Raw genomic sequence first — 143222 nt, forward strand, 5'->3', positions numbered from 1 at the left:
TTCACTGCCTGATGACCAGTGTTTTGAAAACAAGTGTTCCATGTATTTATATATATGTTGTTTCAGGGAAGAAAGTAAATCTGGTCCATGTTACTTCATTTTAGTTAGAAGTCAACTTCTTGGGGCTCCTGGCTGACTCCCCCAAAAGAGTGTGTGACTCTTGATCTTGGTGTCATGAGTTTGAGTCTCACATTGGATATAGAGACTAAGCAAATAAAAAAAAATTTTTTAAAGTGAAAGTCTTCACTATCCAATATTTAAAAGTTGCTCTAAAACACCAATAATCAAGACTACGGTGTTGGTGAAGGGACAGATACAGAGTTCAATAGAACATAAAGAGTCCAGAAACAGAGCCAAACAAACATGGCAAACTGATTTTTCACAAAGGTACAGAAACAGTTCAATAAAGGGCACTCTTTTCAACAATGGTGTTAGACCCACTGCATATCTACATGCATAAAAATGAACCTCAACTTAATTATCACAACTTGGACAAAAATTAACTCAAAATGAATCATGTGTCTAAAAATATAAAATTACAGAAACAGAAGAAAACCTTCCTGACTGGGAATAAAGCAAAGAATTCTTAGACATGACACCAAAATCACAATCCATAAGAGAAAAAAATTGGCAACTTGTCAATTTAAAACTACAAAAAAACAAACAAACAAACAAACAAAAAAAAAGTAAACCCACCAAAAAAAAATTCAAAAATTACTGGGAAGAGAATGGAAAGACAAGCTACAGGAAGAGAAAAAATATTTGCAAATCACATAACTGACAAAAAACTTGGACTCCGAATACAGCAGCCCCCCCTATCCAAGGTTTCAAGTACCCACAGTCACTCTTAATCCAGAAGGAGGTGGATGGTCCTCCTTCTCAGGTATCATTGGGTCAGCAGTAGCTGAACGCTATGACACAATGCCTACATCATTCCCTTCACTTCATCTCATCATGTACGCATCATCTCACGTGATCACAGGGTGAGTACAGTACAGTAAGGTATGTTGAGATAAACCACATTCACATGACCTTTAATACAGTATATTGTCATAACTGTTCTTTTTTTTTTTTAAAGAGTTTATTTATTTGACAGACAGAGATCACAAGTAGGCAGAAAGGCAGACAGAGAGAGAGGGAAGCAGGCTCCCCACTGAGCAGAGAGCTCGATGCGGGCTCGATCCCAGGACCCTGGGATCACGACCTGAGCTGAAGGCAGAGGCTTAACCCACTGAGCCACCCAGACGCCCCATAACTGTTCTATTTTATTAGTTGCTGTTCATCTCTTACTATGCCTAATTTATAAATTAAACTTTATCATGGGTGTGTATATAGAGGAAAGAAAAAAAAACAGTATATAGGGTTCAGCACTATCCATGATTTCAGGCATCCTTGGGGGGGTATTAGAATGTAGCCATGTACATAAAGGGGGGGTAATGTATATAATGAACTCTCAAAGCTCAACAGTAAGAGAACAATGGATTTAATTTTAAAATGGTCAGATCACGTGGAGAGACACTTCACCAGAGGATAAATGTTGTGTCCCCTTCCACCATGCGAGGACACAACGAGAAGCCAGCAGTCCGCAACTGAGAAGATGGCTACCCCCAGAACCTGACCATGGCAACACCCTGATCTTGGACTTCCAGACTCCAGAACTGTCAGAAACAAATTTCTGTGGTTTGTAAGCCTGTGTAAGTCTGTAGTATTTTGTTAGAGCAGCCTGAACAGACAGTGACATAACAAGCCCATGAACAGGGGCGCCTGGGTGGCGCAGTGGGTTAAAGCCTCTGCCTTCGGCTCGGGTCATGATCCCAGAGTCCTGGGATCGAGCCCCACATCGGGCTCTCTGCTCAGAGGGGAACCTGCTTCCCTTCCTCTCTCTCTGCCTGCCTCTCTGCCAGCTTGTGATCTCTGTCTGTCAAATAAATAAATAAAATCTTAAAAAAAACAAAAACAAAAACAAGCCCATGAACAGATGAGCAACATTAGGAGACATTAGAGAGCTACAACCTAAAACCATGATCAGATCCTACTGCACATCTAAAAGAATGATAAAAACAAAAGATATTGACAATAGAAAAGCTAAAATAAAAAACACAGGAAACAACAGATGTTGGCGAGGATGTGGAGAAAAAGGAACCCTCATGCACCGTTGGTGGGAATGCAAACTGGTGCAGCCACTCTGGAAAACAGGATGGAGTTTCCTCAAAAAATTAAAAATAGAGCTACCTTATGATCTAGTCATTGCAACTAATGGCTATTTAACCAAAAAATACAACAACAGTAATTCAAAGGGATACATCAGCCCTATGTTTATTGCAGTATTGTTTAAACAGCCAAATTATGGAAGCAGCCCAACTATCCATCAATTGATGAATGGGTGATGATAAAGTGGGCATGTATATACAAGGTAACATTATTCTGACATAAAAAAGAATGAAATCTTGCCATTGGCAACAACATGGATAGAGCTAAAGACTATAAAACACAACAAAATAAGCCAGCCAGAGAAAGACAAATACCTTATGATCTCATTCATATATGGAATTTAAGAAGTAAGACACACAAGCAAAGAAAATAAGAGAGAGACAAACCAAGAGACAGACTCTTAAACTGCAGAGAACAAACTGATGGTTACCAGCAAGGAAGTGGTGGGAGAAGGGAGAAACAGGTGATGGGGATTAAGGAATACACTCATCATGATGAAAAAATTAATAAAAAGGAATGGAGAAAGGTTATGAACATATCCTTCTTCGACAGATACACTGGATTAACTCTAGCAGGTCTCTCGGTTTAAACTAATCAATTACAGTGTATTTATATTTATGAAGTTATTGTACCAAATACGACAAAATAACATGCAGAACACACATTCTGTAGTACTAGTTAGTTATACTATTCTTCAGTGGAATTTAGCAACAACTTCATAAAATTGATGTGCATTTTCAACTTAAAAGAGAAAAAAGAGGATACTGACCATAGTTAAGTGCTGTCAGCTGGAACTCTGAAGCATTGCTGATAGGGATGCAAACTGGTAGAGCCACTCTGGATAATAGTTCGGCAGTTTCTTATAAAACATACACTTACCATATGATTTGGCGATTCCAGTCCTGGTTATTTGCTCAACAAACGGAAACATATTTCTGCCCAAAAACCTGTGCACAAACGGTTAGCTGTTCCAAATACAATCACACGTGTGTATAACCGACAGGTAAATGGCTTCCAAAAAAATGTGGCACATTCGATACAATGGAATATTACTTGGCAGCAATAGGAAATGGACTTTGATATACACAGCCTGGATCAGTCTCAAAGGCCTTATGCTGAGTGACAGAAGCCAGCCCCACACGGTTATATACTGTAGGATTCTACCTATCTGACGTTCTCAAAAGGAGAAAACTAGCATGTCAGAGAATAGATCTATGGTGGGACAGCATGAGCGGTGAGAGGAAGCTGTTACTACACAGGGGTAAGTGGCACGAGGACGTTTTAAGGGTGATGGAACAGGCTCCTAATGGAGGTGGAAGTTCCTAAATCTGTGTTGGTGTCAAAATTCAGAGTTGCACATCTAAAAAAAGTTGGCTTTACTGTATGTTACTTCTAAAAGTTAAATAAGCCTTACAGAAAACTTGACAGCAGAGTTAACACTACATGGTGACAACCAGTTGGCCACACGGATATTCTGGGAAGAGCATTCCAGGCAGAGTCAACAGCTCACTCACGTCTCTGGGCTGGAACAGGCCTAGGATATTCAAGGAACAGTGGGGAGGCTGGTGTGGCTAGAGTGGAGTAAGCAGAGGAGAGGCGAAGACAGCCAGAGATATAACAGCGGACTGGATCATGCCGTGTTGGTGCCATAGGAAGGACTTCGGTTCCTGGGAGAAGTGGGGGGCCACTGCAGGGTTCTGAGCAGCCAAGTAATGCAAACTTTTAAAAGGATCACCAGGAGGGGTGCCTGGGTGGCTCAGTGGGTTAAGCCTCTGCCTTTGGCTCGGGTCATGGTCTCTGGGTCCTGGGATCGAGCCCCGCATCGGGCTCCCTGCCACGGACAGAGCCTGCTTCTCCCTCTCCCTCTGCTGCTCCCCTGCTTGTGCTTTCTCTCTGTCAAATTTAAGTAAAATCTTAAAAAATAATAAAATAATAAAAGGATCACCGGTTTCTGTGTGGAAAACAGATTGGGAGCGATTTTGGTAACCCAGGTGAGGACTATGGCTTAGTCCAGAGTGGTTGTGACAGATGTGGGGAGAAACAGTTGGGGTTTAGGTCTATTTTGAAGGTAGACCCAAGAAGATTCTCTGCTGGAGGAGACTGAGAGAAGGAAAGACATCAGGGATGACTACAAGTTTTCTGGCCTTGAGCAACCACAAGTGATGGAAACGGGGGCCACTGAAGAGAGAAGTTTTGGGTGGAGCAGGCTGTAGGAAAGAACAGTTGTTCCATTTTCAATATGCAGCATTTGTGACTTTATGAGACAGCCGAGTGGAAATTTCACCCTTGGCTACAAAGACCGAGGCACGCCCAGGGGCTCTGGGCAGATGTGAGTGCACTGTGTGGTGGGCCTGTGCGTGGAGAGGAGCTGCGGAAGGTTCTGGAGCACAGTGAGCATGTGTGCCGTGGGAAGCTCAGACAGGAAGGCGTCATCACCTGTCAATGACAAGTTCAGGGGCAGGATTTGTGCCCCGGTGTTGACGCAGAGGTGAAGCTCATTTGACTTGGTCCTCCAGACTTCCCCTGTTGCAGGAAATAAGGCTTTCTATGGTGAAGAAGGAGTCTCTGAAGACAAAGTCTTAAATAAATTGGTCTTTTCTCGAAGTACACATTTGAGACTGTGCTTCCCTCGCTGGCAAGCTTTGCTGTAATTGGTAGAATAAGGCTGGGGTGTGCAGTGGATAGAAGAGCACATTACCAAGATCCAGTGTCCTGACAGGGAACACATTTAAAAGATTTCCTATTGAACATGTGTCTTGAGTTTTTTTTCCTTTCCTTATGGTAATAAGGCAAATTTTTTCAATGAGGAGATTCTGATATGAAATCATCACCTTCTCTATCAATTTAGTATTCTTCAAGGTATTTGAAATTCCCTAATATCTCAAGGGGTATTATTGGTCATTTTTACCTTAGCCCTATTACGGAGGGTCAGAAATAACAAGATCTAGATATTTTAACAGAATTTCATTTAATGAGTGTATTTAAAGTTCATCTCTTCCAAAAACAGCATTTTAATTACATTTAAATTGTGTTCATTTTAAATATCAACAAACCCATCATTTACATACAGAGCTAGATATTAGAAAACAGAAGGAAATTAAAACAAGTTTTATTTTTTTTAAAAGTCCTCACTTCCAAATTTAGAACACCGTAAACTGCTAAATATATAACTCAACAAAGTATATATACATTATCAGAAAAAACACAAGTTTCTGTAATAGGAAAAGACTGTAATATACATACAGCAGAACATAATTCACACAGGCTCAATTTACAGGTGTATCTCTAAAAGTATAAAACAAACAAAAACCAGTAACTACAAAAAGGCAAAAATAGGCAAAAAATCACAGCTGCCATTCTAAGCTACTATGCCAACATACAACGCTTTCCAAGAGAAAGGAGGATTTTCAAGATCTTATGGTGACCCTAACTTTTCACTTCTTTGTTCTCAAATGCAGAAGCAAAAAACTTAGAGGAGTTGTCTTCTTGTCTTTAAATTAGATTCAGGCCGGTTTTTCTTCACGCAGCAATAACCCAAATATATCATGAGACGTGCTATCAAAGCTGCTCTATTTAGAGCTCAATAACCAAGACATTTCTTTAATTTCTCCCTGTACCTTATTTCCCTTCAAAAAGCCTCTGGGGAAACTATATTATAGACAGTGGTGGTAAAGTTATCAAATAATCCTGAGATGACAAAAAAAAAAAAAAAATAGAGGAGAGTTGGCACTACACAGGTTTTTAAAAAATTACCCCCCATTTATTAAGCCATAAATGCAAAAAAATAAGAAATCCAAAAATGTAAGTAGGATGGAAAGTACTAGAAAACAAATAGAAGGCGTTCAGAATTGTGGTGCTGGGGACCTTAGTTTGAAAGACATACACCAACCAAGCTCTCACTAATTATTGGGCACTTTTTTTTTTAACATGTTTCATTTGTTTCCATTTTTAACTTGTCTAAATCAAGCTTCTCTAGCCAAAACGAAGAGGACATAATTACAGCACTCACGTGAGAGAGGTGTGAAGGCTGTAACACAGGAGGAAGAGACAGGTGTGCAGCACACTGGGCTAAGAGGCAGGAGGACCAGGAATAAGACTAAGCACTAAATCTGATCTGAGCAAAGACAAGGAGTGAGGAACTCTCCCATTTCCTTCAGATGTTACTGCACTTCATAATCAAAGAAAAAGAACATCTTTCCGTTTTTCTTCATGTATCTCAGGTTTAAAATGGCAGAGTGAATAGTCCTTAATCAGCACACACTATTTTCAAAAGGGGCATTTTTAGAATTGGGTTGTTTGCTTATTTTTTAACAACAAACCTTAAGAGTTGATGGTTCTAAAATGGTGCTCGGGTGTACTGACACATTCAGGACTTTTTCTTAAAACAATTTACTTTGCATTACAAAAAAATCATAGGTCAATTAAGAGTCATAGGTCAGTGTTTTCAACAAATGAAATGTTTAACTTCAAAATTAAGTATGGTTCAAACAACTGCTGTTGTGCCAAACAATGAAACTACTACTATTTTATTCACTTATAAACATATAATTAACAAACATGACATAATCGTTCTTTACGATCACTATAAAAATGTAAATTACCCTTTTCTCTTTTTTATGAAGATGGTGGGTCTTAAGAGAAACTCTCAACCAGAAAAGCCCATCCACTCCTAACAAACATCTCCACCTCGGTTTTTAGAAGTCAGTGCATTCGGTGGCTTTAAATCGGTACAGCGTTCTCCTGTAGCTAAGAGCTCTAAACGAGTTAAAAAAAAAAAAAACGATAAATAATTTGAAAGATATCCTTAGTGATCACAAATACTGCCAATACTCAAAAGTCAAGGAGCAGATAACCTGAGTGTCAGTCGGCTGCGGTTTTGTCTCCCAGGGGAAGGCGTTCCCATAGCTGCAGCAACTGTTCGCCAACCTGAGGCTCTAGTTCCTAGATAAAGCAGAAGTCAGAATAAACACGAAAGGAACTAGACTGAATTTTTTAAATCACCAAAACCTATGCTGATAAAAATGTGGGACAAGTCCATTCAATTTCATTTTCCTACCAGGACATAATAAAATCACATGGTATGTATTGCTCTGGGATTCTCTGTGTTCAGGTCTGTGAAGTTCACTTCCAGACTTCAAGATTAGAGTTAGCCTGCAAATATGGCAACAATGTGTGAAAAAATGGTAATTTCCACCAAGTTCTCCTGGAACTTCTATCTGGAAATAGTGAATTTCGTTTTTAATGGGGATTTGCCAACGGCACTCAGCTTCAGCTTTCAAAGGTTTACTATGAAACCTAGCATATTAGATGTTTGGGGGTTTTAAGGAAATCATCAAGAGTATATGATATTCTTATCTTAGGAATTAGACTTATTTCAAAATCCTTATTTTAGAATAAAAATTAAAATATTCTGATACAACTGAAAAGAATGTCATTTATAGTCCTCTTGTGATATGATGTGCATTTAAAGAGAACCCAAACACTTTATGTATGGTGATTTAAAACTAAGTCACACTAGTTTAAATAAATTATTAGCTGTGTGACCTTAGAACAATTTCTCCTGTTTCTCCTGACTAAAACTGGGCTAATAACTCAACATGCATTGAATTAAACTACTTCATATACAGCAGCTAGCACTGTGGTCCATATATATGGTAATTCCCATCTCCTTAACTAGTTCAAAATGCATGTCAGCAGCTATCATGATAAAGCCCAAGTAAATGCAATAGAAATAAAACAAGCCACAAAAATATAAAAAGGCTGTTATCTATGTCATATAATTAGTTAAAGCACAAAGAAGTCAGATACTGTTGTTATCCTTAGACTTTGGTGAAATTACTTCAGAATTACACTCGGTTTTTAGCAAATCTCCCATTAGTAAGGCAATAGGAGCCTCCGTGAAGTAACTTATGAAAGATTTTATATGTATGTAATGGCAGAGAGAAGCCCAGGTTACAAAATGTTAAAAAAAGCCACGAGCTCTGTCAAACACCTGTGCAAGCAGGTGTTCACTAGCTCTTCCACACGTCGGAACCATCTCCTGTGTGCATATGGAACACACATTCTGTATTCTTATGTCTCCTCCTCAAACCACCGAATAACAGCAAAGCAAAACAAAAAGAAAAGCAGAAGACAAATATTAAATGCCACTGTATACCTGCCCGTCTCTGCTGATCTGGACTTTCTTGTTGTCGTTCCAGGGATTGAGTAAGTGGTGAGCAAACTGAAAGGGAAGACTTTCCTTCCGGACCCACTCCACCTTAAATACTCCTCCCAGTCCAGCTGAGCCCCAGTCCTGGCTCTTCTCCCTTCCTATCTCAGAAGACATCCTAGAAAATCCCTGCGGGTAAAATGAGGGCAAGGGGAAAGGTGAGGATGATATTAAAATTGTCTGAATTCAATTTATCTGAGAAAGCTCTGAGGTTTTTTAAATTTTAAGGTAAAAATGTAATATAAAAATAATAGATACCTCACAAAAACATAAATTACTTACTGTTTTTCATAAAAAGAAGTATTCGCAAATTTTAGAGGGAAGACTGATTCCAGCCTTCTAACATAATTTCAGTATGAACAGATACTTTCTAAATAATGTATTAACAGCCCTAAACCCACACTTATTCCATGATAAACAGATATAATCTAACCTAATAGTTTTTACTTCCAAAAATTATAATAATATCAAATAATAAATTCCTTAGTTTCTAAATTCAGATGGACATCAAGTCAAGAGGAGTTAAGAAACACACTCAGTTTCTGGATTACCAATTCTAACTTCCTTATCTCTTTAAAAAAACATTTTACCAAAAAGTCAAGCTTCTCGTTACTCTCAATCCACCTGAGAAATAGTAAATCTGAACTTGTCCTCAGAAGGAGACATGGCTTATCTAGAAAGGTTCTGGTAAGACGAGGAAAACAACGGGATCCCTAGAGTCAGTCCCTTGAAGAGGTAACACTACATCCCTCATGCTCAGTCAAGCAAAATGCATTCTTACATCCCGATACAATAAAAAGCCAGGGTGGTTTTTGGGTTTTGTTTTAATCTGTGTGGTCTAACGTGCAGCCAGAACAGCCCCATTTTACTGGTTCAGGATGGCTCACCTGGAAATGTCCAGATCCTTGAACAGAAAATACCAAGTAAACCATGCTGCTTTCCCAAAAGGCTCGATTTAGCTTCCGCTCATTACTAGGGGTTGTAGACCAGATACCCTTCTGTTGAGAAATTTCAAGGTTTCTCAAATTGCTACTCTTCATTATGAAGTATCGAATAGGCATGTTTGGTCTTGGTGAAGGAGATTTTGAGCCCTATAAAAGAATGCATAAATTCTTGAAAGGTAATTTGACCTTCCGAAATCAATAGGCTCCATTAAATAACATCTTCATAAACATATAAATCAAAATATTTTACCAAATATTCAACAAATGCAAATAGCTCCATCATGCCTGAAAAGCTACATAAGACTTGATCAAAATGAGGTTAAAGAGCCAAAACCAAACACTCGTTTTCTAGAGCATTCAAAATCCCTTATCAAGAAAGGATCCTGGATTACAAACTTTGATTTATGCTCCAAATGTACTTTCAGAAAATATTTTAATAAACTTTCAAACACTGAAAACAAAACAAAAATTGCTTCAGCTTACCACCTGAATACAGTTTCCAGGCAACAGTTCAGGAGAGGGAAACAAACAGAACCCCAGTCTCCCTGAACTGCAGAGACAGAGCTTGGAGTCGAGAGGCCCAGTAGTCAGAGTGTGCATAGCAGAGGGCTGGACAGAAGAGAGCTGCACAGAAACAGAATTCCCGAAGAACTGAAGACAGGTCCCCACAGAAACGGAGTTTTTGACTCTGTACTGACCTGCACAGGCTTACGAAAACTTGACCTAACACCAGGGAAAGATCCAGAGGAAAGCAGTAGACTTAAAACCATTCCCGGAGCTCACATGGGGCTGGGATCAATCCCTGTTATGCCCAGCCATGATGGAAAGAACTGTTAATACAGACGGCGTTAGCCCCCAGAAGGCTCACACCTTAGTACTGAAACTAAATTAGTACCAGAATAAAAACTGCTCTGGATCTACCATAACATCACGTAAAAGTAAATCTCAACAAGATTAAACCGACAGCAACTAATTTAGCTCTGTACCAGAACCACGTCTGACAGTACTTAAAGGAACACAACAAAAATCTAGCAGCCAAACAAAGCTATAAGGAATGTCAAGAAATGGGAAACAATGACCCATAACCTAGGGAAAAAATGACCAAATAGGGAAAGAGTCAGGTCTGACAGATGATGGAATTAGGAGACAAGAATGTCAGAGCAGCTATCACCAATACACGCACTGTGCTCAGGACGGTAAAGTGAACACAAACATGACTTCTGAAATGAGAAATGGAAGGTATTTCTTTACAGACCCAAAGGGTGCTCTAGAGATGAAGGCATTGAAAAATACAGTAGAAAGGATACATAGCCAATGAGGCACCACAAATAAAAAGCTCAGTGAACTTACACACATAGCTAGAGAAACCATCACAAATGAAACAAACAGATGAAAACAACTGAAAAAAATTAAGAAAGCTTCAGTGACCTGTGGAATAGTATCGGCACTTACGTATCCAAAGTCCCATAAAGGAGGGGGAAGTGGTAAGACCAAAAAAAAAAAAAAAATATATATATATATATATATATATATATATATATATATATATGCATATGCATATATATATATATATATAAGGCAGTCGCTTAACCAACTAAGCCATATATATATATGAAGAAATAATGGTCCTAAATTTTATAAAATTGATGTAAACTATAAATACGAAGATTATAAGAACTACAAATAGTAACATACCAAAATTGAATTGCTGAAAACCAGTGACAAAAAGAAAATCTTAAAAGCAGCTAGAGGGGGGGCGCCTGAGTGGCTCAGTGGGTTAGAGCCTCTGCCTTCGGCTCAGGTCATGATCCCAGGGTCCTGGGATCGAGCCCGTATCGGGCTCTCTGCTTAGCGGGGAACCTGCTTCCTCCTCTCCCTCCTGCCTGCCTCTCTGACTACTTGTAATCTCTGTCTATAAAAAAAAAAAAAAAAAAGCAGCTAGAGGGGAAAAAAAAATACAGGAAAATAAAAATAAGAATCACAGTAAACTTCCCTCAGAAATTATAAACAAGAAGATAATGGAATGACATCTTTGCCTAAATTAAAGAAAACCACTGTCAACCTAGAATTATATACACAGTAAAAATATCTTCCAAAAATAAAGGTGAAAAAGGTTTTCTAGACAAAAGCTTAACAACTTCATTTCTAGAATATCTGTACTCAAAGAAATGGTAAAATGTTTCCAGACAGAACTATATGATTCAAGACAGAAATTCACATCAACACAAAAGAATAAAGAGCACAAGAAATGGTAAATATTGAATAAATATAAAAGACATTTTTCTGACTTTTGAGAGAAGACGCTTTACTATGAAGTAAAAATACTACACTGGCATTTTTAACATGAGACCAGTAACTCAAAAGACTGGGGGGGGTAAAATACACTGTTGCAAGCTTCTCAAACTATACCTGAAGCGCAAAATACTGATTGGAAATACACCAAGGAGAGTTAAAAAGGGCTTTAGGTACGAATTCTACCAAACATTTAAGGAAAAAAATCATATCAATTCTAGGCATCTCTTCTAAAAACCTTAAGTGGAAAGAAGATGTCCCAACTAATCTTATGAGGCCAGCATCACTCTAATACTAAAACTATACAAAAACAACACAAGAAAAGAGAACAACAGAATATCCCTCATGAACAAAGATCCCAAACTTAACAGAAGTTTTGATTAAGCAAAATCAAATCTACTAATATTTAAAACAATAATCATTGTGACCAAGTGAGGCATAAACATTAGAAAAACAGTCAATGAGATCCACTTTATTAATAGAAGAAAAAAAGAATTATGTTATCATTTCAGTAGATGTAAAAAAAAAAGCACTGAACATAATTCAACATTTATTCCTAATAAATCCTCTCAGCAAACTAAATCTAAAAGGAAATGTCCCATAGTTATGTTATCATAAATGGTGACAGATTTAACTAGGGGCTAGCTTTCCCTCTAAGGTCAAGGCAAAGATGTCTGCTCTCAACACTTTTTATTAAACATTTTAAAGGAGGTTCTAATCAGAGAGAACAAGCAAGAAAAGAAAGGAACAGAATCAATACTAGAGAGGAAAAAAGCAAAACTGCCTTTATTAACAGATGAAATGATTATATATACAGAGAATCCTGAGAAATCTACATAAAAAGCTAACAGGATTAGTAAATGAAATAAGATTGTGGCATAGTGGGTAAATATAACAAGAGTCAAATGTATTTCTATATGCTAGCAATGAACAACTGGAAATTAAAAATTTAAAGAACAGGGCGCGTGGGTGGCTCAGTAGGTTAAGCCTTTGCCTTCAACACAGGTTATGATCTTAGGGTCCTGGGATTGAGCCCCACATCGGGCTCTCTGCTCAGCAGGGAGCCTGCTTCCCCGCCCATTCTCTGCCTGCCTCTCTGCCTACTTGTGATCCCTCTCTGTCAAATAAATAAATAAATTTTTTTTTAAGATTTTTATTTATTTATTTGAGAGAGAGCAAGAATGAGAGAGAGAGAGCATGAGAAGGGGGAGGGTCAGAGGGAGAAACAGACTCCCTGCCGAGCAGGGAGCCCGATGTGGGATTCGATCCTGGGACTCCAGGATCATGACCTGAGCCAAAGGCAGTCGCTTAACCAACTAAGCCACCCAGGCACCCCAATAAATAAATAAATCTTTAAAAAAAAAAAAAAGAACAGCACCAAAAGTATAAAATACTTAGAGATCAACTTAACAAAAAATGTGTAACACCTGAACTCTGAAATTTACAAAACACGTATGAAAAATTTATTTTGATAAAAGAAATGCAGATGTATACTATGCTTACGGATTTGGAAACTAAAACCTGTTGTCGGTTTTCTTCAAACTGACCTACGGAATCAATGCAATTCCATTTAATACCAAAAAAAGTTTCTGTGGAAATTGACAAAAGGATTTTCTAAACTTCATATGAAAGAACACTAGCACACCCATAACACCAAAGCAATTTTTAAAAAGAAGAACAGAATTGGAGAAAAAAATTAACTGGTTTCAAGACTTAGTATAAAGTTATTATAATCAACTCACTGTAGCAGAGGCAAAACAGAGAGGTGTAAAGATCAATGCAACAGAATAGAGTTCAATAAATAGACCACATTACTTATGGTTAATCGATTTTTGACAAAAGTGCCAAAATAAATCAAGGGAAATTTTAACCTTTTCAACAAATGGTGCTAGAACAATTGTATAGGCAAAGGAGCCTCATGGAGGGTTCTCGATCTCAAGACCACAAGATCATGACCTGAGCCAAAAACAAGAATCGGACACTCAACTGACTAAGCCATCCCGGCGCCCCAGAGTTAAACAGACACTTCTTAGGACACAAAAAATATGAACAACAACAGAAAAATAGATGAAACCAAAACAGGAAAAAATAGCTCCAATGGACTTCATCAAAATTAAAAACACTTCTTTGCAAAAAACACTTGTTAAGAAAATGAATATGCAGGCCCAGACTGTTAAGAGAAATTGCAAAGCATATATAATTAAGATCTGTATGTAGAATACATTTTATAAAATCTTACTATTGAATAAAAAAGGCAAACAGTAAACAACCAGAAAAGTTGAACAAAAATTTGAACAGATACTTCACACCAAAGAAAATTCAGGAACGGCAAGTAAGCACATGAAAAGATGCTCAACATCACTAGTCATTGGGGAAACGCAAATCAAAACTACCATGGGGTATCACTATGTGCCCACCAAAACGGCTAACGTTAAAGAGATTAATAATGTCAAGTATTGTCAAGAATATGGAGCATATGGGACCCTAATAGATGACTGAAGGGAATGGAAAAAAGTACAGCCATTTTGGAAATTAGCTGGATAGTTTCTTGTAAAGTTAAACTTCTACTCCTGGGGTGTTTACCCAAGAACAGAAACCATGTGTACACATAAAGACTTGTCCTCGAATATTTCTAACAGCCAAAATGTGGCAACAATCCAAATGTCCGTCAACTGGGGAATGGATAAACATTCCATGATATTAGCCATACTCTCCAGCAATAAAAAGCAATGAACTAAGAATACACTTAATAATTTGGTTGAATTTCAAAAGTGAAATAAGCCAGTCACGAAAAAACCACATACACAGATTCCATTTCGAGCAAACTGCAGAAAAGGCAAAACTCTAGGGACAGAGAGCAATTTAGTAGTCATCATGATCCATGGCTGGTGGGAATATCCTGTACATGGCTGGGATATGTTTACATAATTATATACATTTGTCAAAATTCACTGAATTGTACAAACTGGTGAATTTTATTATGTCTATACCTAAATAAATATATTTTAAAATAAAAGACCCTAAAACCTAAGAATGCAAATACACAAAAAACATTTCTTTTCCTCTTATTTAACAAGAGTGTTTCAGCAGACATTTGTCCCAGAACACAACATATAGCTAAATAACCCTAATTGAATATTTAGTACCAACAACACAGGAAATAAGAAGTAAACGTATTCTAAATATTTGAAATCACATTATAAATTTTTTTCAAAGATACATAGTTCTCAATTCCCTACCAACATTCCCTACCTTCCTAATTCCCACCCTATCTTGTACTTTTTAATACAACTACTGAATTGGAGAAATCAATTCATAATTCAAAAGAAACCATTGTTTGCAACTCTGAAATTACAAACCTAAACTAATTTGAGATCATCTTGTTACTTAATCAAAAAAGGTTCTAACGATACAGAAAGGACATGGCGGACGGCTGAGTTACATGCCGCTGGTAAACGGTCTGTTAGTTTTAAAACATCCTAAGATGGTGCTAACTAGAAATCTCTGCCAAGCAGGAAAAACAAAAAAATTTATGCAAGGTGTCTCAAGTCTGCCAGATTCCATTTATATCTAGAACAAAGACCACGATTAGTAACCAAAGATAGAACTGTATTGTCTTTTTGCTTCAATATGTAATGTGAAATGTGCTAGCAATCTGGTCCTTGCTACATCAACTTGTAGATACTGTACCTTTCCTGAGGATGGAGGAGAAGGGCTGGCACAAGGACTTGGGTAGCTATTGCTGTCCGTAGATTTCACAGAAGACTGATCTGATCGGTCATCAGTGCTTCGTTTAGGATGTAAAATCCCTCTATCTTTGTACTTCTGAGGGGGGTGCAGTGCTGGAGATGGAGATTTCGCCAATACTCTTGAGTGGGAAGGAGGAAACAAAGATCAGTGACACACAAGTTCATAATACAAAGCAGACTCCATTTCAAACCAGAGTCGCAGTAGCATTATGATATATGGTGTAATACTAAGGGAATTTCATTTATCTCACATTTAGAGTGAAAAAACATCTGAGATATTAGGGTGCATTTACACAAACAATAGGTAAAAATGTATTTTTTAAAATCTATGTAAGTTCTTAACTTAATGTTAACAAATACTCAAAATATTATTTCCCTTACAAAATTCCTAACCTCAGGGAGCCTGGGTGACTTAGTCAGTTTGGCGTCTGCCTTCAGCTCGGGTCATGATCTCAAGGTCCTGGGGTCGAGCCCCCTGTCGGGGTCTTCACTCAGCAGGAGGTTTGCTTCTCCCTCTCCCTCTACTGCCCCCCTTGCTTCTGCCCTTTCTCTCTCTCAAGTAAATAAATAAAATCCTAAAAAACAAATTTCTAACCTCTTGTATGATGCTATTGGAGAGGTCTTTAACATTATATAGTTATTTAAATACATCTATGCTAATGGCCCTTACTAAAATATCACCCACTCTACTTCCCTTCCACTTTCACAAAATATCTTAGAGCCAAGTAAAATATATTTTAAAAGCATACCAAAAAAATATGATAAAGTATTAAAATACTGCTGGACTACAGTCAGGAGAGAAGACTTCTAGGACAGTACTAAATTTACAACTAAGGTATTTGATCCTGGGCAAGTCTCTTAACTTATTTGAGCTTTCATTTACTTACGTGTTAAATAAAAGGATTATACTAAACTGTAAAATTCTTCTATTCTAAAATTCTATGAATAAATGCAGCAAAGCTGGCAATCAGAAACTTTGAAGTTTTTCTAAAAGTATAGGTCTTTGTGGAACCAGACCTTAAAAAAAAAAAGACACTATTTCCTAAAGTCATGTGATACAAAGTTCACAGCACCACCTATAAAATACACTTGCCAAAATATTGGCTCAAATCAAACCCTGAGAGCTAACTACCAGTTTAGACGAAATACACATGGTATGCCAACAAAGAAGGCCAAGAAGAAACAGACAAATCCAGAATGTGATATACCTCACAGTACTACCAACCCACTTTCTTCAAAAAAGTCAATAGAGGGGGCACCTGGGTGGCCCAGTCAGCTCAGGTTACTATCCTGAGGTGTCCTGGGATACAGCCCAGCAGCAGGCTCCTGGCTCAGCAGGGAGTCTGCTTCTCCCTGTCCCTGTGTCCCTCCCACTCCCACCCCGATTCATACTCGCTCTCTCTCGCTCTCTAATAAATAAATAAAATCTTTTAAAAACAAAAGTTATTTAAAGAACTACTCTCTCTCTTCTCTCTCTCGCTCTCGCTCTCTCTCCAATAAATAAAATCTTCAAAAAAAAACAAAAGTTAACAGAAGAACTACTCTAGATTGTAGGAGCCTCAAAAAACATGACGCCCTGATGAGTCTTCCCTGGATGCTAATTCAAATAAATGTATACAGTATGACAACTGGGGAAATGATCATTTTACTGGGATTGATAATTGGATTTTAATTATGTAGAAAAATTTCCTCCTTTTTTTTTTTTTTTTTTAAAGCAGCCTCCACGCCCAGTATGGAGCTCAATACCAGGCTTGAACTCACAACCCTGAGATCAAAACCTGAATCAAAATCAAGAGTCGGATGCTTAACCAGCTGAGCCACCAGGTGCCCCCAAATTCCTCTATTTTTAAGAGATGTATGTTTGAATATGGAAGGGTAAAATGACACGATGTGTAGAATTTATCTGGAAATATGTAAACCAAATAAGAAAGCCAAGAATGAAAAAAGAAAATCTGGCTAGATACAGCAAGCAGTAAAAATCTGGGTAACTGCTGAATGTGGGACATGGAGTTCATTATGGTATATCATTTAGTTTGCTGTGTTTAACAATATTGATAATAAACAAGTTTAAAACAAAAAAGATTGTGTTTAATAATTCATAAACTACCATAGACTCCTACAATTATAATTACTCTTCCTTCAAGAGTAACTATCTCAGATCCAGTATTATTTCTTTCACAAATAAAATAAAAGCAGTGAAGCCTAAACATATTAACAAAGACTATATAATGAATGCATATCTGAATCATTAACAACCTGCTAAGAAGTGTAAAAGACCTTTCAGGGGTTTTTTTCTCTCATGAATTGATGTTCAATGCATTATGTAAATTTGACCCCCCTAAAATCACATCGTTCTTACCCTGGCAACTCAGTGACCTGAAAATTAGGCAACAGAACTTAATGAGGGTAAAACCTCATTAAAATAAAAATGTATTTTCTGGTCTACCTTTTGGTTTTCAAACTGATCTTTTAATCTGAGCTCCATTCTAGCTTCTCTCTCTTATGCTTGGCTTCCCTGGAAAATTTCATAAAGATGGAAACAAAGCCCTCCGCAAGCCCCCCCACCTTTTCATTTAAGAAGTTCAGACACTGAATTCATTTTATCTCATTTCTCTTATAGAAAAGATGCACCTGTCCTCTGCCAACCAATTATCAAAATGACAAGCAAAAGATAGACTGGTATGATTTAGGATGGAAGATGGGCAATTTCTAATACTTTAATAGTTTCTTAAACTATTTTAAAATAGTTTCAATAAAATGATTTTATTAAAAGAATAGTAAATATAGTAAAAAAAAAAAAAAAGTACTTATGTTAAGAAAAAGTAAATGTATTTTACCACTGCAGAGGAAAACTCTAATTATAGTTTCTCTCCAAGAAGTAGTCTCACAAAAACTGCTAATTTCTCTCTTTAAAAATAAATCTTCCTAAGCGTCCTCATCCCATTCCCCACCAAACCCACCAACTCCAGGCCTTATCTACTAATACTACCAAAATTCTGAAGGTAGATAAAATTCCAGATCCCACCATTCAACAGGTAAGAAAATGAAGACTGCCAGGCTACAACTTGTAAGGAAATGGAAATGCTTGATTCCAGTGTCACCGGTGAAAAACTAAATTTATAAGACAACAAATATCTGAATTATAACTAATATTACATTTTATCATTTTGATTTTCTTAATTTTATTAAATTTCTTTTATTAAATAAGCATCTATTACACATTTTCCAAAAACGTATGTGTGTGTATGCGAATAGATGCACACATACATATACACTTGCATTTATACACACACACACACACACACACACACAAAACACACAGTCTCGACGAACCTAACGGGTTTTTATGGATGGGCCTCGGAATAACATTACCGCTTAACAGTATCTATGGAAATCTACTTCCACATTCTAAACCATTGTTCAAGGAAGCTTTCAGAAAAATCTTTTCAAAAAGTAGTTAGTGTCTAGAAGAAAATGTGCCTTTTACTCTTCTACTGCCCAGCAGAGCCTACATCAGAAACATTCAGGAACACACATGAGAAGATTTTCTTGACAAATGACTGAATTATTCCTCAAGTGTAATATCTGAAGAACTTGGAAACCAGTATAGAATACTCCCCTTGACTGAAGTCTGACCTGATGAAGCCGTATGTTTCATTCAAATATGCAAATCTGACCAAAAGAAGACACTAACAGCCCCATCTGATCCTTAAAAAACAGTAAACATTACATAACTTTCATGTTTTCACTGTATTTTCAGCTTTTTTTAACAATGAAATAGTCTTAACACACAGACTTTCTACCAACATTGCTAAAATTAGCATCACAGACAAGAATATTGTTTTTGTTATCAATTCTAGCAGGGTAAGAAATGTTTTAATGGATATAAAGAAACAAATATGGTTCTAACAAATGTTGTTACACTACAAATATTTTTGAATCATGGCCAATGATTCATTACAACCACTATTATATATTTGAAGCACATTTTTGGATAAATAATTCAATAGAAGAGCTCTCTTATTACTAATCATCATCATATAGTAAATAAAAATATCACATCTAATTGCTAAATGCTGGAAAGAAAAAGAAGAATTTGGCTAAAGTGTAACAGATTCTGCCATTACAGTAAATTTGCTTATTATATGCCTCCCCTGGATAAAAGATAAACTCTCTGAAGGAAGAGATCTTTGTTTAGTACACTGCTGTATCTCTTACACCAACAACAATGCACATGTAACGCATCACTGAATCAATGAATGAATAATTGATCTCCTATAGGAATACAATACAATCAGCAATATTGATACTTAGGTAAGACTTGTGGGAATGTTGTTCTTTTAAATGGCCACAGCCCATGCTTCTTGCATGTCTGGGAAAGATATTAACATGTAGCAACGAAAATATATAATTTTAAAATAATGGCTTTTTAACAGATGCTAAATAATAATAAGCTTTTTAACAGATGCTAAACTTGTCAATTCTTTAAATTAAACATTTGAGATTTTCCTGATAAAAAAATTTCCTTATTAAATAACTCATAAATACCAAGAGTTTAAAATCCCTCATTTTATCCTGAGACTACTGAAAACCATGTTTTAAAAGTAAAAAACTTGGGGCACCTGGGTGGCACAGTCGGTTAAGTGCCCAACTCTTGGTTTCGGTTCAGGTCGTGATCTCAGGGCCGTGAGATCGAGCTCAGCTCAGCACGGAGTCTGCTTAAGACGCGCTCTCGCTCTCCCTGTGTCCCTCCCCACCTCAAATAAATACATAAATCTTTAAAAAAAAAAAAAAAAGTAAAAAAACTCTTCCCATTTTAGTGTAACCTTTCTATGTTTTTTCTATTATAAGTAATTTTTAAATGTTACAAAAGCTCATGATTCTTTGATAAATAATTCATTTTCCTAGGGGGAAACATGTCTCCAGTTTTGATAAAATGTTACCAATTTACCTTTCTGCAGCAGCAGACTCATCCGAAAATTCAGTATCTGCCGAGGTTTTCCTGCTGTTATTTGACCTCCAAGATGATGCCAGAGGAAGTTCTTCTGAAGACATAGGCCTTGGCCTCTGGCCTATTCCCGACGGCTGCTGTAAGCCCGCAGACTGTTCTTCCGTGCTGAGAACAGCGATGATGGCTCTTATGGTGGCCTCATCAACCTGAGACCAGGGTTTAGATGGCGCTCTCATTCGGCGTAAAAACAAGCTGTGCCACTTCTGCCGGAGCTGCAGCAGCAAACTGGCTGCCTGGAATAGAACGGGCTCCTCAGTTCAAGGCGAGCCAAGCAAGATGGCGAACCACTTGCAAGACACCCATTTACTAGTGAAGCTCTGCGACTGTTTCCAAAGGACACTGCGTAACTTGTCAGGAAGTAACGTATTTCACTTTTTTTGTTGCATGAATGAGATAACATTTCTTCTTGACCACATATGAGGACTAGAGACACAAAGTCAAATGACACAGTCCAATGGAAGAGACGGCCAATAATGTGTGGTTAGAGTGTGATTAAAACTGGAACAGTAACAGCAGAGTAAATAAAGAAAAATACATTTTGTTTCCTTCATATTTTATTTTGGTGCCTATAGAACATCCACATGATGACCCAGAGAGCAGCTAGTCTCACAGATCCAGAGAAAGGCCAAAGCTAGAAATAGAGACCGACTTGGGAGTCATCCATGCATCAATGTTTACTAAACCTACACACTGAGGTAAGGTCCCTAGAGATTGTACACAGACATGAAAAGAGCACAGTAAAGCCCAGAGTACTGGAGAATATCTAACATTTAAGGCACAAACACATATGGGCAGAGTCAATGAAAGAACCTAAGAAGGAATGACTTTTTAAGAAAGAAGAATCAGGAAAGACTAACGTCATAGTAACTTGTGACAAAGAAGCTGGGACAGGTGAGAAGGAAAAATGGAGAAGGGCAGTATTACACAAGGAAGGGGATGGACAACAGTGCCAAACATGAGAGAAAGGATAAACTCAAGGACAGTGGACGGCCCTTGACAATGTGGGGGACATGCTGACCTTGACAAAGGCCTTTTCAGGGAAGGGAAGGGCTGGTGCAAATAGAAGAGGGATTCCAGGGGTGGGACTGAAGTGACAAGTGAACAGAGAGTAAAAAAGTAAACCTAGCCAGTTGTCGACTTTTGAAGGCTTTGCTGACCACCCTCCCCCTTCAACAACAACAAAAAAGGAAATAGTAGGATCTCTTAAAAATACAGACAGAGCGGGAACCTGGGTGGCTCAGTCACTGGGCAGCTGCCTTTGGCTCGGGTCGTGATCCCAGGGTTCTGAGATCGAGGCCCGAGTCAGGCTCCCTGCTCAGTGGAAAGCCTGCTTCTCCTCTCCTGCTGCCCCTGCTTGTGTTCCCTCTCTCTGTGTGCCTCTCTCTGTCAAATAAATAAATAAAATCTTTAAAAAAAGAAGAAAAGAGAGAGAGAGACGGAGCTTTAACCAGTAGCTGTCTTTTGTAATTACGTGTCCCAGCTAAGGCACAGAGACTGAGTGAATTAACTCAGAGAGGATTAATTCTCTGAATTGGTTAAATACTAACAGTTGACAGTTACAAGTGGTTCAATGACATAAGAGTCACATCACTTCAACTTGTTCTTTGTAGTACTTTTTGGAATTGTCAATTTTTAGCTATTTGACAGATTAAAAGCAAAATAATCATGCCATATTTAGTCCCGGAGTTTAAGTCTATAACCTTCTGTGAAAATTCACTGTAGTCAATTTTAATATGGCAAAGCACCCTTAAGCTCTATTTTAGCCAAGTGAAACATAATCTGAAATTACATTAGAACACTTTCCTTGTCTCCAAACTGTTTGGTGTGACAGAATACTGATATACAGCTTGGTGGATTTCACTACTTAACACACATTCTTCTCCCTTCCTTCCCCCAATATACTGGAAAATGTGCATTTGTCTGAGGAATTATTTTGTTTGCTACCACTTAATGAATCTCAACATTTTGAGTAAATGTACCTCGGTCTGCTTTTTTATGAACTTTATAACTACATTTAAAACCCTTAATTCCTGAGGTGCCTGGGTGGCTCAGTCAGTTCAGCATCTGACTCTTGATTTCAGCTCCAACTGTGATCTCAGGAACATGAGAGCAAGCCCGAATCAAGCTCTACACTAGGCGGAGGGGGGCGGGTTGTCTGCCTGAGATTCTCTCCTCTCTCTTCCTCCTACTTACATGCATTATAAGTCTCTCTCAAATAACTCTTAAAAAAAAAAAAAAAAAAAAACTTAAATCCTATTTCTGCATGTTTGCAAGTCTGACTGCTATCATGAGATAAAACTTTATTACTCTAGGTTTTCACTGGCTAAATAAAGCATATTCTGTTCCCAAACTCTTTTCTCCAACTCTTGAAGGGTCCTGGCATCCTTTGAATACACAGCCTTGATCCATGGATTAAATTAGTATGCAAGTGAATGTGCTGATATATTATGAATCAGAGCCATATAAATGGGAATACAGCATGTATCTGGGTATTCTTATAGTTATCTTTTTAACATCTTTTTTTCATTAATTACATATCCACATCAATTTTGTAACTCGAAACAAATTGATTTTCTATAATTAAATGTGTTGAGCATCTGTATAAACATTTAAGGTTAGAAAGTAATGTACTTCCTCTGTTATTCCCGTTCCAAAAGGAGAAAACTGTATAGAAAGATAAAGGAGGACAATAACAATACAGACTTGAATACCTTGAAAAAAAATAAATACATAAAGGTGGAGATGGAATGAAGGGAAGGCTTCGTCAAGAACATTTTTAATTTGAAAAAAAGACATTCATCTTTCCCAATTCAGAAATATACAAAAAGAGAAAACAGAATGAACTCATATCTTTCTCTCAGAAACAGAGTTATACGAAACAAAGGGAGTTCTGTGTACCACCCACAGAAACACTCAAATATCACTGTCCTTAAATACAAGCCACACCGAGGCTTTTCAAATCCTCTACTTGAATACACCCTAGAATGTCAGAGAATGCATACAGGCCCCGTGAAAACCGAAACACAAACTATATTCTCTAACGCTAAGGGCTCACGTGACCTACCGTATGTCAGTTCATACTCACTGAATGAAAGAAACTCACCACACTACAGAAGAGCGACTTACCTCAGGCTCTAGTTTGAAACTGAGCCACTCATCAAGTTTCAAAGCCGCTAAATTAGCAGTAGTTCTATCTTCCATTTCACTGTCGCTACTGTCATTAGGAATACCGTCTGCGGTTCAAACACATCGAAAGCAAAAAAGTTCACTTTTAACATCTTACAGCAGAAGAAGTCAGTAAACACAGACACTCTGTATTTACATAAATCTACCTGATATACTAACAGTTTGGATGGGGAGCTCTTCAAATCCAAGAGTTCACAAATTAAGTCTCAGTATTTACATAAAGGAGGGGGAAGGCATTTTAAAGACTATAATCTCTAATCAAAATGCAGGAAATTTTAAAAAGACAAGAATGGGGCGCCTGGGTTGCTCAGTTAAGCGACTGCCTTTGGCTCGGGTCATCATCTCAGGGTCCTGGGATCGAGTCCCACATCAGGCTCCCTGTTTAGCGGGGAGTCTGCTTCTCCTCCGCCCTCTGCCCCTCCTCACCCCCAATTTGTGTTCTCTTTCTCTCTCTCAAATAAATAAAATCTTAAAAAAAAAAAAAAAAGACAAGAACTTAAAAATCAAAACACAATATTTAAATATTAACCAGACGGAGAAGAAAACTAAGAACATAAAGAAGGGAATGAAAACACTAAAAATCAAGAAAAGCTCAGGTAAATTCATAGGATTCAAATTTAAAAGAAGAAAAGGAGATGGAGCACCAGGGTGGCTCAGTTAAGTGGCTGACTCTTGATCTCATCTCGGGTCTTGATCTTGGGTTTGTGAGTTCAGGCCCCATGGTGGGTGTAGAGATGATTTAAATAAATGAATACTTTAAAAAAACAAAGATGCCAAATGTGATATACATTCATGTAAGCTTTCTAAAACAGTATATGAGGAGAAAGCTGAGAGATATAAGAACTGAAATGAAATATAAACTAAAAGGACTGAACATCAGATTAGATGAGTAGAACGGGATCAGTGATCTGGAAGACAGGGTGGTAGAAACCACCCAAGGTGAACATCAAGAAGAAAAAAGAATTTTAAAAAGTTACTCCAGCAAGCTACCACAGCCAAAATCCTGCAAGTTACTGACTCCTCCCTTCCACTCACCACCCATTCAATCCAGCAATTAGCAGTACCTCCAGAATCATTTTGAATCTGCTTCTCTTCCTAACAGCGTCTCATACTTTAGGTCTTATACTCAAATCACACCCCCTCGGAGATACTTGTTCCAGGGTCTCTTTCTTTTTTTTTTTTTTTTTTAATTTATTTTTTTATTTATTTATTTATTTATATTTTTAATTTTATTTTTTATAAACATATAATATATTTTTATCCCCAGGGGTACAGGTCTGTGAATCAGGGTCTCTTTCTAAAGCAGGTCACCCCCCAAGGCAGTCCTCTTTATTTCCTTCATAGTAGCATGCAGATTATTTACTTTTTTTCTGTCTACCCCCCACTACCATGTAAACTCCTAAGGACCAAAACACCTTGTCTATACTGTTTTGTTACATTTTCAATGCCTAGCATCCTTAATATATAGGAGTTGACCAATGAATATTTGCTAAATCACTGAACAGCAAAAAACTGAAAAAAAGCAACTGCAAACGAACATTTTAATTGTATTATGCCACTTTTGAGAGAATATTTTGCAACCATTAATATAAATATTTTTGAAAATTTATATTCTGCATAATGAAAATAGCAAGATATAAAATAAAATGTGTATAACTTTTAAAAATCACATAATCTTTTTTTTGGCTACATCTTTTTTTTTTTTTAAAGAGTTCTATTTATTTGAGAGAGAGAGAGAGAGAGTAAGTTGGGGGAGATGCAGAGGAAGACAGAAGCAGTCTCCCCGTCGAGCAGGGATCCTGATGTGGGACTCGATCCCAGGACCCTGGGATCGTGACCTGAGCAGAAGGCAGACGCTCAACCAGCTGAACCACCCAGGCGCCCCAATATTCTTAACATAATATAAAAAGTGTTTGCTTGGGGCACCTGGGTGGCTCAGTGGGTTAAAGCCTCTGCCTTCCGCTCAGGTCATGATTTCAGGGTCCTGGGATCAAGCCCCGCATCGGGCTCTCTGCCCAGCGGGGAGCCTGCTTCCCTCCTCTCTCTCTCTGCCTGCCTCTCTGCCTACTTGTGATCTCTGTCTGTCAAATAAATAAATAAAATCTTAAAAAAAAAAAACAAACGTGTTTGCTTGCGTAAGAGAAATGGGGTCATGGGTCACTCTTATGATTTCCCTTAAAGAATTACCTTTATGTTAAACTATTATTTAACTTCAAGTGGGAGAGAAAAGTAAACTTCCTATCAGCAAGATTAACCAAAAATGCACAAGCCAGTAACAAGTTACCTTAGAAATCAATTTTAAGAACTGAGGTATACTTTAGTATTTTCTAATTCGTCTCAATATATCAAAAGAGAGCTACTCCTATATACGTGTTTGGAATTTCAAATTTTATTTGGTCTAGTAAAAAAAAAATTTTTTTTTTCATTTCAAACAGATTTGTATTTCCTTATGATCCATTTACCTCGAAACGATGAAGGTTCCTGAAGAGCATTACTTGCGAGCCTCGCTGGTCCACAGAATACCAACACGGTGACGGGGGTCACTGCCGAACAACATCTAATGTTAGCTATTCTGTGGGCTCTGGTCATCTCATCATAAATAAGCCAATCTGTAGGCAGTGCCTGAATCGCTGCAGCCTGACCATTGGCTGGAGGAATCTATCAGAAAAAGAAATCAAAATCTTAACTGTATTTACCACCTACTTTACTGGCCATACTTTTAACCTGCAGAACGTCCCTCAGCGCAACAGATGACAGATATTAGTTGTCAGGCAAACAGTAAAGCAAGTCACTGCTCACGCAGCTGGAACACAAGTCCTCATTACCTAACACATGACCTCTTCCAACGCTAAGATTTCATCAAAATTTTGTTCCAATGTTTAATTATACACATATAGTCAATTAATTGCTTGGTCTGTGGAGCATCTTTTTGCTGCTCTTGAACTATATAAATTAGATTAGTTTCTCCTCAAGGCCTAAGAGCATTAAACATATTTTACCTTTTTATATTGAGGCTGGCTGAGAACTGAAGTGGGATGAAACCGAACTTTCTTCTCCTTCGGCCCTGTCAATACGACATTCTCTCTGTCCACATGGACTAAATTAGGATACATGCCTGCTACTAACGCAGCTTTGACGACAGCCCAGTTCTCGGAATTTGTGTTAACATCTCGAATGTCACCGCCACCTCGTGCCCTAACAAAGCCTAGACGGAGGGGAAAAAAACACACCAACACACTATTGCACAAAATATACTTTCAAACATGTGCGTTTTTTACAAAAATTGTACTAACCCAGGTACGTTTCATGATATTCAAATTCCACAATAATTAATAAAATCTCCTCTGTAAAGTTTAAAATACAGAATCAACATTCTAAGAAAGTTTAGGTTTGCTCAGGCTAAAGTAAAGTATAGGGGACTTAGGGACTTCTAAAGAATACACATCCTTGCTATAAAGTTCTTTGTAAGATGCTATCAGAAATGTACTAAAATTTTTTAAAAAAAGAAATGTCCTAAAATCATAGCTGAAAATCTAAACCATTCTTCTGACTGGTATTAATAACATTTTGGTTATGACAGACATGAATTCTAGAGTGAAGACAATACATATATTCTTGCTTGAATTTCCAAAGCCCTTCATATTTCCTAATATTTGAGACCACTCTAAAACCTTTTGGTTCACTCCTTTTATTACTTTGGCACTTTAGCTCATCCATGCATCCGGGCTCTGGTACTTTTCAACTATATTCTCAATGTACTATGCTACTCAAAAGGAAATTTATTAAAAAATTAACAAGAGGAAATTTAAAGAAGTAATTCCAAACTGACATAACAATACTGGCATTCTCTTAAAAAAAAAAAATTAAGTGCCTTAAAGAGAGATTACTAGCGTTTTATGTTCTAAAAATATGAAGACCACATTTGTATCAACCTACTTACATATTTAAATCTATTATAGAGCTAAACAGCTGTTTATTAAAGTGATAAAACAGAACTACAACATCTAAATTGCTTTTTGCCAACAAATGTACTACAAATTGCTCACTGGCTATAGTATCAAAAGGTACTCATAGATTTCTCAGCTACAGCTTCTACAATATCATTTTTCTAACCAACAAACAAAAGCTGAAATCACAAAGGAGTCTACAAAGCAGTTTGCTATATACAAGATATAAAACAATGTGAAAATGTCATAAAAATAATATCAGATGGCATCAGTTAACACTAAAAATACTAATAGGTATAAGTAAGGTGCTCTCAGTAGTCTAAGTAAGTTTTTTAGGGAAAATTTTACCTGATGCTCTAAGCTGACCAAGCAACTGAGTTCTCATGCCAATGATTATTTCCATGGTAGCTTGTGAAAGAAAATTCTTTTCACAAAAGGCTCGCTCCCACCCATCACTTCGTGCTTTCTGCCATGCCTATGAAAATATAATTATATAACAAGATACATTCACTAAATTCCTTAGTTAGGCTGCAAAGTAACTGAAAACCTCTACATTAGCTACTCAAGGTCAATTCTCCTTCTAATTATTTGATAAAATCTAGGCCCTCATTAAAAAAAACAAAACTCAGGGGTGCCTGGGTGGCTCAGTGGGTTAAAGCCTCTGCCTTCAGCTCAGGTCATGATCCCAGGGTCCTGGGATCGAGCCCCACATCGGGCTCTCTGCTTAGCAGGGAGCCTGCTTCCTCCTCTCTCTCTGCCTACTTGTGAGCTCTGTCTGTCAAATAAATAAACAAAATCTTAAAACAAACAAACAAACAAAAAAAAACCCCAAAACTCAAAGATACAGAGAACAGATTGGTAGTTCCCAGAGGCAGGGGAGGAGAGGAAGGTGGGGTGAAAAGGGTCAAAAGATACAAGCTTAAAGTTATAAAATACGTAAGTCCTGTAACTTACAGCAAGGTCACCATAGTTAATAACATTACACTGTATATCTGGAAGTTGCTAAGAGTATAGATTTTTTTTAAAGATTTATTTGTTTTAGAGAAAAAGAAAGTCTGCAGAGGGGCAGAGGGAGAGAGAGAGAGTCTCAAGCAAACTCCATGCTGAGTGCGGAGCCCAACGCAGGGCTCGATCTCAGGACCTGAGCAGAAGGGGTTGAACGCCCAAACAACTGCTCTACGTGGGTACCCAAAGAGTAGATTTTTTTTTTTTTTGTAAACTTTTTTTTTTAATTGATATCACTGGCATTTAACATTATATTCATTTCAGGTATACGAAATAGTGATTCAGTATTTGTATATATTATGAAATGATCACAATAAATCTAGTTAACATATCAGAGAGTAAATCTTAAAAGTTCTCATCACAACAGAAAAATATTTGTAACTATGTGCAGTGATGGATGTTAACTAGACTTACTATGGAGATCATTTCCCAATATATACAATTATAGTATCATTATGTTTTACACCTAAAACTAATCTTATATGTCAGTGACATCTCAATTTTTAAAAAATATAAATTTTAAAATTAAATGTAAGAAAAATCTAAGACTTCATGACTAAATAAAATTTATCATTAATTTATACTCAAATGCTATGAAAGCCATTCAGTTTATAAAATCCTAATGAGAATAAAGTATCCATTAACCTAAATGACCAGCTATGTAAAAACACCTGCCTTTTCAGATGTGTCTGCTAGTTTTCTTCCACTGACGTACTGGAGGTTTTTAACTAAGCCATCATAACACCGTTTATATGTAAGGATTCTACCACTCCTGTCCTCCAAAAAAACCTTTATATCAACCTCTTCTTGATTTATCTGAGAATGGGAAGCAAGATTTCTAGAAACCACCTATATGCAGTATAAGAAAGCTCCTCTTTGAAAATGACTTTTCTTACTTTGGAATATAACTAAAAGACCAAGGCAGTACTTTATCCTCTCTGCTTTTGAAGGAGCTGGGGAAAAAGCAAAGAATGCATAGGAATTCTACACCAAATCTCCCTCTATTATCCACTCAACTAATCTCCTATAACATGGGGTATCTAATGAACTCAATAGCACGGCATCATCCATTGTTCAATTATGCTCACAAAACAGCTTGCCATTATTTTTTTTTTAACCTATATATATCAGAAAAATCCTGTATGCCTGGGAAAAGAGTATTTTCTGCATAAACAAAATGAATTTTTTTTTAAATGTATAGTAACAAAGAAAAAAGTATAGTCACAGCCTACATTCTAGAGAATTTAAGGATAAATAACATGTCTACCTCTTCAGGAAGTAACACCATCTTCTTCACATTATTTGAAATTCTAAATTATGCATCACTTCCTTCCCTCAGAATCCCATTTTCCTTATCTTTGCTTTCTCATTTATCACATTCCTCAATTTCTCACTACTCCTATCTTGAAAAGTTTTAAGTGATATTTGGATTTTACTTTATAAAATTAAGTTCTTAGCGCACTGTTGTGAGCATATAAGAAAAAGATGTACTCTAAAAAAAAATCAATAAATAGATACTAAATTCAAGGTAATTTTCTTCCAACGTTTCTTCTACATATTTGAGTAATATACATTGCTTCTTAACTAAAATTTTAGTGCATTCCCTACCCAAGATATGATTAAAAGAGTAGGAACTTGAGTATTAGAAAATGAATACAAGTAAACAAACATAAATACATGCATTCACATATTCCTACATGGAGAAAACTGAGAAAATGAAAGAGAAAAAAGGTAGAAACTGATAATTCCAGCACATTAACAGTAGGAAGGTATTTTTCTAAGCTAGTAATAAAATATGACTTCTGAATGAAACAAAATTAATGGAATCGTGTCTCTTTGTGAATTCATTACACTTGCCCCAGATACGTGTATAGGCAGCACCATGTTCAGAAATGAAATGACAATAATAAACCATACCTGGAATGCTCGGAGAAGGGCCATGTGGTCACTGAAAAGTGTATAGGCAGATACGTATATAGGCAGATACGTGTATAGGCAGCACCATGTTCAGAAATGAAATGACAATAATAAACCATACCTGGAATGCTCGGAGAAGGGCCATGTGGTCACTGAAAGTCCCTGCAGTGAAGCGTTTTCTACATAGCATAGCTGCCCGTTTTTGAGAGGCCTGGGTTGGCAGGACAAAAGGGTCTCGATAGGCTAGCGTGCAGGCAATTGTGAGGATGGGGTCCAGACACTTTAAAACAACAGCGCACAGGACCATTTTACCAAGATGTGGCTCTACGGGCAAGTCAGCCAAATGATATCCCAGCTCAGTGAGATCCTCCCAAGCATCCATTGCATCTATAGTCTAAATAAAAGAACAAAAACAGAATCTGACATGACCAAAAACTATGCTTAATCAAATCACATACCTAAAAAGTCATCAGGAAATGAAAATGTAAATTTTCTTCTGCCACATCTTATAAAAAACATATTCTGCTTTCCATATTTTATATAAAAAAGAACTATGAACTCTACTGTTTTACTATAATTACCATGAGAGTATTATTCAAAGTACATGATTATTTAAGATAACATTTTTAAGGACAAAATTCTGTAAGATGTATCCTCGCTGTGTTTAAATTTCAAGTAAAACAGGTAAAATAAAACTGTGGAGACACCAACCTTAAGCATCTGTACAGCATTTCTTACAATTAAAGCTGGTGGGGGTTCAGGAGCTTTCATAAGGAAATCAGCAATAGGACAGTTCACTGGAGCTAACAGCTTAGTATGTAAACAAAGTTCCTGTAAACAAGAACAGCAAATCATTTTGAAATGTTGAAATTTATGTTGATTTTGACTTTCAAAGAAATCATCGGGGGCCCCTGGGTGGCTCAGTCGTTAAGTGTCTGCCTTTGGCTCAGGTCAGGATCCCACGGTCCTGGGATCGAGCCTGAGCCCCAGATCTCATGGGCTTCCTGCTCAGTGTGAAGTCTGCTTCTGCTTCTCCCTCTGCCACTCCCCCTGCTCATGCTCTCTCTCTCTCTTTCAAATAAACAAAATCTTAAAAAAAGAAAAAAGAGAAAGAAATCATGGGAAACATAGTCCCCAAACAGACTAGTAAAGTCTTCTGATTAAAATGAACAGTAGAGGAGCACCTGGGTGGCTCAGTCAGTTAAATGTCTGCCTGGGCTCAGGTCATGATCCCAGGGTCCTGAAATCAAGCCCATCAAGCTCCCTACTCAGCCTGCTTCTCCCTCTGTCCCTCCCACGGCCACCCACTTGTGTTCCCTCTCTCAAATAAATAAATAAAATCTTTAAAAAAAAAAAAATGAACAGTAGAGGGGCACATGGGTGACTTGGTCAGTTAAGCATCTGCCTTCCGCTCTAGTCATGATGCCAGGATCCTAAGATCGAGCCCCACATTGGGCTCCCTGCTCAGTGCAGAGCCTGCTTCTCCCTCTCCCTCTGCTACTCCCCCCTGCTTGTACTCACTCTCGCTCTATCAAATAAATAAACAAAATGGTTTTTTTTAATTATTTAAATAAAAAAATAAAAAGAACAGTGTCCGGGGGGGCACATTGCCGGCTCAGTTGGTTAAATGTCTGACTCTTGTTTTCAGCCGAGGCCCTAATCTTAGGGTCATGACATCAAGCCCCGAGTGCGGCTCTGCTCTCAGAGTGGAGTCTAGTTAGAGTTTCTCTCTCACCTCCCTCTGTCCATCCCTACCATGCCCTCTCTCTCTTTCTTGAATAAAGAAATAAAATCTTTAAAAGTTTGGAAGCTAGCATCTGGCTCAGCACACCAGAGAATCAAATTAATGTATTTCTGGTAGTTTTCCCTAGAAACCACAATGTCTGGCTAGTGTGAAGTCAGAAAACCATTTTTCAAAACAATTAGTAAAGGTCAGGAAATCTCAGTGGACTGAGTTCCAGACTACCAAGATTAATCTCAGCATCTTAAACTGAAATTTTGCTATTATCTTTTGGAACTTAAATAATTTGTTTTCCAATCCTCAATGAGAATGTGAAAGATGAACACTATTATATGGTTGACAGACTTCTAAAATGTTGCTTTTAAAATATATATATAAACTGTACCATAATTTAAATGAACTCAAGTAATCCTTTAAAATTTTGGGGGCGCCTGGGTGGCTCAGTTGGTTGGGCGGCTGCCTTCGGCTCAGGTCATGATCCCAGCGTCCTGGGATCGAGTCCCGCATCCGGCTCCCTGCTCGGCGGGGAGCCTGCTTCTCCCTCTGCCTCTGCCTGCCACTCTGTCTGCCTGTGCTCACTCTCTCTGACAAATAAATAAATAAAATCTTTTAAAAAAAAAATAAAAATAAAATTTTGGGGGCGCCTGGGTGGCTCAGTAGGTTAAAGCCTCTGCCTGCGGCTCAGGTCATGATCCCAGGGTCCTGGGATCGCGCCCCGCATCAGGCTCTCTGCTCAGCAGGGAGCCTGCTTCCCTTCCTCTCTCTCTGCCTGCCTCTCTGCCTACTTGTGATCTCTGTCTGTCAAATAAATAAAATCTTTTAAAAAATAAAAACTAAAAATTAAAAAATAAAATAAAATTTTGGAGGTTTATGGATTAAACTTTTTTTTAAGAATTTTTATTTACTTATGTGACCGACAGCACAAACAGGCAGAGTAGCAGGCAAGGGGAGAGGGAGAAGCAGGCTCCCCACTGAGCACAGAGCCCAATGCAGGGCTCAATTCCAGGACCCTGGGATCAGGACCTGAGCTGAAGGCAGTCGCCCAACTGACTGAGCCACCCAGGCTTCCCTGGATTAAATGTTCTTATCTAGAAAAAAAATATTAGTTAGATACATAACCACCTCCCATCATATATATTTTATAATTTTGTTTTAGGAATTACCATTTAAAAGTTTGACTGGTATTAAGTTGAAGTGGTCCCTCTCCTCCCTCACCCTTAAAAGCAGCCTTTTAGAGTTCAGTACATTTCTACCTGTAATGGCATTCTCAAAAGTTCTGGAGTCTGAAATTCCAACATATTCTGGAATCGGAGTCTACTGAACAGCCGGAAACAAATTCCAGGTCTGCATCTCCCTGCCCTTAAAAGTGAAATAAAAAATTAAGCTTCAAACAAGGAATAAAGACTAGACCACGGCAACTCTAAAAGCAGTGTGCTTTAGGAGACAGAGCAATGGACCAGTGTCAGGACAGCTGACTGTGATTCCCTCCTGAATCTTTCCAGAAGGCACGTCACTTGTCTAGGCATCATTCATAAAAACTTACGAATGACACCTACCTGATACACCTACTAAGGTAATGATAAAAACAAATTTGTAAGTGACATACACATGAAAGTGAGTAAAAATAATGAAAAAATACACGGTAATTGACATTTCATCTGCTTTACTCAACTGACACAAGCACCGTGCACAAGCCCACAGCTCAGAGCTATGCAAAGTAAGCATTACATAACTCCAGGGAGTGGCAGTTCCTGTCACCAGAGAGACTTGTATCACTTTCTGGGAAGTAGGAGAGAAATATCTTAAAGAAAAGCAGCCTCTCCTCATTTCCCCCAGAGTCACTGTATCAGCTAATGGCCAGGCTGAACACGCTAAGCGATAGAGATCCAGAAATATCCCTCCTGTCACAAAGCTACAACACACTGTGCTACAAGTGACAAAATGAGACGTTGGAGCACTGCTTTCTTCATCAGTACTGTCCTCACTATCAACCCATCTGCTTTCCCTCCTACCCAGCCTTCTCTGAGACATTTCCATCCTTCGCCAGTCCTTAAATGTCAATGTTCCTGTGAGGCTGGACCTCAGCCCTCTGCTCTCCTAGTCCATCCCCACTCCAAGGGGATCGTAATTATCCTCCTGACTTTAATTTTCATCCACTGAGATCTCTTCACCCTAACCCTACACCCATACTTCAGAAGCCTCTTAGCTCCACTTGGATTTTCTAGCCAACCCAAGCTCAACACAACCAAAGATTAATTCTTCTCACCAACATAACCGCTATTCCCATTTCCCCTGACAAGGGCACCACCATCCACACAAGTTTCTAAGACAGACACCTGTATGACATCCTTGACTCCACACTATTCCTTGCCCCTGGACACACTCTTGCCCCAATAATGCTCTCCTTAATGTCTTCTAACACCGCTATCACAATCCAGACTATCGTCACCTCTCCCTTTTTGTAAATTCCAAGTATTAATGAAAGAGCCTCTTACTGGGTCCTCCTGCCATCAGTTTTGTCTCTACCAATTCATTCTTCAAAGAGATGAAAATACTAAAATCATGCCGTCCTTTGGTTTATTAAGAAGAAAAAGAGAGAGGAAACACAAAATGATCCTTAAGGACATGTCTACAACTTACTTATTTTTTTCACTATTCTCCTCTAAACTAAACTCCATCCAGACAACTTTGTTGTTCACTCTTGCCTGTAGGCCTTTGTGCGTGCCTCGCCTTTGCTAGAAAAGCCTTTTCAAAACACCTCTTCATTTGTTTTTATCTCAGATTCTACCCTCACTCCTCCAGAAGCATTATCCAGTTGTAGCACAAATCACATGGTATTAAAATTGCTTAATTTACTGAATTCCAGGATGGACTGCACCATTCCCCCACCACAAACCTGACTCATCAGACTACATTTTATTCATCGTTGCATCCCTAACACTTGCACAGTAATGGCTGTCAAAAGAAATAGGCTGAAAAAAATGACAAGGAAAATTCCTACAATTTCTGATTTTCCTCCTGGATAATATACAATTAAGAGGTAAACACGATTAAGAGGTAAACACGATGAAGAGATGGAATATTACTAACTAACTTTAGCTAGAGTTATCAAGCCACACCCTGTCATAGGAAAACAACTGGTATGGTAATAGCAAATGCCTTCAAGAACATTCCATGAAATTATAAAGTACAGAAATAATGCATCCACCAGCTTCAGCACATGAGCCACTGCTTTAAAGTCAGTATCAGATATTTTCCTATTAAAATGCAAGAAAAATTAGTCAAATGATTACTGATAAATAGGATACTTTTAAATCTTCCTTTTTTTTAAAAGAAAAAGTAATGCAAGTACATACTAAAATAAATAACCAAACTACAAAAAAAAAAATTAAATCCTCCTTCCTTCAAAGAGTTCCATAAATCCTCCTTCTCAGAGTCAACAATTGTTTTTTAATGTTTCTCTCAAATCTGTCAGTGCATTTCTGCCCTAAATATATATATGCATACATATATATTTATTTAGCACTACATATATATTAAGTACAAATACTATAGATGCATGTTGTACACCTTACTTTTTTCAATTAATAATATATTCAGAGAACTCATTGCACATAACAATACATACATCCACATCTTTCACTGTCATAGTCTAATATACCATTGCACAACTATCGCATAATTTATTTAACTACAAAACTTCCAGAGAGTTCACTATTACAAACAGTGCTGCGGAAAACATTCTTCAACACACGTCTGGGCACATGCACAGGTACACTCAGGATAAACTACGAGAAGTGGAATCCACCGGCAAAGGGGAGATTCGGATAAACAGTTTCAAACTGTCCTCTGAAGAAGTCACAGCAGTTTACACTCCCATCAGCAAACTATGAAAGCTTATTAGCCCACGCTTTGGCCAACTCTGTTGTAGGTACCGTTAAACGTTTTCATCAATGCCAATCTGGTGATAAGCAAAAAAATTTCCTCATTAATTTGCACTTATTCTGGCATATATGAGGTGGTGTATGTGAGGTTAACGTGTTGGTCTTTATGAACTGATTTTAAAGAGCTTTTTGCATAATATAGCAATTAGCCCTTTGTCCTATACTGCAAATGTTTATTTTCCTTTCAATTTTGTTTTTTAAGTTTCTTACATCTTCTGAGGACAGATTATACTAGTCAAAAATTTTTAACATAACCTGAATTCAACTTTTAAAGAAATTATTGAAATGGCTTGCCTTGCAAAAAAAAGGTAAGAATTAAGACTAACATGAAAATGTTAACATTTTATATAGAAAGCAGAATATACATTAAATATGTAATACATATCAAAATGTTTCCATTTTATAGGCAATTGAGTGAATGAATGTACATTAAATATACATTACCTGCCTTTTCGTTGTATGGCACTAGCTTTGGAAATCCACACCATTTTTAACATTGTAACAAAATTCAGTGCATCAAAGGATTTCTGTAATATTTAAGTTATCTTCATATTAAAACATTTATAAAAGGTGTTTAAGAAGAAATAGCAAGAAGTATTATGAATATATTTTAACATGCCAAGTTTAATTCAAGGCCCCTTTTGATTAGATATTTAGGATGGGGCACAGATTTAAAAAAAAAAAAAAAATCCCCATCTCTGGTTACAAACATTCTAAGTAAAAAGAATGAAAAATAAACTCAGACGAGCTATAAAAACTTCCTCATTCCCTGCCTTGTTTAGTTATTTGTTCCTCTCTGCTACACTTGAATAACAGTAGTCAGTACTCATAGACATCAAGACTGAAGAAAAATCTATTCTCTTGAGGTCATTTCCTATCAGATTTCTATCACCACGAAGAATAGGAATGATCAGAGAAAGACAGTTTCTAAAATATGTGCCAGGGAGCTGATATGGAGGAATAACAATAATCACTGAACCAATCCTATCCCCAAAGTGAAGAATTTTTACTCCTTTACATTTTACCCCCTGCTGAGCTACGAACAGTTAGCCTAACCAGAATGTTGTAAGAGAAAGTAAAGAACCATTATTACCTCTATATTCCCTAAACAATCTAAAGCCAAAATTGACTGTAGAGATTTTAAAAGAATGCATTCCTAACTAAAATATACACTTAATCATTCAGTGACTTATACTTTCCCTTTCATAAAGTAACTAAATAGAGCAAATACAAATGTGTTCTTATAATAGTTTAATTATGGGATTTTTAGAAAAGATGCTACTTATTTGGTTTTTAATAAAATGTCATATTTGTCAGTTTTGTATGTAAAATAACTTCTGACACTACCATCATGTTCCAAACCATGGTTTACTTGATAAAAGACACCTATAGGAATTAATTTCTAAGATATTCAAAATCTACTTCATCAGCTTTAGATAATCAGGGCAATAAAATCTGAATTTTCATTGACTCACCATTCAGACCTTGTGATAATATTCATCATTAACCTCTGATAAAAAAATAAAACATATCTCTTCTTTATAATACCCAACTATACTGAAATGTCCAAATTTTATAATAAAATTTTGTTTTCTGTAAGATATTCCTAAAAATTACATTGAAAACATTAAAAAGCAATTAACAAATTTTCCCACATTAAAACATGATCATTGCTATCCACTATAACAGACATCATTTGCTTTCCACAATCACTTTCCATTCTTTCCATGAAAGGATCCACCAAAGTGAAGGGTATTGAGAACTGCTGAGCATCCCAGTGCTAACAGAAAATAAATATTGTCTTTTCTTTATATCTGGGCTGGCAGTAAATATTTTAGCCTTTGTAGAGGGTCGCTGTTGCAACTCTTCCAGTTGCAGTGTGAAAGTGGCCACAGACAAGAGACAAAAGAGTGAACAGGGCAGTGTTCAGTGATATTTATTTTTATAAAAGCAGGTGCTGGGCCCATGTGCCTGCGAACTGGCATCTGCTGAAGTCCGGTCTGACTGCTCGCACTGTCTCAGGACGGTTCTCTTGAACGAAATGTCTTTTGAATACCCACTACATGTGGAGCCCTGGAGATTAACTCTGAACAAGAGGGACATGTTCCATGCCCATATGTAGAAGGAAAGAAGGAAAGCATACAAAACATGTAATCCAATTCCCATACAGTGACAAAACTTTCAGTGCAATTAGCCAACCCTTTACATTCTTCCTAGTATTTAATCAGCAGAAGCTAGTTTGTTTTGTTTTTTATTTTTGTATAATCTGTTACAATAACTAGATCCTACATTCTGAACGGCTTATGGCAAAATATTCACTTTGGAGAAATCAACAATTACTATATTAAATTCATGCAGAACCATCTTCTAATTAAAATGAATCATAAAACCATTTATTGGAATGTAACTTAACCCTCTTCATTTAAACAAAATACAACTTATCCACACATACCTCTTTCACCTTACCAGAATCAATAACAAAGACCACATCGTTGACTGTGATGCTGGTTTCAGCAATATTGGTGGAAAGGATCTGCAAGGGGATGTGACATCACGGTTAGTATGAATACAGGACCAACGGCTATTGAAATGAACGAAAGAAAACTGTATGAAGCTTACTACTTTTCGAACACCGGCAGGTGGGTTTTTTAATACTTTCTTTTGATCTGACGTTTGCATATTTGAATGAAGCATAAAGACTTGGTATCTGTTGACAACGGAAAGGGAAAATACACTATAGTACCTATCAGTTACTTAGAGCAACAACATAAAACTTTAGCTTTTACCTATGTGTGTTGTCAGCAAACCGCTTGTCATCAAACAGGATGCGATCCCTCAGTCCAACAATTTCATCATATCCAGGTAGGAAAATTAATATTGCACCTTGGAAAACAAGGATTTTTTTTTTTAATCACATCTCGGGGCAGCTGGGTGGCTTAGTTAAGCAGCTGCCTTCAGTGCAGGTCATGATCCTGGGATCCTGGGGGAGCCTGCTTCTCCTTCTTCCTCTACCCCACCCCCTGCTCCTTCTCTTTCTCTGTCTCCCTTTCAAATAAATAAATCTTTTAAAATAAATAAAATAAAATATTAAATCTCTGGCTTTACAAACCAGAAACTATCGACAGGCCCAGCTATGATGAGCTATATCACTAGTTTTGAAATACTGATAAAGTGTAATACTTAGACAGTTAAGAGATTACTTATGCAGTACTGCCAATGGAATTCTGTAAAAATCTGTACACACAAAATATTATCTTGGAAATTGAAGTACACTTTGCTGTTCAAGTTATTTTAGACAATACTCATTTACCAGCATCGCAACCATGACAGATATTGTAAAGAAGGTGCATGATCAAATCCAAGTCTACTTTTTCATCATCGAAACTGTGATGATAAGCTTTCAGGAGCTCTCTGTCTTCTGCACTGAGGTCACTTCCGTTTGTGTGAACCAGAGAACTTTCATCTAGATTTCCAAACTCCAGTGAAGCACTTAAAAAAAAGGAAAAAAAAATGACCAACTCAATTTTCATCAAAAACAGTAATCCTGGAATCATATTCCCATGATGTCCTTCTTTAAATTTTGAATATACCCTAAGGAGGGTAAATGATACTTAACATCCTAGCTACAATTCATGCTTTGGCTTACACCTACCTACATTATCCAAAGTAAAATCTATCAATAAGTGCTTTTCGAAAACACAATCTGAAGATACTTTTTCAAAGAAAACATACAAATGGCCAATAAACACATTGAAAAGATGTTCAACATCATTACGTATCAGAGAAATGAAAATTAAAACCACAGTGAGATACCACTTCACACGTAGGATGACAATATAATCAAAAGACAGAAGATAATATGTATTAAAGAGGGTGTGGAGAAATTGTAACCATCACACATTGTTAGTGGGAACATAAAATGATGATGTCACTTCGAAAAACAATGTGGCCGTTCCTCAAAATGTTAAACACAGTGTTACCAGATGCCCCAGCAATTCCACCCCTAGGTTTATAAACAAGAGTAATGAAATATATGTTTATATAAACTGGTATACACAAATGTTCACACTAGTATTATTCATAACAGCCAAATAGTGGAAACCACCCAAATGTACATCAACTGAAGAATGGTTAAACAAACTGTGATCTAGCCACAGAGCAGAGTATAACTCAAGTCAGAAAGGATGTTAGAACATGAATGGATGAACCTTGAAAACATCATGCTATGACAGAAGCCGATCATAAAAAGACCACGTATTATATCATTCCACTTAGATCAAGTGTATGGAATAGACAAATCTATTGAAACAGGAAGCAGACTAGTTGCCTAGGGCTGGAAGAGCTGGGGAAGATGAGGAGTGCCTGCTAATGATTACAGGAATTTTTGGGCAGTGGTGATGAAAATGTTCTCAAAATTATTATCATAATAACTGCATAACATGGGACCTGGGTGGCTCAGCTGGTTGAGCGTCAAACTCTTGGTTTCAGCTCAGGTCATGATCTCAGGGTCGTTGAGATCCGTACTCAGTGCAGAGTCTGCTCAAGATCTCCCTCTCCCTCACCTTCTCCCCTCCCTCTGCTTGCCCTCTCTTAATAAATAAATAAATAAAATCTTGAAAAAAAAATTCATAACAAGGCAAACACACTAAAAGCCACTGAATTGTACACTCAAAAGGATCAATTACATGGTTGTCAATAAAACTTATTTTTTATTAAATAAAACTTTATTTTTATTTAAATATTTTTTAATTTTTATTTTTTATTTTTTTATTTTTTATTAAATAAAACTTTATCTCAATAAAACTTAAAATACACAAACCTTTGATCATCATTTGCACTTTTTTAATAGGTTGTTTCTAATTGTTCACTCTTATCAACAATACTCTGAAGCAAAGTCTACATTTAAAACAATTCTACAGGTGCCAGCTTAACATGACTGCCAATTTGGTTATTCCAAATTAAAAGCAGATTGATTATGCTATCTTCCAAAAGCCCTAAATCAGCATAAATTACTGAAATAACAGCTTGCTTTTTCATCCCATATGTAAAAATGTAACCTTCTGCCATCACTAGTAACTATCACTAAGATTTCTAAGAAGTTCAGTTCTGCCCAATTTCTTCCAAAGAGCTTAGCAGAAAAATAACTAATATTTAATATTTAATATTTTAAAATATTAAAATTCTAACTGCAGTTATTTTAAATTTTAAGATTCATTTTAAAACATCCCAAATTTTTTTTCTTACTTCTTAACAGGTAAATGAAGAGGGTACAATGTCCTTTGTTTAAAGCTCTAACTTTAGGAGCCCCTGGGTGGGTCAGTCAATTAAGCATCTGCCTTCAGCTCAAGTCATGATCAGCAGGGTCCTGGGATGAAGCCCCATGAGCAGGGAGCCCACTTCTCCCTCTCCTCCTGCCCCTCCCCCCCCAACTTTCTCCCTTGCTCTGTGTTCTTCCTCTCTCTCTCAAATAATCTTTAAAAAAAAATAAAGCTCTAACTTTACTTATCAATTATCAGTAATCCTGCAAACATCATAAATTTAATTTTAAATATTTGAAATTTGTAATTGATGATGTCATGATCCGCAGAATAAAAAGAAAGCCCAGTTAGGCAGGATAATTAGAATACTATCCAGATCACTGCTACTTGATAATCTGTAGTGTCTACTGAGCTATTCCCAGCACCCTAAGAACGTCTGGAACATTCAAAGCATCAATGTCAAAAAGGACTGCAAGTTCTGGGTGCTATTATTGAAATGACAACAAAATCTGGCATACCATAATTAGCATTTGGGTCTGTTAAGAACTTTGTGACTCTAACCTTCATTATCATTTAATGAAATTAAAATAACAAGACTAACTTCATACTTCAAACATTCACTTCACCTGAGACTATTATCTATAGAATAAAATCCAAAACCTCAACTCAAATAAAACATTTTTATATTCTTGTGTAAAAGATATTTTAGTATATTTTAACTTCAGTTTCATTTTTATCTTTTTTGATTCTTATAGGTTGAAAACAAAGTGCTATCAACGTATTATAAAACATATTTTCTTTGGATATATTTTCTTTTAAAATTACCTTTTTCTTTTCTTTAGATATTTAATCTAAGATCTACATATCTATCTAAATATCTAACCTAACTTTCGCCAAAACCTTTAATTACCTAAATAAATGATTTGTTTCATTGCATTTGAAAGTATTGTCCGAATCTTTTTTTTTTTTAAATCAAATTTATACATATATGATCTCACTCATATATGGAAATTAAGAAACAAGACAGAGGATCATAGGGAGAGAGGAAAAAAATAAAACAAGATGAAATCAGAGACAGAGATAAACCACAAGAGACTCTTAATCATAGAAAACAAAGGGCTGCTGGAGGGGAGGGGGTTTACGGGATAGGGTATCTGGGTGACAGACATTAAGGAAGGCACGTGATGTAATGAGCACTGGATATTATACAAGACTGATGAATTACTGACCTCTACCTCTGAAACCAATAATATATTACATGTTAATTAATTGAATTGAAATTTTTAAAGAAAAAGACACTAAAAAAGAAAAATAAGATGATGGGCACCTGGGTGGCTCAGTGGGTTAAGCCTCTGCCTTTGTCTCAGGTCATGATGTCACGGTTCTGGGACTGAGCCCTGCATCGGGCTCTCTGCTCAACAGGGAGCCTGCTTCTCCTCCTCCCTCGGTCCCTCCCGCCTGCTCACGCTCACTTTCCCTGTCTCTCTCACTAGAGAGACATGCGCACACACACTCTCTCTCTCAAATAAAATCTTGAAAATATGAATAAGTTCTAAAAAAATAAAGATAAAAATACAAACAAAAAAAACTGATGAATCACTGAACTCTACCTCTGAAACTAAAAATACAATGTATGTTCATTAATTGAATTTAATTTTTAAAAAAAGAAAAAAAAATGTGTCAGAGGGTGACAGGTCCTGCAGACAAAAGGAAAAACAGAGTAGGTTGAGAAGGATCAACAGCACAAGAGGGTAAACTACAACAACAGGATAAATTTAGGTAACCCTCATGAAGATAAAATCTGAATAAAGATTTGTGTTCTGTTCCTGTTTTATAACACATTGTTTCTGTTTTATGAGTATTTTCTATTAGCTTTTGAAGTTTTCTTCTGATTACTGATGCGCAGCCCATCAAAGTTCCAGGGTTTTTTGTTGCCATTGTTGTTTGATCGTGGGTACTTTTCCCCTCAAAGGTGCCTGGCAGTTTGTTAGTCTTCAAAGAGAAGGCACCCAAAACGTCCGTGTGCACAGGCAGCAACTGTCAAGCTATGTGGCTTAAAGATAGTCATTTCAATGAAAAGAATACCAAAAGTTCCATAATTCTAATTCTTTTCTGTCGGCTTGGTCTGTTTTCCCAGGAAAGAATTCTCCCATTTTCTGCTGAAGAATGTAAGCTTCTAACAGGAAACGGCGACAGGGACAGCAGCGGAAGGGAGCGGATGGAATCTCAACCTTCAGTCTGTCGGGGGACCTTACTCTTTGATACCTCACTCCCATTCTCCCTCTGTGCTTGATGGGACCCAAGTCCAAAGCTTCATGTGGCTTAATTTTTTAATAAACTTCCCACTCTCTGCCAAGGTAGGGAAGGGAGATCTCAGCTAATGGTAGGAGAGGTGGAAATCCGGAATTCTGAATGTTCCTCGGAGAGAATTTCAATCAATTCTGGGTGGGTTTTTGAACCTCTAAGAAGCTAAAATGAGCTGGTTTCTCACTGGCACTGACTTCTCTGCACTGAGCTTTCCATTTTCTCAGCTCTGCTAAGTCAAACACCACTGATCCATTAGCCTTCTACTACCCAAAAGTTTACTCCTATCTTCCACCAGTTGCTGTGTCCTCTTCCAATCTCTTCGACTTTGTTAGCTTACACATTTTATAATCCTTCCTTACCATTTCAATGAGGTTTTAGGAAAATGCAAAGATAAATTACATGTGTTGTATCTACAATGTTTAACTGAAAATCCCCCTTCTGCTTTGCAAACTGAAATAAAATAAAGTATTATAACACTGGATCTTACTGGCACCCTACCAAAAACAAAAAATAACAAAATCAGACAAAAGTTCCTTAGAATTCAAAAAAGAAAAAAGAAAATCTCTGCAGAAGAGACTATAGCCTACCTTGTCATACGCTGTCATTTACATGGTTAAGCCTTTAAAAAAAAATCAGGGTTAATTAAACACAGTATAAAGTTTTACCTGTATGATTCCAGAAGATCCACTATTTCAGTCTGTCCAAAGTGTTTGGCCCAATCTAAAGCCATCCTGCCAAAATTCAAAGAGATCAAATTTTAAATAAATAAATAAGTAAATAAAATAAAAAATTTGTAAAAAAGAGATCAAATTTAGACAGAGAAATAATGTTCTCAAATTTATAAAATGAGTCAAAGGATTCATTCACCCATTAGAGATGGACCAGCAATTATTACACAATAGCTTTTAGTACAAAGACAAACACAAGAAATCAAAACCGGTATGCGGAGCTGTACAGAGACACAGCAAGAAGGGATGTGGTTTATAATTACCAGCCATTCGATGCTTTACTGTGAATGTTGGCTCCCATGCTAATTAACTGCTCTACTTGACTTGAAAAACCTCGCCCTGCAGCAACCATGAGGGCTGTTGCACTGGTTTCGCTATGCCTGTAATCAACTAAAGCAAGGAAAAGACAAATGCAGGTTATATTTCCAAACTTTTCGATCATTTTCATTCCTTTTTAACTTAAATGAAAGAAATAAGTGTCAGGACAATCAACCTGGGACTGGCTCCTTCATCCAACAACACTGTAACAGCATTACATTACCCTGGACGCAGATCTATTATTAATGCACCCTTAGTCTAAACAGGGTGGAAGAGGGATGACCATTTGGAAGGTAGGAGAACAAGAGATAGTTGTTCAGCTGTCTCAAGCTCACCAGGGTAATGAGAACGGAAGAGGAAGGCTAGTAACTTGCAGAACCCTTAAATAATCTTCCTAGCCCAGATATTGTCTTGATCACCAAATGACAAGATATAATTAAAAAATTAAAAGTTAAGGTTCATCAGTAACTGGAAAAGAATGCTTAAGACTGCAAATGCAAAGTCCAAGACCATTTTCTGTTGTTCTTGTTTTGCTTTTATTCCCCCATCATTCCAGACTGTTACTTTCTGAGATGCTTAATGGAAATAACATTGGCAGAAAGTTTACTTCCCATAAAAGCCCTCCATGAGAAAAATAATTAAAGTTCTACTGAATTTAATTTCCTTCCTAGAATATATTTCTCAAGAAATGCAATCTATTATAATCACTTAGCACTGGTCTGCTTAAACTACAAAATTGGTGATTTTAAAAAGAAATCATCACTGGAAAAAAAAAACTCTGCAGTAAAATTTAAGATAATCGCAAATGGGCAATTTTAATTTTCCATAGATACCCAATCATCCTCAATGTTTAATAATACTCTAAAACTTGGTAATCATTATTAATATAAGTCAGTGGTTTTTCAAGTGGGGAGGACTTACAAGAGAATTACCTCAGGTTCCTTACTTCTGAAACCACAGACAGCCAGGACTAACTCCTAGAGTCAGAGTCAGTAGGTGTGGGATGGCCAGGAACATGTAGTTTTAAAATGGACTGAAAAGATTATGATCTGTACTCACTATATGAGAATTACTGCTTCAGCTGAATATTCATTTGATAGCCGTGGAGAAAAGAACCAAAATGTGTGTATTTTGAGCAGCAGGGTATGACTAAGTGTGGGTGTTTTTAAAACATCCAACAATTCTTTAGTACTCCTCCCTTCCAGAGGTAGAGTCTAAGTTCCCTTCTTGAGTATGAGCTAAACCAAATGATTCACTCTAAAAGGTACGTATGGCTTCCTGCTTGCTTTCTCTCCTTCTTTTGACTCACTCACTCAGAAAGAAGCCAGCTGCCACATCCAGGGAAGATTAGACAGCCAGCCCTATGAACGGGTCTGGATGGCAAGACCTGAGGCCTTCTGCCAAAAGAGGAGACGAGACGACCTGAGGCCTCTTGCCAACAGCCACTTGAGTGAGCCTCTCGGAAGCAGACCCCGCAGCTCCCGTGAACCTTCAGACGACCAAAGCCTCAGACAAGAGCTCCACTACTACTTTATCTGTCACTAGAAGCCAGAACAGGTCTCAGATTCTTGAGTCTCAGGAACAATGTGAGACAACAAATGACTGAGGTTGCTAAGGCTGGGAATCATTCATTTGTCATGCAACAATAGAGGACTAGCACAGTAAGCATGACAGAGAATGCCTGTCTCACTAATTACTAGGGGCTTCCACAGGATTCCATGGAGAAATTGATAGCATTAAAAAGAAACCTGCAAAGTAGGAGGTTTCCTGGATTACATGAAGCATTTTCAACTCTGGTGCCAATTTAGGGTTGAGATTTTAGAAGAGAAATAAAAAGATGGGAACTGTTCAAAGAGCTACCATAGCATTTTGTTTACTTCACACAGCTTCAGACATTAGAATCTTGCACTCTAGGGATGCCTGGGTGGCTCAGTGGGTTAAGCATCTGCCATCGGCTCAGGTCATGATCCCAGGGGTCCTGGGATCAAGTCCCACACTGGGCTCCTTGCTCAGCAGGGAACCCACTTGTGCTCTCCATCTCTCTCTCTTTCTCCCTGACAAATAAATAAATAAATAAAATCTTTAAAAAAAAAAAAAAATACTGCACTCTAGAAAACATCCAGTGAGAGAGGCCTGAGCGGCTCAGTCAGTTAAGCGTCTGCCTTCAGCTCAGGTCATGATCCCTGGGTCCTGGGATGGAGCCCCACATCAGGCTCCCTGCTCAGTGAGGAGTCTGCTTCTCCCTCTGCCTGCTGCCTCCTCTGCTTGTCCTCTCTATTTCTCTCTCTGACAAATAAAAAAATAAAATCTAAAAAAGGAAGGAAGGAAGGCAAGAGGGAAGGAAGGAAGGAAGGATAAAGAAAATGTCCAGTGAAACACTTATAAAGATGAGTGGCCCAGAGACACCTAGCTGGCTCAGTCAGTAGAGCATGTGACTCTGATCTCGGGGTTGTAAGTTCGAGCCCCATGCTGGGTATAGAAACTACTTAAAAACAGGGGCGCCTGGGTGGCTCAGTGGGTTAAAGCCTCTGCTTTCAGCTCAGGTCACGAGCTCAGGGTCCTGGGATCGAGCCCTGCATCAGGCTCTCTGCTCAGTAGGGAGCCTGCTTCCTCCTCTATCTCTCTGCCTGCCTCTCTGCCTACTTGTGATCTCTGTCAAATAAATAAATAAAATCTTTTAAAAAAATTACTTAAAAACAAAATCTTTAAAAGAGAAAAAAGAGATGAGGAACCTGGATCCATAGGATGATGACATCAAAGTAACAGCCTAGTATACACTAGAGAAATATCTAGGAAGAAGGTCAAGAATAGGGTTCCTGGGTGACTCAGTTGGTTGGGAAACTGCCTTCTGCTCAGGTCATAATCCTGGAGTCCTGGGATGGAGTCCCATATCGGACTCCCTCCCTGCTCGGTGGGGAGTCTGTTTCTCCCTCTCTCCCTCCCCCTTCTCATGCTCTCTCTCTCTCTCATTCTCTTTCAAAAAAAAAAAAAAAGGTCAAGAATAATACATTAATGCTTCATAAGTATATAAATATTTTAAAGCAACATGCCTCAGAGCTCAAATTTTCTTAACTTTCAATTAAGATGGCTAAGCTTTTTTCTGTGGGAGAAAAAAAAGACTGCCAGAAAACTGGAGATGAACAAATATCAACATTTCCAAATACAAAAAATTTCAAAATACAGATAGATTATTTAATAACCAATAAGCTAGAAAAAAATAGAGCAATAGAAACCAAAATAAATTTACAAAGAATAAGAAAGACCATGGGGCGCCTGGGTGGCTCAGTCGGTTAGGCAACTGCCTTCGGCACAGGGTCATGATCATGATCCCAGGCTCCTGGGATCAAATCCTGCATCAGGCTCCCTGCTTAGTGGGGAGTCTGCTTCTCCCTCTGCCTGCTGTTCTGCCTTTATGTGCTCTCACTCTCTCTCTGTCAAATAAATGAACAAAAATCTTGAAAAAAAAAAAAAACAAAAACAAGAAAGGCCAAAAGATCTTCCTTTCCTTCTTAAGAGGTTTGCTAGATTAGTAGATGAATGGAATTATAACCACTTGAACAACCACACCCAAATGTTGACCTAAAGCATACACAGCACTTGGTCAGTGACCCAGGCCTCTTGAGTTCATAAACTGAGAAAGTTTATTAATATATTAGGTAACAATTAGACTCGGGGTGGGGGGGAGTTGTGAAACAAAAGCAATGGGCCAAGTCTAATTATGAGATTTAAAAAGAACAAACAGAAAGTCTTAAACTTAAAAAAAAAAAAAAAATCAGAACAAGTAAATGATGGGAGGGATTCATTTATTAAAATCAGTTGTTAAACAAAAAAAAAAGAACTACAAGTTTCAAAGGTGGTATGAATCAGTAAGACAATGTGGATGGCAAAGAGCTATACTGACCATAGGCTGAATTACTGTAGGTAAAAAGTAGAGGTTTTTAGGCTGATGGACCTACTCAACCTGAAGGTAGTCATTAAGATTAACACTCAGGAAAGGACAGCATGCTTTTTAAAAGGGACAAACTCCACATAACCAGAGAAGGCAGACAACGGCAGGAGAAGACTAAACTGCATCTCACGTTAAAGACAAACAGACGAAGTCAGGTCTGGTCAGCCCAGAAAATGAGAAAGCAGGAAGAATAACTATCTTCATACCTGAAGGTCTGTCAGGCATAAACAGATACTAAATCTCCTCAATATCACCCCAAAGGCAGAAGAGGGTAGAAGCTATATAGGTAGATTTCACTTCACTCTTCAAAACATATAAAAAAATTAGCGGTTAAAAGATACCAAATTTGAAAAAAGTGTCCCAAAGGAAGGTAGTGAGCTTCCTATCACATATTCCTATCACATATTCAAATAGATGAATCATTTGGTAGGATCCTTAGAAGTTGTATCATTTTTCAACAAATATTTATTGGGCACTTGCTAAAAAACCTTTGGGGATAAGAGATGAGTAAAACAAACGAGGTTTCCACCTCGTGTCGTTTACATTCCAGTGGATGAGACAGAGTAAGAGAGAGTAAGAGAGTAAGAAAAATTAAAAATATACACTGTCAGGCAATGAAAGTACAATAGTGAATAATACAGCGGGGAACGGAGGAAGAGTGAGAGAAAGGGCCCAATTTCAGTAAAATGACCCCAAAGAGGCCTTGCTGAGAAGGCAAGACCCAAGCAGAGACCTACATGAAGTAGACGTTGGGCCGCATGATCATCTGTGGGGATGGCACTCCACACACAAGAAACAACCAAAGCAAAGGCCCCCAGGTCGGAATGTGCTGACACGTGAAGAAGAGCAAGGAGGTAGTAGTGGCAAAAGGTCCACAGTCGTAGAAAATGAGGTCCAAAAGGCAGTTAGAGAAACCCAATCAGGGAAAAAGATCTGATTTTTACTCAAAGTGTAACTGAAAGCCACGGGAGAGTGGAAAGAAGGGAAGTAGCATGATGCCAGTTTTTTTGAAAGGGTAACTCTCACTGTTCTCTGGAGAACAGACCAGAATGACTTAAGAATAAAAGCAGTTCACAGGCTTCAGTAATCATCCTTGGAGGGAAATGTTGGCTTGGACTAGAATGGCAGCAGGAGGAGGAGTGAAATGGGGTCAGATTCAGGATTCAATTAGAAGGTAAAACCATTAGGTCTTGCAAATGGATATGTGGAGTATGAAAACAAAGTCAAGAACAGCTTTATGGGGCACCTGAATGGCTCAGTTGGTTAAGCGTCTGCCTTCAGCTCAGGTCATGATGCCAGGGTCGTGAAGATGGAGCCCCACATAAGGCTCCCGGTTCAGTGCGGAGTCTGTTTTTCTTTCCCTCTCCCTTTGCCCCTTCCCAGCCATGCCCAGCACATGAGCTCTCTCTCTCAAATTAAATAAGTAAAATCCGTTTTTTTTTAATGACTTATTTCATGTTTTGTTGCCTCAGCAACCAGGTGAAAATTCAGTTTCAAAAAGTCTGGGATGGCCAGGCACATGAATTTTTTAAAGAAGTCTACAACCGATTATGATCACTTAAGAAACACTAAGGAAAAGGCAGGTCAGGAGCGAAGTGAGAAGGGAACCAAAAGTTGTTTGGGGCATATCTAGTTTTATTCACCTAACAGACCCCCAAGGGGAGATGTCAAGTGATCAGGTCAGGGGGAGGTCAGGACTGGAACAGTAAAATTAGGAGTCATCTTGAATAAATATTTAAAAACAACAACTAGATGAGATCCACATAAGATGTAAGTATAAATAAAAGCAACACCAAAGGATTGAGGTCTGGGCCATTTCATATTTAGAAGTTAGGAAAAAGGGGGAAATTCTGCCAAAGAAACCAAGAAGTTCCAGCGAGGGAGACAAGAAAGGAGAAAATAAACCAAGCATGGAATATTAGAGGTTAACTGAAGAAAATGTTTCTTTCTTTTTTTTTTTTTTTAAGATTTTATTTATTTATTTGACAGAGAGAGAGAGAGATCACAAGTAGGCAGAGAGGCAGGCAGAGAGAGGAGGAAGCAGGCTCACTGCTAAGCAGAGAGCCCGATGCGGGGCTCAATCCCAGGACCCTGAGATCATGACCTGAGCTGAAGGCAGAGGCTTAACCCACTGAGCCACCCAGGTGCCCCTGAAGAAAATATTTCAAGAAAGGTGTGATCAATAATAATTTTAATAAAAATAATGCTGAGAAGTTTAAGTGAGGGGACATCTAAATCCTTTTCAGTACTGACCTTCTATGGTCTTTTATTCTGTCTTTTGCCTAGAAGCCTTCAGGGCCCTGAAACTGACCTCTGGTTATTACCAATATCCACCATAATCAACTAATAAAATCAGGATAGGTCATTAGTGAAAACACATCATATGACATAAAGCATATGCATATGAATTTGTACTTGAGGGCTATATAATTAAAGGTAGGTTGAAATTCTCCATTCACTAAATACAAAATCCAAAGCAAAGTTATTAACCTTTCTTTTCCTTCCTTTTTTGAAATTGCAAATTACTTTAAAAATCCAAGATATTCCTGTGGGAGGGAAGGGGAGTATATTTATATGCAAAATACATATACATAAAAAGACTTCTGCACATAACTCATATATTCACAGACCCCATATAACCCTTCTGGAGACAACTGGATTAAGAATCCCAAGATTTAGGGGCACATGACTGACTCAGCTGGTAGAGCATGGGACTCTTGATCTCAGGGTCATGAGTTCAAGCCCCACATTGGGTATAGAACTTACTTTAAAAAAAAAGAATCCCTGATTTAACACAACAAATATTTATTTATTCTACTATGCTAATAAGATCCTGATTTGTTCACATGAATAAGTACTCCAAAAGAACAAATTATTGGTTATGAACAAAAAAATGTAGTACATACACTTTGAATTAAATTACACTTCCACTATAAATAACCATAAAAGTAATAAAAATATGTTTTAAGAAATTACACGTACCACTAACATTTTCAGTTAAAATAAGGTGAAAGACCTGAGCGAAGGCATCAACATCTTTATGCAGCCATATGTCAGAGAGACAAGCATCCATTTCCTTTATTAACCATGGTTCAAGGCAATTCACATCTTTTTCTGTCTTTAAAAAAAAAAAAAAAGCAAAGATTATAAATTACCTAACAGTTTAACCTTTATGTGCAAAGTATGTGAGATGACCACAATGGCCACAAGAACTACTAAACATATGTTACAACGTCACCTTTACCATAAAAGTTTCTCATCTCAACACAAACATTCCACTTATAACACGGTATTTTGTTCTAACATTTATCTTTTATCTAAGAATGGGTTTGTAAACAAAGGAGTATGATTCAGTCAAAATATTATCTAAATGTGCTTCTGGCAGAACGCTGTGAAACATACCCACCCCAGTGGTTCTCCCTCCCAGCTGCAAACCAGAGGGACCACCCCTTGTGTTTTTCAACACTGATGCCAGGTCCCACCCCACGGCCAGTTCGTTAGAACCTCTGCTGATGCAGGCCACATTCTACAGGGCTTTATAAGTTCCTGAGGTGATGATCAGGCACAGCCAGGCTTAAGAAACACGAATTTATTGGTCAAAATGCCATTCACTGAGCCAGAAGGATGTTCCCCATACTACATAACAACTTTTAAACATTCTGCACAAGGGTTTTTAGGAACATGTAGAGTTCATTTGGACGCATTAGAACTTAAAACATATCTGTTTAGGGGCCTGCATGTGTACCTTCGCATGCTCAAAACTGTTAAACATTCTCTAAAAAGTCCACGGGCCCAGCAATAGTTTGCATCACACTCATCACCAATGCCTTTTAAAGACTTCTAAGCCAAAATGCAAGACCCGAAGGTGCCTAGGAAACCAGCTAGTTCCAGTTTTCAAACAGATTCCATGAAACCCAAGGTAGCAGAGGCCCCACCGACCAATGGGGGTGGACACTGAGGGTGAGTACACACGGCTTCCATGAAATAGTTCATGTGTAAAAGATTCTGTAGCCAAACAGAAAAAAGAAAAGGAGCAGAGAAGAGACTGAGGTCTGTAGTGTGTAACTGATTTTACAAAGTCACACAGTGGGTTGGTGGATTATATGCTCTAGTATCAACAGTCCTTCCTCAATTTTCTCTTAACTGAGCTTATCAGCCATTGTTTAGCTCACAGGTTCTTAAACTTTTGAGATGACAAAATATCAGACAATGATAATGTATATGCATAATATCTATAACTATTTTCCTCAAAAAATGTATTTTATTGAAATAATTTAAACTGAGAATAAAACAATAAAAGATGCTGCATTAACTGCCCCAAAAAAGTACATTAGAAAGTTGTTCTGAGGGCACCTGGGTGGCTCAGTTGATTGAGCGACTGCCTTCAACTCAGGTCATGATCCTGGAGTCATGGGAACGAGTCCTGTATTGGGCTCCCTGCTCAGCGGGGAACCTGCTTCTCCCTCTGACCTTCCCCCTCTCATGCTCTCTCTCTCTCTCTCTCTCTCTCATTCTGTCCCTCTCAAATAAATAAAATCTTTAAAAAAAAAAATTGTTCTGAAAAATATGTTGTAGCCTAAGATAAACTAAGAGAATCACACAGTAGTAATCCAGTAACAATTACAATCTCATAAAATGTTAATTTAAACTGTATCATTTTCACTCAAAGTATCAATGTGAAACCAACGAGGTCTTACCAACTGGCTGAAGACAGCATCACCACCGTCATCCAATAAATCATACTCTTCAGTCACACTGGGAACAGTTCTCTGCCTCTGAGACTCAGGCTTGAAAGTATTCTCTTGAGCCGAATACCATTCTGTAAGGGTGGTTTGCTGTTTCTCTTCTAAATTAATAACAAAAGAAAGAGTAAGCATATAAAAGCTTCAATTGGGGGAATATATGCCTTTGTTTAAAAAAATTAAGTGAATTTGAAAAATACTTAAACGTTGGCCTAATTTTGAAGTTACTTTTTCAAAATACATTAACAAGAAACATTTAGTAAAATTTGTTACGCTGATCCTTAAGGACACATGAAACTGCTTCAAAACATCTAGTTCACATTATTAGTGAGAAGTTTACTCCTAAGTGAGTCCAAATTCAAATAACGGTATTTAGCCATACACTAAATACTGCTTAAATTAGCAACTAACATTCATACAGCAGTTTGCGAAAACCAGTTTACTGAACTTCTACACCATGCCAGTTGCTTGAGATAAAAGTTATACACTGTCTTCACCTTCAAAAATTTAGAGAACTACTAGTTTCACGATCTGCATATTACTACTTCAGCACTGCTCTGTGAAACAGGCACTGCTAACTGCTTTTTTTCAGGTGGAGAATCCAAAGAACTTAAGATATCTGGCCAAGGTCATACAGACTAAACAAAGGAATCGAAGCTTGAAGCCAAATCTTCTATCATGATTAATGTAGTTACAAGTCAGCAAAAGAGGAATCTCACCCTAACTCAAAAGCTGAGAGATACTGTTAAGTCATGGGAAGAGATGTATTAATGGACAAATAATGCTAAATTCTAAGTTCAGATGCAACTCATAACAAAATCGAGGGGCGCCTGGGTAGCTCAGCTGGTTAAGCATCTGACTCTCAATGTCCACTCAGGTCATGATCTCAGGGTTGTGAGATCAAGCTGGGCGTGGAGCCTGCTTGGGATTCTCTCTCTCCCTCTTCCTCTGCCCCTCCACAGCCTCCGCCCCCTCACTAAGGATCACTCTCTCAGAAAAAAAAAAAAAAAAAAATCAAGATTTGAAGACTTGACATTTGTATGAAAGATGAGACTGTCATTACTCACATGCTACCCTTTTCCATCCTTCCCGCCCACTACATTCCCATCCCATGAGCTCTGCTATGGCATACTGCACTCTTAACCTCCCGTGGCCCATCACAGATGGGGCAGCACCTACCCTTCTGCCTCCTTACAACACCAGTTGCATCTCTGAATACAGACACCCTCCTCCTCAACCCTGGCATCCACTGTTAATTCCTCTCCACAGATTACAATTTATGGGCATAAACCACAATGTAGTAAGTACACTTGCGAAAGAATTCTAATATACTATTATACGATTATATACAAAGGAAAAACACTTTCAAGTGTCCTTGCACCTCCACAGTCTAAGACTCTAAAAACTGTATCAATAGTACTTTAGTATTTGTTTGATAAAAAGCTTACCTCGTTGTTTTTCCTTTTTGTACTTTAACATCTCTTTGTTTGTGTATCCAGTAGTTCTTAAGATGTCTTCCAGAAACATTTCTTTCACTTCAAATGGTCTTCCCTGTACTAAACGACAGGAATACTTTAGTCAATTTGCATCTTAGAGATAATGCACACAAAAACATGAAAATCCTGAGTTAATGAACCTGAGTATAAAATCCAAAAGCAATTCCACAGGGCAAGTGATCTTCATGATATTGTCCTTTAAACCTAATTCTGATTTTTATGTTCCAGAACTGTTCATTCGTTCATTTCTTCCAGGGCGTATGTGTCTGCCATCATGCTAGGCACCAGGAATACAAATCGTAAGAAGGACAGCTGCCTCCAAATCTCCTAAAGCTTACATGCTAGCAAAGGAGACAAACATCAATCCAAAAATCCAGAATATAAATGTAAAAACAGAGTTGTAATAAGTCCTCTCAGAGAGAAGGACAAGATACCATGACATAAAGGGGGGCCTGAAGGAGTTAAGAAAATCATTCTCTTAGAGAAGATGAGGACCAAAAGAAAGGGTAAACAAAATACTGAACTAACAGGAGAGGAAAAGGTGTACAATGAGGAAAACAAAAGCACACGCAAACATCCTATGTTGAGAAAGAAACTAAACAGCCAAGCTAGTTGGAACATGGTGGGAGACAGGGAGTAAAGAAGGGACTGAAATTTTAGATGAGGCAGGAGGAACAGGTAAGTTGTTTTTTTTTTAAGTATTTTATTTATTTATTTGACAGAGATCGATCACAAGTAAGCAGAGAGGCAGGCAGAGAGAGGGGGGGAAGAAGGCTCCCCGCCGAGCAGAGAGCCCGATGTGGGGCTCGATCCCAGGACCCTGAGACCATGACCTGAGCTGAAGGCAGAGGTTTAACCCACTGAGCCACCCAGGTGCCCCAAACAGCTAAGTTTTATTAAGGATTTAGGTCTTCATCCTGAGGTAAAAGTTATCCAAAGTCTTCAGATCAAGAAAGTGTTCAACATTCTCGGAATTCCATGTCGGAAAAGACCACTCTAACTGCAATGGAGAGCAAAGATTTAAAAGAGAGCAGAAGGGATGGAACAGACTGGGTTATCATTCCGATAATTCACATGAAAGAGAACAACATTTGAATGAAACTGGTGATGATAAAAATGAACATGAGACAGACTCTAGAGATAGTCAGGAAGTAAAATCCACAAACTCAGCACTAAATTGGATGTGAGGGAACAATACGAAGCGTCAACCATGTTTCTTCAATGTCTGGCTCACAAAACTGGGTAGATGACAAGGTCATTCTCTGAGGTAACAAGAAAAGCTGAAAGCAACAGGTTGGCTGGTCAGAGTTGGGAGTTTGGTTTCAGATTGTGTCAAACGTGAGACGCCAAAATGAGCTTTCAGTTAGCAGACACACACATTTTATGTGTCTCATCATCTAAGAATATTATGAGAAGAAAGACAGGTTTGTGACTTAGGTGACTAGGTTGATGGTATGATTTACTAAAACGGGCAACACATGAGAAGTAGATTTTGTAGAACAGATTAAATATTTAGCTTGGGACTTATTAAAAAATGGTCTGCTTATAAGACATCTAAACCCAAAGCTCTGGAGAACAGCTTCAATTGGAAATGAGGATTTAGGAGTCATGAGTTTAACAAAGAAAGTAGAAGCCAAGGGCATGAATGAGAGCTTCCAGGGAAACCACTGGTGTGTCTCCAGTACCTAGGAGTACAGAGCAGGAAAAAAGAGGAAAAACAAAAGAAAGAAAAGAAGGGAAGGTGAGTAAGGAAGAGAAAAAAAATGGGTCAAGGGAAGAATGCCAATAAAATACCAACATACAAGCACACAAAGGAGACCATGAAAGTATGGACCCTAATGCAGAATATAAGACTTAGGAGGCAGTACTGTCAAGTAAATTCTGGGATGAGAGCATTTCACACACAAAAAAGGGGAAGCTAACCATGAGAAATACACAAAACTCAAGATCTTTGTGTAAAACTGAAATAGTAGGCTTGGCAATTAAATCAGTATCAAACAACACCTGTAAGAATACAAATGAACAGCCCCATGCACTACAGAAATACATATAAATCATTTCAGCTCTTCTGAAAAAGTACAGTGGCAAATTCTGTGAAAATTAAAAACAGATACACTCTTTTTACCCAACAATGTTACTTTCAGGAATCTCTCCCTAGGATTAAGAGCACCAATATATAAGGATATACACACAAGGATGTTTATTACAACACTATTTATGGTCGGGGGGAGAGGAGAGTTAGGACCAATCTGTGTCCAAAGATAAATGGTTAAATAAATCATGGTACATTTGTATTGTGAAATATTAAAGCAGCTGCTTTAAATAATGAACTACATCTGCAGCTATGACACTGGAGGGTTTTTCAGGATGTAACGTCATATGAATAAAGCAAATTGCAAAATAATGTAGAAGGCATGTGCTCATTTCTCTAAAACCAGTTTAGACACATGTACATGGATGTGTCTGCATATGTTATGAGCATGGGGAGCATAAGAAAGGACATACACGAGGCTTTAACCTCAAGTAATATCAGCAAAGTAGGCCATAAACTGGAAAGAGGATGGGGCAATTTTGAACCTCTCTCCTATATATATTTGTACTTTATCACTGAAGTAAACACATATAACTTATTCAATTTTTAAGGAGGAATTTAATAATTTTTTTTTTTAAAGATTGGTGTCAAAACCAGTTTGGATTAAAGGACAGGACAAAAGTGAAAAGGCAGTCTATGTTGAAGTACACAGGAAGTAAACATGGGAACACAGACTACTCTTTCAAGGAGTCTAGCAACAAAGGGGAAACGGGAGGACAGAATTAAAGGAGGATAAAGGACCAAAATAAAGCACATGTCCTTTTAAGACTAGAGAACTGCCCTCACAACAGTCCGACAGAGTGTGGATGGAAAAGGAGAAGACAAAAATCTAGAGAGATTTTGAGGCATACTTCACAGAAAACAGAAATGGATGCTCCTACCTCAGATCATTCCCCAGCTCCTATTACAATAAATATAATCAGGCCAAAAAAGTGTACTTTTATAAAAATCCTAGAAGAAATCTGATCATTTAACTTACTATGTATCACTGGACAACTTCCAAAATATCTTATAAAAAGATTTACATCCAAGGCGGCACTAGAAAGAATAAGTTTCAAAGTTGGGTGCTTTTGCAACAGATCTCTTAACTTTGTAAGTAAAAAATCACTAAATCGATCTCTTTCGTGTACTTCATCCTGCAATAAACAAAAATAAAACCATGGAATAGTTAAAACATTATGGATGACGAAGTCTTTAAAAGTACAGAGCCACTAGGTTTTATAATAATTCAAATTTAATGTGAATAAGTCCAATCAGTACTCATGAAAATTTTGTATTATGGATAATGCAGAAATAATAAGACACCAACAACCACCATGGGTAACAAAGCACCACCTCCTAGAGGATATAAAGGACAAACTACAACAAATTCTGAAGTACTGGAGCCTAATGTATTTTTAATACATAGAAAATGTATTTAAATATGCTTCCAGGCACGCCTGGGTGGCTCAGTCAGTTAAGCCGCTTGCTCAGTCATGATCCCAGGGTCCTGGGATCAAGTCCCACATCAGGCTCCTTGCTCAGCAGGAAACCTGCTTCTCTCTCCACCTCAGCCTGCCACTCTGCCTGCTTGTGCGCTCTCGCTCTCTCTCTCTCTCTCTCTCTCTGACAAATAAATAAATAAATAAAATCTTTTAGATAAGTAAATAAATAAATAAATAAGCTTCCATTAGCATTGGGGCATAGGTGCACCCTTTGGTTTGAATGCACACAACTAGTAAGTTTCCAAAAGCTGCTTACTGCAAACTTATACAACTTAATCTAATGTTTTTCTGACACAAACTGGATAAAAACTTAGAATTTTTTTTTTTTTTTAGAATTTTTTAGTAAGGTGGTAATTCATCCACTTCATCAGTAGCTACTTAATTTAGCAGCTTAATTATGAAGTTAAATGACTCCAAAGTGTACCCCAAGGCCCCGCATCGGGCTCCCTGCTTGGCAAGGAGCCTTCTTCTCCCTCTCCCACTCCCCCTGCTTGTACTCCCTCTCTCACTCTCTGTCCAATAAATTAATAAAAACTTTTTTGAAAAAAAAGTGCACTCCAAGACTAGGAAATACACGCTAGCTAAAGGAGGAATCAGATGACTAAGCACACAGGAAAAAGGAAACCTTCACCATTCTGGGAAATGCTAAGCACATGTATCATTTTCTCATACAAAAAGCACTTTGGAAAAACTTTCCTACTTACTTTATTTGCCCTCATAAAACCTTACTTACATAAAACCTAAAGTCTTACTGATAGTAAGAATATCTCTACTTGATACAAGTATTTATGTCTAACAATTACAGGCAATAGAAAGCAACCTGATTATAACAGCTGTTTAAAATAATTGGTTTTCATGCATATTCTATCCTAAAAATGTCATTACATATTCAACGTTCTAAGCAATCTGAGTTGTACGCGGCAAACCTGGCAATATTCTTACCACAATAACATGTGTCACAGTTGACAATGTACTATCTCCTGCCATCAATGTACGAAGCAATACCCCATTAGTGCAAAATGTCAGAAGTGTCTTTGGAGAAACCCTTTTTAAAAAAATAAAAATAAAGCGTGCAATTACAACTCTTACATGTAATGAAAACATAATCACATTAAATGTCAGTCTCATATGTACTTTAATAAGGGTTACTTAAGGCTACTAATATAATGGCGATCTGGTATGCGTGCTTTATGACCCAAGTTATGTGAAATATGTCTTTCATACCTGATTATCTTACAAAATTTTTATTAACAGCCTTTAATTAATTATTTTGTTAAGGAACCATAAATAGATTTTTTTAAAAAACCTTTAACACTTTTTGCTCAGAGGAAAAAAGTACATCATAAATGAGCAGCTTTTTGAATTACTACATCCAAACTACAGAGAGCAAAGAAACAGTACACTGATCAAGAAGGTACTACTAGTACCACTTCTAATAATTAATTCCGTTACTATCATTTATTGTTTACTATAAATTTCACATCAAACCTGGGCTCTAGCTGCTTTTACTGGACCCATTTTATAGATGAGAAAACTGAGGTTCAAAGAGGTGAATTTAACTAGTATTTGATCATAAAACTATGAAACAGGATTTGTAACTATGGCCCAACTCTTTTTTAACCTATGTATTCAAAACCTTACTAAGTTCAGTCATGACCTCAATATCTTATCAAAGACTTTCTTGAAGCAAAATGATCTAATTTTTTAACCAACATATCCCCTGTATTTAGTGAAACATAAACATTAGTCTTTTTGAAGACCGATCAAAGATAGGCTATCGGAGAACCAGAATTACCTGCTTTCTAATCGGATCTGATATCCAATTGTTTGACCAATCCTTTCTCTTCTCTCTGCAGCAACTCTTTCGGCCACAGCAATTGCGGCTAACCGTCTTGGCTGGGTACAAAATATACGGCAGGGGATACCATTTTTAAAGCAATCATCTAAAAGGAACTGAGGAATCTGAAACGAAAGTTTTAAAGTCTATAAGATAACATGACTGAACACCCACAAAGTCCAGTGGAAAAACTACTGGAACTAAAAAAGAAGTTCTGTAACATGTCCTAACATAAAATAATCATAAAATCAACAACTTTGATATAACTTCTAACAATCAACTAGAAAATATAGTTTTAAAAGATCTTATTTACAAGAGAAACTAAAATATTAAAAACAAATTTATATACAGAGCACCTCGGTGGCTCGGTTAAGCGTTCAACTTTTGACTTTGATTTCGGCTCAGGTCATGATCTGCGGTATAAAATCCAGCACTCTAGGGACGCCTGGGTAGCTCAGTGGGTTAAGCCGCTGCCTTCAGCTCAGGTCATGATCCTAGGGTCCTGGGATCGAGTCCCGTATCGGGCTCCTTGCTCAGCAGGGAGCCTGCCTCTCTCTCTGCCTCTGCCTGCCTCTCTGCCTGCTTGTGTGCTTTCTCTCTCTCTCTTTCTGACAAATAAATAAATAAAATCTTTAAAAAAAAAAAATAAAAAAAAAAATAAAATAAAATAAAATAAAATCCAGCACTCTTGTCGGGCTGTGCCCTAGGGGTAGAGTCTGCTTAAGATTCTCTCTCTTTCCCTCTGCCCCTGCCCCACCCTCTCACTCTAAAATAAAATTTTAAAAATTCATATAAAAACAGTTAACTCTTGCACAAAGAAGACAATAAATTACAACTAAAAGACATGAACTGAATAAAGAAATATGACACAATCTTGAGTGGAAATAATCAGTAATTGCAAAAATGTCAATTCTCTCCAAATTATCTATGAAATGAATGAAACAACAATCCAAATTCCGTTGGAATTTTTTTTTTTTTTTTTTTTTTAGAGAGAGAGAGAGAGAGATCACAAGTAGGCAGAGAGGCAGGCAGAGAGAGAGGGAAGCAGGCTCCCTGCCGAGCAGAGAGCCCGATGCGGGGCTCGATCCCAGGACCCTGAGACCATGACCTGAGCCGAAGGCAGAGGCTTAACCCACTGAGCCACCCAGGTGCCCCTCCATTGGAATTTTTTAAATAGTGAAAAGCCTAAAGAAAACCAAAATGGCCTAATACTGGGATTGTAGGAACCTTTCTACACTCAATTCAAACAGGTCAGAAAGACTTAAAAAGTTAAGTCTTTCCCACCCTACCACTATCAGTAGTCTCCAAAAAAGTAACTACTATTTCTTATGAATGTTTTTGGCGGGAAAGTATTCACACAATTTAAAGTATTTCTGTATATAAACAGGTTTTTATTCACATAAAGTGATTACTGTATTTAATGTTTATAATTTGCAGATTTCCCTTAACATGCAGATCTACCCACTCCACTCTAATAGCTGCATATTCCATCCTACGGATGTGCTGTAATTTAACAAGTATCATGTTAAATTATCTCCAGTTTTTTAGGCTATTACTGATGCTTGTTATTTTAAAAAGTGCTGCGGTGTATACCTATTTTCACAAACGTTTGCATATACGTTATATATATGTGTGTCAAGTGAAAGAGTATATAAATTTAATTTGGACAGAAACATCACCAAAGTGCCCTTCCAAAACAATTTATACTTAGACCCATAAAACAGAAGATGCTGTTTCCCCAACACCTACTCAAATATTGAATATCATCAACCTTTTAATTTCTGCCAATCTGATAGTTGAAAAAAAAATTTTTTTTAAAGATTTTAGTTATTTATTTGACAGAGAGAGATCACAAGTAGGCAGAGAGGCAGGCAGAAAGAGAGGGGAAGCAGGCTCCCTATTGAGCAGAGAGCCCGATGTGGGGCTTGATTACAGAACCCTGAGATCGTGACCTGAGCCGAAGGCAGAGGCTTAACCCGCTGAGCCACCCAGGCGCCCCAAGATAGTTGAAAATTTTAATTGTTCTTTTTGATTTCATCTCTTTAACAGTGAGTGAGAGAGAACTTCATTTTATGCATGTCTTGGCCTCTAGGATCTTTTTTAACTTGACTAGTTTATCCAGAAATGTAAAGGAACCCAAATTAAGAAATGTTTAAAAAGAGAAGATAGTAAAGAGGAATACTATGCTACACATTATAAAACTACAAAAAGTAAAAAGAGGATCTTGGCACAAAAATAGATAATTAAAGATAAAACAAAAAATTCCAGGGGACTGGGTGGCTCAGTGGGTTAAGGCCTCTGCCTCTGGCTCAGGTCATGATCCCAGGATCCTGGGATCAAGCCCCGCATCGGGCTCTCTGCTCAGTGGGAAGCCTGCTTCCCCCTCTCTCTCTGCCTGTGTCTCTGCCTATTTGTGATCGCTGTCAAAAAAATAAATAAAATCTTAAAAAAAAAAAAAAAAAACACAAAAAATTCCAGAAACAGACCCAGGTACTATAGAAACTTAGTATTTGATCAAAAGTGGTACCCTAACTAAAAGGGGAAAGAATAATTAAATAAAAATTACATTGGAACAACTAAATAATAACATGAGGAAAACAGTGAGATTCCTACCTGATACGATATTATAAGTTCCAGATGGACTTTTTAAAACTTTAGTACAAAAATATTAGAATAAAATATTTATAGGGAAGTGTTTTTTTTTTAATCCTGAGGTAGTAAATGCCTTTCTTAGCATGGCTCAAAGCCCTAAAAAATGACTGACAGGTTGGACTAAATAAAAATGTGAAACTAATACAAAGAATACCACAAGCAAAGCTAAAAACACAAACAAAAACTGACAAAATCATTTTGAGGATCTCTCAACAGGCAACAGACATGTACCCATAATATATAAAGACATGTACCCAAAACATATAAAATATATATTAAACAATTAAAAATAAACCAAAAATAGGGCACCTGGGTGGCTCAGTAGGTTAAGCGACTGCCTTCAGCTCAGGTCATGATCCCAGAGTCCTGGGATTGAGTCCCACATCGGGCTCCCAGCTCCATGGGGAGTCTGCTTCTCCCTCTGACCTTCTCCCCTTTCATGCTCTCTCTCACTCTCTCTTTCTCTCTCAAGTAAATAAATAAAATCTTAAAAAAAGAATTCAGATATACTGAATATCTAACTTCTGCCGGCACTGTCCCATAGTCCTAACTACCACAAACCTCCCTTAAGATGGGGTTCATTTAAAAAAAAATACTAAATAGGGGCGCCTGGGTGGCTCAGTGGGTTAAAGCCTCTGCCTTCAGCTCAGGTCTTGATCCCGGGGTCGTGGGATCAGGCCCCACATCGGGCTCTCTGCTCAGCAGGGAGCCTGCTCCCCTTCCTCTCTCTGCCTGCCTCTGCCTACTTGTGATCTCTGTCTGTCAAATAAATAAATAAAATCTTTTTAAAAAATAAAAAAATAAAAAATAAAAAAAATACTAAATAAACCAAAATTTAAAAATAAAACCAAAATGATTAAAAATAATCCAAATTTCTAATCTGGATTAAAATTAAACCAAAATGATTAAAAATAAACTAAAATGATTAAGCCAAACGAAAAATGAGGTATAAATAAGCAACCCACAGAACAAGCAAAAATGAAAAGATACTCAACTAAGAAAGGAAATACAAATTAAAACATTATTTCGGGACGCCTGGGTGGCTCAGTTGGTTAAGCAGCTGCCTTCGGCTCAGGTCATGATCCCAGCGTCCTGGGATCGAGTCCCACATCAGGCTCCTTGCTTGGCGGGGAGCCTGCTTCTCCCTCTGCCTCTGCCTGCCATTCTGTCTGCCTGTGCTCGCTCTCTCTCCTTCTCTCTCTCTGACAAATAAATAAATAAAATCTTTAAAAAAAAAAAAACATTATTTCTTGTTTATCAGATTAATAAAGGTAAATCATTGCTGCCCAAGCTTCAAAGAAATGGGAACCTTCAATATCTTCAATTTTATTATAATACAACTCTCTTTTGAGTTATCAGACAATAACTAGCTAATCTAGCTACTAAAATTTAACTGCCACATTCTTGACCAAGCATTTCCACTCCTAGGAACTTACCCTATGAAACTACTCCCATAAATTAGCAAAGAAGTATTAGAATACAATATTAAGAAGTACAATACAAGAATAAAATCCCTATTGTGCCACTTCCTAGCTATGGGAATATGGACAGATTATATCTTTAAGTTCCAGTTTTTATTCCTCACCTGTAGAGATAATAAAAAGCCTACATGTGTTGAGGTTACTGAGAGATTTAAACGAGCGAACTCAAAAGTTCAACACATAGTAAATTGTCATTTTTTATCATTGTTATTGTAAAATGTTCGGGAATACTATAAAGTTTTTTTTTTAGATGAGTTATATCTCTGGGGCACCTGGGTGGCTCAGTTGTTAACCATCTGCCTCTGGCTCAGGTCATGATCCCAGGGTCCTAGGATCAAGCCCCACGTCTGGCTCCCTGCTCTATGGGAAGCCTGCTTCTCCCTCTCCCACTCCCCCTGCTTGTGTTCCCTCTCTTGCTGTGTTTCTCCCTGTCAAATAAATAAGTAAAATCTTAAAAAAGAAAAAAAAAAGAGTTATATCTCTAGCTACTGAAAAATATCCCATATCTTTTAAGTGAAAAAAGCAAGATGCAAAAGGCATATTATTTCATGTTTGTTTATAAATATATATATATATATATATATGTATATATATATGTATACATATATATATATATATGGCGCCTGGATGGCTCAGTTGTTAAGCCTCTGCCTTCGGCTCAGGTCATGATCTCAGGGTCTTGGAATGGAGTCCTGCATTGGGCTCTCTGCTCAGCGGGGAGCCTGTTTCCTTCTCTCTCAATCTGTCTGCCTCTCTGCCTACTTGTGATCTCTCTCTCTGTCAAATAAATAAATAAAATCTTTTTTAAAAAATAAAATAAAATAAAATAAATATATATATCAGTGGTTATATATAATATCTAATATGTTATATATATAATTATACATGTACATATATATATCAGTGCTCTAAAGAAAATGAAACGCAAAGATCAAAAAATTAAAAAAAAAAACAAATACATACTCCAAGTTTCTGACAAAAATGCATGGAAAGTAGCAAGAGAATTAGAAATCTTTCACTTTCTATGTACTATTTTCCATAATGTTTGAATTTTACATAATGAACATGAACAGTGAACATGAAAATGCAAAAGGCAATTAACTTCCTAATGCTAGTAAAGGCAAGATGAAACTGGCTAATGATATGAACTTTGAATTCTATTACATTTATATTTCATAAAACAGATACATCAGTAATTTTATTTGAACTCCTCAAATAAGATGTGATCATTTCTTAGGTGTAAACCCAGTAAATTAATAGTTTCTTCTCGAAAAGCCATAATCAAATAATCCATTTCTAATTAAATTCTCAAGTATCGTCATACCTAATATAATGATACACATAATTGTGAAAATAAGCATACCTAATGCCCATATACAAAGATCATTTAGCAAGGATATTCAAATAATTTAAATGAAAACACAAATTTATTATATTTGTCAAAACTTTCATAATCTCCCTTCAGTATATGTGCTGCCAAAGTAAGCTCTCGTAATCCCTGCTCAATATAATTAGAAAGAGTACAATTAAAACCTACTGGCAAAACTTACTCTAATACTAAATCAACAACTGAACCAATTCTCTGGAATGACTCCATGGAATTCCAATTAATCATAAAAGGACTCACGCTAAAGAAAAATCTTATACATTGTGCTCAGGTAAAAATTTCATCGTGTTTTTCATTATCCAGCTTTAGAGGCTCATGTTTTAGGCATAGTTACACCTCTGTAAAAATGGCTAAGTCCTTCAAGTGAATAAGTGGTAAACTTTATAGTCAACTTTGCCTCTACCCCCTTGCCTTACCTATGGACTAGGCTTATTACGCCAACCGATATGACCATAGGAAATGTTAAGTGATTGTCAAAAGCAAATTTATATGTCCATAAAAGAAGAGAAAAAAATGTAAAATTATATTGACTATTCTATCTGAATCTATCAAAATCAAGGTAATTTTACTATTTTAACATGTGAACATGTAAAAAACATAAACAAGGTCAAATCACTATACCATACTTACTTCCAATCCATCACCCAATGAGGGAAATCGCACACTGAAGCACTTTGATACTAAACATCCAAGTCAAACCTGTCATACTAACTCCATTCTAGAGCCAACTTTATTTTTTTAACACTGTATCATTAATATTAAGGAATCTCCTTCTACATCTGTCACAAAGCCCAGGCTCGGTTAACAGGGATGAGTCCTGGAGGTAATTACACACGACTCTGGACTTTCTGGTTATAAGCACTGTCTTCTCTCTCTACCTCAGCCAAAAACCCAGACTCCTGAGGCCTGGATCCCTGCCTCCCTATTCACGGGAGATGCCGAAGCCAACGATGTAGGAGACTTTCTCAGAGGAGAAGACGACTTTGTCTTTCCAGAAGACAAACCCTCTACTTTGTTTTATGAGACGGATAGCAACCCCAAACCACAAACAGGTTGGGACCTGCGCAGGTCTCAATGTCTACAGTCGACTTTATATTAACACATCATTGTTAATACTGCTGTTAATTTAGCTGCTACATACAAAACACTGGTAGGCTCATTACAGACATCTCTAAACTTCACCGTAAATGGGAGCAATTATTAGCTCCATTTTACAAATGTGGGCTCTGGCTCACGGAGGTTACAAGACTAGCCTCGTCCATATCCCTTTATGCCCAATCATATGCCCCACGTCTATTTTTTTTTAAGATTTTATTTATTTATTGAACAGACAAAGATCACAAGTAGGCAGAGAGGCAGGCAGAGAGAGAGAGAGAGAGAGAGGAGGAAGCAGGCTCCCTGCCGAGCAGAGAGCCCAATGCAGGACTCGATCCCAGGAGCCTGAGATCATGACCTGAGCCTAAGGCAGCGGCTTAACCCACTGAGCCACCCAGGCGCCCACCCCCCCTCGTCTATTTAAACGAAGCCCCAATGTGTTAGCTTAAAAGTATTATTTTTAAAACATTTCCTTTCTATAAACTCTCAAAGTGCACTCCCAGCAGTATTTCTAAAATAACCACTAAGTAACCAAAAGGGGCTTTTTTGGTTAAAATACATTCAGTACAAATTTGATATAAAACTATCCTGTGGGATAAAATATTGTTTTCCATAAAAAACAAAGCAGAAACAAACCTGCGTAGTCTTTCCAGACCCAGTTTCTCCTACAATCAAAACTACTTTATTTTCTTTAATTATTTTAACAATTTCTTCTTGTTTCTCAAACACAGGCAGAGACTGCCTGAAAGAATCAAATTCCGATTCCCCTCTTTTCACTGGAATCTGAGGTATGCCATTGTTGAGTCGCCCACTTGTTTTGCTCATTTCCCGGTTTTCTTTGAAAATGAATAAAAGAACAAAAAAAAAATTATGGTCAGCAATGTTTAAAAAGTGTAGAAAACAAAGATAAGTAATTTCCAATGTAATTCCATTCGAATGTTTCTTCTCTACTCAGTCTACATAAAGTTAGCGAGCAATGCACCACTGCTGTACTCCTACACTTAATACTCTTTAAAAACAAGTTACAAATTTCGGTTATCAATCAAAAGGCCAATTTCTAAAAGTATTTCTGGTGCATAATGTTTACAAATGAACAGAAATCAATCACTCTGTAACCACTAAAAATATAACAGGATTCTGATATCGTAAAAGAGTTTTCATGCTTGCTTCTATCAATAATGACACAAAAAACTAAAATGGGAAACAACGTGCATAACAAGTCTTTTATGCACAATATGAAAACACATTGTGAAAAGAGTAATAGTCTGTATGTGTAAAGTTAAATATGTAAGACTATGTGATCATATAGAATACGTATAAATATAAGGTCCTAATCTTAACAAATTTCCTTATGAAGAATTTGAGTCAGCATCTACATTTAATTAATGAGCAGACAGGAATAAAAAAGAGGCATGATGTGTTTTATATTCTTCACATAACTCAAAACATTTTAACATTTTTGTGGCCATGTATTTAGAACTTAAATTCCTTGCTATCTAGGACTATGTATTTTCTACACTCTGCAAACCTACTCCAACAGACAATGGAAATAATGCGTATCTGTCACTTTAGGTAAATAATAATTTTCTAAGAAGTTATTTTTCCAAATAATAAAATTAGAACTTCATTTTATAACCTAAAAATATTATTTATCTACCTTCTGGCAAGTTAGTGTACTGAAGACTCTGTCCTCTTACCAGAAGCTAAAGCCCAAATTCAAAAGCTCACCGATTAGCATGTCTCAGCAGTGTAACATAGGAAAGTCCAGACTGTGGAGTCAAATCCCAGCTCTGCAGTTTAGTGGCTAGTTGAGTAGCCTTGAGTAAATTACTTAACTGCTCTGAACCCATTTAATCACCCCTGAAATAGAGGAAATTCTGGCCTTGGAAGGTTCTATGAGGCCCTATATAAAGAGTTTATGACATTGTCTAGCATACAACGGGTGCTCAATAGACAGCTGTCACTGTGACGCTTGAAGACTTGTCTAACTTTATCACGTGCCTTAACACTGCATGTCATTCCAAAACCTCCACAGTTCTTTCTCATTTCTAACAAACGATTCAAACTGAGAAATCTTACTGCATCTTAGTTTTTAAAAAAAAAATAAATTTAAAATGGTAAAAGAACAGTCATCAAATAATAGGATAGACAAGGAAGCTCCCCAGAAAATACATACCAGCTTCAACTGCAAACACATTTCCTCTTTCTGTTTTAGGTAGAAGTTCAGTACGCTCTTTATTGGTGACAGGAAATCTCTGAATTAGGCTCCTAACAGCATGTTTTGTATTATGAGTCAAATTACAGGTCATCATTGCATGAGCTGTTTCTGATCCATCTTTCTTCTTCACAGTTAGGTATCTATTTGCTCCCTTTCTGAATATTAATAAAAATCATTTATTTACTACATAGAGTCAATTTGTTCACAAATGATGTATGCCTACTTAGAAAACATGTCTCAAGTAAAACATTGAAAAAAATCAAAATGCTTTGGAAGAAGATGCTGAAAATCCCAAAAAAGTCTATAAGAAGGGGGTTTGGTGCTGAAGTGGCCACAAGACCATATTCAGTTAAAATTTCAAACTGCAGCAAATCCAGATTTTAAACCTCCCAAGTGGCTTACTTACCCACAAATGTTGAAGTCTGACTTAGCAGACTTCATGATGGATGAAACATCACCAGTTGGAAGCATACAGAGGGAGAAAACCAATCTGAACAACAGAATCTAAAAACACTAATAAAAAAGGTACAGTTCATAGCCCACTGAATGTTTCCATAGTATGCTGGTAATGTCACATCCCATGAAAACCTGTTGAGAACCAAGCTTAGTGGCTGGACCAAAAAAGCATAAATCAACATTACTGGTAAGTATTTTCACATGCATCTTGGGAAAAAGAAATTTTTCAAAGCTTTGGGCTCTCGCCTTCAGTTACAAAGTCATTACCTGATACATCTTTATAACTGTTATCAAATTATTTGATGTAAGTGTATTTGTTGCTTCAATTGGTCCAGGACTGATGATGTCTTCTATGACTTCTGTAGCTCCAAGAGTTTCAGGTACAATGTTATACACACAGGAAGTCCTCAAATGCGTTTTGACTGATTTAGAAATGCATGTCCATAATCTAATACAATAGAGTACTCGTAAAGCACTCAGGCTCTAAAAGCATACCAACGTGGATTTGAATCCTAGCTCCACTACTTATCAGCTGTGGGACTATAAACAAATTATTTAATAGCTCTGACCCTAAGATAATAGTAATACCTGCCCCAAAGGATTACTCATGACTATATAAGATAACGCATATAAACGGCAAAATCTGTTACAAAGTAAGTATTAAATGAATGAAAGCTATTATTACATAGTCTGGAAAAAAATAACTTATTTTTAAAAGTTACCCAAAATATTTCATAAAACGTTCTACCACTTGTTACTGTCACTATCACATTACAGAAGTGAGCAACAAAACCACAAATACAATGAAAAGTACATGTACACTTTTCCTAATTTTCATTATTTAAAATTTTTTAACAATATTTTCACAGCAAAAACAGTATCGAACTGGAGATTAACCTATACAGTTTGAGCTGTCTAAGCCTTAAGTGAGACTTTTGAGTTACCAAGATTTTTAATTTCTAGAAACTCTTTATGGAAGGCTTTAATGAATTATTAAGTGTTCAGAACTATCTAATCTATTCCTTAACAAGCTCTTAGTGATCTTTAAATTACGAGATAAAGGTGAAATAACTAAATTTAACCTGATCTAAGAATTTTGGTTATTTCTATGGTAAATAAGAATTACTGGATTCTAGAGGTAATTTCTGCAGTAGGTTCTTCTCCCATGGACCTTTCTAAAAACTCAGCACAGTCATTATAGACACAATCATTCACTCCCCTCCTGTGCCATTTATTTCATAAAACTTTCAACTACAGAAGGCAGGAAGTGTCCAGGAATGAATGAGCACTAGAGCCAAGAGCCAGGAGTCTTGTGTTCAACTAACTAGCTATATGATCAAAAATTTTATTCCTCTCACACCATACACAAGTTAATTTAAAAATCTCTGCTGTATCTATCAGCTCCAAGAGGCTTTAATTTTCTTGAAAACTGTCTCTGGAAAGTTCTGCCGTATTTCACCTTTAGCTAATTTTATTTCATTCATTCATTCAATCATTATCATATATTGAGCACCTACTGTATGACAGGCACTATGCTAGAAGCTGGGATTACAAAGTTGAGTAGAATATACTCTCCTCACAAGCTCACAACTAAAATGGGTCAGATTCAAACTTTCCTAACATAAGCTGCCTACTAATAATACAGCATTTAAGTACAAAAATAACTTCAAAGTAAGCATGTGTGAGTACTTGGCCATTACCATTTAAAATTTACTGAATTCATTTTGAACACAGATGGTAGGGTAGAAAGATATAATCAACTCGATAGTTTTTATATTTTAGGAAGATTCTACTTGTGGCTCCTAGTGCTCTCATTCCTGCCACATTCAGCACCAGTGACACCGGTAAATGATAAAGATTAGTGAAATGTTCAATAAAATATTTATCTTGTTGTGAGGATGAAAACATTCAACACACCAGAGATTTGTCCTACTTTGTAAACTAACACACTGAAATCTCATTATGTTTTCATTCCAAAGTGGCACTACTCTTTGAATAAAACCGTTAAGAGACTCCTTTTCAAAACAAAATTAACTAGAAACTAGCTGCACAATGCTAAATAAATTAATGTCACAATTTTTTCAAAATAAAATGCAAGCTCCACATGTGAATTTTAAACATAAATGTGCTAATATTACAGGCAAGAACATAATATCTAACTTTCAAAGTGTAAAAGTAATCAATACATGCTATCAGGAAGTTTGGCATTTCCATGGCTTCTTCCTTTTTAAAAAAAAAAAACTATTAACTCATCAAATTTGATGCAATTTTAATATCAACTTGTCAATTTATACAGCATGTTACTGAACATTTACCTCAAATAGAACCATATGCCTTACTATTCTCCACTCTCCTAATCCGTAAACAGTTGAAAAAATCAGCTAGGGGGAACCTGGGTGGCACAGTAGGTTAAGTGCCCAACTCTTGGTTCCAGTTCAGGTCATAATCTCAGTGTCATGAGATTGAGCCCCTCATGGGGCTCCGTGCTGGGCATGGAGTCTGCTTGAGATTCTCTCTCTCCCTCTGCCCCTCCCCTTACCCCCTGCTCATGCACGTGCACATGCACACGCACACTCTACCCCTCCCTCTGCCCCTCGTCCATGCACCCGCACACTCTCTCTAATAATCCTTTTCTTAAAAAAAAAATAAGCTAAAGAGCCAAAATCTGAGATGACAATGTAAGAAGCTCACAGCCACCAAGGAGCTAAATGTCTCAAAAAATAATCCACATTCACACGATGCCTTACAGATGCATCATTTCCTATTTCCTTAATTTATACTTCTTTTAGGCAGAAAGATGCAAAAACCTAACTCCAAACCATTTTCTTCCCAATACTGTAGAATAGAATTGTGAATTTATTGAAGTTTATATCACACTAATTTGTACTTTCTTTTGTGATTATGTGGAAATTAATAAACCAATCCGTCAACTCTGTCACTAAACAAAGTTGCTCTCATGTCATGGACACTATGATGGTGGCACACTGGTTCATTCTGTGACTTTGGACTATGAACAACTTAAAGGCGAGATCTACCTAATATTTCCATTTTAACTTCTCACAGCTCCTAGGACATTACTGTGCCCCTATAAACAATCAAAAAGTAATGAAACATTAACTATGTTCAAATCCTGGCTCTGCCCCTTGCTAGCTATGTGCTCTTGGGAAAATTACTTAATGTCTCCAACCCCGAACTGCCTCACCTATTAGACAGATACCGGATGTTATTAATAGAATCTACTGATTAAGACTATGGTCAGCATGAACTAATCTACTTAAAACCTCCAGCACCAGGCCTGCTGCATAAGAGTACTTAATAAACATGAACTGTCACTATTTTTACTATTGGGCATCGTAGGCTGTTTCTTTTCAATGGATGCCCAGAAAGTCAGTAAGACACTTAAGTAACCTTTAACCAATTTTTCCTATTTGAAGTAGGGGCAGAAAAGAAAAGTGCAATACATAATCTTCCCAGGCAAGAGGCAATGGAGGTAGGAACCTGAATCTGAACAGGGGGGCTTTCTTACAGGGTAGAGACTTGCAGTCAGGGTGACTAGAACACATGGATACCTAGGAAGCAGGAATGTCAGCAATCACAGGGTAAGAAACCTGTACCTGGAAAACCTATTTCCACGTACTTCATAGTTTCTCTTTCCACAAGTCTTTAACAGAATTCATTTGGTAAATTTCATTTTGTGTAACTAAGACTAGAAAGAACAGGAAAAGAAATTCTGTTCTGTTCATGAGACTCAGAAAAGTGTGCTCTTAAAACGAAAACTCAGATTTCAGTTGGGGAAAAACGGAAACAAATTATAAGGAGGTGAAATTTCAGTATGGAGAAGCTTGCCGACAATTTCAAACAAAACTTTAGGCTACACTAAAGAGCACAATATGAGGACATTACTCCGACAAGAGAAATTTCACCCAAAGATGAGCAATTATAAAAAGTAATCCACAACAAGTAATCAATTGCAAAATCTATCCAACTCTTCAGGAGGAAAGGAAAAACAAAATCCAGCACACATGGTTGAATTTTGAAAGAAAGGAGAGCAAAAAGGAGAAAGTGATGAGAAAAAATAAGTGTAAACTTTCACACAGTAAGCCTAGAATCTATTCTCAGACCTTGTAAGATGCTCAAAATAAACTACAGAATCTGAACTAAAACAAAGAGACTTAACTCCTTCATACTTTACATTTAAGAAAACAGGCCCTGAAAGTTAAGGGCCATGACCAAAGCTGGAGAAGGAGGCAGTAAGACACAAGGAGTCAAATCCAACTTGCCTGCCTTTTCCGCCACACCAGGCTTTCTCTCGAATACATATTAAGAAACCATGATACCAGGTACAAAAGGGGGGGAAAAAGGCAGAAAAACTAAGGAAGTGGGGGAAAAAATCCTCTACTCAATGGTGAACAAAAGAACCCATAAAAACAGGTGCCTGGGTGGTTAAGCGGCTGCCTTCGGCTCAGGTCATGATCCCAGGGTCCTGGGATTGAGTCCACATCGGGCTCCCTGTTCAGCAGGGAGCCTGCTTCTCCCTCTCCCTCTGCCTGCCACTCTGCCTACTTGTGCTCACTCTCCAACTCCCTGTCAAATAAATTTTAAAAATCTAAGAAAAACAAAACAAAACAAAACAAAAAACATAAAAATGTAAGTCAGGTACAAATTCTCATGTAAGTGAAAAGAAAGGATACAAGAACCACATTCAAAGTTCCTCCTATACGTGAAAAGAAGAAAAGGCATTTGAAAATCACAAGGACCACTAGATAAACATTGTACTACCTTTAATCAAAGATAAAAAGGGGAGGGAAAGTGCTAGGACATTCCCTAGAGGGTTTGTAGAGCGCAAGGAATAGTGACTAGAGTCTAGATGAGAAGGCAGGGTTGGCTGGCTTCCCTCAGCATCTTTTTTCCTCTCTCCTTTCAGTGTTTCCTCATCCACCTTTTTTTGTCCTGATAACTTCTATCTTGAACTCTCCCCTGCCCCAGGTTTCTCCATTTGGGACCATCCCTTAAATAATCGTGCTACTGGACAGAAGCAGATGTCATCCATTCTAAGGGACTGCTATTCTAAGGGTAATTTCTAAAGGTCATTTCCATGTTAACTGTTCAGAATTCACAACCCATTCGACCACAGAAATGATGGAGCTACAGAACTGTGCCTTTACAACAAATGCTTTCAGACAACCTTTTAGCAGCAACTCTTAACCCAAACAACAATGAAAACTGGAAGATTTCTCTAAGTCTGCATTGTGAAAATTAATAAAGGGAAACCTCACTAAGTGGAAACACACTAGTGGAAAGGGGATGTGAGCAAGGGAGACTGGTAGGACAAGCCCAACTACTCATGTCAGTTCCAGGAAGAATTGTCTATTACAGACCCAGCTGAGGAGCCTCAAGAGGAAAGAAACTTGGGGGCACCTGGGTAGCTCAGTTGGTTAAGTCTGGTTAAGATTTAATCTGTCTGACTCCTGATTTCAGCTCGGGCCATGATCTCAGGGTTGTGGGATCAAGCCCTGTGTCGAGCTCCATGCTGGGTGTTGAGCCTGCTTAAGATTCTCTATCTCCCTCCCCCTTTGCCTCTACCCCTTTCCCTCCCACTCTGTGGGGGAAAAAAAAAAAGGAAAGAAAAGGAGCTTCTACTACGGACCTCAACAGGAAAGCTTTATATTGCTTCTTCTTCTTCTTCTACAAGAAATCAACCATCCCTGAAACCCAGCCAATGAGAAACTGTCATCACCCTTCTGGCTTCTCTCTAACTTTTGTTCAGGACAACCCCTCCCAACTTCCTCCTTCTCCACAAAATCATGCTCCTCTCTTTTGTTTGTTGGACTTGTAGTAGCTTGCTTGTCCCAGCCTGCAACCCCCTACTTCCAAAGAAACCCACCTCTTGCTCGCAAAGTAACTGGCAGTTTTATTTCTAAGGTTAAAGGCAGCAACTACATTTGTCAGGAAAGCCTGACTACATGGACATGAGTCTATTTCTAGTATTTATTTATCTTACTGTGAACATCCATGGTTACCAGCAGAAATAATGTGATTAAATGTAATGCCTGTACCTTATGAGGGGTATTACATAACACATTTCAAATATACCCTAAAATCTGAATCTCAAAATCCACTTGTTCCAAGTGTTTTTGGATAAAGGATTATGGCTCTGTACTCTTTTCATCTGCAAGTGCAGTATTTAACTTATCCAGATGACTATGATATGGGCATGCCCAAAATCTACCATTGTTTTCCAGCCCTGGCCTTAGTGATGTTCAAAATGCACGTTCACCTAAGCTAAAGCCCATCTTCCTCTAATGTAGCATTGTGGGCATTCAAAAGCCAGACATTCCTACATCAGATACTTTCCTCTTAGGACTTATCCTGCTGTTTGTTACAAATATTGACCTCATAATCTTTTGTTTTCTCTCTTCTTAACCTAAACCCTGGTAAGCTGAAATTTTATCTTTCTTCCCCAACCCTGGTTCTTAACAAGAGGTCACTCTGGCACTGTCTAGAGGCATTCTGGGTTGTTAAAACGGTGAGTGGAGTTGCTCCTGGGTAAGGTTAGATATGCTACAATACACAAGGCAGCCCTCCAAAATAATTATCCAGTTTGAAATGTTAGTAGTGCCAATATTGAGAAACCCTGCTATATATAGCAATCCCATCATTCTTATCCCCAAAATGAAATTGTTCCATGTAATTTTAAAATTGAGCCCTTCAAATTGGATAGTTCAAATGACTTTTTCTCTCTGTGGTCAGTGGTCCTCAAATATAGGACCATTTTATTTAGTCAATTTTTTTAAAAATTTTATTTATTTGACAGACAGAGATCACAAGTAGGCAGAGAGGCAGAGAGAGAGAAAGGGGTAAGCAGGCTCTCTGCCCAGCAGAGAGCCCATACGGGGCTCGATCCCAGGACCCTGAGATCATGACCCGAGCCGAAGGCAGAGGCTTTAACCCACTGAGCCACCCGGGCACCCCTATTTAGTCATTTTTAATCACCAGATTCTTAAGCTGATGGGAAAGAAAACAATGATTATGTATTCTAAAGTTACCATTACAGTATAGTAACATTAAAAGAAATAGTTCTGTAAATAATTGTACTTATTATCTTTAGTCCATCCATTCTTTTTTAAAAAGGAGACTAGTTTCTACGAAAAAAGAAAACACTTTCTTCCAGCAAGCAACTTCAACTTTTAAACTATTTTTCTTACACTTTAAATTTTACTTTTTTTTTTTTTTAAACCCCCTAACGGAAAACGCAAAGAGCTGAGTTTGGTACAGACATGAATCAGTTTATCTACAATATAATTAAGGATGTGAATCTAAAACAGTAGTAACTACTTAAATGGAGTCAGGAACATTTCTCTTTTTTGGTAAATAATTATGTTTAAATAAGAAAAACTATCAGCTTACCCTTTACTTTTAGAGACCAAACCAAGAGATTGACTCAATCGATGAATAAAGGCTCTTTCAGTGCTGGTCAAAGAGGAAGGAAATTCCATTTCTACATGGAAAAAAAAAAAATACACACACACACACAAAGGACCATTTGGGAATACACGATTTTCTATAAAGGTGCTTCAATAAACATACAGATATAAAATGTGAAAAAAATGGGCGCCCGGGTGGCTCAGTCAGTTGAGCACACGACTCTTGATTTCTGCTCTAGTCATGATCTCAGGGCCGTGAGACTGAGCTCCAAGTGGGGCTCCACACTGGGCATAGAGTCGGCTTCAGATTCTCTCTCTCCCTCTCTCTTCCCCTCCCCAAAGCATTCTTAAAAAAAAAAAAAAAAAAAATCCTTTAAGCATATGTGATTTTATGTGAAAAGTCATTTTCATTCTGTGAAAAGGTCATTTTATGCGTGAAGTCGTGATTAATTCAATTAACTGCTGAATGTCTACCAGAGTTACCATATTAATAAAAATTAAATCTAAACGTGATAGAGGACTCTCCTGTTCACCAAAGATTACTCCTCTTATTTGTACTGGAATCTTCAATTTGGTAAGATGACTAATTGATGAACCTATTTTCCTATTTTAACTTAGTTGAGTCCTGACCTGCTTAATTCGCAAAAGGTTCGTTTCCTTCTGCAATGAGCGATGCTCAAGCATTATAAATGCTCAATGTCAAACCCCATTGTCTTTGCTTTCAAAACTGTCTAGAATTAATATTTCACTATCGTAGAGGGGACGTGTTGCTTTCCTATTGCTGAGGCTTTGTTTACGGCAAACAAATTCTGCTCAAGTCCCTGCCTGTTCTGGACTGTAAGGTTCCAAAGTCAAGGGCCTCCACCTAGGCCAGCAAATCGGAATGGACACTATGTTGTACAGATCACCGCGGGTGGGCTGTGGGTTCTGCACGCTATGACCCAAGGCAAGGAGCTTTCTAGCCTTAAGGGGTATGAAAGACGTTTCATCCACCAAAACCGGTTTAATTTTTTTCGGTGTTTAAGCGTGATGCTTTCGGGATTTCAACCAAGCACTACATATTGCCAATGCATTTATTCGTCTGGTGTCCTCTGCTCTCCTGCTGTAGCTTAAACGTGCCTCAGCTAAGGCTACCATAATCTCCTTTTAAAAAAGAGGGGGGGATCAATACCTAAAAACTGTGGCTTCGACGCCCCCAAGCTGCCTGCCTGAAGGCCTCTCTCTGGATGAAAGAAACGCGTCCTGCAGGGGAGCAACGCGCCTCTTTCCACCTTCTGACTCACGCCAGGTAAGTGCTTCAGCCCAGCGGATATGCAGGGAGCCCGTGCCTCCCACCCAGCGCTACGAAGCGCGCCCCGGGCCCGCCGCGGAGGCCGGCTCCAGTGCGCCGCGGGCCGGGGGGCGGCCCAAGCCTTCCCGCCCCACTCTGAGGCGGCCCCTTTACACGGTGGGTCCCGGCGTGGGGGAGACGGGGCAGCCGGCGGGGTCCCCGTCGGGAACCTCACCTCTCTGGTCCCCGTATCGGAAGCGCTCCAGAGCGATATTGACCGCGATCTTCACCTCCTCGTCTATACGAATGTCCTTCAGCCCCCTCGCCCGGCCCCCGACCCCAGGGCCGCCCTGAGCTGGGCCACCCCCGCCGCCGCCAGGAGCGGGCGGCCGCGGGGAGACGCTGCTCGGCCTGGACATGGCCCTGAGAAGTTCTCCCCGCGGGGGAGCGGCCAGGCCTGCGGGCGTTCGGTAAATGACAGGGACGGACGGCCACGGCCGGAAATGGACCGCTCCGCAGGCGGCCTGAGCAGGGCCGGGGTCAGCAGAAACCCCCCGTCACCACAACAGCCGAGGCGGCGCCGGCGCCACGGAGAGCCCCGGCGAAGCGGAGAGCGCCGGCGTGATGACGTCACCAGGGCAGCGGGCGCCAGTGACCTCAGCGCGTCGGCCGCTTCTCGCCTCCCCGCAGTTGCCTGCCAGTGTCGCGGCCCCCACGCCGCCCATTCTCTCCGACTTCCCCCGTCCGCACCTCCGCACCAAGGGGCTCCCGTGCCTCCTTTTATTCTTTCCCTAAACCTTCATTAATTCTTTCGGTGAGCCTGTGCGGGCTCCCGCTGTGTGCCCGGCGGGCACTACGCCACCACGTAGGTGTGGGACCAGACTGACGCGGGTTCTGCCCTCAAGGAGTTCACATTCTCGTGGGGGTAGAGTTGCCAGATGTAGCACGTAAAAAGGCAGGATGCCCCCTTTTATTTGCGTTCAGATAACGAATAGGTTTTCAGAATTTCCTATGCAATATTTGGGAACACGTAGTTAAAAAAAAAAAAAAAAACTTATACTACTGAAATGCAAGCTTAACAGAGCACCTGTATTTTATGTGGCGACCCTAAATGGGGGACTCTTTTGTTTGGGAAGTCAAAGAGGATTATGAGAATTTGCTCTTCCTTGCGTACAGTTCCACTGACATATACCTAATCCCAGCCACCCTAACTGCTTCCACTCTGGTCTTTCCATGATCCAAAGACTCTGGTCTTTGCTCTTCTGCAAAGAGCAACCAGAGTGATCCTTCCAAAAATATAAGCCTGATAGGGGCAGCTGGGTGGTTTAGTGGGTTAAGCTCCTGCCTTTAGCTCAGGCCCTGATCCCAGGGTCCTAGGATTGAGCCCCACATCAGGTTCCATGCTCAGCAAGGAGTCTGCTTCTCCCTCCCCTTCTGCCCCTCTCCCCTGCTCACGTTCTCTTCCTCTCTCTCAAAATAAATAAAAAAATTTTTTCCCAATATTTTATTTATTTGACACAGAGAGAGATCACAAGTAGGCAGAGAGGCAGCAGGGAGAGAGGGGGAAGCAGTCTCCCCACCAAGCAGAGAGCCCGATGCGGGACTCGATCCCAGGACCCTGAGATCATGACCTGAGCTGAAGGCAGAGGCTTAACCCACTGAGCCACCCAGGCGCCCCTCAAAATAAATAAAATCCTAAAAAGATAAAAATATAAGCCAGGTAGGCTAACACTCCTACATAAAGCACTCCAGTAACTCCCTATTCCAACTACTAAAAACCCACCTTTTTTTTTTTTTTGAGATTTTGTTTATTTATTTGACAGAGAGAGTGTGCAAGCAGAAGAAGGGGGAGCAGCAGAGGGAGAGGAAGAAGTAGGCTCCCCACGAAGCAGGGCTCCATCTCAAGACCCTGGAATCATGACCTGAGCCTAAGGCAGATGCTTAGATTTTATTTATTTATTTGACAGACAGAGATCACAAGCAGGCAGAGAGAGAGGAGAAAGCAGGCTTCCCGCGGAACAGAGAGCCCAATGTGGGGCTCGATCCCAGGACCATGGGATCATGACCTGAGCTGAAGGCAGAGGCTTTAACCCACTGAGTCACCCAGGCGCCCCAGATGCTTAATGGACGGAGCCCCCTAGGCGCCCTAAAAACCCACAATTTTTTACCATGACCCTCAAGACCCTACTGAGCAGGCCTCTGCCCTACCTCCCGAAATCTCATCTCCCACCACTCTCATCCCCACTTTCAGTGCTCAAATGCTCTCTTTTCTTTCTCTCCCATGAACACACCCAAGTTCATTACCATCAAGGGAACTTTCCAGTTGCATAGTTTCCTCCTGCCCAGACAATATTCCTCCCAGTACTTCCTCATCATTTAAGACAGGATTCTATCCCTTACCTAGACAGGCTTTCTTACATCAATCCATTATGATTTACCACTGCTTGAAATTATTTTGTTTATTTATTTATAATTTGCTCTTTTCACTAGATTATAAACTCAAGAGCCAGAACCTTTTTTTATCTTGTTTGTTGGTTTCATCAGCAGCTAAAACTGCAGAGACACAAAAACAAATATTCATTGGTTGGCCATATTTTAGAATCTGGAATCAGGACTGATCATCTCCACCCTCTAAACACTTACTTCGTAATCCTTGAGCTCCTAATCTCTTTGGGGCAGCAAAGGGAGAGAGAATCCCAAGCAGGCTCCACACACAGCACAGAGCCTGAGGCTGGGCTCGATCCCACTATCCTGAGAGCATGACCTGAGCCAAAATCAAGAGTGCGACACTCAACCAACTGAGCCCCCAAGGGGGATTTTGACTTGTAGTTCCCTGATGATGAGTGATACTGAGCATTTTTTCACCTGTCTGTTCACCATCTGGATGTCTTCCTTGAAAAAAATATCTGTTCATGTCTTCTGCCTGTTGCAGAAATAGGTTTATATTCTGGCCCCAGCATAGATATCACTGAACTATGTGAACATTTACTACTACCTTGATCTCTGTGTATCATAATTTCCTTAGCTGTGCCAATATAATACCTGTCACTAATTGAGAGCCCGGGGCACTGTCTTTATTTTCCCAAGCTTCACAAAACCATATGAAGTAGTTATATCACCTCGTGATACAGATAATACAGATGAAGAAGCAGGCTGCATGAGATTAAAATAACTGACCTGGGTGCCTGGGTGACCCCTGCCTTCGGCTTGGGTCATGGTCGCAGGGTCCTGGGATTGAGCCCCGCATTGGGCTCTCTGCTCAGTGGGGAGCCTGCTTCCCCTTCTCTCTCTGCCTGCCTCTCTGCCTACTTGTGACCTCTTTTTCTGTCAAATAAATAAATAAAATCTTTAAAAAATAATAATAAAATAAAATAACTGACCCAAGGCCATGCTACTAGTAACGAATGAGGTAGAGATAGAAAGCTGGCCCAGGCTATGATGAAGCCCAGCTTCATTCCGAGACAAACCACAGATAGTAGATAATATCTGAGCATACCAAGTATGTAGTGAGAAAACATTTTATAAGGGGTCAGGCACATAACTGTTTTCAATCTTATCCCATAACATCAGAGTTCCACCAATTATTGGCTTGACCAATTACTCTAACCTTCAGATTTCCCCTCTGTAAATAGGTATATTTAATACTCTTAGGATGGGGATGCCTGGGTTGCTCAGAAGGTTAAGCATCTGCCTTTGGCTCAGGTCATGATCCCAGGGTCCTGGTATGGAGTCTCACGTCAGGCTCCCTGCTCAGAAGAGAGTCTGCTTCTCCCTCTCTCTCTGCCTCTCACCCTGCTTGTGCTCTCTCACTCTCTCTCCCTAATAAATAAAATCTTTAAAAAAAATACTCATAGGATGGTTGTGACTATGACATAATATGTAAGTATCAAGCATTGACTTCATGCTGTGTTCCTTTTTTCACTCTTTCCTTTCTTTCTTTTTTTTTTTTTTTAAGGTCTATTTATTTTTCTCAGTAATCTCTACACCCAACATGGGGCTTGAACTCCCAATCCCAAGATCAAGAATTGCAGCTACTGACTGAGCCACCAGGTACCCTGTCATTCATTTCCTTTCCTTTAGAATGAATAACTAAATGCTTGTATTGCTGATGCCTAGTAAGAATATAGAACACATTCATCCAAATTAAAAAAAAAAAAGAATACTTGGGGCACCTGGGTGGCTCAGTCCATGGGACGTCTGCCGTAGCTTGGGTGGTGATCTCGGGGTCCAGGGATTGAGCCACACATTAGGCTCCCTGCTCAGTGGTGAGCCTGCTTCTCCCTCTCCCCGCAACTACCCCCCCCCAACTCATGCTCTCTCTCTCTCTCGCTATCTCTCTAATAAATGAATAAAATCTTTTAAAAAAAGAGAATACTTGCCTAAAGTTAGATAACAATAAATCATAAGGTTAATCAGCTCTACATTCTCTGGTATTTTCCCATACCCCTGGAAATTTCTGAGTTCTTAGGGTGAAACACTGCAATTCTACTTTTTACATATGCTTCAGAGAAAAATGAAAGTAGGGAAGGTATAGAGTATTCACAAATGATGTCAAGTTATCCTTTGCATAGACTAGACCAAAAGCTTTCGTCCTTCTTTTTACCACTTAGAGTTGTGTGGCCTCATGCAATGATTTAATCTCTCTACCCACAAAAAGGATATGATAACACCTAGGGCACAGTGTTCTTATGGGAATGAAATGAGATTACATTACTTTTACGCAAATGAAGCCCTTACCACAATTCCCAACTCATGACTCAGCTGTCTGGTATATTTAGATGCTTCTCGCTTCACCTGACAGAAAACTCAAGCCCAAAAAAGGCCAAAGGAAGGACATTTCTTGCCTTCTAACAAGAAGTCTACCGGTAGGGTGGTTCCAGGACCAATCATTTCAATATGGCACACCAATGCCTTCAATCATCCAGCATCTGTCCAGCTTGCCATTCTGTCATCTTTAGTGTCCATCACTCCCCCTCTTGGTTGCAGCTCTAAAGTAATCACATCATAACTTGCCACCAAGGCATGAAAGATAAGTGCTCATTGTCTGATGTCCTCTTTTAAGGGAGAGAAAAAAACCTTCCCAGAAGTTCCAGAAATAGACATCCTTACATCTCTTACCCAGAACATGGTTAATGCCCTAGTCCCAAAAAGGAAGGAATGGGATTGCCATGAAAGGTCCCGTCTTTCCTAAAGCAGATATCATCCAGAAGAGAGTAGACAGGACTGGGGTTCTCTTAGCAAGTAATAAAGGATGGAGAACGGCTGTTGGGTAGGCCACAAAGGGTATTATGATAGTCTTCAGTGATGGTCACCCAATATTTCTGGTTTTCTTCCTTTCCAGATGGGTAACAGAATTGTATTTCCCGGCCCCCTTAGAGCTGGGTGGGAACATACCATTAGCTCTGGCAAATGCGTAGTGAGTTGAAATGGTATGTGTCATTTTCCTGTTGGCTCCACTTTTCACTGTAATTAACCGCAAATAAGTAGCAAAACATGTACAATAAAGAAACTGAATTATCTGGGGCGCCTGGGTGGCTCAGTGGGTTAAAGCCTCTGCCTTCAGCTCAGGTCATGATCCCAGGGTCATGGAATCAAGCCCCGCATTGGACTCTCTGCTCAGCAGGGAGCCTGCTTCCCCCTCTCTCTCTGCCTACCTCTCTGCCTACTTGTGATCTCTGTCAAATAAATAAAGAAAATCTGTTAAAATTTTAAAAAAATAAACTGAATTATCTGATGCTAATTGATTGATTTAAACAACCAAAAACTACATAAGAACATGCTCAGAAAAATTAAAGATCTACATGAACAAAAAGGTATACAGTATTCAGAAACCAGAAAACTCAATAATGTTAAGATATCAGTTGTTAGCGCCTGGATGGCACAGTTGGTTAAATGTCTGCCTTCCACTCAGGTCATGATTCCAGGGTCCAGGGATCAAGTCCTTCATCGGGCTCCATGCTCATCGGGTAGCCTACTTCTCCCTCTCCCTCTACCCCTCCCCCACCGCACTCATGCTCGCTCGCTCACGCTCTCTCTCTCTCTCAAATAAATAAAATCTTCTAAAAATTAAAAAAAAAAGATATCAGTTTTCCTCACCTTGGTCTACAAATTTAACACAATCCCTATCAGAATCCCAGCATATATTTTCTCTCTCCTTTTTTTTAAAGATTTATTTATTTCAGAGAGAGAGAGAGCAGGGGCAGGGGGAGAGAGAGAGAGAGAGAATCCTCGAACTGACTCCCCACTGAGCACAGAGCCTGACACGTACCTCTGATTCATCGAACCGTTATGTACAATGCTAAGACATGGAAGCAACCTGTCTAACGATAGACAATGGATAAGGAAGGCTCAATCTCAGACCTCTGAGATCATGACCTGAACGAAAATCAAGAGTCAGACACTTAATGGACTGAGCCCCCCAGGCATCCCCAGCAGGTTTTTTTTTTTTTTTAATTAACAAGTTGATGCTTCATACTGAAATGCACTAGAATGTCCAAAAGAACATGGAAACAGAAAAAAAGTTTGAGGACCAACACTACCTGATTTAAAGACTTATTACAGGGGCACCTAGGTGACTCAATCAATCAAGCATCTCTAAGTCTTGATTTCGGCTCAGGTCATGATCTCAGCATTGTGAGATCAAGCCCTGAGTCAGACTCCATGTTGGGCATAAAGCCTCCTTGGGATTCTCACTCTCCCTCTCCCTCTGCCCCTCCCCCACTCATGCACAAGATCTCTCTCTCTATCCCTCTCTCTCTGATAAATAAAATCTTTAAGGGACGCCTGAATGGCTCAGTTGGTGGATCATCTGCCTCTGGCTCAGGTCATGATCGCAGGGTCCTGGGATCGAGCCCCACATCGGGCTCCCCACTCAGCAAGGAGTCTGCTTTTCCCTCTCCCTCTGCCCTTCCCCCCATTCATGCTCTCTCTTTCTCTCTCTTTCTCTCTCTCTCAAATAAATACATAAATAAAATCTTTTTTTAACAAAAGATTCCACATATAAGTGAAATCATATGGTATCTTTCTCTGTCTGACTTACCTCACTTAGCGTAATATCCTCTAGGTCCATCTATGTTATCACAAATTGCATTCTTTTTTAAGGCTGAGTGATATTCACATATGTATGAATATATATGAAGATAGATAGATAGATACCATTTCTTCTTTATCCATTGTCTATCAACGGACACAGGTTGCCTCCATGTCTTGGCATTATACATAACAGCTTGATGAATACAGAGGTACATATATCTTTTCAAAAAAGTGTTTTCATTTTCTTTGGGCACCCAGCAATGGAATTACTGGACTGCACAGTAAGTTCTTTCTTTTTTTTTTTTCTTTTTGAGATTTTATTTATTTATTTGAGAGAGAGAACATGTGTGTACAAACAAGGAGAGGGGCAGAGGGAAAGGAAGAGGGACAAGGAGATTCCTGGCTGAGCAGGAAACCCAGCACAGGCTCAATCCCAGGACCCTGGGACCATGACCTGAGCCAAATTCAGACGCTTAACCAATTGAGCCACCCAGGTACCCCTGGACTGTATGGCAGTCTTATTTTTAATTTTTTGAGGAAACTCCATACTGTTTTCCACAGTGGTGCATCAATTTACATTCCCTCCAACAGTGCACAAGAGTTCCTTTTTCTCCACACCCTCACCAACATTTGTTTTTATTTGTCTTTCTGAATCTAGCCATTCTGACTGCTGTGAGGTGATATGTCATTGTGATTTTGTTTTGTATTTCCTAGATCTTGAATAACGTTGAACATCTTTTCATGAGTCTGTTGCCCATCTGTGTGACTTCTTTGGAAAAATGTCTATTCAGGTTCTCTATTTTTTATTCAGATTGTTTGGGGGGTGGTTTGTTTTGTGGGGTTTTTTTTTTTTTTTTTTGCTGTTGAATTGTATGAGTTCTTCATGTATTTTGGAAATTAACCCCTTATGAGATATATCATTTGTAAATGTTTCCTCCTATTCAGTAGGTTGCCTGTGCATTTTGTTGATGGTTTCCTCTGATGTGCAAAAAACTTTTTAGTTTGAAATGGTCCCAGCAGTTCATTATTGCTTTTGTTTCCTTTACCTTCTGTTCCCTTCCATAAATACGTTTCCAAGGCCAATGCCCAAGAGATTACTGCCTATATTATCCTTTAGAAATTTTATGATTTTAGGTCTTATATTTAGGTCTTTAATCCAGTTTGAGTTTATTTTGTGTATGGTGTAAGAAAATGATCCAGTTTCTTTTTTTGCCTATAGCTGCCAGTTATCCCAATACCATTTATTGAAAAGACTGTCTTTTCCCCATTATATATTCTTGCTTCCTTTGTTGTAGATTAAATGACCATATAAGTGGGGTTTATTTCTGGGCTCTCTATCCTGTTCCATAGATTTATGTGTCTCTCTTTGTGCCATTACCATATCTTGTAAGCTTTTCTGATTTAAAGTCTATTTTGTCTGATACTAGTATAGTCTCCCTGCTCTCTTCTGGTTACTGTTTGTGTGGAATAGCCTTTTCCATTCTTTCACTTGTATGTCTGGATCTAAAGCAAGTCTCCCGTACATAGACAACAAATACTTGGGTCATGGCTTTTACCAATTTTGCCAATCTTTACCTTTTCACTGGAGAGTTTAATCCATTTACATTTAAAGTAATTACTGATAAGGAGGGACTTACTTCTGTCATCTGCTATTAGTTTTCTGTTTGCTTTATAGCTTTTTTTGTCCCTCATGTCTTGCCTTTACTGTCTTCTTGCATTTAGTTAATTTTTTAGTAGTGAAACATTTAAATTCCTTTCTCATTTCCTTTAGTATATATTCTGTGGCTATTTTCTTTTTTTTTAAGATTTTATTTATTCATCTGGCAGACAGATCACAAGTAGGCAGAGAGGCAGGCAAAGAGAGAGGGGGAAGAAGGCTCCCTGCTGAGCAGAGAGCCCGACACGGGGCTCGATCCCAGGACCCTGAGTTCATGACCTGAGCTGAAACAGACTCTTAACCCACTGAGCCACCCAGGCGCCCCCTATGGTTATTTTCTATGTGGTTACTATAGGAATGATATCTACCATCTTACAGTTATATCACACTAATCTGAATTTATACCAGTTTACTTTCAGTAAAACCCAAAATCTCTGCTCCTTTAACAGCTCAGTTGTTACCCTTTTAGTTGTGGGTATCTCAGAATTATATCTCTATATATTATGTGCAATAGTTACTTCTTACTATAAAAAGAAGCTGTGGAAACACTCAATAAATTGCATAAATATCCAGAGAATTATACTGAATGGAAAAAGCGAATCTCAAAAGGTTGCATACTGAGAGATTACATTTATATAACATTCTTGAAATGACAAAATTATAGAAACGGAGAGCACAGATTACTTGCTGTCTAGGGTGAAAGATGGAGTAAAGGAACGGGAGGTAAAGTGTGGGTATAATAAGTCAACGTGAGGGATCCCTGTGGTGATGGAATGTCCCATGTCTTGACTGTATCAATGTCAATAGTCTGGTTGTGATATTGTATTATACGTGGGCAAGATGTTACCATAGGGGAAACGTAATGGGTACACTGAGTCTCTCTGCATTGTTTCTTACAACTGCATGTGAATCTATAATTATCTCAACATAAAAAGTTCAAGTTTAAAAATACTAGAAACTTCTATTATAAAATGTTATCATTTATTAATTCTGAAGCCATTTGTTAATTCTGAATTGTGGTGACATCAGCATGTAGTTATAATAGCACTAAGAAAAACACAACCAGGAACTCCTGGGTGGCTCAGTTGGTTAAGAGTCTGCCTTCAACTCAGGTCATGATCCCAGGGTCCTGGGATGGAGGCCCACATGGGGCTCCCTGCTCGGCGGGAAGCCTGCTTCTCCCTCTCCCACTCCCTCTGCTTGTATTCCCTCTCTCACTGTCTCTCTATGTCAAATAAATAAAATCTTTTTTAAAAAGAAAAGAAAAGAAAAACACAACCAAGGGTGCCTGGGTGGCTGAGTCAGTTAAGTGTCTGCCTTAGCTCAGGTCGTGATCTCAGGGTCCTGAGATGGGGTCAGGCTCTCTACATAGCAGAGTCTGCTTCTCCCTCTCACTCTCCCTCTCTGAAATAAATAAATAAAAATCTTAAGAAAAAAAAAAAAAAAAAGAACAACACAACCAGCAATTCACAGAAGAAATCAAATGACCAAGAAGAAACCCTCAGCATCTGAGGAGATAAAAATGAAAAGGATAGGAAGGAAAGGAAATAAATGGAAAATAAAAGGAAATACAACTTTTCATACACTTTTTAATCTTTGCAAAAGATAAACTCTTTTAAAGAGTCTGTTAAAAGTTTAAATCTTTTGAAGATTTGCAAAAGACTTAATCTTTTGCAAAGATTAAAAAGGTGGAGAATATTTGACCAAAATGTGGAAATTAAGCACTATAGTACACTGCTGGTGAAACTATAATTGGTACAAATTGTGAAAGGGGAATTTTGTGTTCTCTTATCAAAGAGTCCTACATGTCCTACAGTAATGCGTTTTTAGAAAATGAACACAAATTGTTATTGCAGTAATATACTTAAGAACAAATAATGAGGTGTGGGGTGCCTAGGTGGCACAGTTAAGACACTGACTCTTAGTTTCAGCTCAGGTTGTGACGTCAGGGTAGTGAGATGGAGCTCCACATTGTGCTCTGTGCTCAGCAGGGAGTCTGCTTAACCTTCTCTTCTTCCTCAGCCCCTCACCTGCCTGTGCATACCCACGTACACGTCTTCTCTCTCTCTCTCTCTCTCTCTCTCTCTCTCTCTCTCCCCAAAATAAACAGACGGATCACTGAAAAAAATAATTGGGGGAAAGAAATCTTAACCATTTTCATCTCAGGAATGGTTAAAAATAAGGTGCTCTATGAACCAAGATGATGTTTTATTGTTACTGTTAGGAAAAATGAGGTAAAGACTTCCAATGAGGGGGGATGTCAACACATTCTCATTAAACGTCACTCCCTAAGACCAAACGAAACAACAAAGAGAACCCATATTATAAAGAAAACCTCCAAGTTTTCTGAAGCCTTTAGGTGGCACAGTCAGAAACTGCTAAGTTCCAAGAGCTGCCAAATACACTGGAATTTGGATAAAATCCTGGAAGGGCAGACACAGACCCTCTGTTGATCTCACACTGAGCACAGAGCCCTCCAAAACAGGCGACTGTCCCCAAGACCCCCACCAATACTCCTTTACCTGCGGGCCAGTAGGGCACCAAACCCGGCCTGGAGAGGAGCCACCACCGCCCAGCTCCTGCAGCAAAGCCCACGTGGATGATGTCTGGTGCTGATGCTGTGCGGGGATGCCTGGGACGATACAGACCAGATCTAGGAGTGGATGGGTTTTGGAGAGCAAAAAAGGTAAAGGGAGTCTCCTTGGCTTTTTTTTTTCCTCCCGCCAAAGTAAGTTGGCGCACCATTTGTGTCACTTTTTCAAAGTTCAGAGGGTTTTTTGTTTTGTTTTTTCTTTCTTTTTTTTTTTTTTTTTTTTTTTTTTAAGATTGATTTGTTTATCCTAGAGAGAGAAAGCTCGCGCGAACTTGGCGCCGGGCGGCGGGGGTAGGGCAGAATGAGATAGAAAGGGAATCTCAAGCGGACTCCGCCTTGAACCCCTGTGGGACGAGTGCTCAATCCTATGACCCTGAGATCATGACCTCAGCGGAAATCGGGAGGGGGATGCTTAATTGAGGAAGCCATGTAGGCGCCCCTGCATTTTGCTTTTTCAAACTCAGGACCTGGGAGGTCAAAACCTGAGCTGAAATCAAGAGCCTGACGCTTAACTCACTGAGCCACTCAGACCCCCTCAAAGCTCAGTTTTTTAAAATGGAAGCAAGCCCCAAGTGTAAATGCAGACACGTGGGGGAAAGTCTGGGATCCTCGGTTTTAAGTCTGTATTTGCCCATAATTCACTCTGCCACCACAAACATACTTCATAACATACGACACAAACATACTTCCAGCATCCGTAAAAAGCTAATAATCACTACCATTCGCCGGCCACCACGACAATCAACGGAAAGCTTTCAATTCTGGGGCCCTAACTCTTTTGCGAGCGGAATCCGCCCGCTAATCAGGTACTGTTTCGCTGGAGCCGAGGGCATCTCGGGACTTGTAGTCCAGACAGTGGAACTCGTCATCCCGGCAGGCCCAGCGGCTGCGTCAAGGTCACGTGCTGCCGCCGCCTTCGGCTGTGGTGACAAATGCAGGGCGGCTGCAGAGCTGGTCCGGGAGGGGTGTTTTGCGGCCCGCGGAGGCGCGCTTTTCTTCCACTTCGGGGAGACCGAAAAGAAGTGCTTTATTGAGGAGATTCCGGACGAGACCATGGTTATAGGTGCGGGTGGAAGGGGAGAGTTTGGAACAAGACCTTGGTCTTGGGGCGGGGGGCGCGGGAGCCGCGGGTCTCGTCGCGTCCTGGCGGGGCCCGACTCCACACCACCTCGCGCTCCTCTGACCTGGGTTCGCCCCACTTCCTCCAGGAAACTACCGGACGCAGCTGTATGACAAGCAGCGGGAGGAGTACCAGCCGGCCACCCCCGGCCTTGGCATGTTCGTGGAGGTGAAGGACCCAGAGGACAAGGTGAGCCGGCCCCTGAGCCCCGCCGAGCCCTCCGCTCTGCCCTTCCCCGCCAGACCCGGCAGGTGCTGGTTCTTCCCCTTCCTGCTCGCCGCAGCCGCTCCACTGCTGAGCATAGCTGGGTGCTGGGGAGAAAATCCCGGGCTTGCGCTCGAGGCCACAGTTGGGCTGCTGCGGGGCTGGCTAGCGGCTCCTCAGCTTCTTCCCGACTGCTGCCCGACTCGGCAGAGCCCCTTCCCCGCCCCGAGCCGCTGCGGTTTTCCTGGCCTGCGAGATGGAAAATCACCTGGCTGGTAGGCGTGGTTGGTGGATTAATTGTGGTGCTGGCCGTCAAAGAATTCCGGTCACTGTGATGCTGTGACACCTAGACTTGAGGATTTCCCAGAACGGGGTGCTTCCCAAACCGAGTGAGCAGCTTTTAATTTCGACAAGTAAGGATATTAAAGCCAAAGAAAAACAAAAATCCTTAGTTGTCACCTTTCATTTCAAAGAAGAACCAGACCAAAAGAGCGGAAATGGCAGGAGCTCCGCGAATAAAGAGCCCTTCCCAAGAGCAGTCACATGTCAGCTCCGTCTCAGACCCTTCACCCCTGCCCGAGAAAGTTCTCAGACAGGCTTTTGGCAACTGCTGCAGAGCAGCTCTCTGGACCTTGTCGTGTTGTGAGGTGCTTAGGACCCTGTTTGCCAACTTTTAGGCACTCAGAGCGTGAAGCCCTGTTTCCTTCCAGCCTCATCCCCCCGTAACACTTGCTGAAGCCCCTTTTCCCTAGGTCATGCTGGGTGGGCAGTATGGCTCTGAAGGCAGCTTCATTTGCACCTCCCATACCCCCGGCAAATACCAGATCTATCCTGTGGTCTCTCTTAGAGTCCGGATTATGATAGCAATATGTGCCATTCCTTCTGGCCAGAACACACTTCCCCCAGCTGCTTCCTCATCACAAATGCAATTCTAAAAAGCACCCTTCTCTGACCATCTAGACTAGGCCAGCACTATATCATGTCATTTTTGGCGCATATCCTTCTCAGAAGCACGCACTACCTTTACCTGTTGTTTGAGCCCTGCCTCATTTGGTATCAGATATGTGCGAGAATGCGCCTTTCTGGATCATTTTGCTTTTTCTATGAAAGAGAGCAGAGCAACCCCCCCCCCCGACTCACACACACATCCCTTCAGATAAGGGTAATGGGCCCTAAGATCACATACTTTGGTGTGAGGTTACTCTCAGTGGTTCTCCCCACCCCCAGCCTTCAGTTTAGTCCACTCATACTTTCCAGAAGCTAGTCAGGACCACACCCACAAATGAGCAAATACCCAAGGCTTGCAGTGTTCCTCAAGCGTATCCTAGGGGAGGATGTGTCTGTCTCAGGGGCCAAGTGCTTGGGTTGTTGCCCTAACCCCCTCCTTATGGGGAGTCTCCCTTTATTGACGTCCTTAGCCTTGAGGAGTTGGACTTCATTTTGTTGAGGGTGCCAGCCAGTGAATTTCCTTATCACAGAAAATGTCAGATTCACATGTGAGATGACTTTCCCAACAGGGCAACCAACAGAGTTCAGATGAGGCAGAAGCACTGGGTACCTAGATGCCTGGTTATCTACACCTGTGTGCACCTGTGACGGTTGAGTTAACGAGATGCTGACTCTAATGAAAACAGTTACTTGAAATCCTATTTTAAAAAAAGAAAGAAAGCATCTCCTGAAAAAAAGTCAACCTGGGACATCATAAAGAGAAACACAGGTTGGTTGAAGAGTAGTATGAAAACAGAGGTGCCTGTCCAACTGCCTGGAAAAAACCAGCAGAAGAGCACATGTGGGGACCAGAGCCCCACAAAGAGGCACAGGATTAGCACAAGCACTCAGGTTACCCATAAGATGGGCCCAAATTGAACTTTTCTTGAAAGGGCTCCACAAGTTGCTAAGGCTTTTGGAGAACAAGCTTTCTTCACCCCATCCATTTTGGGATCAGTCCCCACCAAATGCATGCAGAGCCTTAATGTTAATATCTGGTTAGAAACAAAACACCAGAATGAATTGCAGAGTGGGAGGCAATAAATATTCAGGTCAGAAAGTTGGCAGTTTATAGACACTCTTAATTCTCTCCATCTTGGGACAGTTCATCGAGGTTAGCCATAGGGGGTGGGGGCACCCTCCCCTTCCTCCTCAGCAGCCCAGAGCCCCAGAGAATCCTGCAGCTCCCCAGCCAAGCATCTGGCAGGAAACCCATCCTCTCCCAAGTGCCAGCTGAGAAACCAGTTCAAAGAGGTCCTCCGTCACCCCCACCCCCACCCCAACCCCCGTGGGGTTGTGGGAATCCGAAGCCAGGAAGTACACCAGGCCAGGCCACTTGCCATCAGTTAAGAGAAAGGGAATGAGTTCGGGCTAGGTTTCTGGGGCCCGCCTACACCAACTTCTTGGCTTTAAAGAAACTCTTGAGGTGCCGCATCTGCCAGACACCGGCGGCAACCAGGATGAGGGTCTGCATAATGGACCACCACAGCACCTGTTGGTTGGTGCTCTCGCTTGTCTGCCGGAAGCGCTCCTCTCGCCACTGTGGGAGGAGAGAAGGGAAAAGATGCCTGTCTAGAGCGCCCTCTGGGGGCAGAGCTGGAAGAGCCACTTCCCAGGAGGTCACACATCGTACCCTATCCCAGCTGGGCCAACCCAGCCCCTCACCCTCTGGTACTCCTGCTCCTTCTGGATCAACTCCACCTGTTCCACAAGCTGCTGTAGGCGCAGATGCAGCTGGGTCAGCTTGTCCTTGGCCGCAAATTCTGCATAATCATTGGTGTGTTCGCCCAACTGCATGTCCAAGTGAATGGCCTAGAATGGGGAACCCAGGAGGGGGTAGTCAGGGAGCTCAGCTCCATGAACCTGCCGGAAATCTAGCTTCTACATCCCCAGCTGGGCCTTACACTGGGAGTTCCATTCCTTACACACAGACTCGGTGACTGGCCCTGCTCTGTGGGTCCAGACACCAGACCAGGACCTGGCTTGTGTGGAGTTCTATATTCAGAACACAAACGATGGGACAACATGTGCAGAGAAATAGAGCTGTGACTCTGAACCAGGCAGTTTACTAGAAGTTTTGAATTGGGAGGTGACATTGGAGAGCCCAGAAGCGCTCAGATGCAGAATAGCTCTAAACCTCCTGTTACGAAGCCTGGTCTTTATCCTATGGCCTGGAGCCAAGGGAGCATTTTAAGTCTGAGTGACTCCCTCCTCAGGTCCCCTTTCATCCTCAGGACCGGTTCTTGGGATGCGTACTTGAGGTAAAGTCCCAGCCCTACTCAATAGGTACCACCCACCACAGCCTTCTCACTCTATAGAGGCTGAGAAAGGGAACACCTGGGGACGGTGGACCTCCCGCCTGCCACACTCACCAGCTTGCCATCATAGAAGAGGGCGAACCGGATGGACTCGAGGTGGAGGCAGATCTGGTGCTCTCCTGGAGACTGAGAGGTGAAGGTGAAGCTTCCCTGAGGGCCGTACTGCCGGGCCAGGAGGTTCTAGAGGAAGCAGCCTTCAGTGAGCACAAGTTAGCCGTGTACCTGCTTCCAGGAGATTTCAGGAGAATCCCAGGTGCAGACCCCCGCAGGCCAGAGGGGTGGGTGTAAGGGAAATGGGATCGGTTTGGCTGGAAATTCCCATATTCCAACGTTAATACAGAATACAGGATTGCAAAGACCATGGCCCTCCTTGAGCTAGCCTGCCTGTCAGGAAACACCTTCTGTGAGAAATGAGGAACCAGAGAAGGCCACACATTGATGCTGGGACCTTGGGGGTGCTGCAAGGAGTAAAGGCCTGCCTCACCTTGTTCTCAGGGTCCTTCACAAACACGAACAAATTGATCCACTGTGGGGAGGGCTGGTACTTTTCCATAGCAGGGTCGTATAGCTCAGTCTTGTAGTTACCTAATGGAGAGGCAAGAGAGGTGCATTCCCAACCATCCCCCTGACCCAGACCTGGTGGTCCGGGGTGGGGGGGGGGGACAGGAAGATCTCGAGTCTGAGGAGCCTGACCACGGCCCTCTGCCGCTCCTCCCTTCTCCAGCACCCCTTCTCTGCCCTCGTTAGAGTCTGCATCAGACTCGGTGCCCCCCGGCCCCGCACAGGCAAGAGAGAGGATGCCTTGGCCAGACTACTGTCCACCCATTACCCCCGAGCCTACCCCCGCCCCCGGCAGGGGAGGGGAGGTGGGGTCTGAGCTGGTGCCACGGAGCCCTATTCCCCTCCCCTCTCGACACTGGGTGCAGGGAGGGCAAGGCCGGAAAGGCCGGCGCGCGCACCTATGACCACGGTACCATCGGGGATCTCCTGGATGAAGCACTTCTCTTCCAGCTCGCGGACCTCGAGGTAGAAGGCACCCCCATGGCCCATAAGCGCCAGCAGCTGCCCTAGCAGCAGCGGCAGGCCATACCGGTTGCTCGCGCTCTGCTCCATCCCTGCCCGGGGCCAACCCCGGGCCCAGCTCCTCGAGCCCCGCAGGCCCCCGCCACCTTCGCAGGCGAGTCCACGGGTCTCCGCGCGGAGCCTGCGGAGACTGCGAACGCGCTCGCGGACTACAACTCCCGGGAGCCGCCGCGCGGCCCCGCCCCCGGCGCGTTCCCGCCGACCCACGCAGCGAAGGGGTCCCGCGAGCCCCCACCCAACCCAGGCCCCGCTTCGCTTGCTCCGCGCAGAAACTCGGGGAGGCATAGGTGCTGTTAGCCCTTCTTCCTGTTTGAGGTAACAGCCTCAGAGAGTGGAGGGGGCTTGCCCTCTGCAACTTACAGGGCAGCCACCCCAGATGTGTGCGGAAAGAATGGGGATAATGGGAAGTTTATTACTTGGACTTGAACCTCGAAGAGCTTAGGATTGATTGGGGAAAGGAGGTGACATGGCGAGACGGAATGAGAAGCCCAAGTCTGAAGCAGTAATTCAAGAAGGGGAGGAGGAGATGTCGCGGTTTTCATGGAAGGGATTAGATTTGACTCAAGCCTTGAAAGATGGTTAAAATCTCCCTGAGCAGCGGGGAACAAGAGCAATTTCGGCAGGGGAACGTAGCATTGCCTAGCAGCCAGACCAGTTAAGGGACTGGGGGAAGAAAAGTTATAGGAACGTGGAGGGAGGAGGCAACTGGGCTGAATCTGAGGGCGCAGGAGGTGTCAAGCCTGCTTGAACAGGGGAGCCCTTCATCCAGCGTACTTTTCTCTGCATTGGTGAGCCTGGAGGGAAGAGAAGATGGCAAGCAAGCCACTGGAAAAGGCTAGGGGTATACAACTGAAAGGGGTGGTAGGATGAAGCCAACATGACAAAATGGGGACCCAGAAAAAGCAAATCTCGAGAAATCAAAAGTTCACAGTGCCCTGGGTAGAACAGTGTGGACCCAAATGTGTCAACAGAAAGCTGTAGCCCAACCCAGGTAATGGGATGAAGTCTTCCACCACCTAGTGCCTGGTAGTAAGAGGTGCTCGTCAGTTTATTCAGCAAATATGATGATGATGATGATGATGATGATGTGTGTGTGTGTGTGTGTGTGTGTGTGTAAAATCAATACAGGGTGTTAAGATTGACAATATGGGGGTGCTGGGTGTCTCAGTTAAGCGTCTGCCTTCAGCTCAGGTCATGATCCCAGGGTCCTCAGATTGAGGCCCACATGCTCACTGGGGAACATGCTTCTCCCTCTCCCTCTGCCTTCCACTCCTCCTGCTTGTGCTCACTCTCACTCTCTCTCTCTCTCTGTCAAATAAATAAATAAAATCTAAAAAAAAAAAAAAAAAAGAGATTGACAATGTGTTTTTTAGTTACCAAGAATGGTCCCCTCATTTTAGTGGTGTAGTTCACTGGCAATCCTAGGGGAGCGTTTTTTATTTCTTCATTGGGAATGATCATTAAACAAAAATGACAGATTTGGATGTTAACGAAAGTCATACTTTAGAAAGGTCAAATAAGACAAGAGCTGGAAAGCATCTGTTGGATCTGAGAGCTAGTTGTTCACCAGGGGAGTTAGCCAGAGCTGGGAGCAGAGGTAGAAATCAGGCTTGGGAGGGAGAGGTGCTGTCCGTGGTCCTGAACCGTCATTCCTCTCCAGACCAGTACCACCACTTAGAGTAAAGCATAGGCTCTGTTTTGTTTTTAGTAAAATATGCAATCCCTCACAAGGCAATACTCCTATAAAATACAACAAAAAAATGAAACTAATCGTGTGTCTGGATATCACATCAATATTAAATTTCTGTAAAAATTCCTAAACACTTACTCAATATCTGCACTTACCTCATTGCAGACCTATAACAAACATGAACCAGTACCAGCACCCACACTACACTGTGAATACCACTCTTGCATGGCAGTGGTCCATTGGCCAGACTGCCCACAGGAACCTCCCAAAGGGTCAAAAGTGGAAAATGCTTGCAGCTACATGTATGTAAGGATATAGATTTCAAGGCACAGAACCCAGACATTAGGAAGGAGTTGGACATGACTGTCCAAGTAGCGCAAGTGTTTTGTCGAAATAGAACAACCGGGGGTGGGGGTGGGGCTGGGTGGCTCAGTCAGTTAAGCATCTGACTTTGGCTGGGGTCCTGGGCTCAGTCCTGGTATAGGGCCTCATGGAGGTGGGCAGGGAGGGGGCCCTCTGCACTCAGTGGGGAGTCTGCTTTTCCCACTCCCTCTGCCCCCCCCCACCCTCATGTTCTCAGGCATGCACACACTCTCTCTCTCTCCCCCTGAAAGGAAGGAAGAAGGAAGGAAGGAAGGAAGGAAGGAAGGACAACTGTTTCTGACCAATAACAAGACTAGGAACATAAGAGCAGTGAACCCACCCTTCTGGGATCCTCCCACTTGGCAAAAATCTCATTCCACAATGACTGCCAAGATCACTGAACCTATGTGCCATTTGTGACATTCAAAGAAGACACTGGGGTGGTACATCTACTTGCCTCATCTGTGGTTCACTGAAGACCTCAGACTTAGGTTTTTTTTAAAGGAGAGATTTATTTGAAGAAATACTACAGCATATAAAATTGCATAAAGACTTAATTTCCACTCATACAGTGGTAGATTTGATATAATTTATAATTTAAAAACTTTTTTAAGAAATCCAGAATCAGGGACACCTGGGTGGCTCAGTCGGTTAAGCGTCTGCCTTTGGCTCAGGTCATGATCTCAGGGTTCTGAAATTGAGCACCGAATCAGGTTCCTTGCTGAGCTGGGAGCTTGCTGCTTCTTCTCCTTCTCCCTCACCCTCTGCAGCTCCTCCTTCTGGTGTGTGCTCTCTCTCTCTCTCTCTCTCTCTCTGAAATACACGAAGATTGGGGCACCTGGGTGGCTCAGTGGGTTAAACCTCTGCCTTCTGCTCAGGTCATGGTCTCAGGGTCTTGGGATCAAGCCCCACGTCAGGCTTTCTGCTCAGTGGGGAGCCTGCTTTCCCCTCTCTCTCTGTCTATCTCTCTGCCTACTTGTGATCTCTCTCTCTGTGTCAAATAAATAAATAAAATCTTTTTTAAAAATTAAAAAAAATTACACAAAAATCTTTTTTAAAAAGTGGAGCCTGTTGAAATTATTCCAACTAGTCAATCCTAAACCTGCTCACTTGCTCCCCGCACCTCCCATTCCTTCCCATAAAAATACATTAAAGGCTTCTACCCATGCTTTCCTGTCACTCTCTCTACCCCCAGACAGACCCTGGCGCTGTCCCCTGTAGCCCTTGAGTGGTGCAGTATAGTCACTTGTCTTGAGAACTATGGGTAAGAAACTATCTTTCAATGGCAACCATCTCCTAATCTGTTGGCCTCACCATACTGGAATAAAACCTACATTTGAGGGGTGCCTGGGTGGCTCAGTGGGTTAAAGCCTCTGCCTTCGGCTCAGGTCATGGTCTCAGGGTCCTGGGATCGAGCCCTGCGTCGGGCTCTCTGCTTGGCAGGGAGCCTGCTTCCCTTCCTCTCTCTCTTCCTGCCTCTCTACCTACTTGTGATCTCTGTCTGTCAAATAAATAAATAAAATCTTTAAAAAAACAAAGAAAACCTACATTTGAGTACAGGGAAATCAGAAACATGGGAGGGGCTATGGGATGATGGGGCAGAGGGAGGAAAGGGGAGGTAAGTAGGGTGCATCTGTGTCACTGTCTGCTTTTGCCATCCTGCCCCTCTTCACTCCACGTTGGTCTCCACATTTCGTCCCTTCCCTCCCTTTTCTCTGTTTTTTTTTTTTCATCAGAGACAATGAATGACCTTTGAACTTTGAACCTGAAGAATGAGGCCTCCCCCATGCAGGAATGGTGAAAAGTCTTCCTTCCAGGGCAGGAGCAGTTACTGGTTAGGGAACTTGACAAAGGGTGACAATAGAAGATGCTCTGAGAAATCCGCTTCATCTGTGCAACCTCAGACGTGAGGAGAAAGGATCTGCCCTTGGGGGGGGAGCTGAACCCAGAGAAGTGTCCTGGTGCCTCAGTCAAGTCTGCATTTCTTTAACTGTCCAGAAGAGATGTTTAGAAGACAGATAACTTTGAGGAGACTGCAAGCATTTTACTATGGGAAAATGTCATGGCATTTTGGCCATAGTAGAGCTGAGACTTAGGTGGGCAGGTGTGTAGCGTTTGGCCACATTTCCCCTAGAAGTCCTCTGAGTCTTGGAGTCAATGATTTCCTGACTCTCAGGGACTGAGGCACAGCCTGGCTACTCTCTTAATTTGCCCTATCCACGGGTACCCCCCCAGAGTATTGGGGAGCAGGAGGACACAAGCCCTCAGTTAGGGTTCAGTCAGGCACAGACATGTAGGACAGACTGCCCAAAACCTCAAGAACAATGGATGGGACACCCAATGAGACTCCTGAGAAAACTCACCAGGAGTGGAAGGATCCTGTTAGAGGGACCACTGGAAGCCTAAGGAGGGTGGCGAAGGTCGTTCAGCAGAACATTGTGATATCCCGGAATTCAGCACCAGCACCCTCATGTCTAGGTGTTCTAAGATAGAGAGCAAAAGGAAAAGAACTTCCTTAGGAATTTTCTTTGTAGAGATGGTCACAAGGAATGGAAGTTGTTTTTCCACAGTCCAGGGGGGAAGATGAGTGTAGAAGGCAGTGGTTCAGAGGAAGGGGTGGCTTGGTGGTGTTCTGGGGATGGTGTGAAAATCAGCACCAAACCAAAAGAACCATCCACACCAGAGCAGAAGACTTGCACAGGGCAGCTCTGATTTTATGTACAGAACATCCCACCCTTACTATGCCCAGGTCAGGATGCCTGTGGAAATAATCAGGAGGAGACATCACAAGAAAACCAGACATGGAGTATGGAGATTTTGGCTTTTCCTGTAATTACGTGTCATCATTACCATTCTTCCCTCTTTCCCTCCCCCTCCTTCTTCCTTGCTTGCTTCCCTCTGCCTTCCTTCTTCCCTCTTCTCTCTGTCCTTCACTGTTTCCTTCTTCTCCCATCTTCTCTTTCATTTTCACGCCTCTCCCTCCTTTTCCCTCCATATTCTTTCCTTTCTCTCTCTTTCTCTCTCTTCCCTTTCTCCAAGCAAACATCAACTGCATACTGAGGCTGTTGCTAGTTTTTTGCTAGGCTGTGGGGAGCACCAGAGATAAATCTGAAGCAGGAGGCCCTATCTTTATCTCTTCAGGCTATCAGGCCGGGAGCACCTTGCTTGTGAATGGGCTATTGCAATTCAATGTGGTTAACACTGCAATAGGGGCATTGTCAAAGCACCCAGACAAAGGAAACAAATAAGACAATGCTGCTGAACCTGTCTTAATAGGATAAAAAGGAATTGGGCAAATGGAGAAGGAGGTAGGGATGGAGGCTCAGAGCTGAGCTCCCCCCCAACTTTTGTGTGTGCTCCCTCTAAAAAATAGTAATTACCATAAGGAGGGACTTAACTTCTGTCATTTTGCTATTTGTTTTCTATTTCCTTATAGCTTTTATTTTGGTCCCTCTACTCTTGCTACCTTCTTTTGCATTTAGTTAAATTTTTTTTAAAGATTTTATTTATTTATTTGACAGATAGAGATCACAGGTAGGCAGCGAGGCAGGCAGAGAGAGAGAGAGGAGGAAGCAGGTTCCCCGCTGAGCAGAGAGCCCGATGTGGGGCTCGATCCCAGGACCCTGGGATCATGACCTGAGCCGAAGGCAGAGGCTTTAACCCACTGAGCCACCCAGGCGCCCCGCATTTAGTTAATTTTTTACTCTTCTTCTACTATTTACTTTTACTATCTTCTTTTGCATTTAGTTATTTTTTTAGTTGTGAAACATTTAAATTCCTTTCCCATTTCCTTTTCTGTATGTTTTACGGCTATTTTCGTTGTGGTTACCATGTGAATGACATTTAATATTCTAAAGTTAAACATTCTAATTTGAATTTATACCAGTTTACCTTCAATAACAGAGAAAACATCTCTGCTCCTTTAATAGCTCTATTCTCACCCCTTTTTTGTGGTTGATATCAAACAAATTATGGCTGTACACATTGTATGTTATGGCTACTTTTTTGCTATAATTATTGATGTAAGCAATAAGCTGATTAAATCTCCAGATAATTAACCGAGTGAAAAAAGCCAATCTCAGAAGTTTACATACTGTATGGTTTCATTCATATAACATTCTTGAAATGACAAAATTATAGAAATGGAAAACATAGATTACTTGTCATCTGAGGTTAAGGAGATGGTGAAGGAATAGGGAAGTGGGTATGGCTTGAATACACAACATGAGGGATCCATGTGGTGAAGGAAATGTTCTCTGTCTTGACTGTATCAATGTCAATATCCTGGTTGTAACATTGCATTATACTTGGGCAAAATGTTACCATGGAAGAAACTGGGTAAAGGGTACACTAAATCACTCTGCATTGTTTTTACAACTGCATGTGAATTTATAATTATCTCAATGTAAAATGTTTAATTTTAAAAAATACTAAAGGGGTGCCAGGGTGGCTCAGTGGGTTAAGCCTGTGCCTTCTCTCAGGTCATGATTTCAGGGTCCTGGGATCGAGCCCTGCATCGGGCTCTCTGTTCAGTGGAAAGCCTGCTTACCCCTCTCTCTCTCTGCCTGCCTCTCTGCCTACTTGTGATCTCTGTCTGTCAAATAAATAAATAAAATCTTTTAAAAAAATAAAAATACTAAAAATGTCTATTGTAAAGTGTTATCATATGTTAATTCTGTAATCATTGGTGAATCCCAAATGGTGGTGACATCAGCACTAGTAGCATGTAGTTATAATAGCACTAAGAAATGGGTGCCTGGGTGAGGCTCAGTTGTTAGGTGCTTCCTTCCGCTCAGGTCATGATCCCAGGGTCCTGGCATCAAGGCCCACATCAGGCTCCCTGCTCTGCGCAAAGCCTGTTTCTCCCTCTCTCACTCCCCCTGCTTGTATTCCCTCTCTTTGTCAAATAAATAAAATATTTTTAAAAAGATACAGATTTTTAAAATAGCACTAAGAAAAACATAAGCTGTAATTCACAGAAGAAAACAAACGACCAAAAAAAATTGCTCCATATCCAAGGAAACAAAAATTAAGAGAATAGTGAAATACAACTTTTCATTCAATTATTTTGCAAGATTAAAAAGGTTGAGAACCTTTGTCCGGGGTGTGGGGAAGTAAGCCCCAAAACACTCTGCCTGTGAGACTGTAAATTGGTATGAAGATTGAAAGGGCAATTTATAAGAAAACACACACACACACACACACACACACAATGTCCTACAGTAATGCTTTTTAAAAAAACAAATGAACACAAATTTTTATTGCTGCAATATAAATGAGAGCAAATGATTAGGGAAAGAAATCTTAACCACTTTCATCACAGGAATGGTTAAAAAAATAAGGTATGAAACAAGATGATGTTATATTGTTGCTTTTAAGAAAAATAAGGTAAAGACGTCCAATGAGGGGGAAATGTCAACACATCCTCATTAAATTTCCCTCCCCAAGGAAACAACAAAGAGAACCCAAATTAGAGAGAAAACTTCCAACTTCTATGAAACCCTGAAGTAGCACAATGAGAAACTGCCAAGTCCGAAGAGCTTCCAAAATACACCGGGATATAGATAAAATACAGGAAGGACACGAAGGTCACACCCAGACCTCTGCAGATCTCACACTGAGCGCAGAGCCCTCCAAAACGCGGCGGCTCTGCCCTCAAGACCCCCACTGATAGTCCTTCACCTGCAGACCACTGAGGCACCGAACCACGTTCCAGAGAGGAGCCACCTCGGGCGAGCTCTGCAGAAAGGCCCGGGTGGATGATGTCTGGGGCGGATGCGGGGACGGAGGCGGGGCGGGGGATGGGGGGGAAGGATGCTTGGGACCATAAGACCAGATCAGACCAGATCTAGGAGTGGATGAATTTGGAGGTGGCAAAGAAGTGGTAAAGGAGGTCTCCCAGGCTTCTTTTATTTTTTCCCCCAAAGGTAAGTTGGTGCACTTCTGGTGTCATTTTTTCAAAGTTCGGTTTTTAAACATAGAAGCCCAGAGTGTCGCACGCAGAAATATCAAGTCAGGGATCCTCGGTTTCAATCCTATGTCTGGCCATAATTCATTCTGCGACCACTAACTGCGTGACTGGCAGCATCTGCAAACAGTTGATAAACACTAGTAGCCGCCGGAGACTCCGCGATCAAGACAAAAGAGGTTTCAATTCTGAGGGCGCCATTAGGTTGCAGGCAGAAGCGACTCTCCAATCAGATACTGCCTCGCCGTGGCCGCGGGGGATCTCGGGACTTGTAGTCCTGCCGGTCGAACTCGCTGTCCCGGCAGGCCCCGGGGCGGCGGCAGGGCTACGTGGCGCCGCCGGCTGCGCTTGCGCCGGCAGGTGGGGCAAGATGGCTGCGGAGCAGGGCGTGAGGGTCGTCCGACCCCGGATGGGAACGGGACTGGGCACGGTGATTCGGGCCTTCGTGTTGCTGCTGTGTTTTGCGGCCCGCGGAGGCGCGCTTTACTTCCACATCGGGGAGACCGAAAAGAAGTGCTTTATTGAGGAGATTCCGGACGAGACCATGGTTATAGGTGCGGGTGGAAGGGGAGAGTTTGGAACAAGACCTTGGTCTTGGGGCGGGGGGCGCGGGAGCCGCGGGTCTCGTCGCGTCCTGGCGGGGCCCGACTCCACACCACCTCGCGCTCCTCTGACCTGGGTTCGCCCCACTTCCTCCAGGAAACTACCGGACGCAGCTGTATGACAAGCAGCGGGAGGAGTACCAGCCGGCCACCCCCGGCCTTGGCATGTTCGTGGAGGTGAAGGACCCAGAGGACAAGGTGAGCCGGCCCCTGAGCCCCGCCGAGCCCTCCGCTCTGCCCTTCCCCGCCAGACCCGGCAGGTGCTGGTTCTTCCCCTTCCTGCTCGCCGCAGCCGCTCCACTGCTGAGCATAGCTGGGTGCTGGGGAGAAAATCCCGGGCTTGCGCTCGAGGCCACAGTTGGGCTGCTGCGGGGCTGGCTAGCGGCTCCTCAGCTTCTTCCCGACTGCTGCCCGACTCGGCAGAGCCCCTTCCCCGCCCCGAGCCGCTGCGGTTTTCCTGGCCTGCGAGATGGAAAATCACCTGGCTGGTAGGCGTGGTTGGTGGATTAATTGTGGTGCTGGCCGTCAAAGAATTCCGGTCACTGTGATGCTGTGACACCTAGACTTGAGGATTTCCCAGAACGGGGTGCTTCCCAAACCGAGTGAGCAGCTTTTAATTTCGACAAGTAAGGATATTAAAGCCAAAGAAAAACAAAAATCCTTAGTTGTCACCTTTCATTTCAAAGAAGAACCAGACCAAAAGAGCGGAAATGGCAGGAGCTCCGCGAATAAAGAGCCCTTCCCAAGAGCAGTCACATGTCAGCTCCGTCTCAGACCCTTCACCCCTGCCCGAGAAAGTTCTCAGACAGGCTTTTGGCAACTGCTGCAGAGCAGCTCTCTGGACCTTGTCGTGTTGTGAGGTGCTTAGGACCCTGTTTGCCAACTTTCAGGCACTCAGAGCGTGAAGCCCTGTTTCCTTCCGGCCCCATCCCGCCTGTAACACTCACTGAAGGCTTTTCTCTCCAGGTCATCCTGGCCAGACAGTATGGCTCTGAAGGCAGGTTCACTTTCACCTCCCATACCCCTGGTGAACACCAGATCTGTCTTCACTCCAATTCCACCAAGTTCTCTCTTTTTGCTGGAGGCATGTTGGTGAGTGGAACCACGCGGGATTTGTAGCTTTCAAGTTCTAGACCCAGCTCAGGCCTGGAGACTTGGAGGTGCTTTGGGTGTGAAATGAGTATGTCGGATTTGTGTTTCCTAAAAATTCTGGGTTTCCAGTGAACATCCAGGCATGGCTGCTGAACTCCTTGTGTGTGCCTTGGTCCAAGGCTCCACCAAGCTGTTTCTTGCCTGTTTTCCCAGAGCTGCCTAGGGCCAGACACTGTGGAGGACCAGCTGCTCATCCCTGGCAGGACAATGGAGCAGGGCTGCCTCATTTCTTCTTTTCCTTGTCTGTCCCCAGAGAGTTCACCTGGACATCCAGGTAGGAGAACACGCCAACGACTATGCAGAAATTGCGGCCAAAGACAAGCTGAGTGAGTTGCAGCTCCGAGTGAGACAGCTGGTGGAGCAGGTAGAGCAGATCCAGAAAGAGCAGAACTACCAACGGGTATGTCGGGCAGGACCTTCTGAGTGGGCTTCATCCCAGGTGCATTCCCTTGGCTCATCCAGAAGTTGCATGCAGGTCAAACTTGGGTTTCATTCTGAAACCCAAGGGATTCACATGTCTGTGCTGCTCTGCCAAGTCTAAAAGGCAGGGTGGGTACCACTAACTCCTGTTTGTAACCAAGGAGACACAATGACACATGCACAGTGACAAAAGGAGGGATCGATGCTAATACCTTGGGTGTTAATTCCATGGCTGCAGGTGCTTCCAGGAGCAGCTATTTCAAACTCCGTTGTGTCAGGGAGCCAGGATGGGACCATGAATGGCTCTGTGACCATAAGGACTGTTCTGTATTTAAGCCTCAGGGACCTCAGTTAATTGTCAGCTGAGGGCAGCCTTGCAGATATTCTAGACCTGGGTTTCAAGAGAAGCTATGTGGATTTTTCCCGGGTTTTAAATATTTGCAAAACACACGTGCATGCCAGATGTCCTCACTGGGCCACCAGTTTGCAGCTTGTGCCCACAGTCCTCAAGGAGCAGCTGGGGAGACCTGGGCAGAGAGGTGAGAGCATGTCCACTCCTGAGTGCTAGAGGATGGCTCTCTCTGATGGGGTGATAATGCAGCTACTTTACCTCTGCCCAAGGCTCCATGAGGGGACCAAGGGAGGAGGAACGCAGCCCTCAGGTGGGTGGGGGGTGTCTCTTCAGGTCTTTGCAGGTACTTGACGGGAAGCTGAGTGGAGCTGCCTGGCCCTGGGTTCCCCTCCCAGTTACAGTGGTGCCAGGTGGGGCCCAGCAACCTTAAGCCCCTCTTCCCTTCTCTCCTCCCACAGTGGCGAGAGGAGCGCTTCCGGCAAACGAGTGAGAGCACCAACCAGCGGGTGCTGTGGTGGTCCATTCTGCAGACCCTCATCCTCGTAGCCATCGGTGTCTGGCAGATGCGGCACCTCAAAAGCTTCTTTGAAGCGAAGAAGCTGGTGTAGCCATCCCTGGCCTCACAGGCCATCCTTCCTCCCAGGCTGGGGGAGAAAGGGCCTCCTGGAACTGATTTTTCTCTGGCAGGAGGACTGGTTCCGAGCCGTGGCTATCTGGAGGGGAGAGGGGCTACAGGCACCCCCCCGGCATAAGCTTAGGGCAGTGGTTTGGCTGGCTGATACTGAGCAGATGGTAGGGCAGTGCCTGCCCCCTCCCCTGGGCTCTGAGCCCTTTGCAGTAATCAGCCAGGGGCTGGTGAAGCCACTAGGAGCCCCACTGGCACCTCAGAATCACAGTGTTACTGATCAGGGATGTGAGGCTGTTGTCTGGGATGGCTGGGGGGAGGGGAGCGGGTGGGCAAGCCAGTCTTTTTTCTGTCTTCCTTTGCTAACGTGGGATTTTTGAGCAGGTGGGGGTGTGGCTGTGATTCCCTGCCACCCCGGGAACCTCACTGTACCCTCCTTGGGCCCAGACTGCTGATCCAGGATGTTTGTGTCAATGGAGGGTGGGGGTGGAGGGAGTTGCAGTATGGGGAGAGTAGCCTGGAGCTTGACCTCATCTTCTCAAATTGGTTGTCCTTTTTGGGAGCTTGAGGAACTGGGGTCAGGCCAAGCAGAGGCCTTGGTGCTGGTTGGGGATGGGGCCTGCAGAGTCTTAGTTACTGATTTCATTTTCAATAAGTCTAGGTTTGTTACATTGGTTTCCCAATAAAAAAAAAAAATTGACTTCTTGTCCAGTGTAGTTACTGTAGTGGCCATAACACGGAGGTGCTTGGGAAATGTCATTTGTTCCACTGTGCAAAGCACTTCATGTTCCAAGATGAAAATCCACCCGGGAACTTTAGTCCTTCTGTCCTCTCTCCCAACTTCCTGCAGTAGGCGATAGATGGTGGGTTTGCCCAAGACCATAAAACAAGACACTTGGGGGCTTGGTGCTCAGATTTACACCATTTTCCTCTGTGCCCCCTCCCTTGTAACAAAGTGCCCTCCCTGCTTTTCCAGAGCAGGTGGAAGTCACTGTCATGGTGCTGCGAGGAAGGACCTCGTTCAGGAAGGGAATGTACACTGAACAGAAGTTCTGTAGGTTTGGGAAGGACAGAAATCCCTGGGCTGGTGGGGATGAGGATGTCGATGGTTTTAACCAAAAGCTTGAGATTTCAGTAAGGACCTTGAAGGAGAGGAAGGATTCTGATACAAAGTAAAGCTGGGGGTGTTGGACAAACTAGCGAATGGAGGTGAATAGGCATGGTTCCCACTGGAGTCAAGGTAATTTGAGGAAGATGTTTAAGGTTGGTTAGAGTTAGAAGACATTTGTATGTTACCCAGGGTTCAACACCGTTTTGAGTAGAAGAACCCCGTGGAGGGGCACCCCAGTGGGTCAAGCCTCTGCGTTCGGCTCAGGTCATGATCTCAGGGTCCTGGGATTGAGCCCTGCATTGGGCTCTCTGCTCAGCAGGGAGCCTGCTTCCCGCCCTCTCTCTGCCTGCCTCTCTGCCTACTTGTGATCTCTCTCTCTGTCAAATAAATAAATAAAATCTTAAAAAAAAAGAAAAAGAAGAAGAACCCCGTGGAGATCAAGCTTTTGAGAGAGAGTACAAGCAGGCAAAGTGGCAGGGAGAGGGACAAGCAGATTCTGCTGAGCAGGGAGCCAGATGTGGGCTCAATCACACAAGACCTGAGCTGAAGGCAGACACTTAACCAGTAGAGCCACCCAAGGCATTCCCCATGGAGATAAATTTGAGGAAGGTTAATCCAGAAGCATGTGAGAAAAAGACAGTGGGGAGACCAGTTTGCAGACTACTTGAACTGCCAGGAGGATGTGATGTGACCTCAGATTGCCACCTAGACATTAAAAACAAAACCCTTTTTTAGAACAGCTTTGGAATTACAGAAAGATTGTGATAATAGTTCCCCCATTATTGTCATGCATCAGTATGGTATATTTCTTAATGAAACAATATCAATACATTATTTCTCACTGAAGTCCATACCATATGTAGATTTTCTTAGCCATTGCCCAATGCCCCCCTTTTTTTTGGTTCCAGGATCCCATCCAGGACACCACATTACATTTAGCCCCTTCTTGGCTGTGACCGTTTCTCAGACTTTCCTTGCTTTTTATTACCTTGACAGTTTTTAGGAATACAGTTCAGGGTTTTTTTATAGAATTTTCCTCAATTGGGATTTGTCTGCTGGTTTTATCATGATTAGACTGGAGTTCTGAGGTTTTGAAAGACCAAAAAATGTGCCATTCTCATCCATCTTATCTATAGTGCTGATTATCAACACGACTGTGGGTGTCACTGAAATTAATTAATTGGGATTTTTATGTGAAAACGATTTCTTGAGACAGATCTGACGCTAGTGGGGCTTCATTCCAGTGTGACAGTTAGCTGGACTGAATCACAGCTGTCCCTTTGAGGTGGGCTTGTGCTTTCAGATCACAGTCCCACCTCCCTGTTTCCGTCACTGGCCTTACCTGGACTGGTCTCTGCAGGGGATCAGCCTTGCCTGTGTCATCAGCAAACACAGGCTGCATTTGCCAACGTTCTGTTCTAGAGTGCAGTGCAAGGCAGAGTTTAGCAGTAAGGTCACTGGTGGGTATATGCTGGGCTTAAGGGAGAAACGGGAAGGTGGTGGTGGTGGTGATTAAATTCTTCACCTACAGTAAAGTCCTTTGGAAGCAGCAACTGTGCAACCAAAGTACCTTGGTTTACACCCTGAATTGCCTCTCTGTGCACCAGTTTTTCAAGTGGGCATACGTATACTTTTTTAAGATTTTACTTATTTATTTGACAGAGATGATAAGTAGGCAGAGAGGCAGGCAGAGAGAGAGGGGGAAGCAGGCTCCCTGCTGAGCAGAGACCCCCGATGTGGGGCTCGATCCCAGGACCCCGAGACCACGACCCGAGCCGAAGGCAGAGGCTTTAACCCACTGAGCCACCCAGGCGCCCCCGCATACATATACTTCTTGAAAGGACTGAATGAGAGAACAGGAGCAAAGAACTTAGAACCGTGCCTGGCACTTACTAAGCACTCAGTAGATATTAGCTGTTTATTAGGGAACTTCACATTTGTGTGGAGATCAAGCCCCACAGGTCTGCTGTCTTTTCCCAGATCGGAGGCTGGCCCAGCCAGGTTAAGTTCCCACTGTGCCAGGGCAGATAGAAGAACTCCATCTTACTCCCCCTTCAGTGCTCACCTCAACTCCACCTAAATGCCCCTTCCTGCATAATGGCCGTCACTAACATCGCGTTGACTATGTGCCCAGCACCTACCAAGTATGTTTGCCCGTTCTCTTTTAACCCAAGCAGCCATGCCAGTCAGGGGCTACTCATACACGCAAGTAGGAAACAGATGCAAAGAGATGGTGCCCTGCCCCCTAGTGCTTCGCTCCTCGCTAGCGCTTGGGGTTTCTGCTGAGCCCGAGGCAGAGCCGCGAGCCTGGCCTTGCCCCCGTCCCCCACCCCCCGGCTTGTTTGCGGAGGAACCCTGCACCCACCACCTGGGGCCGGGAAGAGGACGGCGGTGCGGATTATCATCCCAGAGCGCCGGTTTGGAGGTCTGGAGGCTAACTCAATCCAGCACCGGCCCAGTGACCTGAACCCCCTCCGGGTTCTCGGCTTCTCGGGAGAACAAGCGGCTCCCCCGCAAGGCAGTTGAACCGCCGTAGCGGAAGCGCTCTACCGGTCCTCGCACGCGGAACCTTTCACGCGGCGGCTCGGTGGAGCCGACGGCGCGGCAGGAGCGGCGGACCCGGTGGACCGGGGGGCGGGGCGGACGCGCCGGGGCGGGGCGGGAGGCGGAGGCGCCGCGTAGGCCCGGGAGGCCGGGCCGGCCCGGCTGGGAACTCGAGTCTCATGCGCCGCCACCTCCCCCCACGATGTTCCCCTCCCGGAGGAAAGCGGCGCAGCTGCCCTGGGAGGATGGCAGGTGAGCGGCGGCGGCCGGCCCGGGCCCGGTCCTCCCGGGTGCCGATCCTTTCCGGGCCGCCCCGCGGAATTTAGGAGCCCGAGGCCGTCGCGTCCCCGTCTGCGGGGCTTCCCGAGGGTCTGTGGTTCTCCTTGTGAGTCGCTGTCTCTCTCTGGGTACGGGTCGCCCTCTCTCCGTGTGGGTCTCTGTGTCTCGCAGTCTCCGTCGGCCCGCAGGTCTCTGTCCCCCCGCGGGTCTGTATTTCTCCCATGACTTCCCCTTGTGAGTTTCTGTCCCTCTCTTGGCGGGTCTCTGTCCCTCGGTGTGGGTCTCTGTGTCTGTTTCTCCACTGGCGTCTGTCTGCGTGCGGGGCTCTGACTCCACGGACCTCTCCCCTCGGATCGCTGTCTTTCTATCTGCCCCTGGCCCCTGAGGGTCTTTCTCCCTCTTCTCTGGTCTCCCGCTTCCCGCCTCACATCCCTGTAGCCTCAGACCCTACCCTCCCTCACGCTTCCCCAGCCTTTGCTGACCGCCCAGAAGCTGTTCCGACCAGACAGAAGCTCTGTGTGCGGTGCCTGGCAGGGCCCTGCCTGGCACGTACTAGGCACTCGGCACACGTAATGCTGGTTCATTCCCGGTGCAGCTGTACGGGGTCCAGACCTTAGCTAGTGATGTTTTCCACTAAAGCAAAATTGGGGTAGGGGAGCCATCTAGACCCGTCTAGATTTGGGAGGACACCCACACTTTGTTCTGAAGATGTGTCCGCAAAACTCTTCCCACCCAGAACCAGAACGGGGAATGACACCCCATTCCCTGTGTGTCTTTTGAGTTTGCCAGGTGCCAAATATTCTGGAATACAGTGGACACAACTTCTTCCTGGGGGGTATTCTGATGTGGTGTTGAAGTCGGAAGACAGGGATATAAGAGAAGGAAAGCCTGGACAGTGGAGTCCGCCCTGAGCCATGTGACCTGAAACAGATCCCTTCATCTTTCCAACTCAACTTTGCCATCTCCGCAGCAGGGATCATAATATCTACTCTGCAGGGCTGTCTGAGACGGCATCTGTAAAGCTCTTGACACTGCACCTGGTACAGAGGAGGTGTCTGACGGTTCCCTTTGTGGTTGGGCGGTCCTGTAACCAGAGAAGCTGATATTCAAACCTGTATCACTAAGGTTTGTGTAAGGAAAGAGAGGAAAGGTAATGGAAGAGAAGTTCCATTTCCTGATCCCTTTCCATAAACCTTTGGAACATACCTGTGTTCCCAGAAAAAGTTACCAATGTCAATGCCTGCTTTGGACCCAGGGGTACAAAGGTCCATGCAACAGATGCAGGCTAGTATAACAGTTGAGAGTGCTGGCTCTGGAGCCAGCCTACCTGGGTTTGAATCTGCCTTTTCTAGCCTTGGGCACAGACTGATAGAGACAGAGCAGGGTGTGCCCCTCAGAGCAGGGTGCCCCAGGGCGGGGAGCCGCTGGGCTTGCAGACCTGGAGATCACCACCAGGTGGCGCCAGGAGCCCTCAGTGTCCACTTGTCCTGATGATTGGAGATTTGGCTCTGAATTCAGTTGATTTGGGGTCTTACAGCCCAAAGGATAAGCTTGCCTAAGAGAACGTGGTCCTGAAAGGGAAGCTGGACTGAAGGAACTGCCTGTGAAATTGCACAGAGTGCCCAATCCATGCCACACCCCTGGATAACGGTCACTGCTTCTTTTCCCAAAGGTGGGATGTTTCCTCATGTTCACATCCCCGGTCTCCATCCCACCCCCAGAAAGAGCCCCAAGGGCGAGAGAGAATCAATAGAGGTTCCAGCCTTCCCAAGCCATTGGCAGGATTGGGCTCCGCTGCTCCGCAGCGGAGGAGAGTCCTACCACAGGACAATGGGGGGTAAGTCAGAAGCCCAGGCAGAGTGTCCTACCTGGCCACCTCTCTGCCATGTGTGGGACCTGGCTAGGGCTGCTGGCTTCCAGGTTGGCAGTTGTGCTTTATGGACAGTTTGGCTCTGGTGTGTGACTTAAAGCATGCTGCGACTGCTTGAACCTTTCCTGTGACTCACCTAGCAAGCTCTCTGCTGCCTAAACTGGGGCTGCTGGCAGGAACTGATGACCTGCGGGGAAGACGGCGAACGGGAGACCAATGATTCCAGACCTTTCAGTGCTTCGAGGAGGGAAGGCCCAGAGGCCATGGAGGGAGCTAGTAGATCAACTTGAGCGCACACTGAGGGGTGGGCCCTGCAGGCCCTGGCATTAGAGTTGAAGGGGAGGGACCGTGCTGGCTGTGACAGTGGAGGTTGGCCCTGGAGGATGAGCAGGGGGCTTCCAGGCAAATAAAGTAAGGAAGGGCCCGGCAGGCTGTGTGGGCACTGGAGCAGGAAGGAATGTGGTGAGTGGCGAAGCTCTGGGTTACCCAGCATGTGCCCTGCGGGGGTGGTAGGGAGCAACTCGGGTCCAGTCTGTGCCGCCTGCCAGCTAACTGGTGACTCTTTAAGGCTATAAAACTGGGTGTTTTGCAGGTGGTTGCAGGGGCAGTAGATCGAGGAAACTTTACTTTTCTTAGATTGCCCAGCTCCTTCCCAGGCTCAGCAAGAAGGATCCCAGCACTCCTCAGTGTCCAGGCCGTTCAGTGGCGCTGGCAGCTTCTAAACCCAGCTTGGGTTCCATCTTCCTCCCCTGCCGGCATCTTCCTCTCCCTCTTCCATCTCCCATTTCTTGTGACATAGGCTGCCCCTTGGACTGAAGCTTTGAGACCTGTTCAGTGAACTGCCATTGTCTGTTTGGGCCTTGTACTGTTCTGGGGGCAGATCCAGTCTTCCCAGAATCAACTTAGGGCTCTTCCCTGCAACCGATGCTGGCACCGGCCCCTGCCTTGGGGGCCTTTCTGGTGTGAGAAGCAGAATGAAGTCAAGGTTTCAGCTGGGGGTGAACCGACAGGGGAGCGGGGTTTGGAAGGCAATGGGTGAGATCTCTAAGGCCGTGCTCCTGCCTGGACCTCGGGCTGTATGTCCTGCGGAGGGGAGGGTACAAGGGACAAGGAGTCTCATCCCCGTCCAGCAGCAGCTCTTGATCTGACCTGGACTCACTCACAGAAAGTAAGGGGGTATGAAGGAGCTGGGGAAGCTCTGCCCCGGGGTCGGAGGGCTTTCTGGAGGCAGGGTGACAGAGGCTGGGCCCAGAGCAGCGAGCAGGATTCTGACGCGAGGTAGCAGCATAAACCAAAGCATTCGGGGGGGCTTCTGCACTAATTCCCAGGCGCTTGGGGCAGACCGGTCCTGTGTGCCCGACTTGTGGGGAAGCCAGAGGAGGGGCCTGTCAGAGGGTCCAACCCCTGGCGCCACCGGCACTCCTAACCTTGTCTCTGCTCTTGTCCCAGGTCCAGGTTGCTCCCCGGCGGCCTCCCTCGGAAGTGCTCCGTCTTCCACCTCTTCGTCGCCTGTCTCTTACTGGGCTTCCTCTCCCTGCTCTGGCTGCAGCTCAGCTGCTCCGGGGACGTGGCCCGGGCGGCCAGGGGACAAGGGCAGGAGACCCCGGGCCCACCCCGCTCCTGCCCCCCCGAGCCACCACCTGAACACTGGGAAGAAGACGCCTCCTGGGGCCCCCACCGCCTGGCCGTGCTGGTGCCCTTCCGTGAGCGCTTTGAGGAGCTCCTGGTCTTTGTGCCCCACATGCATCGCTTCCTGAGCCGGAAAAAGATCCAGCACCATATCTATGTGCTCAACCAGGTGGACCACTTCAGGTAGGAACGGTCTCCTGAAGCAGCAGCCCCTCTCCAGGCCCTCACCCTGCCTCGGCCCCTTGGGCACCTCCCTTCCCCACGGGAGTCCCATGCCAGGGGGGCCTCTGGCCTGTGAAAGCACCCTCCCCTCCCCCAACACCGGGGCAGTGGCAGGAAGTGGGGGAGCAGTGGTCCCTTCTCGGTGGTGTGCTGGGAATTTGAGAGGCAGATTCGGGGTTAAAGAGTGTCCTGATCTGATAGCCGTTTTCTGTTTGTTTAAGATTTATTTATTTGAGAGGGAGAAAGAACAAGCAGGTGGGAGGGGCAGAGGGAAAGAATCTCAAGCAGACTCCATGCTGGGCACCAAGCCGGTCGCGGTGCTCGATCTCACCACTCTGAGATCACGCCCTGAGCCAAAACCAAGAGTCAGACACTTAGCTGCCTGAGTCCCCCCAGGCGCCCCAATATCCATTTTGAAAAGATGGCCACGGCTGCTGTATGAGGAATAGCTTTTACCTGGACAGGAGAAGGGTGCTGGGTGCTGGGAGGTGAGGGTGTCTGGGCTCTGGGGAAGCAGATGGGGAGATGGGATGGGGAGGAAGCCCACGCAGAGCTTTCTAGTAAACTAGCGATGGGTATTCAGGGAAGGGAGGGTCAACACCACAGCTTCGAAGCTGCTCACCATCAGGTGTTACCCTGAGATCCTCGCCCTTTACCACGCACTGCTCGCCTCCGTGAGCCAGTCCACACGTCTCCTCTACCTCCTCTCCCTGCGCTTCCATCCGCTGGGAGCCGGGTCCAAAGGCTCAGGGGCCCCACCAGGCCCTTTAGGCCCAGTTCCCCCCAGTTTTCACAGCCCACACTTTTGTCCTGTCTCCTCCTAACCCTAGCTTGGAATCCAGGGTCCATCGTTAGCAGCAGTCCCTCGCCTACTTCTTGGCTCCCTGACCCACCACCACTGACGATGCCTCTCCCGCACCTGGGCAGCTGGATGTGGCTGGAGAGGGCGCTCCGCTCATCTTCCTGGCAATGGAAGGCCTGCCTGGGAGCCTTGTGCTCCTCTGGCCTGCTGCCGCGCCGCTGTCTGACGCAGCTTTGCACCCTTTCTCTGCTCCTCCCTGCTCCTCAGCTTCAGCCGATGACTTGGCTTCCCGTTTGAGAACACAGAGCTGTTTGAGAAGACGCTGGAAGAGGGTGTGCCCAAGTGCCCACCAGCTTCTTTGTGGGCGTGCTGGGGATGCCCCGTCACAGCCCCTCCAGGGCCAGCTCTGCCACTCGGGCCCCAGGCGGACGTAGCTCCAGCCATCAGCTCCTCTCTCTCCTGCACGAATTCCTCCCTCTGGGAGCATTTGCATCAGCACACACTGAAATAGCTCCCATCTAAAAAAAGAAGACAAGACCCTGTGACCTCCCATCACTCACATTTCTCTGCTCCCCTCTCTCCCATCTCGCTCTTTGGAACCTGCTCTCCTCCCAACATTTACCCCCACATCTGTGACAGGGAGGCAGCTCTCACTGATACCAGCCGTGAGCCCGCGGCGGTGACCCGAAGCCCTGTTCTTAGCCCGCATTGGCCAACTGGGTTACTACTTCCTTCTTAAAACACCTCCGTTTGGCTTTTGAAGCCCTCTGCTTCTCCTCCTTCCTTACTGCCCACCCCCACCCGGCTGTGTCCTTCACTGGTTCTGCCTCACCCTCCTGACCTCGAGACCTTGGTGCTCTTGGGCTCAGTGCCTCCGTGTCCTTTTTCCTGCCTACAGCCACTCCCTGGGGATGTCATCCGGTCTCAGCATTAAACCCTGTCGAGACCCTGCTGACCCCCTGAGTCTGTTCCAGCCCAGGAGCTCTCCTGACCTCCAGACCTGCACGCGCAGCCGCCCGCATCACCCTCCTTCTCGGTGTCTCGGGCATCCCAAGCTTCGTGTGATCAAAACCGCATTTCTGATTCCCCACCCGACCCCTCCCCAGCTCAGGAGCCGGCTGCTTCTCGCTTCCGGTGGCTCGGGCCAGAAAGCCTCAGAGTGCTTAGCTCTTCTCTTTCCCTCACGCGGTGCATTCTGTCCCTCAGAATACATCTAGAATCTGCCCACTTCTCACCTCCCCCCTGAGCTAAATCACTGCTGTGTCCTGCCGGAATGAGTGTAGGAGCCTCCCAGCCCGACTTCCGCTCCCCCCCGACCCTCCCGTCTCTTCCCCACACCCCAGCCACAGCCATCCTGTTACACCCGAGTCACAGCACGGCCTGCCTCTGCTCCTGCCTCAGGCCTTGGCAGTGGCTTTCCTCTCTGCTTCCTTCCAGCTCATTCCCTCAGCCCTTCGCCTGCCACCCCATTACCATGGCTCTCCCTGCCCCCCTCACGTCTGGAAGAACACTGACTTGCCCCCCAGTGGCCTCCCCACTCCTCGCCCTGTTCTGTCTTCCTCCATTGCGCCTGCCAGGGTCTGGCTAGATACATAATTACTTACCTTTCTCTCCTCTTATCAGCATGTCCTTTCCCTGATGGCAGTGCTTTGACTTCTCCACATGGGTACTGCAGGGATCCTGCTGCTTTCTGGCGCAGGGTGGGGGCTCGCTAGGCATGTGTGAGCTGAGCTGGGGGCAGGCGTGCAGCCAGGCAGCCCCCCCCCCACCCTGGGAAGACAGTGTCGGCAGGAGGGTGGCCCAGGCTGGGTGCTGTGGAGGACAGGCTCCCACTCATGGTGGAGAGCAAGCCCACCTGCCCACCCCCCAGCTCAGCCAGCTTGCTGCCTCCCTGTGCAGGTTCAACCGCGCAGCCCTCATTAACGTGGGCTTTCTGGAGAGCAGCAACAGCACGGACTATATCGCCATGCACGACGTGGACCTGCTGCCCCTCAACGAGGAGCTAGACTATGGCTTCCCTGAGGCTGGGCCCTTCCACGTGGCCTCCCCGGAGCTCCACCCGCTCTACCACTACAAGACCTACGTGGGCGGCATCCTGCTGCTCTCCAAGCAGCACTACCAGCTGGTGAGGCCCGGCCCGTGCGGCCCAGGGCCAGGGGGTGCTTGCCTGTGTGGGGGCGCCGCTGGGGGTGTAGCAGTTCCGGCAGCCCAGCAGATGGAGGTGTCCTGCCCCGGGCCCGTCCTGGGAGCGCAGGAGCGGCCAGCGATATGGGCCAGGAATGGAACCCAGTGGGTCAGTTAGGGAGGATGCAGCTGCGGCAGCAGGAACCTCTGGACCGGCTGGCTTCAGAAGACTCGGGGTTCCTTGGCTGGGAAAGTGGACCCTGCTGGGTGGGACCCGGGGAGGGTCTGGCTTCCAGGGCAGCTGGCCCGGCCTCTCAGACAGGGTCCCCGGGACACCATTTCCCCTGCCATCTCTCAGCTCGGCTTTGTCCGCAGAGTGGATTGATTTTCAGACACTGGAGGTGCGAGGTGGTTGTCGTAGCTGTGCCCCCTGCCCTGGTCCACCTAGGCCCAGGGTCAGGAGAAGCTGGAGTGCCTTCCCCAACAGCTCAGACAGGAGTTTCAGAACTGCACCGTGCTGCCTCCTGATTGGCCTGACTTAAGACAGGGGCCCGGCCCGAGTCAGGGGCTGTGGCTGGAGGTGGAGGTGGGCAGGGGGCAAGGGTGGTGAGGGGTAGGGTGGGAAGGACCAAGTGGCTCAGACCCCCGTCTTTTCAGGGTGTGGCTGAAGCCAGCTCTGTGTAGATGAAGCCCCAGGCCAGGTGGCGGCAGAGGTGCTGCCAGAGCCCAGCTGTCCCTCTCCCCGGGGAAGAGACCAGGGCAAAGCCTCCCCAGGAGAAACGGGGGCATGGGGCAGGCAGAAGTCAAGCAGAGCTGGCACTTCTGCCTATCACCAGCTCCCCAGAGAGGTGCCCTCCCTCCCGACCGTCAGACCTTTCTGAGAAACCAGGCATCTCACACAAGTTCAAGGCCCATTAGAACAGGCAAAGGGACTGGGCTGCAGTGCCCGCCCCCCCCATACCTCAGCGGCTGTGGGAACTGGGTGTCCATTCGAATCTCCAGGGGACGAGGAGGAGCAGGGGGCCTTGGCCGACTCCCACGTGATAGGATACCGGGGAATGCCCCTGGGAGGATGGGGCAAGTGACGTTGCCTGTTTCTGTGTCAGTGCAATGGGATGTCCAACCGCTTCTGGGGCTGGGGCCGTGAAGATGACGAGTTCTACCGGCGCATCAAAGGGGCCGGGCTGCAGGTAACACCCCCCCCCCCCCCCAAAGGCTTCCACCCCCCCCAGTCATTGTGGCTGCCCTGGTTCCCTTCTCTGCCCTCAGATGAGGTTCCTGGGGCTTGGAGATGGCCACCCTGCCCCGCCCCCGATGAGCACCGCCCCCTTCTGCCGAACTGCAGTGCATGCCCCTGCCTGTGGCCCTTGGCAGGCACTGGGACCCTGGGAGAGTAGTGGTAAGGGCCAGAGCTCTGAGAGGCAGCCTGACCCAACTTCTTTGGCCTTCTTAGCTTTTCCGCCCCTCGGGAATCACAACTGGGTACAAGACTTTTCGCCACCTGCATGACCCAGCCTGGCGGAAGAGGGACCAGAAGCGCATCGCTGCTCAAAAACAGGTGCTGACTGGTCCCCTGATTGGGGACGCACAGGTGGTGATGTAGAGGGTGGGCAACGGGGCCAGGCCTTACCACCACGCTCTCCGGCCCAGATGACCCTGTCCTCCACTGTGTGGCCCAGCACAGCCCCTGAGCACTCTACTCCAGCAGTCTGCCCCGCCCTGGTGGCTGCCATGGGCACCTGGGCACCGTGGGCCGGCCCAGACCTCAGGGTCCCTGCGGTAGCTGCCGAATCCCAAGCAGACCTGTGACAGGTGCCACCACCCCGCACACACCCATATGGGTCTGTCGGCTCTCCTGCTTACTAGTGGGGCGCTGCTGGGGACCGCTGGCCACCACAAAGCCCTGAGTACACGCCCGCTCCCCCTTCCCTTCCCAGGAGCAGTTCAAGGTGGACCGCGAGGGCGGCCTGAGCACCGTGAAGTACCACGTGGACTCCCGCACTGCCCTGTCAGTGGGCGGGGCCCCCTGCACTGTCCTCAACATCCTGTTGGACTGTGACAAGACTGCCACCCCCTGGTGCACGTTTGGCTGAGCTGACAGGACAATAAGGAAGCCTGTACCTGCAGGCCACACAGCTCCTCAGGTTCAGGACAAAGCCTCAGGCCCGGGCCCCAACTCCAGTAGGACGTGGAGGGTCCCAAAGCAGCGGATAGCAGGCCACCTGGCTACCCCGGGGCAGGCTGGAGCCGGGACGGGACACACCCTTGGGCGCCCGAGACGCTGCTAGCAATAAACAGTGACACAGAGAGGCTGGATGCAGCTCCCACCTGGGACCGTCCACCCGCTTCATGCTTGCCCTGCTCCACCTGCCCTCGGGCACTTAGACCATGAGGACTTTTGGTTCCTTCCCCCTGGACCGCCTTGTGCAGAAGCCAGGCCATGGACGTGGGTGGCTGGGCCCATCCAGAGGGTTAGAACTGCAGACACCGCTGTGCAGGTCCCACGGAAGGACACTGCGGACGCCGGCTCTGGCTGCATGTCACCGTGCAGGAACGCAGGCCCCATGTTGCTGGATCTTCTGATTTTTTCAAAAGAAACTAGAATTCTGGATTCTTAAGTGAAATCAGTTACTTTTTAAACGCTAGCAACTCATTGAAACTTCAGAAAAGGATGCTGGGCCAAACAAAACGTGTCGTAGAGCACCAGTTTGTTGCCTGTGACCGAGCAGAGGGGGATGGGGCAAAAGATGGCACCTTTCTTAGTGACAAGCTGGCAAGGGTTTGGAACAGGGCTGGGGACCCCAAGTCCAGGGGAAGCTCAGGTGGGAGAGAAGCCAAAAGAAGGGCAAGGTTCCTGCCACCTCCCACAGCCCTCCAGGCTTCACTGCCCTTCTGGGCAGTCCGGTCCCCCTGGGCTCTGATGGGCTCCAACTCGGGGGTCGGGGGGCTTTATCCCACTGCACTGGGATGGACAGACCGAGATCTACAGGCCCAGACTCGGGGTAGGCAGAAGGTGCCAGCAAGGACCTGGTCATAGAGCTTGGGGGTGGGAAGACCACGTTTCTGAGGTGGGAGGAAGAAGACAAGAAGCAGGAGAATCCTGGAGCGTTCCCACAGCATGAGGCATATAACTGCTGATCACATGGTGTCCAGGAGAGGCGAAGGAGGGGGGCCAAGGGAGACCATGGAATTGGGGAGTGACCTTGGAGGAATTCTCTGCATGGAAGCCTGGGGCCAATGAGAGCGGGAGGTGAGGGGTCTTCAAGGCATCTGACTGCCAAAGATTTGGGCCAGCAGTCAGAGGAGTCCTGGACCAGTGATGCTTGGTTTGTTTAACAAGACACCTGAAATGCTAGAAGAAGAGATTGAAGTCCCAGCGTTCGGGAGGGTAGATTCAACAGCTGTGCTCCAAAAAGACTACCGCACTGAGGATGATCTCAGGGCGGCCCCATGCAGTTGCTGGAGTTGTGCACCGCATCACCTGAGCATGGTGTAATTGAATACAATGGAACTATTCAGATGTCTAACAGAGGGTCCCTGTTATCCTAAATTGACCTCTTCCAGCAATTCAGCTTCACTCAGCATAGTGAGGGACAAGCACAGGGAGATGACAGCGTAGGGGCAGGGCAGGAGTGGAGGTCTTGCTCAACTTGAGGCCCGGGAGAGGGGAGTGAAGCGCTTCCCATGGGCCGGTCTCTGTACATCCCTGGCTGCATCATCTTGGGCTTCCAGAACATGGAGGCAGAACACCAGCCTCTTTGGAGTTGGTGAGAACGGGTGTGGCATCAGAGCCCTCACCTTGGTCCTCACCCAGCATGTAGCAAGACCCACAAGGTTAGGGAGCTCTCTCCTTGCCACCTTCATGGAGGGAGTAGAACGAAGCAGGACCAGCTGCCTTGGCCCTGGGAGGATCCCTCCCCTTCCCCTATGCCCACTGCCGCCGCCTCCTTCCAGGATCCGACAGGCCCCCAGGCAGGGCTGATGCAGCCAGAATGTGCAGCCTGCTTCCCTCCCCGGCCACTCCAGCAGAGGAGGAGAGGGCGGAGCGGCGGCACTGGGAGGAAGCAGACAGCTCTGCCACTTCCTCAGCACCTTGGTCGCCTGCTCTGCAGAAGGGAGCTGACCTCCTTGTCTTGCCGGCCAGGGCAGGAAGTGGACCCAGGACGCAGCAGCAGCTGGTGCAGCATTTGATTAACAGAGTGGCCAGAATAGCAACTAGTCCTCATTGGGTATTACCCACATACAGAATTCTTGCCATCGCTTTCTCTCATGAAGCTTCTCTCTACCTAAGCTAGGTCCTATTTATTCACCTGTTCCATAGAGGAGGAGGATGAAACAGAGAGAGGTAAGTAGCTTGCCAAGGTCAGAGAGCCAATACACGGTGGGGCTCAGGGTTTGGATCCCAAGACTCTGATTGAGAGCTAGATTCCCTCATCCCTGGCCCGTACAGCAGGTGCCAAGAGACAGATGTTCCTTCCCTTCCAGACCTTCCCTCTCCTCTCCCCAGCCGGAGCGGGCTGATGGAAGGGCTGGTCAGTGCCATCTGGTGCCCCCCCCCACTTCTGGGACAAAAGCAGAGCCAAGGGGAGATCCAGAGTGTCTGCCCCTTACCTCCTCTGCCTGGAGGAAGGTGGGGATTTTTCCCTGCTGGAGAGGTCCCCTGGGACATCGGCAGGCTCCACAGCTTGGCCCTGTGCCTGAGGAATGTACCAGAGGCTTGGGAAAGGCCTCCCCACAAAGGCAGGGTCTTGCTGGTGGAGCCACATTGCAGTCATGATGGGAAGGGTTCCAGAGGGATCAGCAAGGGCAAGGCAGAGACGCTGGGGACAGCATGATGGTGTAGGACCTGGAAGCAGTTCGGGATGTCCCTGGTACCCTGATGCAGTGTAGGAGTCGGGGCAGGTGGACAGCAGAGGGAAGGCTAAGATGACACCTGAGGACCTGGGAAGGCCACACTGAGCAACATCTACATTATTCCATGGGCACAGGGGTTTTGAGCAGCGGAGAGTTTCTGAGCAGAGACATAAGATTCTGTGTTCTAGAAAGATCCTTGGAGGGGTGGTTCCGGGGAGATGGAAGATGGAGTCTGGGGGAGGGAGAGCTTAGGCTGAACAAGACTAATAATGAAGCCATACTGAGGCCAAACTAAAAAGGACATTAGGAGAACTTAAAGCCACCGGCACCTAAAGCTGCAGTAACCATTAAACTGGTCCAACTCCTAACCAGACTAACATCAAACTTCACATTAAAGGTCTCTATCAGTCCCTTGACCCAATAAATCATGCATTTACAAGCCATGCTAAAAGGCAAGGAAAAAAACAGACTGAAGAGAGGAGCAAGAATCAGACCTAAACTCAGTTATGACATAGATCTTGGAATTACAGAGAGGAAATTTAAAATAACTATGACTCGTATGTTAAGGGTTTGGGATATTATGATTTGTCAGAAATATACATTTGGTCTATCAGAGGACCAAAAGCAATTTCTTCTCACATATTTGGTCTTCATCCATGGTTCCTGGCTCCCGGCTCATAGCATTTCCTCAGCAATAAGAGCAATGGGAGCATGTTTGGTTATAGTATTTGGTCTCTGGTCCTCAGTCCTGAAAACCACTTCAGAGCCATCAAGGTGAAATGGGTCTCTTGTTGTTCCCTATAAGACCCTTTTCATTATAACTGAGCTTATGAGGTGTTTTTTTTTTTAAAGATTTATGTATTTATCTAAGAAAGAGAGAGGAAATGCATAAGCAGGGGAAGGGGCAGAAAGAGATGAAGAGGGAGACCATCTTAAGCAGACTCCATGCTGAGCCCAGGGCCTGACACGGGGCTGGATCCCATGACCCTGAGATCATGACCTGAGCCAAAACCAAGAGTTAGACGCTCAACTGACTGAGCCACACAGGCACCCCTCATTTTTAGCTTGAATAATTTGTGTGTGTATCCATTAAGATTTTTTATATATGTAATTATGTAACATAAATAGAAATAGTTTTCCTTTCTTTTCAATAAGGATGCCTTTAATTTCTTTTTATTGCCTAATTGCCATGGCTAGAAACTCCACTACAGTGTTGAATAGAAGTGACAAAGGCAGAAATCCTTGTTTTGTTCTTGATCGTAGGGGAAAAGCTTTGTTTCTCAATATTAAGTATGATGTCAGCTCTGTGTTTTTTGTAGCTATTCTTTTTTTAAATTAACATATAATGTATTATTTGCCCCAGGGGTACAGGTCTGGAAATCATCAGTCTTACACAATTCACAGCACTATCCATAGCACATACCCTCCCCAGTGTCCATCATCCAGCCACCCTATCCCTCCCCCCCCCCCCCCAGCAATGCTCAATTTGTTTCCTGAGATTAAGAGTCCGTTATGGTTTGTCTCCCTCCCCGGTCCCTCTTTGTTTTATTTTTTTCTCCTCTCTTCCCCCCCACGATCCCCACCCTGCCTCTCAAATTCCTCATATCAGGAAGATCATATGATAATTGTCTTTCTCTGATCAACTTATTTCACTTAGCATAATACCCTCTAGTTCTATCCACATCATTGCAAATGGCAAGACTTTGGGGGTTTTGATGGCTGCATAGTATTCCATTGTATATAGGTACCATATCTTCTTTATCCATTCATCTGTTGATGGACATCTAGGTTCTTTCCATAGTTTGGCTATTGTGGACATTGCTGCTATAAACATTCAGGTGCATGTGGCCCTTCAGATCACTACATTTCTATGTTTAGGGTAAATACCCAGTCGTACGATTGCTTGGTCATAGGATAGCTCTATTTTCAACTTTTTGAGGAACCTCCATACTGTTTTCCAGAGTGGCTGCACCAGCTTGCATTCCCACCAACAGTGTAGGAGGGTTCCCCTGTCTCTGCATCCTCTCCAACATCTGTCATTTCCTGACTTGTTCTTTTAGCCATTCTGACTGGTGTGAGGTGGTATCTCATTGTGGTTTTGATTTGTATTTCCCTGATGCCAAGTAATGTAGAGCACTTTTTCATGTGTCTGTTGGCCATTTGGATGTCTTCTTTGCAGAAATATCTGTTCATGTCTTCTGCCCATTTCTTGATTAGATTTTTTGTTCTTTGGGTGTTGAGTTTGAGTTCTTTATAGATTTTGGATACTAGCCCTTTATCTGATATGCCATTTGTGAATATCTTCTCCCATTCTGTTGGTTGTCTTTTGGTTTTGTTGACTATTTCCTTTGATGTGCAAAAGCTTTTGATTTTTTTTTTAGATTTATTTATTTGACAGAAAGATCACAAGTAGGCAGAGAGGCAAGCAGAGAGAGGGGGGGAAGCAGGCCCCCCCGCCGAGCAGAGAGCCTGACACGGGGCTCGATCCCAGGACCTCAGGATCACGACCCCAGCTGAAGGCAGAGGCTTTAGCCCACTGAGCCACCCAGGTGCCCCAAAAGCTTTTGATCTTGATGGAGTCCCAATAGTTCCTTTTTGCCCTTGTTTCCCTTGCCTTTGGTGATGTTTCTAGGAAGAAATTGCTGCGGCTGAGGTCGAAGAGGTTGCTGCCTGTGTTCTCCTCAAGGATTGTGATGGATTCCTGTCTCACACTGAGGTCTTTCATCCATTTTGAGTCTATTTTTGTGTGTGGTGTAAGGAAATGGTCCAGTTTCATTCTTCTGCATGTAGCTGTCCGATTTTCCCAACACCACTCATTGAAGAGACTGTCTTTTTTCCGTTGGACATTCTTTTCTGTTTTGTCAAAGATTAGTTGACCATAGAGTTGAGGGCCCATTTCTGGGCTCACTATTCTGTTCCACTGATGTGTCTGTTTTTGTGCAAGGACCATACTGTCTTAATGATTACAGCTTTGTAATAGAGCTTGAAGTCTGGAATTGTGATGCTGCCAACTTTGGTTTTCTTTTTCAACATTCCTCTGGCTATTTGGGGTCTTTTCTGGTTCCATATAAGTTTTAAGATTATTTGTTCCATTTCTTTGAGAAACAAGGATGGTATTTTGATAGGGATTGCATTAAATGTGTAGATTGCTATAGGTAGCATAGACATTTTTATGATATTTGTTCTTCCAATCCATGAGCATGAGACATTTTTCCATTTCTTTGTGTCTTCCTCAATTTCTTTCATGAGTACTTTATAGTCTTCTAAGTACAGATTCTTTGCCTCTTTTGTTAGGTTTACTCCTAGGTATCTTATGGTTTTGGGTGCAACTGGGTCGACTCCTTTAATTTCTCTTTCTTCTGTGTTGCTGTTGGTGTATAGAAATGTATTTGAGTTCTTTCCTACTTTTCTCTTGTGGTTGTGTTCTAGTTTCAGAGCATTGTGGTCTGAAAATATGCAGGGAATGATCCCAATCTTCTGGTACCAGTTGAGACCCGATTTGTGACCCAGGATGTGATCTATTCTGGAGAATGTTCCATGTGCACTAGAGAGGAATGCGTGTTCTGTTGCTTTGGGATGGAATGTTCTAAATATATCTGTGATGTCCATCTGGTCCAGTGTGTCATTTAAAGCCTTTATTTCCTTGTTGATCTTTTGCTTAGATGATCTGTCCATTTCAGTGAGGGGGGTGTTAAAGTTGAAGTTAAAGTTGATGTGTTTCTTTGATTTTTTTATTAATTGATTTATATAATTGGCTGCTCCAATATTAGGGGCATAGATATTTAAAATTGTTAGATCTTCATGTTGGACAGACCCTTAAAGTAGGATATAGTCTCCTTCCTCATCTCTTATTATAGTCTTTGGCTTAAAATCTAATTGATCTGCTATAAGGATTGCCACCCCAGATTTCTTTTTATGTCCATTAGCATAGTAAATTGTTTTCCACCCCCTCACTTTAAATCTGGAGGTGTCTTTGAGTCTAAAATGAGTTTCTTGCAGACAGCATATAGATGGGTCTTGTTTTTTTAATCCACTCTGTTACTTTGTGTCTTTTGATTGGGGGCATTTAGCCCATTTACATTCAGGGTAACTGTTGAAAGATATGAATTTAGCACAATTGTATTGCTTGTAAGGTGACTGTTATGGTATATTGTCTCTGGTCCTTTCTGGTCTGTTACATCAGGCTCTCTCTTTGCTTAGAGGACCCCTTTCAATATTTCCTATAGGGCTGGTTTGGTGTTTGCAGATTCTTTTAGTTTTTGTTTGTCCTGGAAACTTTTGGGTTGTTGTTTTTTTTTTTTTTTTTTAAGATTTTATTTATTTATTTGACAGAGAGAGACAGCAAGAGAGGGAACACAAACAGGGAAGCAGCAGAGGGAGAGGGAGAAGCAGGCTCTCTGCCGAGCAGAGAGCCCAATGCGGTGCTCAATCCCAGGATCCTGGGATCATGACCTGAACTGAAGGCAGATGCTTAATGACTGAGCCACCCTGGCACCCCAAGTCCTGGAAGCTTTTTATCTCTCCTTCTATTTTCTGGGACAGCCTAGCTGGATATAGTATTCTTGGCTGTATTTTTTTCTAGTTAGTGCTCTGAATATATCATGCCAGTCCTTTCTGGCCTGCCAGGTCTCTGTGGATAGCTCTGCTTCCAATCTAATATTTCTACTGTTGTATGCTACAGACCTCTTGTCCTGAGCTGCTTTCAGGATTTTGTCTTTGTCACTGAGAATTGTAGGTTTTACTATTAGATGATGGGATGTGGACTTATTTTTATTGGTTTTTGAGGGGGGTTTTCTGTGCCTCCTGGATTTTGATGCTTGTTCCCTTTGCCAAATTAAGGAAATTCTCTGCTATAATTTGCTCCAATATACCTTCTGCCCCTTTCCTTCTTCTTCTTCTGGGATCCCAATTATTCTAATATTGTTTCGTCTTATGGTATCACTTATCTCTCAAATTCTCCCCTCATGGTCCAGTAGTTGTTTGTCTCTCTTTTTCTTGGCTTCTTTATTCTCCATCACCTGGTCTTCTATATCACTAGTTCTTTCTTCTGCCTCATCTGTCCTAGCAGTAAGAGCCTCCATTTTTTATTGTGCCTCATTAATAGCTTTTTAAATTTCAACTTGGTTAGATTTTGGTTCTTTTATTTTTCCAGAAACAGCTTTTATTTCTCCAGGAAGGGATTCTCTAGTAAATTCCATGGTTTTTTCAAGCCCAGCTAGCACTTTGATAATCATCATTTTGAACTCTATCTCTCACATAATACTAATGTCCGTATTGATTAGGTCCCTAGGCATCGGCACTGCCTCTTGGTTTTTGTTTCTTGTTTTTGTTTTCGTTTTGTGGTGAGTTTTTCCGCTGTGTCATTTTATCCAGATAAGAATAGATGAATGAGAGATCAAAATATTAATAGGGTAGCAACAACCCCAGAAAAACATACACTAACCAAATCAGAAGAGACATGAAACTGGGGGGAGAAGGAAGGGGGAAGCAAAGAAAAACTATATATATATAGAATAGAACAGAGCCACACACTTGATTTTGGGTTATTTTGGTCTGTTAGAAAAACTAACTCCTAAAATTTTTAAGAAAGAAAACTTCTATATATACAAAAATAAGGGTAAACATGATGAAAGGATGGAATATGAATATAAAGATGAAAATTTAAAAAGATTCTAAAAAAGGACTTGATAAGTTAGTTGAAAAAGAAATTAAAAAGAGGTGAGAATGCGATCAGGCTGGAGAGTAGAACAAAGCCATGCACTGGATTTAGGGTATATTTTGATCTGTTAGAAGAAACTGTATCCTAAAATTTTAAAGAAAGAGAAACCTATATGTATACAAAAATAAGGTTAAATACAATGAAGGGATAGAATATGACTATAACAATGAAAATTTTAAAAAGATTTTTTAAAAGATTTTATTTATTTATTTACTTACTTACTTATTAGAGAGATAGAGAACAGAAGTAGGCAGAGCAACAGGCAGAGGGAGAGGGAGAAGCAGGCTCTCTGCTCGGCAGTGCTCAATCCCAGGACCCTGGGATCCTGACCTGAGCTGAAGGCAGCCACTTAACCGACCGAGCCACCCAGGCGCCCCTAAAAGGTTTTTTTTAAAGGTATTGATAAAATAAAATAGTTTTAAAAGGTTAAAATAGGAAAGAGGAAAAATTTTTTAAAAAGAGTAAGAAAAAAATAAAATTTAAAAAACTTAAAAGACTAAAAAATCATGTGAAAAAAGCCATGAATTCTATGTGCTGTATTCCCATTTATCTCTGAAGTTTTGCAGTTCTCATTGATCGGTGAACTTAGTATTGACAGGATGTTCTTGCTGATCTTCTGTGGGAGGGGCCTGTTGCCATGATTCCCAAATGTCTTTGCCTGAGCTGGAATTGCACCGCCCTTGCCAGGGGCCAGACTATGTAATCTGCTCGGGTTCACTCTGGGGAGCTTTTGTTCCCTGAGCACTTTCCATAGAGCTCTGGAGGCCGGGAATGAAGATGGCGGCCTCCCAGTCTCCAGCCTGGAGGAGCCGAGAGCTCGGGGCCCCACTCCTCAGTGCACCCTCAGAGAAAAGCAGTCACTCCCTTCCATCTTCTTGGTCTCTGGCCCCGCTCCGAGCTTACCTGGCCTGTGACTGAGCATTTCTGTCTCTGACACTCGGCCCCATTTGGAGTCTCCAAATTCCTGCCACAGGCTCCTGCAGCTACTCCCAGGATCTTCTGCTTATAGGGTCCCGGCTCGAAGAGCAGTGGCCCGACTCTGCCGTGGATGTTTAATGTAACCCTGAGCTGACAGCTCCCCTTCCCCGTGGCTCTGTCTTTGCTGCCGGCTTCCCCACTCTGATACCTGGCAGCTCTGCCACACTCAGACACCCCCTTTCTGTGACCCCGCAGGTCCTGAGACCACACTGTCCCCGCAAGGGCTCCATCCCCGCTTAGCCTCCGGAGGATGTCCCTCAGCAGAGCTGACTTCTAGAAGTCTGGATTTTATGCTCCGTTGCTCCTCCACTTGCCGGGAGCCAGACCCTCCCCACACCGTCTGCTTGCTTCGAATTCGCTTCTCCGCACGTCCTACCTTCCAGAAAGTGGTCACTCTTCTCTTCCTATAATTGCTGCTCTTCTTCCCTTCGATTTCCTATTGAGTCTGTAGATGTTCAGAATGGTTTGATAACTAGCTGAACTCCTGGGACCTGATGATATTTAGGTCTCCTTCTCCTCCACCATCCTGCTCCTATCTATAGATATCCTTTATTAGGCTGAGCAAGTTCCCTAAAAATCAATTTTTTTCACTGCGTTTATGATGGAGTGTTGAATTTTTGTCAAAAATTTTTTCTGCATGTGGTTTTTGTCCTCTATTGAGATGGTGTATTACATAAATTGATTTTCAGATGTTCAACCAACCTTTATTGTTTTTTAATTTATTTTTTACAATTTTTTAAGATTTTATTTATTTATTTGACAGAGAGAGATACAGCGAGAGAGGGAACATAAGCAGGGACAGAGGGAGAGGGAGAAGCAGGCTTCCCAGTGAACAGGGAACCCCACGTGGGGCTTGATCCCAGGACTCTGGGACTGTGACCTGAGCCAAAGGCAGATGCTTAACGACTGACTGACTCAGGTGCCCCCCAACCTTTATTCTTGAGATGTACCCCACTTGGTTATGGTATATAATCCTGTTCTATACTTTTTTTTTCAAGATTTTATTTATTTATTTGAGGTAGAGAGAGAGAGAAAGCACAAACAGGGGCAGAGAAAGAAGCAGACTCACAGCTGAACAGGGAGCCCAATGTGGGACTCCATCCTAGGACCCTAAGATCATGACCTGAGCTGAAGGCAGATGCTTAACCCACTGAGCCACCCAGGTGCCCCTCCTTTTTTATACGTTACTGGATTCAGTTTCTAGTATTATGTTGAGAATTTCTGTATATACTTTCATGGGAGATATTGAGGTCTGTGGTTTTCTTTTATTACCTTTGGTTTTGGTATCAGGGAGTACTGGCTTCAAAGAATGAGTTAGAAAGTGTTCCTTCCTCTTCCACTTTTTGGAAGAGTTTGTGAAGAAACTGCATTTGTTCATGAGGAAACTCATTCATTTTTCTTTAAATATTTGGTGGAATTCTCTAGTGAAGCCATGTGGGCTTGGACTGTTTGTGTGTGTATGTGTTGAATTTTTTAATAACTAATTCAGTCTTTTTCCTTGTTGTAGGTCTGTTCCAATTTTCTACTTCATCTTGAGTCAGTTTTGGTCATTTGTGCCTTCCTGGGAATTTGTTCTTTTCATCTAATTTATTGGCATCCAGCGCATAATATTCCCTTATGCTTCTTTTTATTTCTGTAAGGTTGGTAGTAATATCCCCTCTTTCATTCCTGACTTTAGTAATTTGAATTCTCTCTCCTTTCTCTCTATCTCTCTATCAATGCCCCCTCCACCGCTTCCCCCTAGTCAGTTTAGGTAAAGTTTTGATAATTTTACTGGTCCTTTCAAAGAATCAAGTTTTGGCTCAACTGATTTTTCTCTATTTTTTTATCTTATAATTTATATCATTAATTTTTACTCTAATCTTATTTCCTTTCTTCCTCTTGTTTTGGGTTCAGTTTGCTCTCCTTTTCCAGTGTATGCATATATAAAGTTAGGTGATTGACTGAAATCTTTTCCTTTATTAATATAGTTGTTTACAGGGGCGCCTGGATGGCTCAGTGGGTTAAGCCTCTGCCTTCCGCTCAGGTCATGATCTCAGGGTCTTGGGATCGAGCCCTGGATTGGGCTCTCTGCTCAGCGGGGAGCCTGCTTCTCTCGCTGCCTGCCTCTCGGCATACTTGTGATCTCTGTCTGTCAAATAAATAAATAAAATCTTTAAAAAATATATAGTTGTTTACAGGTATAGGTTTCCCTCAAAACTCTGTATTAGGTACAACCCCTAAATTCTGGCATGTTGTGTTTTCTCTTTCATTCATCTCAAAGTATTTTCTAATTTCTCTTGTGATTTCTTCTCTGGCTAATTGGTTATTTAGGCATATGTTGTTTAATTTCCACATATTTGTGAACTCTCCAAATTTCCTTCTGTTATTAGTTTCTAATTTCCTTCCACTGTGGTCAAAGACTGTGCTTTCCACCATCTTGGTTCTTTTAAATTTACTGAGGCTTATTTTATGGCCTAGTATATGGTTCCTTCGGGAGAAGTTTCCACATGTACTTGAGAAGAATGTGTTTTCCACTACTGCTGGGTGATTTGGTACTGTTTTCATTTTTTTGACACTAATATATATATATATATATATATATATATATATATATATACTGTTTATCCAAATTAATTTCACCCCTTCCAGATATTTACAAACTATCAGACTCACTTGTCATACCAGGATTTATCTGAGGTGTCCAGTAAAACCAGATGAACCCTGCTCAAAAAGTCCTCTACTAACTGCAGGAGTATCATTGAAGGAGCCATCTCTGACATGTAGCGGATCCCAACACACACTACACACTGCAGGCTTTCCGCTCTTGAGTGGATTGCTTAATCTCCATCTGCGGTTTCCTCATCTCAAAAATGCAATACCTGGGGCGCCTGGGTGGCTCAGTGGGTTAAGCCACTGCCTTCGGCTCGGGTCGTGATCTCGGGGTCCTGGGATCGAGCCCCGCATTGGGCTCTCTGCTCGGCGGGGAGCCTGCTTCCTCCTGCCTCTCTGCCTGCTTGTGATCTCTCTCTGTCAAATAAATAAATAAAATCTTAAAAAAAAAAAAAATGCAATACCTGCTTTGCAACTTTGCTTTGAGTATTAGGAACATTGCATAAAGCACCCATGTCAATGTCTGACATGTGATAATGCTCAATAAACACTAGCACTAACCACTATTAAGCTACTTATATGCACCCTGTCTAGTTTAGTATGTAGAACATCATAAACTAGATAGTACTAAATTACGACATCAGGAGCACCTGGGTGGCACAGTCAGTTAAGCATCTGACTCATGATTTCAGCTCAGGTCATGATCTCAAGGTCAGGGGATCGAGCCCCGCATCAGGCTCCAGGCTCAGCCTGTTGTCTGCTTGAGATTCTCTCTCCTTCTCCCCCTCCGCCTCCCCCTGCTCACTCTCTCTCTAAATACATACATACATCTTTAAGAAAATAATGACATTATTTTTTAAAAGATTTTATTTATTTATTTGAGGGAGAGAGAGAAGGACCAGGGGGAGGGGGAGGGACAGAGGGAGAAGCAAGACTCCACTCTGAGCAGGGAGCCTCATGTGGGGCTTGATCCCAGGACCCTGGGATCATGACTGGAGCCAAAGGCTGATGCCCAACCGACTGAGCCACCCAGGAGCCCCCCAAAATAATGACATTATTATACCTCTATAATTTCCTTCATAAATTAGACATTATTGGAAAAACTGAGCTGATAGTTAAGTGACTTGCTTAAGTTACCCACACAGTAAATTCCTGAATTTCAACTCTGGTTACTTTTCATTGGAAAGTCAATTTTCCTACCACTGTTGGAAAAATCCTTTCTTGTAGCCTTTTTTTTTTTTTCTTTTTCATTTGGAGTTTAAGAGCAGAAAGAAAGAAACTTGAATCAGGCTATGCTGAATTATCAGAGAACAAATAATAAGGAAGCAGAGCCCATGACATATTTTTTTAAGTTTTTATTTTACTTACCCAGTGCTCATCACAAGTGCCCTTCTTAATCCTCACCACCTATTTCCCCCTTCCCCCCACCCACCTCCCCTCTGGTGACCATCTGAGTGCGATCTATAGTTAAGAGTCTGTGTCTTGGATTGTTTCTCTCTCTCTCTCTCTCTTTTTTTCCCTTTGCTCCTGTTTTGCTTCTTAAATTCTACATATGAGTGAAATCAAAAGGCGTTTGTCTTGCTCCAACGGATTTGTTTCACTCACCATTATACTCTCAAGCTTCATCCATGTTGTTGCAAGTGGCCAAGATTTCATCCTTTTTTATCACCCACTAATATTCCATTATATGCAGAGACCACATCTTGTTTATCCATTCATTGATTAATGGACACTTGGTTGTTTCCCTATTTTGGCTATTGTCAATAATGCTGCTACAAACATAGAGGGGCATGTATCCCTTTTGGATGAGCGTTCTTGTATTCTTTGGGTAAACACCCAGTAGTGGGATTGTTGGATCATAGTGTAGCTCTATTTTAAACTTCTGGAGGAGCCTCCATACTGTTTTCCACGGTTGCTGCAGCAGTCTGCATCCCCACCAACAGCGCATGAGGGTTCCTTTTATTTTTTTTTTAAAGATTTTATTTATTTATTTGACAGACAGAGATCACAAGTAGGAAATCACAAGTAGGCAGAGAGGCAGGCAGAGTGAGAGAGGGGAAGCAGGCTCCCTGCCAAGCAGAGAGCCCGATGTGGGGCTCGATCCAAGGACCCTGGGATCATGACCCGAGCCGAAGGCAGAGGCTTAACCCACTGAGCCACCCAGGCGCCCGAGGGTTCCTTTTATTCCACATCCTCTTTAACACCTGTTGTTTCTTATGTTGTTGGTTTTAGCCATCTGACCCGTGTGAGGTGGTATCTCATGCAGTTTTGGTTTGCATTTCCCTGATGATCAGTGATGTTGAGCACCTTTTCATGTGTCTGTTGGTTATCTATAGGTCTTCTTCAGAGAAATGTCTGTCCGTGTCTTCTGCCCATCTTTCAATTGGATTATTTGTTTTTTGGGTGTTGGGTTGTGTAAGTTCTCTCTGTATTTTGGATACCAAGCCTTTATCAGATGTCTTTGGCTTTTCTTTTCACAACTTCTACTCCTGCCTTCCCAGAAAGGACCCCTGATGGGATGCAGCATGTTCCTAACAGAGAGAAACTCCAGGGAGAGTTTTTTTCCTGGAACAAATGGAGAAAACGTCCTAGGCTCACTAGTTAAGTCTGCCTACAGGTCTACCTACAAAGCTCTATAATCTGAGCTGCCGCCCAGCCCCCACCGCCCCAACGCCAGCCCCCCCCAGCTTTACTGTGGACAGTACAGAGCACTTGAATGTCAGCCTATACAAGAGGAAAATGGTCTCCCTCCGACATGTAACCACAATTTCTTGTTGTTTTGGGGGGGCGTCTGACTCTTGGTTTTGACTCAGGTTGTAATCTCAGGGCAGTGGGGCTGAACCTTGCATCGGGCTCCACGCTCAGCACCGAGCCTGCTTGAGATTCTTGCTCCTGTCTCCCTCTGCCTCTTCCCTGCTCGCTCTCTCTCTCTCTCTAAAATGAAAAGATAAATCTTTAATTAAAAAAAAAGTTCTTTTGTTTATTTATTTATTTATTAAGATTTAACTTATTTATTTGACAGAGAAATTGAATACAAGCAGGGGAAGAAGCAGAGGGAGAGGGAGAAGCCCCCCACCAGGCTCCCTGCTCAGGGGCCAGTCTGCTTCTCCCTCTCCCTCTGTAATCTCTCTTAAATAAATAAAATGAAATCTTAAAAAAAAAAAAAAAAAAGGATGGCACGTTACAGAATCTCTAAGTGGGGGGGCAGCAGGTGTCAGACCTGCTTATGTCCTCCCCTCCCCCGGTTCAGATCTTCACTGGCTTATGACTCTCGCCTATTTTCTTTATTACCAGAAAAGGGTCCCTCATGTCCCTGCAGAATTATTCTAAGCATCTGGACCCTGGATGTCCTGTAAAGATTTGCCCTCCAGCTTTGAACACCCCCAGGAGAACAGACTGCCCGCACCGGTGGCTCAGGAACCAATCCTGGTCACACAGGATCGCCCTACACTGCTCCGTCTGTCACAGTGAGTAAGGTTCGGAAACCAGCGCCTCTTCAAGGCCAGGACCACCAGGCTCTCCATTTTGCTCAAGGAGAGTAAAAACAGCAGGGAGTGGCCAGTCTTTCAATAATTACCTGTCGAGCCAAGCTTAGCTGACCCCCCGCCCCCGCTCCCGTCCCCCCAGAGCGGACAGCCTGATGAGGACCTCAGACGTCACACACATTAGCCAAGGGGATCGTGGCTACCGCAGGTAAGCGGGGGATGTATGGGAACATAAATGGGGAGCCGATCTAGTCGAGGACCCGAGAAAAGGAAGCCCTGTTCCCTGACGGTGGCTTGCCCTTTGTTGCCATTTGAAATTTCTTCGTGAAGAGCAGATGGGGAGAGGGCTTTCTCAGGCTGAACCCTAAGTCTGAAGCAAGTAGCCAGCTCAGGAAGTTGTATCTAAAATGGTTCAAGGTGTAGCAAAACTCACAACGCCGGGCGGGGGTGGGGGGGGTTGGAGGGAGGCCAAAGATGGGTCCTGCCTGAGGGACCTGGGATAGGGGAAATCAGACAGCCAGGCCTGCACAAAGATCCTCCTGACTTCCCTCCCACCTTAGACAACAGCCAGCCTCTCTTTGAGGGGGCCACCCTAAAGAAAAATTAAGCTGGAATACTATGCAGCCATCAAAAAATGAAATCTTGCCATTTACAACGGCATGGCTGGAACTGGAGGGTATTACACTAAGTGAAGTCAGTCCGTCAGAGAAAGACGATTATCCTATGATCTCACTGATACGTGGAATCTAAGAAACAAAATAGAGCATGGGGAAGGGAGGGAAAAATAAAACAAGATGAAACCAGAGAGGGAGACAGACCATAAGAGATTCTTAATCATAGGAAACAAACAGGACGCTGGAGGGAAGGGGGGTGGAGGGATGGTGTCAGGCACTGGGGAGGGTATGCGTTGTAAGCAGCACTAGGTGTTATATAAGACTGGTGAATTACTGATCTCTGAAAGCAGTAATACATTATACGTTAATCAGTTGAATTTGAATTTAAAAATGGGGTGGGGGGGAGAATCGTGGAAGCTCCTGCTTTTGATGTCTTGAAATGGCTTGGAAAAGCTCAAGTTAGATTGCTGCTGGGTGAGAGGGCAGCAGCCCAGACAACCTACAGAATTCTAGGAAATAAAAATGTCACTTTAAAAAAACAATAAAATTAAATTAAAAATTAAAAAAATAAAACAAAATAAGCTCTACACCCAACGTGGGGCTTGAACTCACGACCCGGAGATCAAGGGGGACATGCTCCACCCACTGAGCCAGCAGGGTGCTGTGATTGTCTATTCAGATGTCTGTTTGCCTTTGACGCTAGTTGTTCCTCAAGTGCAAGGTGTTTTATGTAACTATAGGCAACTGAACTTATGCTGTCCATAACCATCCCTCCATTTTCCAGGCTTTAGGAATCATTCTTTTCTTTAAACTCCCCAGTCGCAAAAATCCAGACCCCAGGAACTCACCAGTCCCCGCACACTCACTCTCTGTGGGTCACTTTGCCATTGTCGCCACCTACCCATCCCATGTGGCCTGAGAATGAGCAGGAGACTCTCTTCTAATTCCCCCAAATATAGACAAGAACAGGACATAATAGAAAATAAAACCTTACTGAAGACTCCAGGACAACAGAAGAGAATTTCTGTTTCGGTGCAGAAAAGGTAATTTTAAAATAAGGTAATAGGGACGCCTGGGTGGCTCAGTTGGGTAAGCGGCTGCGTTCCGCTCAGGTCATGGTCCCAGGGTCCTGGGATCGAGTCCCGCATCGGGCTCCCTGCTCAGTGTGCAGTCTGCTTCTCCCTCTCCTTCTGCCTCTCCCCCTGCTCCTGCTCGCTTGTGCTCTCTCTCAAATAAATAAATAAAATCTTTTAAAAAATGTGTTGGGGATAGCAATTAACAAGACAGACAGCAAGTCTCTACTTTGAGGGGCTTGCATTCCTGCCAGGGGGAGACAGAGAACATGAACACTCTGATTTCAGGGAGTGGTAAGAGCCAGAGAAGCCAGCTGTGATAAGCCAGGGTTGATGAAAGGGAGAACGACAGGGAGAGGGGTGCTTCTGTGAGGGTGGGAGGAAGGATATTTGGCCAGATTTTCTCTTCAAACCAGGATTTGAGGCCAGATAGTAGTAGCTTTGAGACAGGATCATTAAAAAAAAAAAAAAAAAATCTGTAGCACACGCTTAAACTCCTATCATGGTTGGAGGGGGTGCGGAGGGAGGCAGGAGCAAATGCTGGGGAAGAAGGGTGGGCGGAGGTGGAATTTTCAGCCCAGCTCCTGCCCAGATTGGGGGAAAGGAAGGTGTGGGCACAACTTGTTGATGAGTGTGGCACTCAGGGCCTCTTACAGACAGCTTGCCTGGGGGGCGTCTGAATCATCCATCTCGAGTCCCCTTTCCTGCAAGCTACAAAGAACATCCCCTAAAAATGCCAGCTCCTCTCTACCTCCCTGGAGAAGCCAGAGGAGGTTTCTTTGGGAGGCAACAGGAGGAACACTTGTTCTAAGTATCATCCCTATGTTAATTCCAATTCCTGTTCCCCAGGAACAGGACACAGAGGAACAGAGAATCAAGCTGCTTTGGTTCTGCTCTCTATTTATGCACAGTCCCACTGATAGCAAATTGCAATGTTTTTGCTTTTAAAAATATCTTAATGGGGACGCCTGGGTGGCTCAGTGGGTTAAGCAGCTGCCTTCGGCTCAGGTCATGATCCCGGCGTCCTGGGATCGAGTCCCGCATCGGGCTCCTTGCTCGGCGTGGGGCCTGCTTCTCCCTCTGCCTCTGCCTGCCATTCTGTCTGCCTGTGCTTGCTCTCTCTCCCTCCCTCTCTCTCTGACAAATAAATAAATAAAATCTTTAACAAAAAAAAAATAAAAATAAAATAAAAATATCTTAATGATTGACGTCTTAAAAATGATGTAGCCAAGAGTCTGCAAGCTAAACCAGTTTCTCACACTCAAGCCAGTAGCTCCCTGGTGACTGTTTTTCTAGAACCTTGCATTTTAAAATACTTTTTAAAGATTTTATTTATTTATTTGACCGACAGAGATCACAAGTAGGCAGAGAGGCAGGCAGAGAGAAGAGGGGATGCAGGCTCCCCGCTGAGCAGAGAGCCCGATTCGGGGCTCGATCCCAGGACCCTGAGACCATGACCTGAGCCGAAGGCAGAGGCTGTAAACCACTGAGCCACCCACGTGCCCCTAGAACCTTGCATTTTAATTCTATTCCATTCCTCTGTTGGTCCCAGGCTTCTTTTGGTGAAATACCATTCTGGAAAAGAGGGTGGACCTTTAAGATTCGGTGGTTTAGATCTTTATCCAACGAAATTATTCAGCCTCTGAGCCTTTCTAAATGAGAGGTAAAAGTACCTCTCAGAGTCTTGAGGATTAGGAAAGTCTATTAACTCTTCATGCCAACAAAGCCAGAGGTTCACATTCTGTTCCACAAAAAAGGACTGAGCATAACTTTGCTCTATATACAAACCTAAAGGAAAAAGGCATTAGAGAGTTTTCCCAGGAACTTCAAATGAGGAAGGAAAAGAGTCCCCAAAAAGCTAAACACAGACATTTGCAACAACACGGATGGAGCTGGAGAGAATACAAGGCTAAGCAAAAAAAAAAAAAAAAAAAGAGCGGAAAAAAAAAAAAAAAAAAAAATTAAAAAAAACACGAAGGGAGAGGGAGAAAAAAAAAGGCAAAAAAAAAAAAAAAAAAAAAATCAGTCGGAGAAAGACAAATACAGTATAATCGATTTCACTTACATGTGGAATTTAAGAAACAAACAACGACAACAACAAAAGCTAGCAAAGGGAAAAAAATAAGAGAGAGGGCAAGACAAACCAAGAAGCAGACTCTTAACTATAGAGAACACACCAGTGGTCAGCAGAGGGGAGGTGTGGGGAGGATGGGGGAAGTAGGAGATGGGGATTAAGGAGGGCATTTGTTTTCTATGTAAGTGTTGAATCACTAAAATGTACACCTGAAACCAGTATTATACCATATGCTAACTAACTGGAATTTTTAAAAAGATTTGATTTATTTGAGGGGCGCTTGGGTGGCTCAGTGGGTTAAAGCCTCTGCCTTCAGCTCTGGTCATGATCCCAGGGTCCTGGGATTGAGCCCCGCATCAGGTTCTCAGCTCAATGGGGAGCCTGCTTCCCCCTCTCTCTCTGCCTGCCTCTCTGCCTACTTGTAATCTCTGTCAAATAAATAAATAAAATATTTTTAAAAGGATTTTATTTATTTGAGAGAGAGAGCAAGCAAGCACAAGCAGGGGGAGGGGCAAAGGGAGAGGGAGAAGCAGGCCCCCCACTGGGATAGTGACAAAGCTGAAGGCAGATGCCCAACTGACTGAGCCACCCAGGCGCCCAACTAACTGGAATTTAAATAAAAGCCAAAAAAGGGGGCGGGTAAGCATAGAATTATCATATGATCCAGCAATTCCACTCCTAAATATATGTCCCCCAAAATCAAAGACAACGATTCAAACAGACGCTTGCTTGTCAGTGTTCTAAACAATGCTATTCATAACGACCGAAAGGTCAAACAACCCAGTGTCTATCAACAGCTGAGTGGATAAGCAAAATGCAGCCTCTCCATGCACTAGGACATCAGTCAACCCTAAGAAGGAATGACGTTCTGAATGGCGCTATGACATGACATGGATGAACCTTGGAAACGTTACGCTAAGTGAAAGAAGCCAGGCACAAAAGGACACATGTTGTGTGATTCCACTTGTGTGAAATATCTAGAAGAGGCAAATTCATGGAGACAGTGTATCCGAGGTCACCAGAGGCTGGGGCGGTGGGGGAGAAGGAAATGAAGAATTACTGCTCTAGTGGAGTGAGGAGAAAGTTCTGGAAGCAGACAGTGGTGATGCTTACACATGTAACTAAAGCCACTGAATTGTACATTGTAAAATGGCAAATTTTATGTTACATGTATTTTACCATGAAGGAAGTTGCTTAGGGGCGCCTGCGTGGCTCAGTGGGTTAAGCCTCTGCCTTCAGCTTGGGTCATAATCTTGAGGTCCTGAGATCAAGCCCTGCATCGGCCTCTATGCTCAGCGGGGATCCTGCTTCCCCCTCTCTCTCTGCCTGCCTCTCTGCCTGCTTGTGATCTCTCTCTCTGTCAAATAAATAAATAAATCTTTAAAAACAAAAAGAAAGAAAGAAGTTGCTTAAGAAACAAAGTTAAGGGAGATAGAACAATTAGGATAATTTAAAGTTGGGATGCGGGGCACTTGAGAGGTTCAGTTGGTTAACTATCTGCCTTTGGCTCAGATCATGATCTCAGGGTCCTGGGATAGAGCCCTGCATCGAGTTTCCTGCTCCGAGGGGAGTCTGCTTCTCACTCTCCCTCTGTTCCTCCCTCCAGCTCATGCTCTCTCTCCCTCTCAAATCTCACTGCAGGGACAGACCTGCCTGGGACGCTAACACGGTCTGATCCTCTGGTCTGCTTTTCCCAGATATAAGCCCCATTCTTTAAACACCGCTTCTCTTTAGATAAGGCTCAGTAGAATGGACTGGATTTCAATACTGGTTAAACACACAGGTCCTAAGAACATACCTGGCTTGTTTGGTTGGATGTCTGCAAATTTCCTCAGAGAGATGCCTCCTGAAATGTCTTCAGTAACTATCTTCATCCTCGTGTACTGGTTCTTTTAAGATTCCGTCTCTAACCTTGGAGATCATTTCTCAAGTTTGGAGGGTAACTTCTTTTACCTCCTTTTCTACTGACCATATTGTGTTTATGTCTCATATGCCTACTAGGCACGTAAGCTTCTGGAGGAAAGAACTGTGTGTAATCCCCTTGCTATTCAAAACCGTCTCCTTGCCGCAGATTTCCGAGATCACACCTGCATTTTAACATCTCTAGACAATTTGTGCAAACATTTAACAGCTTTAATTCACCCAGTTAAGGTATACTATTCTGTGATTTTCAACATTTTTACAGGACTGTGCAACCACTACAAAATCCAATTTTAGGACCTCTTCCTGATCCCCCATATTTATTAGATATCACTACCCCCATTTTCCTACCACTGCCCTCCTCAGTCCTCAGCAACCAATAATCTATTTTCTGTCCCTCTAGATTTATCTATTCTGAACATTTTATATACATGGAATCATACCATACATGTCTTTTCTGTGACTGGCATCTTCCATTTGGCATAATGTCTTCAAGATTCATCCATGTTGTAAACTGTCAGTACTTCCTTCCTTCCTTTTTTTTTTTTTTTTAAACTTCCTTTCTATGCCTGAACAATAAATATTCTCTTGTATGGACATACCACATTTGGTTTATCCATTCATCCATTCATGGACATATGAGTTCACAAAGCTATTGTAAATAGTGCTGCCATGAAACATGTGTGCACATGTGTGTGAGACGCCTGTGTTCAGTTTTCTTGGAGTGGGACTGCTGGACCAAATGGCAACTCTATGTTTCACTTTTGGAGGAACTGCCGAACTGTTTTCCAAGGCAGCTGCACCATTTAAGATTTTCATCGTCAGTGCACATGGATTCCAATTTTTCCACTTCTTATCAGCCTTTTTGATTATAGCCATCCTAATAGGTATAAAGTGGTATCTCACCATGGTTTTAATTTGTCATTCCCTAATGACTATGATGCTGAACATATTTTCATGAGTTTATTGCCAGGATGCGTAACTTCCTTGGAGAAATACCTACTCAGATCTTTTGTTCACTTTTAAATTAGGTTACTTACCTATTTAAATTAGGTATAGCATCTGACTGGCTCAGTCGATAGAGCACACAACTCTCGATCTTGGGGTGGTGAGTTCAAGCCCCACGCTGGGCAGAGAGCCTACTTAAAAAATAAATAAATAAGTTGGGTTTTTTACCTTTTCACTGTTGAGTTCTAAGTTCTTTATCTATGTTGTATACTAGACTCTTACCAGATATAAGATTCATGAATATTTTCTGTGGGTGGTCTTTTCACTTTCTTTTTTTTAATCACATCATCATAAACGTATGCACATGTATAAAAGATGATTCTAAGAGTGTTCATATTTTGTTGTTCTTTTGCTTTCTTGATCTTGTCCTTTGATGCACAAAGTTGTTATTTTCACAAAGTTGATGAAATCCAATTCTATTTTTTTTATTTTGTTGTGTGCTTTTGGTGTCCTGTCACAAAAACCTTTGCCTGACAAGAAGCTGCCCTTTGTTTTTTTCTAAATCTTTTAAAGTTTTAGCTTTTGATTTGTGTGTATGGAGTGAGGTTGGGGTCCAACCTCATTCTTTTGCAAATGGATATCCAGCTGTCCCAGCACTGTTTGTTGAAGAGACTGTTCTTCCCACATTTGTTAGAGTAACTGTTCTGTAGCCTTAGCACATTTGTCTCAGCACCCTTGTCAAAAGTCAACAGACTACAAATGTATGAGTTAATCTGTAGATTCTTTATTTCATTGATATATATGCCTAACTTTACGTGAGTCCCACATTGTCTTTTTTTCCTTCTTAGATTTTAAAAATTTTTTAAGTAATCTCTTACACCCAACATGGAGCTCAAACTCAAAACCCTGAGATTAAGAGTCGTACGCTCTACTGACTGAGCCAACTAGGTGCCCCCAGGTCGTCTTGATAATTGCATTTTTGTATTAACTTTTGAAATCAGGAAGTATGGGTCCTCCCAGCTTCTTTTGCAAGATGTTTTGGCCATTCTGGGTTCCTAGAATTTCCTATTGAACACCAGGAGCAGCTTGTCGATTTTTGCAAGCAGGCTACATGGGATTTTTTTTTTTAAGATTTTATTTATGTATTCATTTGTCAGAGAGAGAGAGAGAGAGTGCACGCACACAAGCAGGCAGAGGCAGAGAGAGAGAAGCAGGCCCCCCATTGAGCAGGGAGCCAGATTCGGGACTCGATCCCAGGACCCTGGGATCATGACCTGAGCCGAAGGCAGTGGCCCAACTGACTGAGCCACCCAGGCGCCCTCCCTGGGATTTTGACAGGGACTGCATTGAGTCTGCAAGTCAACGTGGGAAGTATCGCCATCATAACAATTTTAATGAATTTTAATGATCCACGAACATAGGAGGTCCTTCCATTTGTTTAGAGCTTCTTTATTTCAATAATGTTTTGTAGTTTTCAGTGTTCCAAGTCTTATACTTCTTTTGTTAAGTTTATTCCTAAGATATTATTACTTTTGTGCCATTGTAAACAGAATTGTTCTCTTAATTTCATTTTTGGACTGTTCATTGCTAGTATGTAGTAATACAACTGATTTTTCTATTTTGGTCTTGTCTCCTCTAATCTTGATACACACATTTATTAGTTTTAATGGTATTTTAGTGGATTTTATAGGATTTTTTAATATATAAGATCATGTCTTCCACAAATAGAGACGGATTTACTTTTTCTGTCTAATACAGCTGGGTTTTTTCTCTCTTGTCCTATTGCCATGCTAGAATGTCCAGTGCAATGTTGAACAGAAGTGCAAAGAGCAGACACCTTTGTACTGTTCATGACTTTAAGGGAAA

General features: G+C 42.5%; 5 protein-coding genes across 8 annotated transcripts; 3 read left to right on the forward strand and 2 right to left on the reverse strand.

Moving 5' to 3' along the window:
• Positions 1 to 5954: 5954 nt before the first annotated feature.
• LOC111158882 (YTH domain containing 2) lies at positions 5955 to 78895 on the reverse strand. Of its 2 annotated transcripts, none has more exons than XM_022521180.1 (30): positions 78588 to 78895; positions 77066 to 77156; positions 69161 to 69357; positions 67621 to 67820; positions 60328 to 60494; positions 59475 to 59577; positions 58028 to 58184; positions 54909 to 55016; positions 53416 to 53564; positions 51701 to 51836; positions 44715 to 44841; positions 44389 to 44454; positions 39469 to 39647; positions 38945 to 39041; positions 38778 to 38865; positions 38611 to 38691; positions 36603 to 36685; positions 33468 to 33573; positions 31185 to 31304; positions 30595 to 30867; positions 27900 to 28026; positions 26604 to 26809; positions 26067 to 26262; positions 23545 to 23651; positions 20359 to 20651; positions 15349 to 15526; positions 9310 to 9513; positions 8369 to 8434; positions 7065 to 7152; positions 5955 to 6966 (listed from the first exon to the last, which is right to left on the reverse strand). In XM_022521180.1, exons 1-29 carry the CDS (start codon positions 78769 to 78771, stop codon positions 7072 to 7074), a joined length of 4170 nt encoding a protein of 1389 aa, XP_022376888.1. In that variant the 5' UTR covers positions 78772 to 78895; the 3' UTR covers positions 5955 to 6966; positions 7065 to 7071. The 2 variants fall into 2 exon arrangements, with proteins under 2 accessions (XP_022376888.1, XP_022376887.1); XM_022521179.1 differs by having other exon boundaries at positions 8369 to 8551; positions 78588 to 78894.
• A 10375-nt stretch (positions 78896 to 89270) lies between these two features.
• LOC111158876 lies at positions 89271 to 92064 on the forward strand. Its single transcript, XM_022521173.1, has 3 exons — positions 89271 to 89275; positions 90441 to 90697; positions 90843 to 92064. The coding sequence occupies exons 1-3, from the start codon at positions 89271 to 89273 to the stop codon at positions 91235 to 91237; spliced, it is 657 nt and encodes a 218-aa protein (XP_022376881.1). The 3' UTR covers positions 91238 to 92064.
• A 105-nt stretch (positions 92065 to 92169) lies between these two features.
• On the reverse strand, positions 92170 to 96536 carry LOC111158921 (transmembrane emp24 domain-containing protein 9-like). Its single transcript, XM_022521252.1, has 5 exons — positions 95223 to 96536; positions 94748 to 94848; positions 94318 to 94443; positions 93611 to 93757; positions 92170 to 93485 (listed from the first exon to the last, which is right to left on the reverse strand). Exons 1-5 carry the CDS (start codon positions 95629 to 95631, stop codon positions 93336 to 93338), a joined length of 933 nt encoding a protein of 310 aa, XP_022376960.1. The 5' UTR covers positions 95632 to 96536; the 3' UTR covers positions 92170 to 93335.
• A 7195-nt stretch (positions 96537 to 103731) lies between these two features.
• On the forward strand, positions 103732 to 107218 carry LOC111158911 (transmembrane emp24 domain-containing protein 9). 2 transcript variants are annotated; one of them, XM_022521242.1, is made up of 5 exons: positions 103732 to 103921; positions 104067 to 104167; positions 104936 to 105061; positions 105375 to 105521; positions 106352 to 107218. In XM_022521242.1, exons 1-5 carry the CDS (start codon positions 103738 to 103740, stop codon positions 106499 to 106501), a joined length of 708 nt encoding a protein of 235 aa, XP_022376950.1. In that variant the 5' UTR covers positions 103732 to 103737; the 3' UTR covers positions 106502 to 107218. The 2 variants fall into 2 exon arrangements, with proteins under 2 accessions (XP_022376950.1, XP_022376951.1); XM_022521243.1 differs by lacking the exon at positions 105375 to 105521.
• A 3093-nt stretch (positions 107219 to 110311) lies between these two features.
• On the forward strand, positions 110312 to 120752 carry LOC111158893 (beta-1,4-galactosyltransferase 7). 2 transcript variants are annotated; one of them, XM_022521193.1, is made up of 6 exons: positions 110312 to 110425; positions 113772 to 114134; positions 116875 to 117100; positions 118206 to 118289; positions 118553 to 118657; positions 119037 to 120751. In XM_022521193.1, exons 1-6 carry the CDS (start codon positions 110376 to 110378, stop codon positions 119190 to 119192), a joined length of 984 nt encoding a protein of 327 aa, XP_022376901.1. In that variant the 5' UTR covers positions 110312 to 110375; the 3' UTR covers positions 119193 to 120751. The 2 variants fall into 2 exon arrangements, with proteins under 2 accessions (XP_022376901.1, XP_022376902.1); XM_022521194.1 differs by lacking the exon at positions 118553 to 118657 and having other exon boundaries at positions 110313 to 110425; positions 119037 to 120752.
• Positions 120753 to 143222: the final 22470 nt, after the last annotated feature.

This window comes from Enhydra lutris, unplaced genomic scaffold (assembly GCF_002288905.1).
Source record: "Enhydra lutris kenyoni isolate GAN:26980312 unplaced genomic scaffold, ASM228890v2 scaffoldscaffold64, whole genome shotgun sequence".
Lineage (NCBI taxonomy): Eukaryota > Metazoa > Chordata > Mammalia > Carnivora > Mustelidae > Enhydra > Enhydra lutris.

What these genes read in the sequence shown, in the direction of transcription:
- LOC111158921 (XM_022521252.1), bottom strand. Translation starts at nt 95,631, where the DNA reads ATGCCTCCCCGAGTTTCTGCGCGGAGCAAGCGAAGCGGGGCCTGGGTT. An exon ending in TCTTCTATGATGGCAAGCTG is followed by an intron (nt 93,758 to 94,317) that starts GTGAGTGTGGCA and finishes TCCCCATTCTAG; the next exon opens with GCCATTCACTTGGACATGCA. An exon ending in AGGAGCAGGAGTACCAGAGG is followed by an intron (nt 93,486 to 93,610) that starts GTGAGGGGCTGG and finishes CTCCTCCCACAG; the next exon opens with TGGCGAGAGGAGCGCTTCCG.
- LOC111158882 (XM_022521179.1), bottom strand. Translation starts at nt 78,771, where the DNA reads ATGTCCAGGCCGAGCAGCGTCTCCCCGCGGCCGCCCGCTCCTGGCGGC. An exon ending in AAGTTGTCCAGTGATACATA is followed by an intron (nt 55,017 to 58,027) that starts GTAAGTTAAATG and finishes CCTGTCGTTTAG; the next exon opens with TACAGGGAAGACCATTTGAA. An exon ending in TTTTGAGAATGCCATTACAG is followed by an intron (nt 31,305 to 33,467) that starts GTAGAAATGTAC and finishes TCTTGTTTACAG; the next exon opens with GAACTTTGTTTACATACTAA.
- LOC111158876 (XM_022521173.1), top strand. An exon ending in GGACGAGACCATGGTTATAG is followed by an intron (nt 90,698 to 90,842) that starts GTGCGGGTGGAA and finishes CACTTCCTCCAG; the next exon opens with GAAACTACCGGACGCAGCTG.
- LOC111158911 (XM_022521242.1), top strand. Translation starts at nt 103,738, where the DNA reads ATGGCTGCGGAGCAGGGCGTGAGGGTCGTCCGACCCCGGATGGGAACG. An exon ending in GGACGAGACCATGGTTATAG is followed by an intron (nt 103,922 to 104,066) that starts GTGCGGGTGGAA and finishes CACTTCCTCCAG; the next exon opens with GAAACTACCGGACGCAGCTG. An exon ending in TGAAGGACCCAGAGGACAAG is followed by an intron (nt 104,168 to 104,935) that starts GTGAGCCGGCCC and finishes TTTTCTCTCCAG; the next exon opens with GTCATCCTGGCCAGACAGTA.
- LOC111158893 (XM_022521193.1), top strand. Translation starts at nt 110,376, where the DNA reads ATGTTCCCCTCCCGGAGGAAAGCGGCGCAGCTGCCCTGGGAGGATGGC. An exon ending in AACCAGGTGGACCACTTCAG is followed by an intron (nt 114,135 to 116,874) that starts GTAGGAACGGTC and finishes CTCCCTGTGCAG; the next exon opens with GTTCAACCGCGCAGCCCTCA. An exon ending in TCAAAGGGGCCGGGCTGCAG is followed by an intron (nt 118,290 to 118,552) that starts GTAACACCCCCC and finishes TGGCCTTCTTAG; the next exon opens with CTTTTCCGCCCCTCGGGAAT.